Source organism: Haemaphysalis longicornis, unplaced genomic scaffold (assembly GCF_048455015.1).
Source record: "Haemaphysalis longicornis isolate Haplotype H1 unplaced genomic scaffold, Haemaphysalis longicornis Haplotype H1 scaffold_3, whole genome shotgun sequence".
Lineage (NCBI taxonomy): Eukaryota > Metazoa > Arthropoda > Arachnida > Ixodida > Ixodidae > Haemaphysalis > Haemaphysalis longicornis.
This window is the reverse complement of record NW_027526335.1, coordinates 118927914-119052950: the sequence shown is the minus strand read 5'-3', so window position 1 is coordinate 119052950 and position 125037 is coordinate 118927914. Positions and strand designations below refer to the sequence as shown.

The 125037-nt window shown below is 47.4% G+C and overlaps 4 protein-coding genes across 5 annotated transcripts; 2 read left to right on the top strand and 2 right to left on the bottom strand.

The window, feature by feature from the left end:
- The first annotated feature begins 13126 nt into the window (after positions 1–13126).
- LOC144175399 (uncharacterized) lies at positions 13127–25302 on the top strand. The gene is made up of 2 exons (XM_077704481.1): positions 13127–17322; positions 25082–25302. The coding sequence occupies exons 1-2, from the start codon at positions 13284–13286 to the stop codon at positions 25300–25302; spliced, it is 4260 nt and encodes a 1419-aa protein (XP_077560607.1). The 5' UTR covers positions 13127–13283.
- Positions 25303–26059: 757 nt separating this feature from the next.
- Positions 26060–71097, bottom strand: LOC144173398 (retinaldehyde-binding protein 1-like). Of its 2 annotated transcripts, XM_077701844.1 has the most exons (6): positions 70946–71097; positions 62352–62441; positions 54493–54744; positions 53405–53598; positions 50159–50269; positions 26060–26347 (listed from the first exon to the last, which is right to left on the bottom strand). In XM_077701844.1, exons 3-6 carry the CDS (start codon positions 54635–54637, stop codon positions 26105–26107), a joined length of 693 nt encoding a protein of 230 aa, XP_077557970.1. In that variant the 5' UTR covers positions 54638–54744; positions 62352–62441; positions 70946–71097; the 3' UTR covers positions 26060–26104. The 2 variants fall into 2 exon arrangements, with proteins under 2 accessions (XP_077557970.1, XP_077557971.1); XM_077701845.1 differs by lacking the exon at positions 62352–62441 and having other exon boundaries at positions 70946–71093.
- A 3519-nt stretch (positions 71098–74616) lies between these two features.
- Positions 74617–78197, top strand: LOC144175398 (uncharacterized). Its single transcript, XM_077704480.1, has 2 exons — positions 74617–74633; positions 77441–78197. Exons 1-2 carry the CDS (start codon positions 74617–74619, stop codon positions 78195–78197), a joined length of 774 nt encoding a protein of 257 aa, XP_077560606.1.
- Positions 78198–89224: 11027 nt separating this feature from the next.
- On the bottom strand, positions 89225–98927 carry LOC144173396 (retinaldehyde-binding protein 1-like). Its single transcript, XM_077701843.1, has 4 exons — positions 98862–98927; positions 94812–95005; positions 92485–92595; positions 89225–89437 (listed from the first exon to the last, which is right to left on the bottom strand). Exons 2-4 carry the CDS (start codon positions 94977–94979, stop codon positions 89351–89353), a joined length of 366 nt encoding a protein of 121 aa, XP_077557969.1. The 5' UTR covers positions 94980–95005; positions 98862–98927; the 3' UTR covers positions 89225–89350.
- Positions 98928–125037: the final 26110 nt, after the last annotated feature.

Genomic DNA, 125037 nt, shown 5'->3' with positions numbered 1-125037 from the left:
CCCCTCAGCCACCGCAGCATTTTGTGCATCAATGCGGTCACGCTTCAGAGACCGTGAACTCCGCTAGGTCTTTAGAATTTCCGGGGGAAAAATTTTTTTGCGGAACTTTGAACTGCTTTAGCGAATTCTGCGATACCGTTGAACACGCAAACGTCGCTTGTTCAGCACTGTGCGGTGGTGGGTTGGGGAACAACCAGAGAAAGCGAGAAAAAGTCGCCGACAGAACACATCTGCGCGACACTGCCTGGAGAGGAGCAGTGCGGTTGCGACATGTTTTTTCTGCATCGCTTCCCAACGGACACCGAGTTGACACATCGGATGACGCCGTTGATAAACCGCGAAGACTTTGTACCAACGACCAACTCTATGGTCTGTTCGGTGCACTTGGACGGCAAGTAGGCGGAGCAAAATTCGTTTAGCACACGCATAGATGTGACAGGGGCGACAAAACGGAGCCCCCTGAAATGGTAGAAGTAGCCTTATCATTTGCAGTAGCCGACCGATTCTTCGAACGCAAAATAGGTCTGGAGGGGAACCAAAAATACTCCGAATAAAAGAGCAGTCTGAAAAATGTGCGAGTCATTACTCCTATGGGACCACTGGCGGTTCCTCGGGAAAGTAGGGAGTATCCAGCAAGTCCGAATTTTCGGAGTACGAAAAAACGGTAGGCTACTGCAATTGATTGATTATGGGGTTTAACGCGTGGACTCTTCACAGACGATGAGGCGTGCCGTAGTGGACGGCTCCGGATTAATTTTCACCACCTGGGGACCTTTAATGGGTGCCGATACAATACAACATTACAATAACTTCTGGTTCCTTGAAGTTAATCTAAAAAAAAACATATTGTTTGGTCATTATAGCCGATTGGCATTAAACAATTCCCTTTTTACGCAATTTCACATGTAAAATTACGGCGTTTTGTTTACTTCGCAGGCGAAATAATTGCACTGCCAAACGATATTAAAGAATAACTTGCTCCATCGTATATTGCTGTTCGATAGCACGAAAAGCAGGCAGCGCAATGTTGAAACGCAGCTCGAGATATGCGAACGCTTCATTTGGAAATAGCTCAACCTGTTCACAACGCGGTAAAAAGAATAGCTTATCATCCTTTTACGTTGTCACGGAATCTAAAGTACTACTAATATAAAACAGCCACTGCTGGTCGCGTGAAGCATTCGTGGTGCAAGCAGAGGGTCCATAAAAATGGACTCCGAGCGACAAGGCTCATGCGCTATGCGGAGCCAGGCTATCATGATCACTACCTTCGAATAGTAATTTCCCTGGTTGTGCGGTCGTGTTATTTTTCCGCCCAGGTAATTTCGTTTCGTCAGTAACCATCAAAAGTCTAGTTCAGAAAGATCATATTGTATTGCAATGTCAACAGCGTGGCAATCGTATCGTGGAAAGTCCATCGTGCGGGTCAGCGTGACTCACACGCTGTGCACGCTCCGCATTCGACGTCCACGCTTCCGTAGACATGAGTGATCGGTGAACATAACAAGCATGGTGGCATTGAAAATACGTATTTACTCCCCCATATCGAGTTTTATGTCAGTTGGTGCCATACCGGTACGTTTGCATCACGGAACTGCGGAGCCCCACCTGTATCACCACCGCCATGGCATCTTCCGCTGTGGGGGCAATTAGGACCTAAAATCCGCCCGCAGTAGGTGAAAAGAAAACAGAGCACACAGACAAGCACTGCAACCGCTAATGTAACGCCAAATGACTGCCGTTCACTGGGTAAAGCACGGGCACCAAATAGACGCACGGAAAGAACGGAGCACTTAAGAGCCCAGTGCGGCGTTTTCTGCGTTTGATTCATAGACGGCGCTAGCACCTGGTCAGAAAAAGAAAATCCTGGCGCCCATTTCTAGACAAGAAAATGGGGTATAGGTGCGGACTGCGTTCAACGGGAGTATTGTTAGCTGCGCGGGCGGGGGCATGCGACGGTCTAGATGCCCTGGGATTGCCTGTCGGGGTTCTCAAATTGATGCACCCAACAACTCTGCACAATCAATGAGCCTATGGACCACTTTGTACAAGAATAGTTAGTTGGCGGAATCGACGCCAGGATCATCTCTAGCCTTCGCAGTAGCGTACCTAAGTTTTTCTATTGAGAGCAATTTAGTTTGCGCTCGCTCAATGGCCGCCGTGTTAGAACGACATGTTGCATTCCAATCCACGGATGCGTATTCTAATAAGGACGACTCATAGTAGCATAAAGCAGAATTGTGTCTGGATAGTTGAATCCTCTGGAAACACGACACGGTGCACCCAGTGTTCATAAAGCACGACGGGAAATCGCATAATTATTGGCTGTTAATGTGAGTTTAGAGTCAAACAAAACTCCCAAATATCTGATTAGACATTCCCAATTTAGCTCTTCCTCACAAATACGACAGGTGAAATTGATGTCATCTGTTTTGAGGGTAAACACCACTTTGGTTTTTGCGCTGTTAAGTATCAGCTAACCTCTGCTTCACCAGTCCGGAAACATGCCGATGTCACATTGCAGCCGTGCACAGCCTGTTATGTTGTCAATAACTTTGTATATTTTAACATCGTCTGCGTATAGCAAGAACGATAAGTACTGAATTGCTGTCCAGACATCATTGACAAAGAGTGAAAACAAAAAAAAGGTCCTAGGAGAGTCCCTTGTGTCACAGCGCTTGTGGCCGAGTAAGTGCTGGAGTGCTGCCCCTTACAGTGCACGTAGCAGTGACGTCTAGTAAGGTAGTCGCACAGCAGATCAAGCAACGGATCAGGAACGTCGAAGTCGGAAATTTTTTTACACAACAGTGGATGGGAAACCACATCGAATGCCTTGCTAAGGTCACAGTACACCGCGTCAAGTTGGCCTCGGTTTTCAACTGCCGTTGGCGCATGTTACGTAAAAACAACTAAGTTTGTACTGGTTGAGCGGCCACGTATAAATCCGTGTTGATTAAGAATAATTTCATTGCTTAGTCGATGTGTTGCCAGGGAGTTAATGATAAATTCAAAATTGTAGGGAGCCCTGCACTGCAGTGGAATTGCTATACGCCTCGAGCTTCACGATCGCTGCGCCGCCTGCCGCCGCTTCTCCGCGGCGTTGATTTGCGCTGCGTGGCTGATGGGGGCTCGTGCAGTGTTTTGGTTCTGTTTTGCTTCTTTTCGTCTTTCCACGCCCTAAAAAACTGGGTATGGTGACGTCTATAGGCAAATCGCACGTTTAGGTCACTTAAAGAGCAGCTGCGTCTTCGTAGAATACGCGATCGCCTGCAAGAGCTACCCGGGGACGCGGTTCTGCGAACTTCGTCGCCGCTCTTCCGGGCGTCGGCGACGGCAGCAACATACCACCCTTGTCACTTCCAAAACATGAGGCACAAATGAATTCTACTGTCGCCTCGTTTAGACCTGATACTGGCACAATGAGAGGTTGGCTTCATTTTGCAGCGTGGACAACGAATGCGGCTTCGTTTCGCATATATACTTCGCAGAAAAATGTGTTTCGGGGAGGTGATTACCCAATCCCGGACAATAACTTATGCCTTTTATAAGGATATAAGCCATGCGAAAATGTTAAGTATATTCCAAGTCTGTGCGTCGTTAAATATCTGCCCACACACGCCACACATAGCAAGAACCAAGGCAAGTTAATGAAACCACAGAAGAATAAATACTGTGCGAGTGCGGAATTAAGAAACATAATAGCTCTAACGGAAATGAAAAAAAAAACAGTGCAGCTTCTGATATGTTAAAGACGTTCGTAGAAACTTAAGCCAGGTAGGGTTCAGTAGACCAACTATACGCGAAATGCACTGCTATTTCGCGAGACATCGGTAAGGGGGGGGGGGGGGGAGGGGGACGCTGTATACAAATGTGGAGCGTAGTCAGGCAATGAACGTTTTAGTAATCCCACACACAAATCTCGCGTTCACTTTCCTTTTGTTTTTCTACTTCAACGAACAGCTAATCGTACGGCGGGCGCATTTCTGGAAGTATACAGGGTAGGCTGTTCAACAAGCGATGAAAGGTGTTGGAAGAGTGTGGTATGTGATAATGCCCTCTGATTTCACTTTCTGCTTTATTCTGCAGGCTCCCTGTGCCGTATGACGATATTTCGAAGAAGCATTTAGTCGCGGAGGCGGATTATATTGTAAGCCCGTCTCCGCGCTGCTCGCAAAGGATATATGTAGCAGATGAATGTTTGCCAGCGCTCACCTCACGACAAGACGACTCTGTCGTGTGCTGATCCCCGAATATAATTATGCATTTTCCTTCGTACTTTTGTTGAATATTCCCGAAATTAAGACAGACTAGGTTGTAAATGGTGGTAATCAATATCTGAGGTATAATATTGGCAAATGTAACTGGCGTGCTGTGAGGTATGAGTGCTCCGCTGATTATGTAAGCGCACAAAACCGATTTAAATCGTAGTGTATAGCCGTAGCATGAACATCTGAGGAACCGGTGGTTACGGACACACGGCTAGTAAATTCAGGTCAGTGTAACTATAATCGGCTCCATCATACGCCAGTTCCGCGACGCTGGCCTGTGACACACACCTGGCGCTTATACTGACCGAATATACCACACTAAGATCACCTCAGAAACATTTACACTCTCGTAAGCACACCCCATTTGCGAACAAAGCGACTGCTCCACATCAACGCTCGCAAACGGTAAATCTCAGTCGTGAACGGGCGCAAAAGCAGCGGCGGCACTGGGGAGCGGGGGGCGGACTCCCGCGGCTGCTTTCGAAACGGGCCGCTAGAGGGATTTCAGTGGCGCCACTACAGGCCGCGCTCGAGGCGTATATAATTTTTACAACTGTTTTTGACCCTGATATGTGTACAGGTACAACTTCAGCAATTTTCCAGCAGTAAGGAAATGCGCCAGTACTGATGCAGTTATTAAACACACACAGAAGCCCTGGAAAAAGGATAGGCCCGAAAGCCTTGAGTAGAAACATGGGAATGCCATCGGCACCACACTCCAGCGAAATCTTCGCGTCCCGTAGGCTTTTAATCACTATTTGCTCCCTAACAAATGCCATGCACCCCGACAATTGGAGATGGAATTGCTGCACCCCGACAATTGGAGATGGAAGAAGATGGAAATTCGCAAATATATCTATGCACCGTTGGAACTGCTAAACAGATGTGGCAGGAACGCCATCGATTTCCGGACATATTTTCATAAGTCTTGATGACTCCTTTTGAAATAGCTTTCTATGGACGTAATGTGTTCAACCCGGTTACAATCATACAGTTTTTTTTTACAGAGTGACCGATATTCTTTATTTCTAACTTCCATTTTGCTTCCACACTCTTGTGAGCTTGCCTGTGGGCACGCTGTTTCCCTTTTAGTGATGTACGGACTTCCCCCGAAAACCAGAAAGGATACTTCGAAGCTTTCGATTTTTTTAGTCGTACGTATTTGTGCATACGTTCCTGAAGTACCTTATTTAATTTGCTGCGCTGATCATTTGAGTAGAGCACGGATTCTAAGTAGTCACCGGTCTCTAATCTTCAAATAGATCAAGTTTCCGCAATCATCAAAAAATTTCCGAATAGTACACAAAGTTTTCTCAACATGTCTTTAGGTGTTTACTATCAAAAGTATCGAATTTTATTTGTTTTGTTTGCCCCGTGTTCTGTACTTGTAAAACAAACGTAATTAATACAATGTGGCGCCGCTTGCCTTTTTGCAGCATTCCGAAGAACTCTGTAGCTTCATACGTATATGTTATTTATTCTAGCACTCTGTGAAAGGCGAGTGCAATGTTGTTGCTGAAAAAAAGTGCTGGCGCGCCTTTCTAGTTCTTGCAAATTGAGAAGTCATGTCGCTGTGATCGTGTTTCATGCTGGATGACGAATTGCCGTGAAGTCTCCGGGTTCTGAATCCCTCACTTCTCACAGAACTAGTGGAGGCATCAAATTTTCAGCAAACGGCATTGCCTGGATTACGTGGTGACATGCTTTTATTTTACAAAGGAAGCAACAGCTGGCTTGCGTATCTTGCTACGTAGATCACTGGTAACCGCAACTGTCGAGGGTCGCATGACGCCTTAACAAGATTTCAGGCCTCTGGCCATTTTGTCTTAGTCGAAACTCTCTTGGGTACCTCCATTGGCTTCAGAAATAATGTCCGGAACGAGGCCACGCAGCTCCTCAGAATCATTGAAGAAACGTAACTGTAATTGGAGTGGGAGTTGCGACACCGCGGTAAATCGTTCCTACATTCATGCACTCAGTTCCTGTAGTTACCGTTCAGCTCTAGCCTGATAAACTTTTTATATAAAAAATACATGCGTGCCCTAACAATGACGCAGAAATTCATCCTTTCTGTCTTCGCCATTTTGGCCCCTGAACGGCCCGCAAATGTCCGGAAAAGTGCTGGTACGAGCTCTCTCTTGGGGAATTGTCAAGTACATTCAGCTCCATAACTAATGCAGTGCAACTAAGGGCATCGGGGAATTTAAACAGAATATGCCCATTGACGCACATATCTACACCGATGTAACCATACTGTGAGCAGGCAAAACAGGTTCACGTCTCCAGCAGCACGTATAAGCTAGTAAATCTTGATTGGAGAGTGATGGCTCTTGAACTATTGGCGTTTTCTTATCGAGGTGTCAGCTTCTTTTGGCTTTTATAGCCAGCAGGATAAGATCTTTTGCCAGTATCCGTTGGCACGTTAAAAAAGCCCAACATTTATTCCTAATTTCCCTACTAGCCATATTTATCGCAGTATGTATCTCAGGACGATGCTAACAAAAGTTTCAGTTGAAAGTAACATTTATATTTTGTTGCAATTTTTTGTTTATATGCCATTTTTATGAACAATCAAATTATTCAGAGAATTACTAAGCTCCCATTCTGTGCCCTTTCCACAATATACCAAAAATTGGTGGTGTTCTTATGTTACCCCCGTTTTCCGCCTATTGTGTGCGCAAAACTGCAAAAAAAGGTGCTGGCATTCGATCATAAACGCCCACCTCCCCTCGCTGGAACCCTGGTGTGATTCAACGCTGAAGGGGGTTCCATTGTGCGTTTCCGTTGGGTCGATTACTCGAATTGCGTGAGCAATCGTCGGGTAATGCGAGAGCGAGCGAGAGAGGGAGAGAGAGAGAGAGAGAGAGAGAGAAAGAGAGAGGGAGAGCAAACGTAGCGCGGACGACCGTCGACTGAGAGACCGGCTGTAGCGCGGCACTCCGCTTATATGCGCAGCGCACCCGTAGGAGTGGAGACCGCGGAGAGAGAGGGCGCTGTCATGCGCACAGCGTGCTTGCGCCGCGCCGCCCTCCGGCGGAGTGAGAGTGTGCTGCGCCACGCGCCCGCAGATGTTGGGCGAGAGTGTTCGCTATCGGAGAGAGGAGAGGGGGTGAGCGGAGGAGAGACGCAGCTGTGCGGACGCGGACGACGACGACGCAGGAAGGACAGGGCCGCCGGCAACGGATGCTCTTCTCAGCGTCGCATCTAAAATTGTCAGCTAGTCTTGAAAAGACACGACATTTAGTGTTCTGGCAGCAGAACTCATCCCGACGAATCCATACCACAGATAGCAGTGGAGCCGCGCGACTACACGCCGACAGGACGGCCTAACACCTGCAAACTTTGGTTTTGAACCGAAACCGACCTCCTAGAAGGAAACGCAGGGTAGTTTGCCGTGCGGACAAAAAAAAAGATGTCCTTGTACTCTTGCTATGGTGTGGTTTAGCGGTGATCAAGAAAAACGAGAAGTGGATGCTACGGTAGCCACGAGATGGTGATAGCCACTTCGTTCATCTTCAGCATCACCACCACCACCATCATCATCATCATCATAATCATAATGTCAGTAGGCGAATCTAGAAGTTTTGTTGCTGCTGGTTCCTTACAGTAGTGCTAGTGTTCGCTAAGTTAGTGAATTCCTCCTGCTGATTTTTCAGTGAAAGTGTAAAAACAATGACTGATCAGAGGACCGACTTCGTTACAACAGTGTTAACCGTTGCAAGGTTTCGTTACATAGATGTCGCAAACACACGGGCTTCAAGAGGAGTAGAAATGGGGAATTTAAAGACTTCGTTAAATCCAGGAATTCGCTACATAGAGGTTCGTTACATCCAGGTTCAACTGTAACATACAGAACTTGTATAAGTGTAAAAATTTGAGTGAGCACCATCATAGCCGATCTGGGCGTCCTTGAAATGCTATTTTTCTTTATTCGTCGTGATGACTCAGTGGACATCGTGTTGCATGGCCACCCCAAGCCGTGGAGGCAGCTCCTCAGAACGGGCTTTACCGAGAAAATCTCGTGTATTGGCCTTGCGGAGTACGTTTGTTTTTTCAGTCAGTTCCATTTTAATGCGTCAAAAGCATTTTTGCATTTTTTAAATTATAATCGTCGGGGTCGTTGCTTCATGACTGATACCACGGCAGACAGTATAGCGCACGTGGAGCTTTTCGTCGACAACCTCAAATTTAAGTTTAGTCTTTGTTTTTGTTGCGAAATCCTCTGGCGTATGTCGCAAAGATTTGACCTCGCAGACTCTTGAATTCTGAAAGGCCTGGTGGCCAGGTGCCTTAATCAGACAACGCGTATTATCCTCAGTGCCACGGACTCTCCAGATGATTGGAAAACGTCGCGTCAGCTGTGGCCGAATGGGTGAAAGGTAAGAAACAATAATTCGCCTTAACCGGTAATTTACAAAGCCTTCCCATGTTATGCAAGCAATAACCCTATCTGGCGATATAGCTTAATTATAGTACATCAGGATAAAATTGCCGTATGGACACGCCCAAGGGCCACACTTGTGCTTCTGTATGGCCAACGCCGCCTGTATAAACATTTCCTGACGCGTCGCCCGCTTTCTAATTGGAACGGTAGGGACGCTTAGTTAAGCCACTACTCCGCCATGTGGGGCGCGCCGGCGGACCTCCTGCCTTACGTCACTGCTCAAAAGTCGCGAACGCTGCTCCCACTCCTATAACGCGTGTCTGTCAGCTTGCCTGTTGAGTTTCAAGGGCCGTTTTGTTCCCATTTTAGTCGTGACGGGGCGTTTGTTACGGGGCCACTGGTGATCTCGTCCAACGTGTCTCTCTCTTTATACCTGCTGCGTTTTGCGAAAGATGACTGACGAAGCTCTCTGCGTTCTTGAACGGCTTCGTATTCTTGCATCTTGACACCGTTTGAGTCACGAGAAAGCGGTTTGCTTCCGTGGTACCGGTAGTAGTAGCAATAGCACTTTCGGTAAGCAACAGGAGTAGCTGCGTAGCTAAAAATGTTTGGGGGACGTGTTATACACCGGCGAAAAACAAGACGAAAGGAAAGACAGCCTGCAAGCAAACATGTCATTTCATTTTCCCGTGTAGTTTTCTTCTTTTGTTTTTACATATTAACATACCTATGAGGAGTGCGAACAGTGTGGGCAAAACGAGGCCAAAATGCGGAGAGGACAGAGGGGGGAATGCACGACTCAGAAAATGTCGGGGCCCGTGATCTAAGTAGGTAAGCGCGCGAAGCCGGCATCAGCCTGCGGCAGTACAACTGGTGTTGCGTCCGCCGTGGCGCCGGCGGATTTGTCGTTTTGTCAGCAACAGACCAATCTATGGATGGACCAATACGATAGCCAGGGTGACAAACAAGAAGTCGTAGAATCGTAGAAGCGCCGCCTGTGGAACTGTCAATTATTTGGCATAGTTTCCAGGAAGCGGCGCTATCTGGTGGACATGAAAGCGCGCAGGAATGCTACGGAGTGGGAAAGGGTAGGAGAGAGCTACAGGAGAGCGGCCGTTTGGCCATTTTTCGCTCATGTGTTAGACAAACTCTATGGTTAGACAATGTTTATACAGGCGGCGTTGGTATGACTTTTCTGGTGAGGAAACTACGGCCGAAGCTTCATTCAGGGACAAAACCTGCCGCTAGGATCGCCCCTGTTAACGTGAAGGCTTCGCCGGCGGTCGACGACGCTTTCTGGCCGGCTGTTTCTCCGTCGGCAACGCACCTACTATCATCTGCTCTTCATTTCCACCTGTAAAAAAACGAGCGAAGTTTTTGAGTCAGTCAGTTGTTTTTGAGTCAGTTGTCGCGTAGCTCAGCTGTGAAATTGAGGCAAGACCATAGGTGTTACAGATGCGCATATGTTGCAGTGTTCGTTCTTTGCGGCAAGCACCGCTACGTTCTCGCTTTGAAAAGGCGGACATCTGGCGTTTTCAATTCTTGACTAGCCTTTGCAGCCGCCTGCATGATTTGAGTGAACTAGCGCCAGAATTAAATCTGTATTCAGACCTGGGCGCGATATGCTGCGCTGAGCAAATAGGTGTGCAAACGTACATCACTTTGGGTTAGTGCTGTGTTTGCGCTATTTTATAGCGCGCTCATAATGTAAAAAAAGTAATCGAGATTCGGAAAGTGAGCGTGGACAGCAGGGAAAAATACGCTCACGAAATGGAAGCAAATAATGGGCGCGCGGAGGGCCCAGTGTAGGAGTAAATGCTACAGCCTTGAGCCACTTTCTCGGCTGTTCTCATAGGCATAGGGTGTCAACAGATAAAAACTCGCCCGTTCAGTGCCTGTCACACCCCTCCCACCCAAACGGCAAGTTAAAAAACATTGATTGATTGATTATGAGGTTTAACGTGCCGACGCTACACAGGCAATGGCGCGCGCGCTGTACTGTAGCGCTTCGGATTAATTTTAACCACTCACGTATCTTTGACTTGCGCCGAAATCTCGAACACACAACCGTTTTCTCTTTTCGCCTCCATCAGAAAACCGGCTGGGAACCCGCGTCCTTGGGCTTATCAGCACAACGCCATAGCCCCTGGGCAAGCGCGGCGGGCAAGTGAAAAAAAAATTATGCAGGCAAAGATAGCCATGCTCCGCTTTCCAAATTCAAGATATCTGGTTGGATAACCAAAATCACAGTAGCTGCAGTCCGATGCGGTGATGCGGTCCGATGGAGTTAGCTGCGGTGACGAAACGCGACGGCGTTTAGCAGATGTATTTTCTCGTTGTGAGCGTGATCGTGGCTTGGGCTTCCTAAGATACGCCGTCAGGTTTTCAAATATCCTGGGCAACGCGGAGCTTGAGCTTCTCGCGCTGCAGAAGCACAGGTTGTCCACTTGTTTTGAACTCATCGGTTCGAATAATGTCCGTGGGGTCGAAATGTTTCTCGAACACACGAACGGCCTTAGACTCGAAACTGAAAGCGTCCGTCTCCTGTCGTGGAATGGCTCGCTTCCACCTGTCGCGTTGTTCGCGGTCGCTTTGCAGGCAGAACAACGAAGCCTTTTCCGTTGTACTCCGATAGCCAGAGCGGCAACCAGGTACACAGCACGTCAGAAGCATGGTAGTTCACATAGTTTGCCCTTCATGATGAGTTTAGAAAGCTATATCACACAACAAACACCAGCAAGCTCGCGCTCCAACGCACTGCAAATGCGGCCGCCGCCGTCCACGCCGCCTGATGATGATGATTAGAGGCTTTCCCTTTTAACCGGGGCGTCGGTTGTCAGCAACCGACTTGCCTGTTTTATTACGTTTACTTGCCCTACTCCCAGCTAACCTATAGATTTGCTTCCTCCCTCCGACCTCTCCCACTTTTCTGTTTTAAACTCATCGCCCCCACTCCCCTTTTTTCTCCCCTCGCTGTTCTAAATTCTCATCCGTATGATTACTCCGCCTGCGTACCGATCACTTCCCTACTTTTCCTCCACCACCACTCCAGTCGCCTCTTCGTCACCTCTATGGCCTTGAAGTTGAGGTTCCCCCTCGCCCTCAATCCAAAAGCCCCCGCCAGCGTCGTTTCCCCCTCACCCCGCGGTGGTCGTATCTCTGTGCAGTTCCTGACTATATGGTCTATAGTATCCCGATCAGTGCCGCAGCACGCACATGTTTCATCCTGCTGCCTGTAGCTACCCGTGTAATGCCCGGGTTCTCAGTCACCTGGCTGTGCCTCGAAAAGCAAAGTGCTGCCTCTCGTATTGTCATAGAATCCCTCCTTCTTAATTTCCCGTTTCTATGCCCTATAAGTCTCCAGTGTTTTTTTCGCTTCCATTCTCTGTGCCTACTTCGTCGTCTCTGATGCCTTTACCTGCTTTTTAACTGTTGTGTAAACCCCGCTTTCCCCTACCGACTTTCCATACCGCTTGGTCAGCTGTCTAGTCCTCCGTCTCCACCGCGTGTCCACGCTCCTCATATACAGGTACTTAAACACCCTCGCGACCCATTTTTCGTCCTCCATGTCACGAAGTCGCTCCTCAAACTTTATCTTGCTCTGCGCTTCCCTCGCCTCAAAAGACGACCAGCCCATATCCCCTCGTACCGCTTCATTTGTAGTTTTGCTGTGGGCCCTGTTGTGCCAGAGCGCCTGGCCCAAAGGCGTTGCACGAGGCGACGCGCCGACAGCGAGGCTGAGTCACGCCTCTCCCTTTGTCGCTGCGGCGCGGCCGAATCCTGCATCTCGAAACGCTGCGGCGCGGCCGACTCCTGCATCTCGAAACTCTGCGGCGCGGCCGAATCCCTCAGCGGAGAACGACCCAAACAAGGGCATGTCGCTACGCCCGGAGGCGAGGTCACGGAGACGGCGGCGGCATCGCTCTCCCTTTCCCCATCGGCGGCGCAGCTGACTCACCGCTTCGCTACCATTCGTCGGAATTCAAACTTCAGGCAGCGAGAGCCCTGATTGGAGCTTTTCAAACTTCTCGGGGCCACAACGAACTTCCCGGGCTATAAAAGAAGCTCGGAGGCTCTCATCGTCGGCTTTCCTCGGCGGCTTCTCTCCGGCACCAGTCTCTTCGGAAGCACCGAGTGAAAGGGTGCTGTCGCCTTTGTGCGAATGATGTAACGTTTGCTTCCCCTGTAAATACTGTATATAAATGTTACTTCAACTCTTCGTCGGCTCGAGGACTTCGTCGCTCTGCTCTGCGCCGCGTCGATAGCGGACGGAGCAAGGCAACATCGCTACACCGGTGACTGCGCTCGGGTGGCCAGTCGCAACAGTGGATGGCAGCTGCGGGATCGACCGGCAACGGCTACTACCTGGTGTGGTAAGCGCTCGACGTTTTCTCTCAGTTCACCAGACTTCTCTAGCACAGGTTATAGTAGTTTAGAGAATGGCTGCGTAAAGCACTGTGTATAGCTTTGATTGTTTCATGCCTAGAGAGTGTGTTGAAACCAGAGCTAGTGCCGAGAGGTAAACAAAGGAGCGTAGAGAATTACTTGCGCGTGCCTTACTAGTAGCTCGATGGTATAGGAGCGGCAAGGGAATTCTAACGCGGGTAAGCAGCAAGAGGCCAGTGCAAACGATGGAGGACCTTAAAGTGAAGGAACTCATCGAAATTTGCGAGGAGCTGAGCCTTGACTTAGGCCGTGCGAAACGGAAGCATGCGATCCTTGAGATCATGCGGAAGGAGAAAGTGACGGCTGAGGAAGTCAATGAGGCCAGGGTTGAAATCAAAGAGCGCCGTGAGCGCGAGGAAGCCGAAAAGAAAGAGCTCCGCGAACGCGAGGAAGCCGAAAAGAAGGAGCGCCGTGAGCGCGAGGAGGCGGAAAGTCGGGAACGCAGGGAGGAAGCCGAAAGACGGGAACGCAGGGAGGAAGCCGAAAGACAGGAACGCAGGGAAGAAGCCGAAAGGCAGGAACGCAGGGAAGAAGCCGAAAGGCAGGAACGGGAAGCCGTAAGGCAGCTCGAGTTGAAGCGGTTAGAGTTCCGGCAGGGCTCGCCGGCGCCTAGCGTAGCTTCTCCAACGGCTCCTGCGAACGGTCCGAGAATTCGGGACCAACTGCCTCCGTTCGTTATTGGCGAGGACATGGCGAAGTACCTCGTTAAGTTTGAGCACGTTTGTGAGCGAAACGATATCGAACGGTCTCTGTGGGCGCAAAACTTGTTAGCCCTGCTTCCTGGAGAGGCATCGGACGTGATAACGTGCCTGTCGAAGGAGGCCTTCGAGAGCTACGACGAGGTCAAAGAGGCTCTTTTGAGGAAATACAGGTTGTCGCCTGAGGCTTTCCGACAGAGGTTTCGGTTCGCGAAAAAGGGCAATGAGTCGCATATAGACTTCGCATTTCGTCTGAAGGCTGACCTAATTGAGTGGCTCAAAGGCGAGGAAGCCTATGACGACCGCGACAAAGTGGTTGAGTGCATAGCGCTTGAGCAATTCTACCGCTGCGTCGAAGACGACGTCAGGTTGTGGCTGCAGGATAAGCTCCAAGAAGTAAAGCTTAACAAGGCAGCAGAGTTAGCTGAGGAGTACTACACCCGCCGAAAGTTGCATTATAAGGCGGTGCGCGTTGAAAAAGCGCACGGTAAGGACGCTTTTAGGAAGAAGCCTGAAGAAGGGAAACAGCTAGAGCGTCGCAGTTTTCGAAAAGACTCACCTCCTACGAAAGAAACTGTTGGGGAAGGCATAGATGAGTCTCGAAAATCGAACAGCGATGCTAAGCAGCGCGCGGATGCCGCCCGGGCATTTGAGTCGCGGAAGCAGATAACCTGCTACAACTGCAAAAAGGAAGGGCACATCGCGGCAAACTGTAAACAGAAGGTTGCATTCGCTACGATCCGAGAAACCGAAAAGAACATGCGGTTGCTCGAGCCCTACATGCAGGAGATAAACGTGAACGGCAAGAAGTGCAGAGCACTCAGAGACTCCGCAGCAACTATGGACGTAGTCCACCCGTCACTAGTTTCTCCAAACGACTGCACAGGAGAATGCGCGTGGATAAGGCAGGTTGCCGAGGAGCAGAGCGTTTGCTTGCCGATTGCGAGGGTCGTCATTGAAGGCGGCTTTGGTAAGCTTAACACCGAGGCGGCCGTGTCCGCAGCGCTCCCCGAGCATTTCCCTTATCTCTTCTCTAATAGCTCGGAGCAACTGCTCAAAGAACAGGGAAAATCGTTCTTTACCAGTTTGGCGTGCATGGCACTCACGAGATCGCGGGCGCGGAAGCTCTCCCAGGAACTTGACACTACCCCAGCGAGCGAAACGGTAAAGGCGGGGGAGAAATGTAGCCCGAGCTGCGAGCCGACCGCACACTCTCGCGATAGGTTGGTTGAACCGCCAGCGGCCGAAGCGGATTGCGTCACCCCTTTCGGCGGAGAAGCCGAAGCGGCGCCGCCGTGTGAGGCGAACGATACGTTGTCCCCAGTCTCCGACAGCTGGCATGAGTTAATCAAGGTGGATCGAGCAACGTTCATTCGAGAACAGCAAAATGATAGCTCGATAAAAGCCTTGCTGGAGAATGTGAAACGGGGCGCAAAGAAGAAGAACGTTTCATTTCATGAGAAGTCCGGCTTGTGGTACCGCAGTTACACGGATGCCAAGGGTCAGAAGTACGAGCAGCTTTTGATCCCGGAAAAGTATCGCCGTCAGCTACTGGAACTCGCGCACGAAAACGCGTGGGCAGGGCACCTCGGTCTGAAAAAGACAAAAGCTCGACTTGCGCTAGAGTACTACTGGCCTAGATGCTGGAAAGACATCGAAGGCTTTGTGCGCTCTTGCGACACATGCCAAAGGGTCGGCAAGAGTACGGATAAGTGGAAGGCGCCTATGAAGTTGGTACCAGTCATAACTGAACCATTCCGTCGGCTGGTGATCGACATTGTTGGGCCTCTGCCCGAGTCCGAGAACGGCTGTAGGTACATTCTAACCGCCCTTTGGGTCGCGACAAAGTTCCCGGAAGCAGTGCCACTCAGAGAGCTCAATTCTCCTCAAGTGGTTGACGCGCTCCTTTCAATATTCGCTCGTGTCGGATTTCCTGCTGAAATTCAGTGCGATAACGGTAGCGTCTTCACTAGCTGCCTAACCTCGACTTTTTTTGAAAGGTGCGGGATCAAAGTGGTGCACAGCTCTATCTATCACCCGCAATCCAACCCAGTGGAGCGAATGCACTCAGTGTTAAAGCGAATACTGCGAGCCCTCTGCTTTGAGCGAAAACGTGATTGGGAAGCATGCGTACCTGCCGCTATGTTCGCTTTGAGGTCTGCTCCACACGAAAGTACGGGGTTTAGCCCTGCGGAGTTGGTGTACGGCCGGAGTCTCAGAACCCCGCTGCGAATGCTGCGCGAGTCTTGGGAAGGTTACAGTGAGGACCCAAACGTGGTGGAGTACGTTCTTAACCTACTGCAGAGGCTCGGGAAAAGTAAAGACCTTGTTGAGAGCCACATGAAGGCGGCACAAGCATTGTCGAAGGCGTACTACGACAAGACGGCTAGGAAACGTACGTTCGAAGTGGGTAACCTTGTGATGCTGCTGCGCCCTTCGAAGAAAAATAAGCTAGAAGTTCATTGGGAGGGGCCAGCAAAAGTAGTGTCGAAGCTATCTGACACAAACTACGAAGTAAAGCTAGGCAAACGGCAGAACAAAATCTACCACAGCAATTTGATGAAACCCTGCATTCAGCGTCATGCTGTGGTGAACATAGCTTTGAATGCCGAGGGTGAGGAAGGCGCAGATACTCTGACCTCTGCGGACCTGAAGGAAGGCACTTCGGATCTCCTGCGGGAGCAAGTGAGGTTAGAGCCCTCTCTAAGTGAAGCGCAAAAGAAGGACTTGGAGAAAATAATTTTCGAGTTTGAGGATGTTTTCTCTGATCGGCCCGGAAAGACTACGATAATCGAGCATGACATTGAGTTAACGCGGGACGAGCCGGTTCGTAGCAAGCCGTACCGATGTTCTCCCGTACAGAAACAGATTATGGCGGACGAGATCAAGCGCATGTGTGACCTTGGGGTCATTGTCCCGAGTGAGAGCGATTGCACCTCCCCTCTAATACTAGTTCAAGTACCTGGAAAGGACCCCAGGCCGTGCGTCGATTACCGGCGCCTCAACGCGATAACCCGAGACCAGACGTATCCGATTCCGAACCTCGAGGAGCGGGTGGAGACCGTATCCAAGGCGAATTACATTTCCACACTAGACCTCGTACGAGGCTATTGGCAAGTGCCCCTCTCTGAGCGTGCCAGCAGATACGCTGCGTTCGTTTCCCCGTTCGGAACATTCCGTCCCGTCATGTTGAGCTTCGGTCTCAAGAACGCGCCGTATTGCTTTTCGAAACTAATGGATCATGTGCTTCGCGGCCTGTCAGAGTACGCGCTCCCTTACCTCGATGATGTCGCCATCTTTTCGAACACATGGGAGGAGCATGTAGAGCACTTACGAGTCGTGCTGAGCAGGCTCAAAGAAGCCGGCCTAACAGTCAAACCGTCGAAATGTCACCTAGGTTGCGCCGAAGTGACGTACCTAGGACATGTAGTGGGGCGCGGCCGACGCAGACCGTCGGAAATCAAAGTAGCCGCGGTTCTAAACTATCGCCGACCAACGACTAAGTCCGAGATAAGGGCTTTTTTGGGTTTGGCTGGATATTACCAGCATTATGTGAGAGATTACTCCACACTGGCTAGTCCTTTAACTGACGCTCTCAGAAAGACTGAGCCAGTAAAGGTAGCATGGGACAGCAAGAAGGAGGACGCGTTTCAAACGCTCAAACGAGCGCTGAGCGAGGAGCCAGTCCTAATGGCCCCCGACTTTTCGAAGGGTTTCGTGATTCAGTGCGATGCGAGCGATCGTGGCATGGGAGCTGTACTATGCCAAGAGGATGCGAATGGCCGGGAACGACCAGTTTTGTACTTAAGCCGCAAGCTAACTTGCAGGGAAGAGGCGTACAGTACATCCGAAAAGGAATGTGGCTGCGTCGTGTGGGCAGTACAGAAGCTGGCGTGCTATGTAGCCGGTTCCCAGTTTGTTGTGGAAACTGATCATTGCCCGCTAACCTGGCTAAATAACATGTCCTCTAAAAGCGGTCGTTTGCTAAGGTGGAGTATGATACTCCAGCAGCACAATCTTGTCGTTCGCTACAAGAAAGGAAAGTTGAACGCTAACGCAGACGCACTAAGCCGTGCGTTCTAAGTAAGGCTGCGTTCATCCTCCCCGTGTCTTTCAATTCGCCTCTTCGTGAGCAGCTTTTATCTTAGCAGGTAGATGGGAGCAAAATTATTGCCCTCATCTGCTGCCTCAGTTGATTATTTCCGCACTGCGTGATTTCAAGTAATCAACCTTAGTTATCATTTAATGTCGTGTGTTACGTTGACACTTAGTGTGAGTTCTTTTAAGAGTTTTACGTCCCGCATGGGCCTCTTGGTGTAGAGGGTCAAAATTTGGGGATAGATACCTAGCTAGGAGAGTTTGTCACGCTTTAGAGTCTGGTGTTCTGACGGAGGACAAAGGGTGCTTGCTTGCGCTGGGTGTTGCCTGTTGTCGGTCGGTTCTTTGCAAGCTCCAGAACGATGAGCAACCGGTGCTGAGGACAGACCGAAGGAGCCGGACGAAACTCGTCGACACACCTGGCAGCACGGCGAGGTACCGGTGATCCAGACCTGGCAGGCGGTACCCGTTCATGGAGAGGGACCTGGTGGAGTCGCCCTTTTCCTGGGGCACTGGAGGTGCACCTGGATGAGCCTGGCGAACGAGCGCGCCCAGCATCCGAGCCACGTGGAGGCAGCTCGTCTTCACGGCGCATTGTCTGGCGGCGGGGGTGCTGTTGTGCCAGAGCGCCTGGCCCAAAGGCGTTGCACGAGGCGACGCGCCGACAGCGAGGCTGAGTCACGCCTCTCCCTTTGTCGCTGCGGCGCGGCCGAATCCTGCATCTCGAAACGCTGCGGCGCGGCCGACTCCTGCATCTCGAAACTCTGCGGCGCGGCCGAATCCCTCAGCGGAGAACGACCCAAACAAGGGCATGTCGCTACGCCCGGAGGCGAGGTCACGGAGACGGCGGCGGCATCGCTCTCCCTTTCCCCATCGGCGGCGCAGCTGACTCACCGCTTCGCTACCATTCGTCGGAATTCAAACTTCAGGCAGCGAGAGCCCTGATTGGAGCTTTTCAAACTTCTCGGGGCCACAACGAACTTCCCGGGCTATAAAAGAAGCTCGGAGGCTCTCATCGTCGGCTTTCCTCGGCGGCTTCTCTCCGGCACCAGTCTCTTCGGAAGCACCGAGTGAAAGGGTGCTGTCGCCTTTGTGCGAATGATGTAACGTTTGCTTACCCTGTAAATACTGTATATAAATGTTACTTCAACTCTTCGTCGGCTCGAGGACTTCGTCGCTCTGCTCTGCGCCGCGTCGATAGCGGACGGAGCAAGGCAACATCGCTACACCGGTGACTGCGCTCGGGTGGCCAGTCGCAACAGCCCCTAGGGCCAATCTGCCTACCGTCCTCTGATTTACTTCCAAGCCCGCTTGGGTCTCTGGCTTCATGCACAGAACCGAATTAGCGAAAGTTAATCCTGTACCATGACCCCTTTCCAGACTCCCCTTACCACCTCGTATTTGCTGTATCCCCAGAGGGCTCTATGCTTCATTATAGCCGCGCTCTGTCTTCCTTTCGTCTTAAGGTGAGCCTCATGCGCCTGCGTGTAATCTTCGCTGTTGTTCAGCCATACTCCTAAATATTTATACTCTTTCACCAATGGTATTTCTACTTGCTGCACTGATACTGTTTTGTGCTCCTCGCCGTCATTAGATACCATGATCCCCGATTTTTCTCTGCTAAAGGATAGCCGTAGGTGCGTCGCTTCTTCACCGCATACATCCATCAAGCACTGCATACTTATCCGGTTGTCCGCCATCAACAATATGTCGTCTGCATACATTAGTCCCTGGACGCGTTGTTGCACCACCTGCCCGTTTTTAATGTAGGATAAGTCGAACCTTAGCGTGCTGACTTCTAGCTTCCTTTCTAACCCCGCCAAGTAGATCATGAACAGCAGCGGAGAGAGAGGACATCCGTGTTTCAAACCGTTGTAGGTGTATACAGGCCTATTGTCTGTTACCCCCTCCCACACTATTTTCACTTTGTTCTTCCGGTATATCTCCCTGAGTAAGCTAATGAATTCTGCCCCAACTCCCTCGTCCTCCAGGATACTCCAAAGCCGCTCTCTGTCTACATTATCATACGCCGCTTTAGTGTCCAGGAAGGCTAACCACAAAGGTCGGTTTTGCAGCTTCGCCACCTCTATGCATTGGCTTACCACGAATAAGTTGTCGTCTAGTCTTCTGTCATTTCGAAATCATTTTGAAGCTCCCCTAATATCCTATTTTTTCCACCCACTGTTCTAGTTCGAACTTCGCTGCCTGCATTGCTAACCTGTACAGCACTGACGTGACGGTTACTGGCCTATACGACCTCGGGTTTGTCCTGACTCCTTTGCTCTTGTACACTAAGTTCATCCTGCTCATTTGCCACGCGGTCGGTATTGCCTTTTCTTCTATCCTTGTTCTGAGGGCTTGCAGTAGCTTTTCCTTGCTCTTTGGTCCTAACTGGTTAATAAACTCCATCGGTATCCCATTTGTGCCAGCCGCGGTATTTTTGGGGACCTTTTCCTCTCCTTTTTTCCATTTCAACTTGTCCCATCTATCTTCAGACTTTCCGGCCTACCCGCCGCGACATCTCTGTGTCGCTGAAGGGCCTCTTCATCTACCTTACCGAACGTCTCCGTGATGATTTGGTGTAGGTATGCCAATGCTTCCTCTCCCTTGAGCATCTGCCCCTGCTCGTTTTCTATAGTACCGCCTTCTGTGGGACTCGTACGTTTCCCTAATGCCTGCACATGGTTCCAAAACATTTTCGGCGCGTCTCTACCCCTTCCTCGTGTTTGCGCTACCCATCGCTCGCTGTTCCCCTTTATTTTCTCCTGCACTAATTGCTGCACTTCCTGTTTCATTTGCTTATACTGCTCCCATTTTAGGTCCACCTCCTCCTGGTGTTTCCCCATCCTCTTGGCCAGCCTGTGCTCTCTAGACGCCTGTTTACGCCTCTCTATCGCCGCCTTGATTTCTTTGTTCCGCCAGCTTTTGGGTGTTTTTTCTTCTCCATCGATTGGCCCCCTCTGCCTTAACTATTTTTTCCTGCATAGTCTTGATGAGCCTGTCATATTCCCACTCTTCTCCAGGATTTATTTCTATGTCAGCCTCTCTGCTTTTGGCTATAATCGCAATTTGTTTGCTTTTAACTTTGTGCGCTGCCCCGGTCGACCCGTTTTTTCGCCCCCAGTTTCCCAAAACTCAGGTTTATGCGCTTGTGGTCACTGCCCAGACTGTGGTCCCCTTCCTTATCTGTGGTCATTCCATCCAACCATTCATAAAGTCCCTCTGAAATAAGGCAGTAGTCAAAACTCCACTGTCTTCTACCACACTCCCACGTTATTTGACCCTCGCATTTTTGTTCCCTATTTACAATGAGCAGCTTTTGGTACTCCCACATATCTAGCATTAGATTTCCGTTGAAGTCTGTGTACCCGTCTAGATCTTCAATGTGGGCGTTCGTTTTGTTTTGTTCTTTGCTATCCTTACACGTCCACAGGTAAGACACCCGTAAAGCCATCTCCCTACCCTCCACTATCCCTTTCATCCACACATGTTCTTTGCAGTCTTCTTTCACTCTCTTCCAATTAGCTCCCTGCCGTACAAGCATACCTACCCCTCCGCCTTTTCTCAATCCAGCCGTCCTGTTACAACCTTCCCATACATACTCTCGGATTACCGGAGGTTCCTCGAAGTCCCGTAGGTGCGTCTTGGTCACAGCGTATACCTGGATATCTTCCTCTTCTAGCTGCTTAGTAATCTCCATCCACTTCTCTCTTTTCCTGCCACCCTGCATGTTTATGTACGCGATCTTCAGTTTCCCTCCTCCCTTCTTTACACGCCGTCGTCGTCCCTTTCGTTTGCCTGCATCGATCTGCACCGGCCCCGCTATCTCCCTTTGCTCATTTTATTTGTCTACGCCATCTTCACAAAGGCCTGTGGGCCCCCTAAAAAAGTCACAGTTCGCGCCGCGTGTCGTCTTCCGATGGATGCTCCCACCTGCCCGTTGAAATGCACTCCGTCACGCTGGAACGCCCTTTTCCGGCCCACCCATCGGACATCCCTGTTGATGTCTACGACAGCGAAACTCAGCTCCTTGCCAGCTCCCTTATGTCTCGGTTTACCGCTACAACTTCCCTTTCCCCATGTACCTCTCTCCCAATTATCTCTGGTACTGTGCTCACGACGACCTGCACATGTGGGCACAGCACCCGAAGTTCCTTCACCCCTTTTCTATCTGCTTGCGCACTCCCGTGCCCCTTCCCTGCACAACGTCATTAGTTCCTCCTGCGATAATCACGAGGTTCTTTCCCTGCATATTTTCCCACATTTTATCCTTTGCCTTTTCTAACACTACCCTGACCGTCTGCCGCGGGAACACTCCAACCTGCACTCTCGTCCTCTCTCACCCGGCCTCTAATCTCCATTTCTGAGTACCGCATGTTGGATTCCCCCGCCACGATCACCATGCGCCTTTCTTCCTTTTCCTGACTGCCCCCCGGCGCGGCCACCTGCTCCCGCGCCGGCTGAGTCAGCGCCAGTCCGGGATCGTCTTCCGGCGTGGCGTCTTTGTCCTCCTCCTTACCCTTCTCGGGGTCAAGCACTGCCGACACATCTGCCTCGTGACCTGCTTCATTGTTTGTCGGGATATCACCCTTCGTCGCCAGTTTGACCTCCATTTGCGCCAACCTCGCTTCGGGTGCCTTCCTCTGCTCTTGTTCATCCTTCAACTCCTCCTGTAGCTCACCTACCTAAACTCTGAGCTGCTCCTTTTCTTCCTCGAGCCGGTCGAGGCGGGATGTCGTAAACTCGCAGAAAAGCCCTGTTATTGTACTAGGGGACTTCAACGCCCCCCATCACTTATGGGGATATAAACAAGACTCTAAAAAGGAACAGCCCTCTTCCATGCAGTACAAAATCATTTTTTAATCCTATACAGTGACCTCACCAGCCCCACCCGCCTTGGAAACAGTGTCTCTAGAGACACAACACTTCATCTTACCTTCGCCCGCAACGTTCCCCATTTAAGCTGGTCCCTCCGTACGGTTACCCTTGGCAGCGATCACTATATAATAGAAATCAAGCTGTCCAACCTCCAAAACGGCTCGCAAAATCGGAAAAGCCCACATAACACACTGGGCAGCCTTCCGTAAAGAACCTACATCGAAGAATCGAAAAAAACCTTGAAGCCTGGACAGAAGCCCTTGAAAGTCTGGTCCGAAAGCACACCAGCACTGTCCCTTTAACCGACAAAAACCCAGTTGCAGACGCCCACCTACAGCATCTGTAAGCAGCCCGCCACGGTCTAGTTAATCGTTGGAAGAAAAGGAGTACAACCGGTCCCTCAAAAAAAGAATAGCCGAAAGTACTCAACAGGCAGGAACTTATGCCAAGATCCTCCAAAATGAAAATTGGCGTAGCTTTTGCGATCAACTTCAGGGCACGCTCACTACCAAAACAACCTGGCATATTCTCAGGAAGCTCCTAGGCAACAAAGCACCTCGCAGACTAGGACAGCGACAAATCCAACGTCTCATTATAATTACCACCTCTGCCCCCCCGCCCAAGGGCTGCTAGATTTAATTGGCACCCACCTCTTCGGCCACCAAACAGCTTACCCACCCCCACCTGAACAGGCCTACACTGAACCCCCAAATGACTCACTCGACGCACCGTTCACTTCATCTGAACTACAACAAGCACTCGGCAGACTCACACGCAACATGACCCCAGGAAAAGACAAGATAACCAATAAATTATTCCGCGACCTGGATGACGAGGCCCAATAGGACTTACTGACTCTCTTCAATTATCATTGGAAGCATGGCACTGTACCTCCTCAGTGGCGCCGCTCTGACATTACCCTGATCCCCAAACCTCACAAGCCTCTAACAACGACCAACATCCGCCCAATATCACTGACCTCATGCCTAGGCAAGCTCTTTGAGCATCTAGTACACAACTGCTTGACCACCTACCTGGAAAACCGTGACATCTTCCCCCACACTATGTTCGGTTTCCGTAATCATCTTTCCACTCAAGACGTACGAATTCAAATCGAGCACCACATTATCGACCGACTTTGTAAAACCAACTCCAGCTGTGTCCTGGCCCTAGACGTTCAGGGAGCTTTTGATAACGGCACACACGAGGCTATTTTGCAAGGCTTTCAAAAAACCCACAGCGGCCCGGCCACGTACAACTACGTCAAGGCATTTCTAACCAACAGAACGGCCTCCATCCGTCTCGGACACCTACTTTTTCAACACCGGCAAAAGGGACACCCCAGGGCTCTGTCATTTCGCCTCTATAGTTCAATGTCGCCCTGTTGGGCCTCCCTAAGCTCCTCGCCGAAATTCCGGATCTACATCATGCATTCTATGCAGATGACCTCACTTTATGGACAAACAAGGGTTCTGCAGGGCACCTGCAAGACAGCTTACAACAGGCAATTGATACGACAATGACGTACCTCGCCACTCGCGGGCTTACGTGCGCACCTCAAAAGTCTGCACTTCTTATCCTTCGAGCCCGTACTAGAGGACGGCCCCTACAACCTACTCCGGATGCGACAGTTTTCATTCAAGGTACCCTGTACCTCACGTTTCGACACTCCGAATACTGGGCGTACCCTTTCAGGCTGACGGGTGGGGTGCTGCCCTCTTACCACAACTACACCGTACAGTCACACAACTTATTCATCTCATCAAGCGAATTTGCACCCACCAGCACGGTCTTCGTGAGTAAGACACCCGCCGCCTCATACAAGCCATTCTCATCAGCCGCATCACGTACGGCACCCCATATGTACATCTAAAGCTCCAAGAACACTCCGAGATTGATGCACTCATCCGTCGGGCGTACGAAATCGGCCTCGGTCTTCCTGCCTTCACACCCACCCAGAAGCTACTGCAGTTAAGAGTGTAACACTCTTGCTGAACACCTGGAAGCACAGCAGGTAAACCAACTCTCCCGCCTGGCCCTGACGCCTACCGCCAGAACGGTGCTCCGAACTCTGGATCGACCAACCCCTTCGCCAGCAGAGACACTCCAGCATCTCCCGCAACCTATACGTAGCTTCATAAGAGTAACCCCCATACCGCGCCACATGCACCCAGTGTACAAGGGCCGCCGTGAAGCTCGGGTCAATTACCTCAACAGACGTTATTCTGGCCAACCAGACAGCAGATACACTGACATCGCGCACTGCATTTTCACATCTCGTGCCACCCTGGCAAACACGGTTTCTACAGGTGCTATACTCATCTCGGCCACTTTAACTAACACCACAACCGCAACAGCAGAAGCAACCGCCATAGCCCTGGCAGCCACCATCACTACAAGTACGGGCCATCTCACCATCCTAACAGACTCTCAGCAGGCCTGCCGCTACTACTTTCTTGGCCGCATTCCCTACCAGGCTCTCAAGATACTTCAATCCCTCAAGACTCCCCCAACCATCCAGATAGAGTAGACACCTGGGCATGCCTTCCTATCAGGGAATGAAACGGCACATGCCGCTGCCCGTGAACTCATTTTCCGGGATTCCCGTCCAAAGACAGACGACTTGGCATCCGCACCATCCCTCCACCGTCTGCCACTCAGATACACCGACCTGCTTTCCCACTACCGCCACACTCGTTTCCACTACCCCCCTCCCCACCCGTCGCTCACTATAGCTGAGGCCCGGCCGTGGTGCCGGCTACAGACAGGCACATACTTCAACTGTACCGTACTGTCGCACATCTCCCCTACCACATTCTCCTACTTCTGCTATTCCTGCAACCTCCCCGCCACAACAGCCCATCTCGCATGTTTCTGCCCGCACCATCCCGATCCCCTCCCTTCCCCATCCCCTGATCGGTGGGAACGCGCACTGACCAGCCTGCACCCGGAGGACCAGCAACGCCTGATCAACCGGGCCACCCGGGCTGCGGAAGCGCGCGGCTTCCTGAACTGAGGACGCGACCTACCTTCTTCTTATTTGTTTTGCTCAATAAAACGTTTTTCCTCCTCCTCTTCCTCTTTTGCAAGCCAAAGGTGTTGATCAATTGTGGTTCTTTCCTCTTGCGCCCTTTTATTACTTTGAAAACAGCTTTGTAGCTGCGTGTGTGTTCTGCACGTCATGAACACCGTACGTCATGAGCTCTTCAAACTTACCGTACCAAAAGGAACTATCCCAGGTTGGCTCCTCCATCCCACGAAATCGCTTTTTTTCCAGTTTATTATCATGCAATTTTCGCGTGTTTACTCCATAAAAAGCACTTAAGAACTTTTTACATATGGGTCATCTCGGAATCCGTCATATCGTCAACTGTGGGTACAGCGGACACAGGATTCCTTTCCACATTCCGATAACCGCAACGACTTATCTCCTCAAAGAACTGCTTCCGGCCCTGCAGTTCTCTCTTCATCAAGTCGTAGTCGTAGCTTTCGAAGCTGCCTCCATCCTTTTCGGGAATAAGGTCATCAGGAAGGACTTCCCGCTGTTTCTTTGTGTCGTATCCCAGAATATGTGTCTGAAAGTGACACGTGAAGGCGCTAACATTAGTCTGGGAATAAGAATGTAAACAATTTTATTGAAAAACTCCAATAGGAAAAGCGTGTCAAAACAATTTTATTGAAACCTCCAATAGGAAAAGCGTGTCAGAACAATTTGATTGAAACACTCCAATAGGAAAAGCATGTCAGAACAGGTAATGTCGCTTCTCTGCGTAAAGTTTTGTCAAGAGTAAAAAATCGTGCTCCGGTTCGGCGCAAGAGCGATAGCTTCCCTGAAACAGGCATTGCCGGAATACTGAACTGCGCACACGCCGATAGTAGTTTCTGTGGCCGAACAGACGTCAGTACTCAGTATATTGGTGGATAAATTGTGGCGCTCATTTATGATACAAAAACCGACAATAGAAAAAAATTTCTCCCGTATCTGTTTGCTTCGCTGCAATTGTCATCTAAAGACTAGCCTACTGCTGCCCTTGCCCCGTAACTCCCTTTTCCTTTGTTTTCCTGCCTCAACTTCCACTCTTCCGATTTCCCCTCGCTCTTTCTGCGGTGGATGTAATATGGGATTTATTAATTCACAGCTACTTCGATGCACTCGCTATCCTGGCGCGCCATCGGTTCGGACACCACGTGCCCCTGTCTATATCTGTAGTTTTGTTCTGCTTGTTAGAGCTCCATGTGACATATTTTCTTTCTCTGTTTGCTTTATTCTCGCCCTTCTTTTACGTAGCTTTTAAACGTTTTGCGTTTTATCATATAGTATTGTAAACAACAACCCAGTGCGTACTCGTGATTATAGACGCAGGTACTCTCGGTAATGTGCCTGTATTTGCACCATGTGAAACAAGAGAAGAGACGAAGGGCCGTGACGCCCCGGTGATGAGATGGTGTTCTATTTAAATAGATGGCGACGAGAGAAAGACGAAACAGCTTGAGCTAGAGGTGCTCACGTGATGCCGCGTATCGGCGATAAAGATCTGATCGGTGCAGTGATGAAGATTATGAAGTTCCTACATCTTCAACAGCGATAAAGAAGCCGTAGTCAGTCCGCGCTTGCAGTACGTATACCCTTTGGAAAAATTTTCAGGCCAGTCCTAAGTCTTGTAGACACCGAAAAATTCAAAGAATAAGCTTGCTCATTAATGGGGAAAAATATTTTATGACAATAAGAAAGAAAGGTGTTTTCTCTAGCTTTCCGGCATTTAACGTTTCAGTCTCTCTCCGGACATAAGTTTGTACATTGAATTTTTTTGCGGCATGCGCACTTTCGGCTTGGCGTACAAAATTTTTGTAAAGACAGTACATCGAGTGCATTCCTGTCAGATCCGCCGAGGATATGGGAAGGCCGAACTGCCCCATGGGCCATTTATTGGGCACATAACGGGATGTCGGTGCAGATGATGTGGTCAGGCTGAAATAAGAAGCAAATCTTCGACGCTTTTGAACAAAGAATGGTATTCATGAAATTTACATACATGTCCGTGTAAAAACTGTTTCTTAGCTCCTTCATATCCCTTAATGCGACTTCGTACTTTCCTAGTTGAGCTGGCATTGTGAGATACATTGGGGTTCCTTGAGCAATATCTGTCGCATACTGTTGTTTTTAGAATGCGCTGTGTTCGCGCAACGGCAATCTCTTGAGTATGTATCTCTAGAACGTCATGTTACCGCTATTCAGTGTGGTGCGTTGCTTGTCTGTTAGTTGCAAGCACTTGTGTTTTATCTTGGCCTTTCAATATTACATGTGGCACATTCTTTATCTGATGCTCGAGATATTCGCTATACGGAGATTGTGCCGGCACTATGGGAGCCCGAAAACAGCATGTCTTTCTCGGGGCTACTTCGGTAAACTCTTCAAATGTACACAAAAGGAAGAAATTTTCAGTTTGAACATCAAGCGAAGCGAACGGGAGTGTCGCATTATCACGTTGTTCTTGCGGTGAGAAATAAGATGGCGGCGAAGTTTCTGGCAAGACGGCTTGTTTATCAAAACTTTTCAAATCACTTCATTTGCAGTATTCTTCTTTCAACATTGAAAAGCATTTGAAGTCTTGATGAATTTGATGACCTTATGATGAGTCATTGCTGTTTGGTGTGGGCTTGTCCTCCTTCATTTAATGGTATAATCGCATCATAACATGAATAATTTCGTCTTAATATTCGAGTTTGTGGAAAATACCTCGTTTAAGTGGTCGATAGCGATTAACAGTTCAGTTTCCTCGTTTAACAGTGGGAATCCAATTTTACTTTGCCCTAACTGGCACAGAAAGCTTGTCGACACAACTCAGAAATCACTGCTTTTCACGGACAAGCCTAATGTTGCATTTTCTTCTGTGTAAAGCACGCGAGCTAGTACCCTCACTTTGTCTCTTTTTTACTTCAGTTTCTTAACGTGCATCCTAGGCAGACCGAAACTCAGATCGTGTTGCAGAGGTATTACTTCTTTCGTTGCGTGATGCCCTGTGGCATTCCCCTCAGGGTATGTGAAATCCCTCCCTGTACCCACCGAGGGAAATCTTCGGACGTGAAGGTTCGTTGTCGCTCGTTTCTGCCCATCGCATCCGTCGAATCTGGGTAGCACCAACATGAATCTGTCCATCAAAAAAGTCCGTCTTCGGCTTCATAGCGGCCCTGCTTCAAAAGGCCAAACTCAGGAAGACTCCGAATCATAGGATGGCCTTCACCCCGGGTTTCTTGTACCAAATTGTGATTTAGGGGAGACGAAGGGCCGCGGCGTCCCCGTTGGCGTACTTCCAAACTCTTCGTTGATTGATTGATTGTGGGGTTTAACGCGCCGACGCAACGCAGGCGATGAGGCGCGCCGTAGTGGAGGGCTCCGGATTAATTTTGACCACCTGGGGATCTTTATCGTGCGCCGAAATCTCGTACACACGGGCGTTTTTGCTTTTCGCCTCCATCAGAAAAGCGGCCGCCGCGGCCGGGAATCGAACCCGCGACCTCGTGCTCAGCAGCGCAACGCCTTAGCCACTGAGCCACCGCGGCGGGTAAACTCTTCGTTGTCCAGAGCCCCCACGGGACATGGCTGACCGCGCAATCCCTCGGAAGGAACATGCCATTACACGCTGTTACCGCGGGAGCGCACCCACGCGGCGGTGGCTCAGTGGCTAAGGCGTTGCGGTGCTCAGCACAAGGACGCGGGTTCGATTCCCGGCCGCAGTGGCCGCTTTTCTTATTCAAGAGAAAAGCAAAAAAAAAACGCACTTCTGTACGAGATTTCGGCGCACGGTAAAGATCCCCAGGTGGTCAAAATTAATCCGGAGTCCTCCACTACCGCGCGTCTCATCGCCTACTTTGCCTCGGCTGGTTAAACCCTACAACCAATCAAATCAACAGCGGGAGCGCAGGAAGGGTTGGCTTAACTATGGCTGGGCTTTCGCTTACTCTTTCATTTATTAGCATCACCGCACCCCATACCATTAGAACAAACGAGCGATTACACGCTTTGACTGCGGAAGCACTCTGCGACGCGCATTGGTTCGGTCGGTGGCCGAGGCGGGATTGGTGGCGCTTCCCTCGGCGCCGCGAAACAGCACGGAGAACATAATTGAAGGTCAGGGGGGCGCTACCAGATGTTTCCTGTGTTTGTACCTGGCGCAATTTACTTCGTACAAAACATGAGCAGCAATGCAGATAACTTTCCACTAATGAGCAAGCACTGTCACGCCATCTGTCGGCATTTGGCTACCATATACGTTGGGTTATTTTGCATCGTTCCTTTTCGACCATGATGTGCAACGACACTGTTATAACCATTAAAAGACTTAACGTCGCTATGTGGTTTTGTGCGAATCCATGGCGTTACGCAGTTCGTTTGTTTTCGTGTTAGTTTTCTCCACGCTTCGGCTTCTTTTGCGGTGCATTTTTATTTGTCTGCTTTTTGGATGGTAAAGAAAACTCATAAATAATGCTGCTTATGTACAAAAGCATCCCTGATGTGGGATTAAAGAGCTACTAGGTGGTCCGCTGTATATGTACCAGAGCGGAAAAATGCCTGGCGATTATGTATAATAGCTTGATACTACAGAAAATACCTACAGAGGCTATTATCTTTAAAAGACTTTTCATGAGAAACTGGGCAAAGCGATCGGCCTACAACTTGTTTCACTAGCTGAGTGTTCCGCCTCCTTTAAAGTTGGCATCACACTATCCTCTTTCCTTTCCTTTGGATACTTCCTTGCACTGGAATATAGTTAAGGCACAGAAAAAATGTTTCAGGTCTGTCATCGTTCAATTAAGCGCTTAATTATGGTACATGCTATTCGGTGAGCACGTGATTCTGCTTTCCCACAAATGGTAAGGACCACTTTAAGGTCGTGCATATGGAAGCGATTTTTATACCGTACATCAGGCTGCCTTTTGTTACGTATAATTTTTTGTTCCTCTGACATCTTGTTCTAACAAAATTGCATGAATAGTGAGCCAAGTTTGATGCATACTCAGAATGATCACAAGAGCATTCGCTTGGTTTTTTAAGCTGTCACTACCTGTGCTAACCTGAGGGCGCGTAGCAGTGTTGTTTCCTCGAAGTGCTTTAATTCTTTTTTATACTTTCCGTGTATCCTTGTGTGATACGATCAATGAAACAAACGTATTCCAGCTTTGTCTCTTTGCAGTACGACAAGTCCGTCTGTCATGGGCCTTCACTCACTTGAAAAGCAATAGAGTTTCGGTCGTCGGCTGCCTGCGCAGGACACCCGACGCCTTATTCTGTTCCTCACGGGCATGTGCAATCATCATTCCACCAACGTTTAGGCTTGACAATCGTACTGAAAAAAGGTCTTAGGGATAAAATTTAGTGCCGCTTCGGTTATAAGGGTGGTCAAAATCTCTGCAGATTCATCAATAACAAGACTGTTTACAAGTGTGTAATCAAGATTAGAGAGTTCCTTGAATTTTTCCTAGCCGGTCGCATCATCCTTGAACTTCTCTGGGTGCCGAGTGTTGGCTTAACTGCCTAAAAGTTTAAGGCTAATCGGAAAATGATAACTTACGCAGAAGTTGTTTATAACGTTCCACTAGATTGCTAGAAACTGAACTGCAGGATGAATAGCTAGGTCTATGAAGGAGTAATTTGCATCTGTTGTGTTATAGTATGTTGGATCCTTATTCATTCAGTATGCAGGCCCCTCAAGGTACAGAAACTCTTCAAGCAGAATTCCTCGAGCACCAGTGCGCACAGACCACCAGAGTGAGTGGTGAGCATAAATGACGGTGAGCGCGACCACAGGCGGCGCTGCGAAGCGCGCCTCCGTGACGTCGGCTTAGGGATTCTCGTATTTGTCGTCTGCTTCACTCGGACTCGCACTCCAAGCTGTTTCTTTGCGCTCGGTTGACGTCTGATGCTTGTCTGCCGCACACTTTGCGCGTGTGTAACTTTTTATCGTAATGATAGACTTCAAATTGCATTCACTAGCTCAAGGCGTGATTTGAAGTACACTTTTAGATACCGCTGCGGAAGAAACATTGCCGCCGTCGCCCCATTCTTTGCGAAGCCGGTAGTGTGCGGAGCGCGAAGAGTAGGAGCTAGGCGTCAGCTTCGTATTCAGCAATCTTTGGAACAAAGGGACCAGCCAGCTGCTAATAACCCACAACAGCTAAAATGCAAGACCAAAACGAATTCCAGCCCTTCGGGGCTCTCCGCTTTGGCAGAAGGCATTTAATCTCATGCATAGGAAAACAGTTTCCGCAACCCACCGAAAACTCTAAAGTATTGTATCACATCACTTTATGTTGTCACTATGCCGAAAGTATGGCGACACGCATTTTGGGCCACAAAAACGGTCGGTTGAGTTCCAAATAACCTACTGTATGTATAGGTGCGTTCTGACTATATATCAGGCTTCTAATCAGTATGGAGGCTTATTGAGCAAAACTACTCACGTCTAAGGTAAAAATACAGTAACACCATGTTTGTTCAGACCTGGAGGGATATTTCGGTGCATGTCCCAGAGCCATTTCTTTGCAATATTCAGATCGTGTAAGTAAAACTACACTGATGAGGAGAAGGAGGAGGAGCAGGAAGAGGAAACTCTTAACAGTGAAATCTAGCTGGTTAGTGGTCGGGGTCCTCAGTTCAGGACAAGAGTAATTTTGATACAATTCATAGTACGCCATCCAGAGTAGGCCAGGATTTGTTCTTTACACCTGGAAGGGTTGGAAAACAATGAAGAGCTGCTTTGACATATTGAATGGTTTTGATTCTTGTTTACTGAAAACCGTCACGTATAGTATTTATTGCATTTGTGAGCGAGTATATGAAGCCGTCATTACCGTAATCATGTCATAACTGTTCGGGTTGAGAGTGAGTTCGTTATTATAACGATGGTTAGTATAGAAATTCGGGGCACAAAGGCCGCTTCGAGTACACTGGACAACGTTGCCTGCGCGGTTTCGCGGTGGCGTAGCACAATTAAACTTCCTCATTGTATTTGCGCGTGAATAAACAACGCACGCTGCGGATATGCACCTTCTTGCACGCATCCGCGTAACGAAAGCCAAGCCAATTTGCGAAGAACGGTATCTATGCGTACAGCCTGAAGAAAATATTCACGCAAACTTTGTCAGTCTTGAAAATTTCCTTAAACGTACTAATAAGACGTTTGTGGCGGTGCAGAAAAATAGAAGCATTGGACACAGAAAAAAACATTCATCTGATAGAAGCCAACAACAATGAAAGGAATAGAAGACGGCCGCTTTATTTGCTGCCGTGCGATCGGCGTGTAGGGGACCGCTGCTTAGTGCGTAGCATTAGACCGTTGAGTCTTCATAAATGCTTCTCAAACATACTTTAGGGAAGCCTACGCACTTTGAATACTTATCGAGGAGCCCTGAGCACTGAACCTCGCAAATAAGCTAGAAAGGACGAGTTAAAGACGATTGTCTCATCGATGCTCTGAAGAAAGTTGTTCTCTTTCTCTTCGTGTGTCGCGAACTTGAGCGGGATACAGCTTGAAATTATTCAGAGTTGCCAGAAGCTGGCAAAAATTACTGGAAATTTTTGAATGCACTAAAACATCAAAACCGGTGATTCCGAGCACAGGCGCTGCTGCTCCTCACAAGCGGAGTGTAGCAGACGACAGCGGCGCGAGTCCCTAAGCTGACGTCAGAGCCAGAGGGCGCCACTCAAACATCGCACCGCCAAAAGTCCCCAACTAACAGATAGGGTTCTGGCGGGTGATAAATCAATGTTTGAAGCTTCATACCGGAGAGGCCTCTGTCTGGAGGTAGGTACAACGAGCACACTGACTGCTTCCAGTATATTAAAGAAAATGGCTCCTATTACTACAGCCTCTAGATTGGTTGGTTGGTGTAGACGCAGGCATAGGATTGACTTTTGTTCTACAACTCCAACTCATTTAAGGAACTGCATGCAACCTTGCACGAACTGTCTCTGTTTTTTATAAATACAGAATAGTTTTTAAGAAAGTTCATTTGGTTCGGCCTTGGGTGAGATTATTGCTGCTACGTGATACATATTTGGTGTTGTGATAGCAATCCATAGATATCTAAATTTTTGAAAAGGCCTCTACAGTTCCTGAGAATTGCGTTTCAGCAACCATCAGCTTACGAAGTAACAAGCATAGCCATTAGTGCTGTGCTACCATCCTCGCGCGCTGATGACACCCGTCCAGGAGCCGTGACCCTTGGTAGCTTTTGTTTCGTCTGATCAATAGACGTGCCGCACTCTTTCGACGTACCGCGCTCAGTGTTGTGTCCATGGCTTCTTGCGAAGCTTCGAAGTAGGGCTAGGCCAGCTGTTTCAGGCACCAAGCCTCTGGGCGGACGCCGACACAGCAGTGCTAGCTACGAGCGTAGGGTGGCATCAGGGGTTGCCGGGGCAACATTTGGTGCTTATTTGGCAGCTTGGGTGGTGGCCGTAGCCACCTGCACCGAGGACGGGCGTGGCGTTTGTTGAGGTATCGCTGAGGCCCACTCAGCGCCGCATTCTTCGCGGGGGCGTCTACAAACCATTCGCAGATGCCCTCTTTCAGGTCGGCATAAGACACAGCGTGAATTCATTTCCGCTCCCCGCTTGCAACATCACTCTCTTAAACGGCATCAATTTTGTTGGAATTTTCCACGATGGTCGCAGAACTCGACTGTGCAATGATATACTAGCGCCCAATGTCAATCTTCTTGATCTTTTTCCGAACTTTATACAAAACGTTCTTCTAGGTTTTGGTAGGCTTTGCTAACTTTTGTTGGGTTTAGGGATGCTTTTCTAGGCTAAGTTTTCAGGGGTGAGGCCAATTTTAGCCAGATTTTACTAGGCCGCTCCGGTCGGTCCCCCACAATGACAACCGATCCCAGAGGAAGAAAAGCTTCGTCGACCCGCAGCTGCGCTGGTTCTCTAGCATTTCGCCATTAGTGCAAGCTGCGCCAATTTTCTAATATCGGTGCTGTTGTACTAGCAGTAGGCTCACCATTGTGGAAAAAAAAACGAATAAAATGCGGAGCGCTGGCGACCTTGTACCTCGCGCCTACCGCCGAGCGTCCTCCACACGCTTTGTAGCTCTACCATAAAAAAACCCTCCAGCGGTGTCGTCAAGCGCTAAGCTGCATGCAAAAAAAAAAAAACTCGAGCACTAATGCTAAAGATGAAACGACACCCCGCCTGGGAGAGGTAACTGCGGGCACGGCATTCTCTAGAAGCCATTATGGATAATTGGGGGCATGGCCACGAGTGTGCCACTCCTTCTCGAAATGACTTGCAGATCCCGCCAAAGCTGCCTCGAGTTGATGACGAAGAGCTGGTGGAAGTCTACAATGCTCAAAACTGCATCCATCACTGGCCCCGAAGAAGACGATTATCTCTTCGATGCATATGACGACAATTTCTAGTACCACATCTATGCAGATAAACAATGCTACTGAAGCTGAACTGAAGGGCCGGCAATGCTCGCCCACAAAAGCGTCGCCATTCAAGACTTGCGTGCGAATGCAAGCTTACGTGATTTTTTTAGCATGCGGCCGCCCATCGGCTGAGCCCTGCTACCTCTCTTGTTGCGCCAGTAGACCTCGTTTTATTCCGTGCGTTCCCCGAGTAAAGTTGAGCCAGGCTCCGAGAGTAGCTCTCGACTCTGCTGTAAGCTGGGCCCGACTAGAGTTGAGCCCTGCTGGGAGGCTAGGCTGGGAAGCTAGGCCGGGAGGCTAGGGCATGTCCCCCGATGTTCGATGACGCGCTCTGCTTTCGCGATCGCCCTCCTCACCAGGAGGCACCGCTTGTGTCTTTTTTTCTTGGTATTTTTGTCGCTTACGTCACTGGACCAACTGTTAAAAGTATCTCGCGTGCTTTCCAAAAAGTAATGATCTTTTTCAATTTTAAAGCAATGACCTCTTTTCTCTTTTTTTTTTGTTTGGAGCACGTGAGCGAGTACGCGGCGTGCTCTACTTTTCAGTTCGCACACAGCTGTCAGACGTATGGTCGGTAGGACTGCACCTTGCACATGTTGCTTTTCCTCAACACCTTGACGAGCCATGGCCAAGTCTGTGGCAGTTGTAACATCGGCAAGGGTTTCAAACATACGGGTGCACCGGGATCTTGATGTAGCCTGCTTTAAGAGACTCTGGCCGTACACTTGTAAAGAAAATAAGAAGAACATGCCTTGTAGGGGTTCCCTTTCCATGTCTACGGATCTTGATTAGGTAATACGGATCTTGGTTGTGTTAGTGCTCTGGAGCTATTAGTCACATGTAGGAGTGTAGCGCTCAATCCTTGTCCTAACAAACAAATCAGCAGCAATTTACTGTCAGACGAGGTGTCGACGGTAGATAAGGTCATCAACGAGTATGTCGACTCGCGTCGTGACGAGTTAAAACGCATGCTAGACTATTTAAAGTCCAGCCAAATAAAGCTGGAAAAAGGTGTATAAGACATCGTCACGACACTGGTTGACGTTGAGTTTCGTGTTTACCTGCTTGAACAGCCCAACAGTACCTAGCTTCAACAAGCTGTCACACAGGCGGCGCAGAGCGAAAGCTTAGAGGAGTATTCCCGATTAGACGACCTAGAGGATCGGTCTCGCAGAGAGAATCTGATATTTTATGGACTGGCTAACGCTTCGATAGAGTCAATGGCCGAATCTGAGAAGCAATTAAAAATTTCCAGTCCTCTAGGTTCAGATACCTTCGGACAGCATTGAGGGTGCATGAACTGGCCAAGCACATTGAAACCAAATACCGGGCCATAATTGTCAAATTTTTGTCGTCAGAGGTTAGAAAGCAAGTTTATTCTAGCAAAAGCAATCCTAGGTAGAAGTATATCGGTTGGGAATGGTGTCGGCAAATGTACGCGAAATTCCCGGAAAAAGTTTCTGGACTACGGTAAACGGAGTGGTCAGCAATACACGCTTCCGTATAACAATCTCTACATTAACAAAAAATGTCTGGCCTACTGTTCAAAAGCTGACAAAGAATATGACATTAGACAGGTCAGTGAACGTTCGGTTTCTCCCTGGTCAAGTGCTCGCGGGGCGTCTACTAGCTCTTCGACAGTATATCAACGAGACCGTAACAATGCTGGTAGTACTGCAAACACAGTATCGCTTCTATTTACCAATATCCGTAGCGTTTTGAAAAAGCGTGAAGATCCTTCTTCTGTAATCGATGATTGCGCAGCAGACATTGTAGTTATCGAGGAGACATGGTTGTCAACCGAAAAAAAAGACCTAGAAATTTTTCAAACCGCACAAGAGTATAAATCTTACAGATCCGGACACGAGACAGGAGTCGGCGATAGCGTCTTAATCGCTGTATCTGCAAAATTCCTTCCTAGTATCATTCCCATAAGGTGAACACGCGATCTTATTTGCGCACACGTTGCTTTCGGCCTCAATGAAGTGGTTTTATGTGCCGGATATCGCTTACCAAATTCCTCATTCATGTTTCACGACACACTGTACGACGGGTTACACAGTTTAATGGTCCGATATCCAATCGTCGTCCTGGGTGATTTTAACTTTGGGGATATTTCCTGGAACGGGACTAGTACCACACTGTGGTTCGTTCATCTGAAGTTGTAAGGTACATTACCATTCGGGAGGATCTCAGCCTAACCCAACTGGTAAAAAACTGCACGCGATATGTCTACTTCTTCCAGCGTGCTTGACCTTATCGTCACCACTACCCCCGACAACATTTAACCTGTGATCAATCTAAGAGGCTAACCGACCATTGTATGCTACAATTTACGTGTAGTATAAAATTTCCTCGAACAAAGCAAACCAGAATGATAATAAGAGATTATGCAGATGATGATTTCTGCCATCAGTGTTGAACTTGAAACTTTTGCGGATTCTTTCACTTGCAGTTTAGAAAATTACGCAGTTGATAATAAGCGGAACGTATTCAAAGCCAAAGGATTATCAGTGATCGACCAATTTATACCCGCCCGTACCATACGCTGTAGTTTCAAGTATCCGTGGTTCATGTCTAACCCAAACAGGCTCCGCAACAAGACAAAGCGCCCGTACCGACGCGCTTGGCTGACAGATAAGACAGAAAAATGGTCCGCTTATAATGTAGCTCCTTTTAGTATCAGCGTGCACCTAAAGAAAGAGTCGAAGGTTTTTGTAACCATTTTAGCCTATTTGCTTCAAACTAACCCGCCTAATTTATGCAATTTATTTAATGGCACTAAGCAAAAACTAATCAACCTTTGCGATAGACAAGGCAGTACTATTCCTTCTAAGCAGTGTTGCGATGTGTTACAGGAATATTTTACTCGCTCATTTGGTAATACCCCTTGTACCATCCGGCCTTGTGCATACAATGTATTTGCCGTCAATGGATTTCATTGTTATTCGTCAGGTAGGGATTGCATCTTTGACTAACAGTATGGAGAACCCATCACTGGGAACTGATGGGATTCACGTTAAATTTTTAAAGTTCATTGTAACATATTCACCTATACGTTGGTCTTATATCTTCACACAGCCCTTACAATGCTCTACCCTCCCTAATGATAGAAAGGCGTGGAAGGTGGCGCCAGTGCGCAAGCAAGGTAGCACTTCTGATCCTTGGAACTACAGGCCCATTATATTAATTAGCTCCTCCGGCAAAATACGAGAACACATAAATTATTTTCATCTCATCACGTTCCATCAACTAAACAACTTTTTTACTAAACTTCAACATGGGTTCCGAAAGCACTGCTCTTGCAAAACGCAGCTACTACTTTTTACTAACGGTTTGCACTCTTCCTTTGAGCAGGCTTCAGTCACTGACTATATCTTTCTCGACTTCCGCAAAGCCTTTGATTCTGTGTCACACCACATTCTTCTTCATAAACGGAGCAAGCTTAACTTAGAATACAGCCTACTTAAATGGATAGAAGATTTTCTAACAGGTCCAACGCAGTAATATCGCCGACAATAACTGCAATTCACGTCCGCGCAATGTAACATTGTGGGTCCCGAAGTTCTGTCTTGAGAGCTCTGCTTTTCTTATTTTACTATTAGGGACCTTGCTGACCACCGGTCATCTTGAATTCGACGCTTCGCAGATGACTGTGAAATCTATCGTAAAATAACCAACCCTGTACACTCCACTTTACTACAGGCTGTCCTTAAATGAGACATGGAGACAAAACACAAGTTCGGTTCATTCAAAAGATCGCCTCTTTAGAATCATACTGACACCACTTTTAACGTAAACTTCGCTCAAATAAGCTATACAATTATGAAAAAAGAAAATGGCCATGCGACCCACTAGCTCATTTCCCGCAACAGAACCTATGAGGTCACACCAGCCTGCTCTGCGATAGGCGGAGGCCGGCTAAGGCAAACGCGAATTAGGCAGAGCTTATAAGCTTGCCGAACGAGCTATTTGGTACCTAAATGTAATGCTTATCCATTTTACAGCAGTAATAATGGTGCGATAAACAGCAAAAGGTACGAAAATACACGTAAACATAAAAGTACCGATGCACACTGATGTTGGTACTGGGCGCACTCTGCTTGTATTAGCTGCACAGCAGTCCGATGGTTTAGAGTTGTGCTATACGACACTGGCCGATTGGCGTAAGCGACGTTGCCTTAAGTGACCCTGTTTTTCAAGCATACCCCATGTTTCACGAAGCGATTCCTTTCTACCGTAACAAAAACAAGCCAGGTGGAAATACGGTAAAAAACAAAGCAACGGCGAAGGGCTGAGTGTGCTAGCGCCATGTGGAAAATTTTACGACAAGCAAGGCTGCGGAGCCCAATGGCGCAGTGCAAGTTCTTTTGTATGCGCGCCGTTATGATTTCATTGTAGACATCACCAAAACACACAATTTCGCGGGAGAATCCAAATTTTAACCTAAATTGATTAATGTCTTAGTGAATATGGCATCATTTGCCGCCGCACAAGCACCGGGGACGCTATAAAAAACGAAATCTTTCGAATAAAACAAACGTGTATTTTTTCTTCACGGCTCCTTGGTGTGACAACTTGCTTATGAACGTTCACCCAGGTAAGTGCCAATATATGAGGGTTTCTAACATCACTAATCGCCATAACCTGCCTGATACTTCCTTAACTCAACACTCCGTTCTTTTCAACAAATGCCTCGGTGTTCACATTCGTAACGATCTACAATTGCATAACCATACTGATTATGTGACTTGCAACGCTATCATCATTCTTGGCTACCTCCGTCGAAATTTCTCGCTAGCTCTAGTCTACTTAAAACAGCTTCTATGTAAAACTCTCGATAGAAGTACGCTTGAGTATGCTGCAGCGATTCGGGACCCCCACGAGTTTTCTCATTCTTCCTTGATTAAGTCGAACAGGAACCGCTCAGCTTGTTTTATGGTTTCTTAGTGCTCCCGCACTGCGAGCGTATCAACTGTTAAAGGAGTACTGACACGAAATTTCAAAGCTGAGATAACTATGTAAAACGCTTCCTTTTTATCAGGAGATATCTCCCAGCAAGTTTCAACAGCAACCGTTCAGCGAAACATATTTAAAATCCATTTTAATCTTCGCCCGCACGAGAAAGCCCAGAGCGGGCCGACGTGACATCATCTGCTACGTGCCCCAAACTGCCGACGTCGGGGCTCCCGTGACGAAGCCGACGCGCTGGCTGTGGTTGGCGCGCGCTGCTCGGGCGTGTGTGCACGTCATGGTTTTGGGACTGACGTCATGCTGCCCGGGCCTGTGGGGACGGCGAAGACCTCGGCCGGTCTGGGCGCGCGCGTGCGCTCGCTCGCGCGCGCTTCCAGAGAGGCAGCGATACGGCAAGAATGGTGACGCCATGTCATACATGCTGTCATGGCGGCCGCTCGGCGTTTTTTTGTCGAAACCGAAACTGGCACGAATAAACGACGCCGTAAATGAATGTTTACGCTGCGCTCGACCGTCTAATCTGTCATTCTATGATTAGTGGGCTGGTAGGCACGCATAGCAGCGAAAAAAACGTAACATAAAAATTTCGTGTCAGTACTCCTTTAAGTCCAACCTTTGGCGTCCTAACTACATGATCAGAATAAACGTATCTCTCATCTGCCTTTCCCACAAGGTCTACTTCACCAATGCTGATATTACACACCACCTTCTCTTACCCCCTGCTTATATTGGCGAGTGTATTGACCACATATTTAATATTAGCGCGCCGATATCTCGCACAGAGGGGCACTACACTTCGTTTTTACCAGACAGCCACCGACTGGAACCAACTTCCGGCTTCCATCGCCAGCAACCCTGACCCACCAGCGTTCAAGATGGCCATATTGACTATGCTTGAACTTACCCACTTCTCTCTGTAACGCCCTTTGAGGCATGAAGAGTGATGTAATAAATAAATAAATAAATAAATAAATAAATAAATAAATAAATAAATAAATAAATAAATAAATAAATAAATAAATAAGTAAATAAATAAATGAGCATTGATGACACTGACCGCACAACCCCTCAAGAAGTTCTTGCTCAGATAGGATCCTGCAATCAAACCTCTGGAAGTGGTCGCAGATCGGTGCGGTGTTAAGCTCACAGGATTGTCACCTACAGTAGTTATTTTGGTCACTCTAGTATACGGGTCCACATCTTTGACTTCCATAAAAGAGATCGCCATTTTCCAGCATGCTAACTTTATGGCCAATTCCACTGACATTCTTTATAACTTTGGCTACAAGAAATGGTGACAGCCGTCTCATTGCCGTGCCTTTCTTTTCGTAGTCCATGACGTGGAATTTCGGTAGTGTTTATGGTTTCTCGGAGTTGAAATATTGATGGGCTTGGAGTACTTGGTTGTGCCACCGTTTTGAAGGGCGGTCACGTGAAAAAAAGGATTTTTGCCAAAAGGTGGCTTTTGTTCAGCGGTCGTGCTGGCCTCGCAGATCAGGCCCATCATGAGAACGCAACAGACGCAAGTCAGCCATACACGGCTTCTATACCTTGCTTAAGCGGTCAAGGGTGATTCCACTACATAAGGTTAACCCTCGCCAGCAGGAAAAAGTGGGAAAATGACGAAAAGGAAAGGTGACATGAGAGTAGGAAAAACGTTCGGAAAAGAAGAGGGGGAAGTGGGGCCAAAGTGGCGTGATGCAGTTGTTGGGGGGCCAGACCGGTGCAAAACTACCCTAGCTTTGGCTCAGCCACTATCAAAAAAGGTGCAACGTATTTGTAGATATTCATACCTATCGATTTCCGCTCTTTCTTAGGCATTTTCGCCGGTCTGTGTGTCTTCGATCGGTGGAAATTCTTTGCACGGGCAGAAAGACCCAACGGCGGCTCAGTAGCTAGCGTTTAATTTCCGGAAATGAGAAGTTCCCGCAGAAATCCCTCAGTCTGTATTCAAGCTTTTCAATATTGTTCATGTGACATTGAACTATGGGCTTTGGTATACACGTGGCTGCCGTCGTGGTATGTGAGGCAATCATAGTAGAGCACTGCTAGTAAAATTGAACCACTTGAGGTCCTTAAAGGGGCCCTGAAAGGCGTTTTGAGCACACTAAATGAGCTAGCGCAACCGTTAGATTGGGTCGTCAACGTCCTCTGTGCCAAGTATTACTCTTTTACGCGCAGCGGAAAGCTCACACTGTTGTTGCAAAGTTTGTCGTTTTTTTCTGACCCTTCCCTTCGTGTTTTTGGACGCCGCCATCTTCACATGTCTACATCATCGATTCCCAGATGTTCGTCATGAGCTAGACATCCTGCTATTGGGCGGCTTTTTAACGCACTTCCGGCAAAGAGATGAGTCGTGTGCTAGGCGTCGGCTCGCCGGCTGATCTGCCAGTGGAGTGCCGGAGTGCTTGGGCATTTTACGACAAACGAAACAAGTGTAAAACAAACGCTTAACCGTTTGTATTGAATGCAACACGACCATAACACAACATGGATATTCTGTTACCTGAGTACGTTCCATAAAGAAAGCGTTGAAGCCCCGTGGCACTTCTTTCGTGCAATCGCAGAGAACGGGCCTGAGCCGAATGCCCGGGTTTGACGCATACATTTTATTCAACTTCAAAACAATCCAGAGATGCGTTTCTAACGAACACAACGTCACAACATGCGTTGAAAGTCTGAACCACGACTGACAGAGGATGGGTTGCCTCCTGCCCGTCGTAAATTCGGTACTCGCCTCGCGCGCGCTTTGCGGGGACGAACAGCAAGTCACTTAACTCTGGCGCACAAGCCGATGGCTTTTAGCCACGCACACTGCACATACCCCATGCGAGGTTGAGTCGTACGTCGCTCGAGAAAGATAATCCAGACCATGGGAAGCACTATCCACCCGCAGAAGCACGACGTCGCATTTCATCGCGAAACAAAGGCGTCCACAACACACACACCATCGCCTCCTGTAATGCCAAACGCATCTCGCACTTCCCAATGGAAGTGAGTGGTACGCCTGCAGTGCCACATGTCGCGAAGTGGGGCCCCAAGCTGAACCGGGATCACGCAACCGTAACTGACTTCTGGAGCGGTTCGTGCCTTGTTGCCAAGGCAACCGATGTTTGAGATTGTCAAAGAAATGGCGCTCACTCCAGCGCTAGAAAGCTCAGAGCCGCGCCGGAGCATGTTTTGCCAACGTTGCCGCTCTCCGCCACGCGCCGCCCCAAGCTGAACTGGTCACATGATTGAAGCGTTTTGTGCACGGGTTCTGTATCGGTTTAATATGACTTTTTCACATGCCGCCGGCAGGAATTACCACCGCCGCAAAATAAGACCCGGCACCAGCGGGGCCACATCTGATACGGCGCTGTTTGGATAAACAGTGCGCGGTGCATCAAGGGAACGAACGCACGACCCATCCCCGTGCGGCTGCGAGTTCGCCGCCGATAAAAAGTCATGTGCCGCCAGCAACGTACACCGCGAAAGGGCAAGGCCAGGCCGCCGCATACATGCGGCCAGATTTTTCGTTCGCTTTTCCAGCCTTGAGCGGAGTGCGGGATTCATGGTGTCAACAAAGCTTGCCCGTAGCAGACGACAGTCTGAGCAGCGCAATAGCGGAAGTACGTCACCGCTGCGGAGCGCAGCATCATGGGAGGCAAGGCTCGCGCGCCGTCAACAGCGGAGAGTAAGTAGAAAGGAGGAGGAAACGCGGAGCGACGATAATGCGCGGTTTTTGATTTACGATTTCTCAGCTAATACTCATCGCTTTAACAAAATTCTTGCGGGAGGAGATTGGAAATACATTGCTTTATTTGGGTACATGTACATCCATGCATCGGCGGAAGGTATTTCAGGACCCCTTTAATGCGCACAAAAATATCGACACACGAAGTTTGAAACTCCATTAGAATTCATAGTGTTCCGCACTCGCCTTCATGTAGCTCGGTTTTAAAAAATTCAGTTCTCTTCTACTCTGTGAACATGGATTACCTACGGAGCTTGGCTCTGTCCAACATTTAGAGGAAACAAAACAGGCCCTTTTGTAATTTGCGATAGAGCATATATTCCCTAGAAAATTAACTGAATGAAATGTGAAAGGAACAGAGTTTTAATCTTGTTGACAAACACGGGACTGTCCACTTCCCTCCCGCAGTAGCCCATGTATGAACAGAAGGCAGAAATTCCCTCATATTTACACCTTCACTCTGAACTACCCAATCATGAAAAGTAGATAAACCTCGGCGTAATGAAAGAGTCGTCTGAGCCGCCAAATGCCATTTAGTTGCTTTGTGGATATTTTCGACAAAGGAAGAGTCCCAGAAATGTTTTCTCGCCATATAACGCTTACGACTTCTCCGTGTAGTCGGCGCATTGGTAGGGGTGTCTTAGCGGCCAGTTTCAGTATAGCTCTTTTCAATATACCTACATTAGATTGCGAGCTACAGAGCACAGGCAGCAAAATGGAGGCGGAATTCTCTTTCGTATCGATGCGAGGCGCCGACGAATAGACAAATAAAACCGCCGCCGCAGGTAGCTATGTACAGCGTCGCCGTAAAAGCGTGCAGCGAGGTCATTTGCAAGTCGCGCGATACGTTTCGAGGCCATACGAGGCCGTTCGCCCGGCAGCCGCCTGCAGCTGCCGGGACGCGTGCCAGCGGCCGCCCGCCGGCTTACGTTGGCCGCGCCGACGCAAGCCGGCGTCCGCGGGCCACGCCGACGCATGCTCACACCGTCATTTGTATTTGCGGCTGGCTCTTGTGCGAGTCGCAGATTCTGAGGGATGCGGTAGGCCCGTTGGGAATAAGCGGTTACCATTCGGTGGCCGTTGCCGAAACACTGAGTCTTCGCATCCCGAATCACCCGAATAGTGAAATGCAATAAACGCGTTAAACTTCGTCAACAGCGCACCCAAAGAGCAGCCTTTGCGCGAAAAGTGGAGAGAGCGGAGCGTAATATGTCTGCCAAGCCAGCCTCTTACGCCATCATCGTGCACGCCCCGTGATTAACAATACTAAAGATCAGAGCCACCGGCATTTGTGGTCGCATGCGCCACAATTTGCACTTTTCGTAATCGCCGGCACAAGCACTTCGCGCGGCCCTTCAGGACCCAGAATATGTTGGGTCCAGAAGCAGCTGAAGCAGTTAAAGCAACACCAAGTCACGAAGCAGTTGAAGCACCACCAATAAATCCCTAACACATTGGATGGTTCATCCTTGAAGAAAATGAAGGGGTCAAGAAATGGCTACAAAGGAAACTCCACAAGAAGCCAAAGCGAAGGCACAGCGACTATAGAACGGGCAATTGGAATAGTTGGTATCCGTTCATCACCAAGATAAGCAGCGAGTAATTAGGGGGGGGGGGGTAAACAGTACACTGAAATTGTTGTTCAGTAGCAGCTTTTCCTACACTCCTAGACTATCGAAGGTACCATGTGCATTATAATTCGGCTATTCTGACGTGACCTGTGGTTTCCAAGCAGAGCAAATAGTGAACGTATATACGGAGGAAGCAAATCCTACCGGCAGTAATAATAATTACTCGGGGAAATTCAGTCTGCTTACGTGATTTCAAAGCGAAAGCCTAGCGACACTAGTTACGACTGTTACATCGAATTCGCGTTTCTTTCTCCGCCTTGTTTGCTTTGTCTTTTACCGCAAAATACTTTAACCGGCTGTCTTTCTGCAACACCGTGTATGTGTTTCTTCCTTTTCGTTTATTGCTCTAGCCTCGCAAATTACGCAAGGAAGCAGACGGGCAATGCCACAGCTTTCCTATAACCAGAGTTTGGCGTAGCTGCTGCGCACCTGTCCTACTCACGTGGCATCGCATTTAGGGGTCCCATGACGCACACTCCTACATATTTACGTTTCCATTACATAGTTTAGTAAATTTCGGGAAGCGGACACGTTGCCCCTCAATGCTCCCGCTTCCTAGCCAACACCCACGTAATACGTCCAAGGAAGAAAGTGACAACCACAACAACCACGTTTGTTGTACACCGGCTGCGTCGATTAAGTGATAGGAACACGGAGCCACCTAGATCAACAAAGTCGTATTTCAGAGCAACTGTGGCGTTTGTGCATACTGTGTATAATTATTTCGACCAACGCGTTCACTAGTTTCCTGCTTTGAAGTTTCGCGCGTGGTTGGGTAAATTTTATTTATTTATTTATTTATTCAGGTATTAGTTAGTTAGTTAGTTTGTTAGTTGTTAATTAGTTAGTTATTAAGTGTCTTGTTTTAGTATCTTGAAAGCTGGTAGGCCATTACAGAAGGAAGTGGTTCTTAGTCAATATATCCCAAAATAACAATCTTTAAATACATGAAATATGAGGACATACGATGACAGCTATGCATAAAAATAAAAATATGCAAGTAATACACACCACACAAAATATCACAATAGAGCACAATATTAAAAAATACGATCGATGAGGTACACCGAAATTCTTGAAAGTGATTTTAAAAGCGAGGGTATCAGCAAAAGTTCCAATTGAGGAGGATGGAAGGTTATTCCATTATTTAGACGTCTTGAGAAGGAAAGAGAGATGTAAGAAATTCTTACGGGAAAAAGGGATATTTTCTTTGTTTGCGTGATCGCTATATGCCGGTAAGTGTGCGGGTGCGGAAAAAACGTTCGCGTTTAAGATTCTTGTGGTGATGATACATTTGGTGAAACAATGTGAGGCCAGACAATTTCCTACGTAAAAATAAAAGAGGCAAGTTTAGTGATGGCTTCATGGATACCACGCTGGCAGTGCGACGATGGGCTGATTGTATGAAGCGTGCACGCGCTGCGATTCTGAACTAATTCTAAGGTGTTTGAAAGATGATCAAGGCCGGTGTCCCATACCGAAGAGACATACTCAAGTGTTGAGAGGACAAGGGTGTCATATAGCAAAAGGTTTTGCGATGAAGGTGCCATGTGAACGTTTCTGCGTAAATAGCTAGCCTTGTGGTTGGTGTTGTTTGAAATACACCCGATGTGCTTCCCCCAAGATAGATTAGCGGTACTGTGAACGCCTGGATATTCATATGACATTAATTTTCCTATAATTGAATTCTCGAGGTGATAGTGATAAGCATTTGTACAATCTCCATTACGTGAACTTCTCATTACTTTGCACTTGTCAGTAATTAGGAGAATGTGCCAAACGTTGGTACAATCAGAACTACGTGAAATTCTAGTTGCTTTGCATTTGTCGGTATTTAGGCGCTTGTTCTAGGTAGTACACCAAGTAGAAGTATTGGTCAGGTCAGTTTGAAGCATTGTAAGGTAAGTTCTAATAAACATTACCTGGTGGATAACGCAATTAGTGTCTGCGTACTGTAATTTTCGAGCGTAATATCTTTTGCAATAAAGAAAAACAAAGAAGAAAACATAGCATAGACAATAAAAAAATAAAGCATAGCATAGTTGGCAGACAACTGAACTGCAACTGTGCAGGCCGGGGTTCAAATCCTGTACGATCAGAAATTTAGGCATTTTTCCCAGCAGCAGCAGAATCAGCAGCAATTTACTACTGCGTAACGTTGACGCTGCTTCGCCCAACCGTCGGTCGCACCTTCCCGGTTCGATCTGGACTTCACGCAGTCACGCCGCGTACCCGCTAAACTTTGATAAACCCAGCCCATCCTCTCTCCCCATATGTACTTAATATTCAACTTGGTATTTTGCTGAACATTCTTATGGAATTGCGAAAGAAGAGCTTTCTGTGTATACAGGGCTACTTCAAACCACCCATGTATTTAAAAGAATTTAAATGGTTGAGAAAAGACACGCTGTCAGTGAACGCCTTCTTGCTACCGCGTAAAGTAAGCGTGATAAGCGAGCCTCTCGTGTGCGAGTTGCATTCTTTTCTACGACACGGAGCCGGAGGCACACTCTCAACTGTTGAATCGCTTAGGAAATAGATAGTAAAACAGTTTTAGAGCAAACAGGGTAGCACGAAAGGTACTAACCATGACAGTGACGCATCTCAAATTTTTTGTTTGTTTTCAGATACGCGGAGCCAAGGCTTACCACCGATGAGTAGCTCTGCGTGACTTTCCTGTCACAGCAGATGCGCCTTCAGTTTCAGCTTTGATTTTGCAGCGGGTCGAACGCGTTTGTTGTTGTGGTTCGAGCACGCGAATAACTTGAAAACCAGTAAAAAGAGAAAAACAATTGGAGCGCTTTTCTAAGTCATCTGTTGGGCGTTGAACTTGGTGCAGTTTGTGGCTGGTGCAATTTTGGCTGGTGCAGTTTGTGACCTCTAATCTAATTGCTAAATACGCTTTTTTTCTGCGTGCTGAAAGCATTTCAGATTTACAAATGAAAGCTTAGATTCAATGTTTTTAACCCTTTACACCTTGGTGGCATAGGGACGGCTTTCTTTAGTATCAGGCTGTGTAACAAAGTTCCTCATCTCGGATGTAGCCCAGATGGGCATAACACGCAGTCTGCGCTCCACAGGGCAGTATGCGCCAGCATAGAGGAAGCGGGAGCGCAACCGTCAACTGAGATCGAGGCACTACAAAATGTCGCAACAATAAGCCTAATGAGAACATCAAAATAACTGAATAAACTCCCAAAAAAAATGGCCGAATGCAAGCCTATAAAAATTTGCTGGAAATAGTCTATGTTATTTATTGTTCTTCACTGGCAATCCGTCTTGGTGACCCCGTTTCATATCACCCATTTGCAGAGGGGCCTGAGAATAAAGATGCGAAATATACTGCTCAGACATTAGTAAAAGTTACTTAATGGGGAACGCCAGAAAACATAGGCACGTACAAAACTTTGTAGCGCAAATACAACAACAAGTAGTGAACAAAGATTGCTTGAGCCACCTTGGTAACGATTTCCTCCTTTCGAATTATGGACGTACGTCAGGTATGGCTCTTTGTACAGCACAAAAGGAGTGTTTACCTGCGTAGAACATTTAGGCGCAGGCCCCAACAACAAATTCTCAAAATCTCTCGACCCCAGAGGCCTTAAGAAAAAAAGACGAAAAGAAAGGACATACCCTGGAGCCACCTTTGTGTTACGCGAGTTCCAACTACGTGAGTTGCAACTGTTACGTGAGTTCCAACTGTGAGTTCCAACGTGAGTTCCAAATGTTACGTGAGTTCCAACTACCACCGGAGGTGAAATACGACACACTCTGATCCACCCAGCCACCGATCATATGTTTGGCTACTCGCATGCACTTGAACGCTAAAATGCTTCATATAACTTGTGATCAGCTACTCGGCTAATTCCTACAAGGTATGTGTCTTAAGAATGTTTTCTGTACGAACAAAACCACCGTGTTTTGTGGTTAAAGTGCTCTTTCGGCATTTGTTTTGTCATTTCATCCCGCCTTTCCAGGCCATTCCATCGTAGTGCTCCCTTTTAACTCTCTATGCGCTCGCTTACAGTGAACAGGTGCCCGTGCTATTTAACGCGATTCTTTTCGGCGGCTGGTGTGGTCGGCGCAAAACCCAAAGTTTCTTCCAAAGCAACGTGTCACAGTAACATACTCCGTAAGTTCTTTCCATTCTGCCGGATGTAGAGTTCCCGAATATCTCGTAGTGCACGAGTTGCGCGTCTGATGGCAACATGCCGCGGGTTCCAGTTCAACAGGAAAGCCCACTTCCAGTGCTCCGCACAAAACCTCGCATTCAGTCGGTTCTGCTCAACTGAGCATCGGCGGTTGCAGAAGCGGCGGCAGCGGCGGCCGCTCAGCTGGTAAGCAGCCGACTATCGTGCGCCAGTTTTTGTCCGCGCCGCTCCTCGTCACTCCTCCCCGGCGCTGCCGCTGCAGCCCGGCGGCCGCTCCTACATGCGAGATGGGTGGCTTTCCCGCACGACCTGGATTCAAGATGGCGGATGGACGCACAACTCTGCTCCCCTAGGGGAGCTATACACAGGAACTCTAGCCCGATGTCTTCCCCTCTATTTGGCATCTTAGTCACTCATGTAGCCAGGACTAGAATCAGACGCCAACCGCCGGAAGTGACTTACCCTCTGGAGCACTTTAGACTTTAGGAAAAGCTTCGCAATCGAAAAAAGGACGTCGAAGGCGGCTGGGTTGTTGATTATGTAGATTGCCTTGATTCGCATGACCACGAATCCCTGAAATCATTCAACACAGGCAGGAGTCAGCGTAACGACTCGGCATTGGGGAGTTGGAGCGGGCGAATAAGGAAAAAATATTAATAAATGATTTAGGTATCACATGCGCGCATTTCTTTCAGGTGCCTTAATGTACGCAACGAAACGAAAAGTCTAAACACACCTCGGTTCTGAATTTTAAAACCGCCTGGTTGTTCCGCGCTTTATTGTCCTGTCGCTCCCGTCCTCTCTTAAACTGGTGACCGTGAACAACTTAAGCCCAGTGCGTTAGTTATTGTGAGAATGCCGAGGGGCCAGTACATATTTCCCAAACCATAAAATAAACGTCGGAACGCTACTGTAGGCAGACATACGCAGATAAATATTATTATTTTAACTTCAATAGGTCAGCACCGTTGAAAGTCCACCAGGTATTCACTATACATCGACCATATTTAGGACCGAACACTTGGCATTGCTCTAGGATTGTGTATTCGTGCATGAAGAGTTTATGTTTAAGTTTTTGTTAAGCCAGTGAGTGGGTGAGAGAATGAGGGAAAGAGATAGAAAAGAGGGAGGGAGGGAGTTACATCGTGGGAGCGGATGGGAGCGGTGTTTCAAAAACAACCGAAACTGCCATTTCTCATTACAGCTTTCTACACGATAAGCCAGTTTCCTTATCAATACTTGTCTCCTAGAATTGACAGAAACAAAGTTGCTATTGTATACTGTTTATGTTCAGGTCAGCTCGAAACCCTAGCATGAACCTCGATTTTCGCTGAAGAAACGCATGCTTGCTATTACATTGTGATGTTAACTGCAAATGGGTTTGCCTGTGATAACAATGTATGTATAGCGAGTACAGTTTCCTACGCGTAGGTGAAATCAACATTTATTAATCTGTGTACTCCTTCCTTGGATGGAGGGAAATGTAAATTTCTTACCTCACACTGAGGGCACCATTGCAATAGTGAGGTACTTTGTGGGTCCCAGAACCGTTTTTCAAGCTAACCAGTTTCGACGAAGGACATTTCAAATTAAGAAGGCAATATTTATAAGACTGTTGCGCCCATTTAAGCATCCCGGGTGGTTTATTATCATAGTCATCATTAACAGCCTACTTAGGTCGATAGCATGACGAAGGCCGCTGCACTGACCCTCTACCACTCCTGTCCTGCACTGCTTGAGTTCATTATTTGCCCCAAAATTTCGTTATCCGGCCATCGATCTAGTTATTGGCATAACCGCCTTCTAACCCGCCTCTCGGCATCTACTCTCTTGGTCCACTGGTTGTTCATTTCTTTTCACTGCATGAACAGTCAAACACCTATTCTTTTTCTTTATTTCAACTATGGCTCAGTCGATAAGGCCTTGTGCTGCTGAGCACGACTTCGCGGGTTCGATTCCCGGCAGAGGCATCCACTTCGCTGATGGAGGCGAAAAGCAAAAATGCCTGTGTGTACGAGATTTTGGCGCACGTGAAAGATCTCCAGGTGGCCAAAATTAATAAGGAGCACTCCACCACGCCGGGCCTCGCCGCCTGCGTTGCGTCGGCGTGTTAAGCCCCCAATAATAATAATAATAATAATAATAATAATAATAATAATAATTCATTCACTGTACATATGCAAATACATGATCCAGCCCGTATAAGCGTGTGGGGTTCGCTTGTGTGCGTGGCTGGGCAGCCCAGCGAATCACAGTTTGTGATTGAACATTATAAATATACATATAGCCATTTACAACCAAGTACTAGATTTCCAACATAAGAAAACAAGCTCGATAAATGAGAACACAAGTGGGAACATACAAGACATGCGAACACACTGCAATTAAGGAAGCTTCGCAAGAAAGAAAATAAATAATACAATCGTTACATAAATGAATGCAAGCTCGGTGTTCAAACACAGTAATAATTAGAATCAATCAACTATTTCAAATATGACGTCATCTACTTGAGTTTTTACCTGATCCTGAAAACTCACGTCCTGTCCCTATGTGTTACTCCTATCATTCGTCGTTCTATGTCCTGCTGGGACGACCTAAGTTTGCATTCCCCTTGTGCGGCAAGGCGCCAAGTTTCCGCTCCATGCGTACTCACCTCGGTAGAATGCATTCTTTGTATATTCCTGTTTTGAGTGATAAAGGTAGCTTACTTTTCATTATTTGGGACAGTCTGTCGATTGCACCCCAGCCCGTACGTTTTCTGCCCAGATATCTTTCCTGTGATGTGGATCCACCTTGACCACGTGGACGAGGTAGTTATATTCTTCCACTTTTCTAGCATTTCGTTGCAAATGCTGAAGAGGGTGCTTTTCACATGTTTATTTATTATTACTTTAGATGTATTCATGTTTGTTTGTAGCCCCACGGCCAAGCATTCTGATTGCAGTTCCTCAAACAGTTTTTGCAGGTGCTCTGGCGACTAAGTGAACAAATCTATATCATCTGCAGCCCCAAAATGGCTCAACTGTTCTTCGTTTACCGCTAGTCCTGCATTGTCCAAGTCAGGCTTCCTAAATTATAGATATGCTGTGACCAGTTTTGACGAGATGGTATCTCCCTGTCGTACCACCTCTCTGGTAGGGAGCTTTCCGCTTCGGTTGGGAAGGATTATCCTACCCGTGCCTCCCCTATATATGCCATCTAAGAGTATTATGTAGGTCTCAAGTAGGAGTTTTATGTGTTTATTGACGTCTAAAAAGATGTACACGGCGAGCAGCAAACACAAGTACTTCTATTGAATTACTGGCCATTGCAAACAGCGCTATACCGAATTTGAGCGACAGGTGATCACTGGATGCCTGCAGAAACGCCACTGCAAGAAGTAGGCTCAGCAATGACTTTACGCCTATGGCTTTGGCAATGTCATCAACGTAAAACTAGAGATTTAATTTAATGTAAAGGTTTGCAGAGCCAAAACGCTCAACGGATCATAAGGGGAACGACTTTTGATTTCGTGAAAAGAGCGTTAACGAATAAGGAATATGTTAGGTACAGAGGTCTAGAACCAACCACATTGTGAGGAGGAGCAGCAGAACGACTGCTGCGCTAAACGCGGTCGGTATTCAATTTCGGCGCGTTTCTGAAACCGTTTCTAGCTAAGTTTCAAAACGCTTTCGATTTACGCCCAGATCGCCCGAAATTCCCACTTACCTGAACTATGTCAAAGAGCTTTCGAATCACAGACGGCGTGTACTGAGTCAAATGTTCGACACCCAAGCCCTTAAGATTGAGAATCGCAACAACGCCCTTGATTTGCGCTTCTTCGTCAAGAATTAGTTGTTCCAGGTGGAGCGTGCATACTTTGAAAAAGTCGTTCATTGAACATACGTCTTTTGTCCACACACCTGCAAACACGACAAAAGTTATTTGCCAGATAGCTAATGGAAGGCTAGACACGTGGAATGTAGATACATTTTTCGCGAAATTTTAGTGATTTTAAGAATTAGGCTAAGCTTTTAATGTAGTGTCATCAACGCGTTTCCATTAGTACTCCTTACTGTCATATGCCGAAGTATTCTGTATAGGCTTAATGAAATTTGCGAAAATTCTTGTCGTCTTTCCTCCTGGTTAACGTTGAAGCTTTCCTCCATTAATAACGAACACTGAGAAGGCTCCGTGATGCAAGCACTGATCAGCAGTTTGAGATTGTATCTTGATAGTCATAACTGTTGCTAGCAATTATAAATGTCCTAGTAAGAGGAATTAGAATGCATACTCTAACATGTATCTTGGTATCAAACCCATGGGATATTGACATTTGTAGACATCAAACACCCCCATGAATCGCATAGGGAAGAGAGAGAGAGAGAGAGAGAGAGAGAGGGTGAGAGGGAGAGAGAACCGCTATTGCCTCAACGGCCAGTTCAAGGCAGAGATGGTGACAGAAGGAGGAAGCTCCCCAGTGACTTTGACTGCCCAGCCACAGTGGCTTTTTGCACAAGTGAATCCTAGCTGTCGAACGCCCTCGTTCAATGCTCAGCGTCTTTATATGGGAAAAATGGGTTGTGGGGGCATTGCCAGATAAAATGTTCAGTGGTGTGGACAACCCCACCCCACAAGCGGCTTCCTCGCGCATCTCACATCTAAAGTCAGTCAGATCATTGGCAAGAAAGGTAAACTCTATTGCTTATGAGCCCGGGAGGAGCAACTGCCGGCATATCAAGCCAGGCTAACCCTGCCTGATGCAGCCAGGCTAACCACCACCTCCCTCACCACCTTCACCAAAGGTAAACTCTTACCGATGTTGATCATATACACTGCTCCGCCTTGTGGGTCTTTTTGGCGTGAGACGGTAAACAGCCCATGTTTGCGACAAGCACTGTCGAAGGGGATGCTGTCCGGAGTAAGTCCTTCATTTATTTCTGGCATGTCCCGGCGGAACATGAAGTACTTCTTGATGGAATCGAATGCGCTTTCAACATTGTACTTCCCAGCTCTGAGAAACTTCACCAAGAAACCATTATCCCCGGGACAGACCAGCAATGGCTCTCCTGTTTGGAAGGAAAATGGGAATTTTCTTCGGAGTGCATGATACACAGAAATCCGTATTTCGCACGAGTTGTGCCGGTAAAGGTACGGGTTAACAGAAGTTGATGGCCAAAAGCATGTTTTCAGCACACTGAATATTCAGTTCACTGAATATGCGCCGCTGAAGCGTGTGTTAACCTACCGATATCGATACGCACACCGAGTTTCCTTAACAGCCATCAGTAAACCTGGAGTGTGGTCACGAAAATAAAACTGGTGGCCAATTCTCGGTATATAAGATTGCACGGGGCCGCATTTACTGGGCTTAGCTGGGCTCGGCATGCCTTGCGCAAGAAACATCAGGCGTGAGGTTCTTATGCTGATTTATTTTATAATACCGCAAAAGCTAAACATTATCTCAGAGAGGGTCAGAGTACATTCACAAAAACACGTGGCAAGTGGCGAACAGAAAGAAATAAAATGGAACGTTGTACGAATGCAAGCTTCTGTTCAGTGTGGGACGATTAAAAATTATATTAAATTGTTCCTGGTCACACATTTCTGAGTATTTTTAAGTAGCTGTTTATTATTAATAGTAAGAACTTCTCTTTGTTAATGGTTATATATTGTTGCGTCTTAGTAGCCGGAGGTGTAGACAGCAGGATGGAGATGTACCTATTTATTAAGCGTAGCGCTACACCGAAGAGTAGAGGCAGCACGGCGAGTCTCAGCGAAGAAGGCTGAATCGTTCTGCCCGCGAGCGGTGAACCCACACACTTGCGTCGTCGTCTTCGAACACCTGGCTGGCAAGGAGAGGGAACGTCACACTCGCTGGGGATTGTACGCTATCACTGCACGGCGATCACGCATACCGCAAGCAGGGGATCGCTGCTTGATAACTATCCACGTGACATTTTCCCCCTCGTCGAGAGAGCATCGTCCCGATGCGTGCAAAGCTCTGGAAAAAAAATGCGCTCGAGGCATTGTCCCTCAACGTGTCAGGTAGGGCTTCATACGCACGACATGAACGACGTCAGGGCGGCGGTTACGCCGGCGTTGAGAAACGATTCCGTCGTCCACAACCTCATAGGTGACATCGCTAAGTTGGCGCAAAACTCTATAGGGACCGAAGTAGCGTTTGAGGAGCTTTTCAGAGAGTCCTCGACGTCGAACAGGAGCCCATACCCAGACTCGTTCGCTGGGTTTGAAAACGACAGTCCTGTGACGGAGGTTGTAACGGTGCGTGTCGTAGCGCTGTTGCTGCCTTGTTCGTAAGCGCGCCAGTTGACGCGCCTCTTCCGCTCGTTCCGTAAACTCATTTAGCTGCATGTTGTCGTTGCTGGTGTCGTGAGGCAGCATTGCGTCAACATAGTGGTCACGGGACGGCCGTAAGGAGGAAGAACGGCGTCATCCTGGTCGTGTCTTGTTGAGCCGTATTGTAAGCGAATGTCACGTATGGCAATACGGCGTTCCAGGTCTTGTGCTCGGCGTCGGTGTACATACTCAGCATATCCGCTATTGTTTTGTTGAGCCGTTCAGTCAAACCGTTTGTCTGCGGGTGGTACGCTGTTGAGGTCCGATGTGCTGTACCGCTGAGTTGCATCACTGCGTCGACAAGCCCAGCAGTAAACGCTTTGCCTCTGTCCGTAATAACAATGGCCGGAGCACCATGCCGGAGAACAATGTTGTCAATGAAAAACTTGGCAACCTCGAATGCAGTTGTTCCTCTTTGGAGGGCTTTTGTTTCGGCATACCGAGTGAGGTAGTCGGTAGCGACTACAATCCACTTGTTTCCCGCGGACGACGTCGGAAATGGTCCCAACAGGTCCATCCCGACCTGTTCAAACGGCTTCTCGGGGATTTGGACAGGGTGCAGGAGGCCCGCAGGCCGGAGTGGTGGCGCGTTCCGTCGTTGACATTCACGGCACGTGCGCACGTAATGCCGCACGGCTGCAGAAAGTTTTGGCCAGTAGTATGACTGCTGGATCCTAGTCAGGGTACGGGTGAAGCCGAGGTGACCCGCCGTCGGCTCATCGTGGCAAGCCTGCAGAACCTCGTTACGAAGTACTGCAGGTACAACAAGCAGGTAGCTTCGGCCACGCGGAGAAAAATTCGCTTTATACAGGACACCACCGCGGAGACTGAAGGATGACAGCGCTCTTGAAAACACCCGCGGCACAGTGGATGAACGTCCCTCCAAGAAATCAATGAGCGGCCGTAGCTCGGAGTCCCCCCGTTGCTGCTCTGACACGGAGGATGTGTCCAGCACTCCAAGAAAAGCGTCGTCATCGGTACAGTCATTCGCCGACGCAGGGCAAGCTGGTGCTCGCAAGAGGCAATCGGCGTCGGCATGCTCTTGGCCGGACTTGTAAATGACTTTGACGTCGAATTCTTGAAGCCGAAGGCTCCACCGAGCTAATCGACCAGACGGGTCTTTTAGGCTCATCAACCAGCAGAGCGAGTGATGGTCACTGACCACTGTAAATGGACGGCCATACAGGTAGGGTCGAAATTTAAGTACTGCCCAAACGACCGCGAGGCACACCTTTTCTGTGGCCGAGTAGTTGGCTTCCGAAGAGGACAACGTTCGGCTGGCGTACGCTATCACCCTTTCGAGGCCGTCTTGCAACTGCAGAAGAACCGCTCCGAGTCCAACGTTACTGGCGTCGGTATGGAGCATGGTGATGGCGTTTTCGTCGAAATGGGCCAAGACAGGAGGTGTTTGCAACCGCTGGCGCAGCTCGTAGAACGCCCTCTGTTGCTCGTCATTCCAAAGGAACGCGACATCATCCCGTGTAAGGTTGGTCAGCGGAGCTGCAATGCGGGCGAAGTTCTGTATAAATCTTCGTTAATAGGAGTATAGCCCCAAAAAGCGCCTCACGGCTTTCTTGTTGGTTGGCACGGGGAACTGGGATACCGCTTCAGTCTTAGTAGGATCAGGTCGAACTCCGGCACTGCTAACTACATGGCCGAGGAACAGGAGTTCGTCGTACCCAAAATGACACTTCTCAGGCTTTAGCGTAAGTCCGGCGGATCGTATTGCCTCGAGGACGGACGTGAGGCGTTCGAGGTGTTCTTCAAACGCGGTGGAAAACACGATCACGTCATCCAGATACACCAAGCAAGTTTGCCACTTTAGGCCCGACAGCACGGTGTCCATCAGTCTTTGAAAAGTGGCTGGAGCGGAACACAACCCGAACGGCAACACTTTAAATTCGTACAGCCCATCAGGCGTCACGAAAGCGGTTTTCTCGCGGTCCCGTTCATCGACCTCGATCTGCCAATACCCGCGTTTTAAGTCCATAGACGAAAAATAGCAGGCGTGTCGTAGTCTGTCGAGGGAGTCGTCAATGCGAGGCAGCGGGTAGACATCTTTTTTGGTGACCTCGTTGAGTTTGCGGTAGTCCACACAAAACCGCAATGTCCCATCTTTCTTTTTCACTAACACTACGGGCGACGCCCAAGGACTATTCGACGGTGCGATGACGTCGTCTTCCAGCATTTGCTGTACTTGCCGCCGTATTGCATCGCGCTCCTTGGGGGCCACACGGTACGGGTTCTGACGGATGGGCCTCGTCGTTTCTCCGGTAATTATTCTGTGCTTTGTCAGATGCGTCTGACGGACACCTGACGTGGAGGAAAAACAGTCCGCATACTTTTTCAGTAGGTCGAGGAGCGCTCGGCGTTTTTCTGATGACAGGTTGGTGCTGACGTCTATCGCGAGTTTAGTGCTGGCTGTTGCGGTGGCACTAGTTTGAAGCACAAAACAGCCCTCTGTGTCGTCAACAGCTTCGAAGAAGGCTACAGTAGTTCCTTTCACGATGTGCTGGCGTTCATTGGCGAAATTGGTGAGCAGGAGGTTTCCGCGGCCACAGGACAGGTGCAGCAGGCCTCTCGCGATGGCAAAGCCGTGGTCGAGGAAGAGCGATGTGTGCAGCTCGGCAACGCCATCGGCAGTGCAAGGATCGTCGCACTCTACTGCGACAAACGCGCAGGATCGTGGCGGCACACTTACGTCGTCAGCGGCGATACGCAGCGGTAGACGTCGGTTCTCGGTAGGCTGTAATGGAGGCAGGTGCGTCGATAGGCTCACCCTGCCCTCGCCTATGTCTATAACGGCGTCGTATTCCCGCAAGAAATCCATGCCGAAGATTACGTCTTTGCAGCACCGAGGTAGAATGACAAAGGTGCCAACAAAGTCAGTGCCTCCTAGACGAATCCTGGCCGTGCATTTACCGACTGGTGTCATCAGGTGGCCTCCGGCGGACCCAAACTGAGGCCCGTCCCACGGAGTCTTTACCTTGCGCAACCGCTCGGCAAATTGCTGGCTCACGATAGAATAGTCTGCCCCGGTGTCCAGCAAAGCGGTCACCTCATGCCCGTCGATGGTAACGCTGAGCTCAGCACTAGCGCCTTCATCGGCATTAAGGGTAGTCGTCGTCGTGTGCTTACACAGCGGCAAAACTCTATGGGCGCTTTGTTCTCGTCGAGTGGTCGCGGCAAAACCATTGGTTGACGTCGGCGGCGGTGGGAGGTCTTCCGAGCTTCTGCAATCGGCAACCTTGCCTCCCGAGGTCGCTTCGTCTAGTTTCCCCGCCGGGGGCTGGAAAACCGGACGTCGGGGTCGTCTCGAAGGGCGCGACGGGTCGGCGGGAGGTGCGGTGCCGGAGAAGGTGAGCGGGATCGACGAGTAGGCGGCGTGGTGTTGCGTGCGGAGAGGTAGTCGGCGATTTAGGTCCACCGCTGGCCAAGACGGGGAGGAGGAGCAGCCGGAGAGAAGCCACGTAGTCCGATCTCGCGGTAGGGGCATCGTCTGTAGACGTGGCCAGGCTCACCGCAGTGATAGCACAGGGGTTGCCAGTCAGCTGTGCGCCACAAATCCGTTTTGCGAACCCGGGTGGGTGGGAATTTCGCCTGCGAAGTGGGCCACGACTGCACAGGCGGGGGTGGCTGACGGAAAGAGACAGTCGGCACGTTTGGTGGCTGCTGACGCATGGCTGCTGCGTAGCTTGCGGGGCTCTCTTGCACGGGCGGGTCGGGAGGCGAGAATGCTTGGCGCAGCTCCTCACGCACAATCCTGGCCACGGTGGGCGTCGGCTGTGGAGTCGCAATTCCAAGCTTGCCTAGCTCTTCGCGCAAGATCGACTTGATCAGTTCCTGCAAGGAGCTGTCGTCGGTCGTCAGGCTAGCAGTGGTCACGGGAGCGTTGGCGGACCTCCGAGAATACTGGCGACTTCGCTCCTGCACAGCCCGCTCGATAGCCGTGGCCTCCCTGATGAAGTCTTGCACAGTGCGTTCGGACAAGGCCGGCAAAAAGCTGCTCCTTGACGCCGTGCATAAGGTAGCGAAGTTTCTTCGCGTCCGACATGGCAGGATCAGCGCGGCGAAAAAGGCGTGCCATGTCCTCGGCAAACATGGTGACACTTTCGTTGGGTTTCTGGATTCTCGACTCCAGCAACCGCAGCGCGTGCTCAGGACGATCCGGGTCGGAAAAGGCTTCCTGAAGCTCCTGGCGGAAGTCGGTCCACGTCGTGAATGTAGCCTCATGGTTCTCGTACCAAATGCGAGCGCCGTCTTCCAACGAGTAGTATACCTGCCGCAGTTTGAGCGCATCATCCCACTGATTAAAAGTGGCAACACGCTCGAAGTGAGCAACCCAGTCTTCCACGTCCTCGAAGGCATCCCCGTGGAATTTATTGGGTTCGCGAGGCTGGTGAATTACCACCTGTGGTGCGGCCATAATGGGAGCTTGCGGGGCCTTACGGATGCGGACGTCGGAAAGGCCCGGTAATTCAGGCGAGAGACCGAGCTTGCGCCGACTGCTCCGATGGACCGGCGTGGTGATGAGACACGGCCTTTCTGGGCTGGCGCCGGACAGGGATCCAGGCATCCGAAAACCCGGCTCCTCCACCAGTGTTGCGTGAGTCTCAGCGAAGAAGGCTGAATCGTTCTGCCCGCGAGCGGTGAACCCACACACTTGCGTCGTCGTCTTCGAACACCTGACTGGCAAGGAGAGGGAACGTCACACTCGCTGGGGATCGTACGCTATCACTGCACGGCGATCACGCATACCGCAAGCAGGGGATCGCTGCTTGATAACTATCCACGTGACAATATGATTTATTTCATTCGGACATACTGCAGCGTGTGTATCGCTATAGCGAGAATGCCGAGAAGGTAGAAAATATCAATTATAAAACGGGTATTGTGTACAACTTATGGCAATAGAATACGTAGCAGGGCCACTCAGAACATAAACCTACAGGCAACACTCTGGTCCGTAGTTTAACCAACTCCCAGGATATGAGGTGTTGCATCAAAAGAAGCAGAAGATGTGATAGAGCACCATGAGAAAGACTGCGCAAGCACGAAGAATGGATATGCGACGATTTAGAAGAAGGGGTATACGAAGGCGAAGGAAGAGGTAGACCAGGCCACGATTCTGCTACAAGACTTTGCTTTTCCGCACTGAGGGAGGCTGCTGGCGATGCGTTAGGGTAGAGAACGAGCACTTGGTTGCGTTCTTAGAAAGCGATCCCACAGCAAGACACTGCCGTATATTGAAGACGGAACGATATTCCGTGAGCTGAGAGACTGGAACGCCCGAGCTTCGTACCGACGGTGGGTCTGAACGCATCCACGGCTACTCATCTCTGGTTCCTGGCAGCGGCGGCTCCGCTCGCTACGACGAAGTTCCGCAGATGCTGATTCATATCCGCATAAAAACCACGAACCCAACGACGGCTGCTTGTGTGAGATCTCGCAGTCAGCAAGGGCTCTATTCCATGAACTCTAGCCATATGGTCTTTTTCACACAGTATAACATTAATTGTCTCGGCTTATCTTGGGAAATAGAGTCCTCGTAAATTAAATGTTTTGTTTCTGTGTATCCGGCCTGCCCAGTTGATTGACGTGTCCAATACACTAATGGCGTATATGTGCTTTGCTGCTTCTGAACATAGCATGCTCAAACTACTGCTAGATGCCTCAGTCCGTGTCTCATTCCGTGTAGAAACACACGTTTCTAAGTCGAGGGCCCCAACTCAATCACTTATTTAACCCTTAGTTAGCTATGTCCTATGATCCTATTTGGGGAGAGAATACGGTATAAACTCGCATTCTATAATCCCGGATACGTATTCCGGTCCGACGTATACTGAATGTGTTCATTTTCATTACTCGCTTTGTAGTGTCGGCCAATTTTGAAACCATCGAGAGGTTTCGCCGACGCCATGCACAAAAATGTTCGCGTAGTCTCCTATTTATTGCTCTTTTATTAAGTGTTCGAGAGGACATCTACTTTCAGGTGCTAAAACATGACGAGCGATAGCGTCGCTAAGTCACCTCAAAGCGATGGCACGGTGACTAAGGTGTTGTGTTGCTGAGTGCAAGGACACGGGCTCGATTCTTGCTGCGCCGATAGCTCTTCAGGTGGAGGCGAAGACCTAAAACGCCTATGTGCCAAGGTTCCCGCACACGTTAAGCATCTCCATTTAGTCAAAACACGCAGCCCTTCGCTTTCATAGCCGAGTTGATTCTTCGGCGTGTTAGACATCCCCGACATTTGAATCTTGGGTGCTTGAGAGTTGCAGGAGATGCTTTTATAAATACTATAGCTTTGAAAACGTACCTTCCAGCAGTCGCCGCAATTCTGCGATTCATCTGTCGCGTAGATCGGCTGTTTCATAAAGCTCCTCCTCCGTCGCTGCGAGCTCCATGTCTGTGAAACGTTAACAATGTTGTACTGATATACCCATCAAGAAATCCTTTCACCGCCTCTAGTATATGGTATAGTCTCCTGCATACTGGGTAGGCGTCTTTTGGGCCACGCCTTTATTATTTTTTGCACTGAATAACAATTTCTGGGTGAAACTAACGGTGTACTCACAAGTTAGTTATTAGCGGTATGTAAAATGGACAGCAAGATCCAGACTAAGGGCCCTTGGAGAGACATAAACACTCTAAGGATCAAATTCCTAATGAAGTACGCCATTGCTACATTCGTGCTCAGCCGAACAAATCATCTAAACGAAACCTGAGGCATTCTGATGTCTATGACGCGCAATTGCGCTGCTCTATGGTATAGTTTATTTAAAACATCAGCATCAGTGGCTTTTTATCGCGAAAAGCTTAAAAAGCCATTTCTGAGAAAATTCGGAATTCGACGTCCTAACGACTGTGCCTGAAAACCCATTGTGTGGAACACAATTTTACGTACCTGGCTCAAAGAACGGTCAGTTGGCAGCCCCTGCCCGAAGTTCCCCGCCAAAAAGCTAATCTCTGTTGGCTCCGATGTAACATTAGACTAGCATTTTATTCCGCGTCTCACAATACATTTGTGTGGAATGAGCATGGCAAGGTTTCTGGAGGTCATACAGGCGTCTTGGAAACACGAAAACAGTGGCACCTTGAAAACTGCAACGCAGATTGAAGTAGGAAACCAATAAGTCCGCATGGTAAGCTAGCAGGCGTACCCTGGCCACAAGTAAGCGCCGAACCACCACCACTGCCATCCCGAACTAATATCGCCATGGAAATTTATTACGTGCACGATGAAGGACCGACAAACGAAGATAAAGTGCGAGTGAAGTTAAACACCGAAACCGTGATAGGGTCACAGAACTTAGACAACGTGAGGTAAAACGTCACTATCTTCAACAAACTTAGTTTAGTCTAAACCACACAACAACTCCAAAATATCTGAAATTTTTTAAGCCCAATACCTAAAATAAAGTGTGGGCTGGAGTCTCTTTCCTGGACCTAAAACCGGCAATATGTTTGTTGTTTTCGAGCGTACGCACCATATTGCTTGGAAGTATCCCTGGAAGAAAAGCTGCTCGCACTACTTTTGCGCCACATGATTTTGAATAGGGTGCCCAGTGAATTACATCATAAAATACAATTTTGCACACGAAAAACAAGATCAATTACTTTAGTTAATATAAATTTACCGTGGACAGTCACTCAAGATTATAGACAGTCGACGTTCCCGATATTCATCAATTCCAGTAGAATATACCATGTGGTATATAGTTTCGAATACCTGTTTTTCATTCCCAACCATAAGCATAATTTTAGGCGATCACGCTGATGCTTAAGCGGTTAGGTCGGTTCTTTATTCAAGACAAATAATTTTATTATGAACTATTACAACTGCATCTCCTGGCTAGTGCCTTGAGTTGTTTTGAAAATCTTAGTCCAGGCAAGGCCTCACTTTTCAGCCAGGTGGCGGCCTTGTAACCTAGGTGTGCGCATTCAGCTGTTAGAGTGAACCGAATTGTCATGAAATTCACTCACAGAACTGCGTTTTATGTAATTACAGCGCTTACTGTGACAGCGTATTGCAGGCACACTATGTTCCAGAAAACAAATAGAGCTCTTGAACTCCTTAAGGGTGAATCCACCCATTTCTTAAGTTCTATATCTTACGACATCGCAAGTTACAACGTTCTAAGAAATCTACACCGCCTTTTCAGACGACCACCGATGTCATTTTGTCGCTAACAGGTAGCAGCAATTATACAACCATCCAGGTTAACATATAGTAAACTCGACAAAGAAGGATTCATTCACAGGCACTGCATTTGTCGTCATCTCAAGAGAGGGGGAGGGGTGGTAAACGACGTAACGCAAGGCGTTTTGACATCAGAAGTTTTTTGCTAATACCGCAATAGTTTCTTTCGTAAATATTCACGTAATATAGTATAACTAGGGCTGTGGGTTGTGCTTACTGTGTTGGCTTTTATAAGCAGTATTTGCAAAATTTATGCTGGCCTTGCTGACGTCAATAATATAAAGTAAACACATCAAGAGATCTGCGCAATATAAAATATTCGCTTGATTTGTGATCAACGTTTGCATTGCAATCCGGGAATAACCCCACAGTGAAACACTAAAGACTCCGAGCACCAAGCATCAAAATGATTAGTTGACATTTCATGTGTGCAACAATGTGGCCCAAGATTATAAGAGTTGCAATTGGAAAATACTTTGCGATATATTTTGCAGGTCTTTCTCGGAATTCTAATGCGCTCATTGCCAAAAGTCCAAACGCCTAATCCGAAATATTTTGCTTGGTACTAGGACGAGTTCGCGTGTCCTCTTACCAGCATCCTCATCATGCTTTTTTCTTTTGAGCTTTTCTTTTTCTTCCCTACTACAAACAAAAGGCGCGATAAATGTTAGAACTACATTTGGGCCCAACGTCAGTTAATTTTAGCGCTAAACCCAACGGCAGACGAAGCAATGCCGAAAATGTACGTCGAGCAGCGGATACCGGTTGATGATGTTAGATATCAAAGAGTAACGGCTGGCCTAACGTAACGTCCACGCCGAACATACCCACGGCCCTTTCCCTAGCGCGAAAAGTTGGTCATGTGTCTACACCATCATACGTGCCAAGTACAGTTTTAGTTTCACGCAGAGTTCACGTACACAACTGTGAAAAGTATATGTAGCCCACGCGCACGTAGCCTGAAGCCCTTATCGTTACACGCACGCGTCCCACCCTGCGCTTAGGGCGCGTGGATGCACGCTCTCCCCGTTCATAGCCGCGGTTATTTTGAGCGTCATCTACTAACAGACAAAGACCCTGCTGTAGCCACTCGTGATTTCGCGAGGCCGTTGCTATGACGACCACATACCCTACTTCACCAGACTTAACCGCTGAATAATCGCCCTTCTATGGGAAAAACAAACGATGTTTTTCGGTTGAAACTTTGGGTGAGTGTAAGAACGGGCAAATTGAAGGCGAAATCAGCAGCTTACAACACAATATCGTTCCCAGAGATTGGCGAGGTAGCTGTTACCACTGCGAATCGGGAGGGTGGGGCACCGCTACCTTGGCCAACTCTACGTACGGATGCAACGTAAAGACCGGAATGCGGAAATTGGAATCTGACATACGTCCGTACGACTCACGCCGACTCTTTGCGTTCTGCGCATGCGCACTCGTCATACGTGAAAGGTCTACGTACGGGAAGCTTCTACGTACGCGAAACTAAAAAAAAGTCTCCTAATTCTTGGTCAAGCTAAGCGCATCGGTTGCCGACGTTCTCAAGGCGTAACAATAGGGATAATGCGTTGTCTTGGCCAAACACCGTTCCGCTTTGCGGTGGCGCCGCTAGCACTTCAACTGCCCCCTCAGTGACAATGACACCGTGGCTAACGAGCAATCTTGTAAAGCGAAGCTTCTTATGCCTCATGCATGGCGATGTAGTTACGCCAAAACGCCCTGTACGAGAGCCGCCTTTGCACAATGAGTTTCCCCAAAGGCACAGAACTAATACCACAAATATAGATATAATACCATACAAAGACGATATAGCATACACACATTTGCATTGTAATAGAATAGCTGATGATGATGAATGGTCCATCGCACTAGATTCGCTCAGCATTTACTCTAGTTATCTTTCGCGGGAATTGGCTTTGCATTTCGGTAGTTTGGATTTTGGACATTGGGAGCACGGATTCTGTACGTTGATTTGATTCGATTTGCATGAAGGAAGCTTCACGTTTTAACAACCTTTCGCCTAAGACATGGGCATTGATTCTTTTCTAGATTGGTTCGCTGCTACCAACACCACGGATAACTTTTCTGCTCGCTGAGCTTTTATTGTTCTCTTACAGAAGAACGACATTTCCACAGTGGTTCGCGTTGGAAATGTGAGTATTAAATAATTTTCTTTTGGGCTACTGCTGCCTTGACTCATATTTTATGTTATAAGTGCACGTCTCACCAAACAGTCTGCAGTTCTGGTGCTCGTGTTATTCTGTGGCTCGATAGGTTGGAGTAGGCTAAATGCGTAGCGTACCTGTCGTTATGTTAGTTTTGTGGTTTCTGCCACTTCAGTAAGTGTTTGGTTCTTCATCACTTGCGAGAGGATCGCGAAGAAGGAAGTAGCGTAAAAAAGGTTTACCTGATGCAATGATCAAACCTGCACGGAATCCGAATGATACGCACTTGTAGTGCCCTCTGGGCACAGCCTTTAATACGCAGTTTTCCACTATCACCAACACGTCTAAAGAGAACAGAATTTAGGTGGGGGTAGAGACCTAAAAGCTACTAAAAAACAGGTGTTTTCAAGTGTCTTCGAAGGCTAAAACTAGAAAACGAAAACGTGCAACTAAGAAAACTATTAGAGCTACAGGCAGCCCGCACGGAAAAACTAGAGAAACACATTGAGGAACTCCTGAATCACCCGGACACGATCAAGAAGGTGCCAGCGCAACACGTAGCTCCTAGTGCGATCGCACAGGAGGTGACGCGATGGTCACCCAGCGTACCAACACCAACACAGACCGATATAAGTAGGCTTGAAACGATGATCAGTGATCTAGGGAGTAAAATTGAACGTCGTATTGCAGCGATCGTACGAAGGCAGGAAGTCGCCGAGGAAGTGAAGCGGAAATATTACAAAAACGCGGGGAATTTTCCACCAATATTCCGCCCAGCCGAATGACAACCGATGATGAATGGGAACTTTGCTAGAGAGGGGAACCCTAAAAGCCCCCAGAATGAGCCAACCACATAATGGCTGTGGAATTTTCGCTCGTATCGAAACAAGAAACACTTATTATCACTTTTTGCATCGCAACACACACCGTCATTCATTGCTTTGCAAGGAAACGGAGACAGATGAAGTACAGCTCCGGGTATACCAAACATACACTGAACATTTCAAGGCAAGGACGGGTATCCTCATCCAGGCAAACCAAATGGCCCAAACACATTCTCTTTCCACATTATACACTTGTCGAAGTCATCCCAACCAGGAAGTACGAGGAAGCCTCTTCATCGTCAACATAACAGTCCTCCATCTGCAACACTCGGTGAGATCGACTTCCTCTTCAAAAGAGTAAAGCAACCTACAAAAGGTCATGCCCTTGTAATAGTAGGAGACTTTAACGCGCACCATACCACCTGGGGTTATCCAAGAGATAACAAAAAAGGCTAGCAGCTATACGAAGCCATCCGAAAACATATCTACATTTGTGCAACGTCATTAATGTCCCTACCAGAATTGGAAATAGTGTCTCTAGAGACACCACGCTGGATTTGACGTTAATTTATGGTGTTAAAGAACACATTTGGGAATGCCTGGAAGAAATGCCGGCCAGTAATCATTATATAATACAGCTGATGCTTCCCCATAACACAGCCTAACAACGAAAAATAGGAACAGCCCGCATTGCTAATTGGGGAAATTTAGAGAGACGACACCATTAGGTCCCATTGAAGAAATTGAAAGATGGACGGGGCAGATGCTGGAAGCCGCAAAAAAAAAGACCGACTAAAGAATTCACGCTAACGCAGAACTGCCCGGAAATAGATGCCCATCTCATGCACCTTTGGGAAGCCCGGAGGAGTCTCACTAAACGGTGGAAGAAACGCAAAACAAATCGAAAGCTCCGTATTCGTATCGCTCACCTGACCCAGGAAGCCACCGAATATGCAAGAACACTCCGTTAACAAAATTGGTCTGAATTTTGCACGACTCTCTAGGGCCCCCTTGGAACTCGTCGCACGTGACATATCCTTCACTCCCTAATGGGTAACAAGGAAACTAAATCAGCCGCGTCGCATCAAACAAAACACCTTATTCACAATTATGAAGGCACAGAAGATCTCCTGAAAGAATAAAAGAAACTATGGGAAGACACAAGTGATAAGGCCGCACTACCCCATGAACGGTACATGGGTGGCTCCAACGAAGAACTGGGTGCTTCATTCACGATAGCTGAAATTGAAGCAGTGGTCGAAAACTTAACCCGGAATACTACACCAGGAAAGGACAACATTCGAAACAAGCTGCTACAAAATTTCGACACCAGGGTGTTAGAGGCTATATTAGAATAAATTAACGAACATTGGATTGCGGGAAAACTCCCATCCTAGTGGAAACACGCTGACATTACACTGATACGAAAACCCGGTAAGCCACTAGCCCCAGCAAATCTGCGACCTATTTCCCTCACATATTGTGTTGGGAAGTTATAGAAACACATGGTACAAAATCGCCTTTCCCCGTATATCGAAGATAATGGGTATTTCCCAACAAATATGTATATATTCCGCCCCCATCTATCTACAAAACATATCCTGCTGCAAGTTAAAGAAGAAATAATCGACAGGCTTTCCAATTTTCACAAAAGATGCATTATAGCTCTGGATATCAAAGGGGCCTTTGATAATGTTAACCACCAAGCCATTCTTCGTGGACTAGCATGAATTGACTGTGGACAGAGGCTATATAACTATGCTGTGGCCTTCGTGACAGGACGCACGGCAACCATCGCAATGGGCCCCCTCCGTTCAAGAACATTTAAACAATACCTAAGGGCACTCCACAAGGTTCGGTGATATCACCGCTCCTATTCAATATAGTAATGAAAGATCTGCCTCGGATACTCAATGACATCCCGCATCTACGGCATGCGCTTCACGCTGGCGACTTTACCCTTTGGACCCTCAATGGATTAATGGGGGAGCAACAAGACGCCCTCAATTAGCAATCGACAAGGCACACGAATACCTTCGAGCCCGATGCCCACAATGCGCCCAAGAGAAGTCAGCTCTGCTTACTCTAATATCTGGGAAAGCTACACAGAGGAAGAAAAGCATCCCTGCACCCGAGCTTACAATACAGGGCAAACCAGTTCCCAGTGTGCCCCATCTGCTTGTTTAACGACTTGTGATTCCCAACAATGGCTCAGGAATGCATACCATTCCCCTCTCAAGCGCACTCTCAGCCAGCTATTGCTCCTCACACATCGGGTGTCGAATAGAAAGTTTGGCTCGCTGGAGTCGGATACCCTGGGCATCATACAAGCACTGCTCGTCACCAGGGTCGCATATGGCACGCCCTATCTTGTTCTTAAAACAACAGAGTAGGCCAGATGGAATACTATAATTGACAAGCTTCCAAGATCGCCTTGGGACTACAATCAAAGTCATCAGCGAAAAGGTTGCTCCAACTGGGAATGTAGTTGGGAGGAGATAGAGCAAGCACACCGAACCTCTCAGCTTTAAATACTGAAGGTAACACACACCAAAAGGACGACTTTAAGACAGCTAGGATATGCGACGCCACCCATGCAAGACCACAAGACACGTGTTCCATTACAGATTCGACAGCACATTCGAGTTCTTCCGATAACAAGAAACATGCACCCCGCTCATAACAAGGCACGCCGCATCGCAAAAGCTAAAGCCATGAATGCCAAGTATGGAAATATCACAACAACAAGATTCAGCGACGCAGCCATATATCCAAATCAACCAGCACACGTCGCCTGCGTTGTTAACGCGGCCGGTGAGGAAATGATAGCTAGAACTGTAAGTACAAGCTCAACAGAAGCTGCAACGAAAGTTGCGATCTCCCTGGCTGCCACGACCAGCAAGGGCTTGATAACTATAACTGACTCGCAAGCGGCATGTCGAAGTTATCAGTGGGGGCGCATCTCTACACCAGCACTGGCCATTCTCAAAACCATCGCCGAGCTACCTGAGATGAAAATTGTCTGGGTTCCTGGGCATAAATCCATCGACGGTAATGAGGCGGCTCACACCGGTGCACGCGCGTACATACACCGAGCCATTACCCGAGACGGAATGTTCTCCGCTGACACCACCACGGACCCACTTCTCCAGTATTCGGACGTCCTGGAATATTATACGCCCCGCAGAAGAAAATTCCAACCACCTCATCCTCGGTTAACCAGAGAAGGCGCCACCACTCTTCGGCGATTGCAGACTAATTCGTATCCCCACAGCACCCTCTTCCATTCCATCTACCCAACTCAGTATCCTTCCCTTTGCAATTTCTGTCCAACACCCGGCACCCTATACCACCAGGTATGGGAGTGCCAACAAATTCCAAACCTACCCCCAATCCCCTTCCCAACTTTTTAGCAGTGGATGGCTCGTCTGGTCGATCCGGACTTTGTGCACCAGCAAGAACTAGTCAAGAGGGCCTGGACGGCAAGTTGCAGCTCGGGTATCCCAGAATAAGGATGCCCTCCACCGGGCGTTTGCCTTGCCATCAGCACTTACGCTCAACAAATGTTTATTCTCCTCTCCTCTCAAGTGTACATTTAGCCAGCGCACCTTTCCGTACATCCACCAAATATACGCGCGAAGCATATTCAATATGTGTACTCATAAAATATGCGAATCGGTGAGTATAGATATGCGTAAGATACGGGTAAACCCCAACTTACTTTTAGGTACTCCTCGCACCACACTGTGAAAGTTCACTGCTTGCCGCTCCGCTTATCTCTACAAAGGCGGTTGTTTTCCAGGACCACGTTACTGTCTCCTATACGAGAATTCTGTACGATGCAACGTCAGGGGAACACATACCTATTAAAGCCTCGTCACTTTGCCGTCATGCTGAAGGCCTGTGTCCAAGCGGAAACCAGCTGTCGAATACCTTGCCTGCTGCGGAGAAAAAAAGATCTACGAGCTATCCCAATCTCGGTGTATGTTGATTAAGTCCGCGCTGCAAAAGTTTCCGTTTTTTATTTGTGGGAAATACTATTTTTCATTCTTCGCTTGTCCATGGCCCCCAATATTACCAGGGAGAAGTAATTGCGCACGCTGACCTTTCGTGTCCGGAAAGCAAAGCTTATCCCGCTTAGTACTGCTGTATCAGTACTCGCTGCACACACTATAAATAGTAAAAGAAAAAAATATTAGGTGATGCTCTGGGCCAAAAGTAAGTGAAGCATGGCACACTTTGTTGGGATGCCCTAGCACTACTTACTTGAAACGTACCGATTAAAGTAAAGAAAATACGATATAAGTATGTGTGTGTGGCGTTTTATTGGCTCAATGGGGTTAAGAAAGTTTACCCTTTTCCAAAAAGAAACGAAATACTGCGCAAACAAACGAGCGCAAGAAGTGACAACAACCTCCTACTATCCTCCGTGTAAGCCAATCAACAGACATTACAGCTTTCAGGAGAACTTAAATCATATTTTAAGCAGTGCAAATAAACAAACCGACCAGGCAGGCCGATTTGCTACACCAGACAGGCCACTGAGAAATCTACTGTTATCTGCTACCAAACAGTAGGTAACAGATCCAGTTCTATGGTATATGCCAAATCGGATTTAATACCTTCGAGGACATGTAAACCTAAGAGCAGAAGTTTACGGACCATGAAAGCAGCAATTTGGATTTATTTCTCTGCCGCAGCACAGCACGGAGTAGTAAGTGCAGTAGTTTTCATAATTTCAGTAGTTATACAACATTTCGCAATAATTCTACAGTTTTTAGGGCTGCGATACGAAGAGAAATAACCTAAAGTTTCCATTTCACTGGTCCGTAAACTTGTGATCGTGGTTGTACCACCTAACACCATGACTTAGAACAGGTTTTGGCAAAGGGTTAAAACTACACAAGTAAAACGATAACAACTGTGGTAAATACAAGCCAAAGGTATGCAGCTATAAGCAGTGAGCGAGACAGATGCGGCATTGAAGAAACTACACAAGGCAGCTGCCGTTCAAGGAGTACGTTTTGAAGTTGTTATTTCAGTGGGGAGAACGCTAATGGAAAGTACGCTGCCGGAATCCATATCGTATAGCCTTTATTTTTATAACCTTTGATTGTTTCATTTCTGATTTGTTTAGTATGCTTGAGCTAGTCGGTATGTGTACCATTGGAGGTTGGATACATTTAATGATAAGGAGTAGTCAGCCCGACAGAGAGCTTGGCTTGCTATTCCATATGGACATGACAGGTGAGAAATTGGACGAAAGACGAAAAAAGAGCACAAAATGAATCAAGAACAACACAAACGATACAAAAACGCTCACAAACACTAAAAAACTCAGATAAGCAGACAGTAACTGACGCACGCAAGAACGACACACAGCAAGCCCACATGAGTAAAGTTAAGGAAATGTTTACAGAGCTTGTTCACCCCGTAGTCACAAAGAAATGACGCTAAGTGCCGCGTGTCATCACGACAGTCCACGGCAGTCACCGATGACGTCACTAAGTTTCAGGGGTAAATCAGCACGTAGTCCCAAAGTTGGCTTCCCGGTTGCCCATGGGGAATTCTGATTTATTTTTTTTTTATCTAAGGAGTACTGTAGGCGCTTTTCCGCCGTCCTGGTAGGAGAGGGTTACATCAAGTTTCTAATTCAGCAGTCGAAACTATCAGATGCTGCAGCCCGCAGTCGGAAGGCAGTGGATTTTGCCCGTCGGCAGTTTATGAAAAAAAAAAACGCGTATATAAATGCGTTAGTTTAGGAGCATATGCTCAGAAGTAAGAAGTGGTTTCTTTTCAAATAACTGCATTACAAAACTTGTGTATACAGAAGAAGGTATCATATGCAGAGACCGAATCAGGGCCTCGTATAGTAATATTGTAGAAAATCATTTAAGCCCGCAAACAGCTGTACCGAAAACAAGCAATAAAATATATTGCATGCAACCAAAGGATCCGACAAAAGAACACAAAAAAAGCAAACAAATGCGAAGATTAGACAGGAACGCAACAAGGGTAATTCAACACACGTCCGCAGCGGCCAGATGGCTGCTGGTCAAAAAATGGTAAACCTTCGAAAGAGCGAAAAAAAAAAAAAGAAATCACACGTTTTTGCAGCAGTATGCAACCACCCCTGATGAAGTGCTTCATCGGCAAAAGGTTGTTAGCAGGTTGAAATACAGTCAAACGCTTGTATAACGAAGCGTGCGGGACCGTGGTAATTGTTCGTTATACACGTCACTTCGCTATATGCGTCATGCAATAAATTGACACCCTACAAAGCAGATAACCATATATAAGAAGCAGAAGTTTATTCAATCTTACAAGAAGATGAAGGTTACAAAACAAAATTATACAGACGAGGGTCCCATAGTCGAGACTGCACCAGGAACCTCGGGTAAATATTACATAGAAGAATAAAACACAGTGAAAGCCGCTAGAATCATATCATACAGTAGCATATTATAGAGCTATATGCATTGCAGAGTAGTAATATAAATTATAAAAAAACATTGACAATATAGCAATACAAAATAAGTGTTATATTTAGGGTGGACTCGAAGGGGGAGAAAAAAAAGGATAAATAGAAAAACAGGAAACGCAATATTATGTATGTAAAACTATAGTAATATTCAAAAGAACCCTAAGGAATTTTCACGAGATAGAAAACACTGAACCGCGCATCTATGTGAAATTTCTGAACACCCTATGCCACAAGAAACAAAAGCAGGCATAATTACATTCACTCAGTATGAGAAAATACAATGAAGCAAAAAGGAAAAGGAGGAATTAAAGTGAAATGTAACATAAATGAACAAAACCCAGTGCAGCACTACAAACATACATTCAGCGAGAAAAAACAATACGCAAAAGTGCAACGAATAATACTCAAAAATACACAAAAAATTTCACTGACTGTTATGTACCATTCAGCACTCTAGAAGAAACTTTTTAAGAAGCATTTTAAATGATGATAAAGATGATAGAGCTTCGATTTCATCGGGCAGGCTGTTGTAGTTTGCAATAACTGAAAAATGCGAATGCATTTTACCGTAGTTAGTGGAATAAAGTAAGCAAATAATTAGAATTAGCAGCGAACCTATATGTTATATTTACATCAGATTTAAGCTCCAATAGGCGAAAAAAAGTCAACAATTTTCTTCTGCACAGTAGTATGACGTACTGAATGCGCAACCACCACCGACCTGATGCTATCGAGGTTCACGGCATGCTGCGGCGCGAGGTCAGGGAGTGACGAGATATACATCTGTAGCGCGTCAAATGCCGCTATCACTTAAGCAGGTAGTCGTAACGCTTGGCTCCTCTGCAAGCTCTTTATCGCTACTCGCGGGGTCTATTGTTCCGTCCCTTTTCTCTATGACGGCCTCCACGATGTCGTCAGTTGTAAGGTCAGAGCAAATTAGGACCTGGTCGTCCACCGACAACCAATGCGGCGTCCAACACGCACTGTACATCTTTATGGACTCCTGCAGCTCCGTGGCCGAAATGGGTGACTCACGATCGTCGGCACATCTATCGGCTGTCTATCGTCGGCACATCGTCGGCACATCTATAGGCACATCTATCAGTGAAGCCAGCACTGCGCCAGCAATTGCGCACAACGTCGGCGGGCACCTTCCACCATGCGCCGGTAACCATTTCAATGGCCTGACGGACGTTGATCCTAGTTGGCCCTTCAATGTTGTGTTGGAGGTTGAGCAGAATTCGCTGCAGCATCGTCGTGCGGTTGCGGGCTTTAACGGACCGTATGATCCCTTGGTCCAATGGCTGCAGCACCGACGTGCAATTCGGCGGCAGAAAAATCACTTCCACGTGATTTAGCACCGGGATCTTGTTGTGTGCGGCGCAGTTTTCGATGAGAAGAGCAATCTTGCGATTCTGAAGGCGCATTCTTTTCTCCAGTTGCAAAAGCCAGGTTTGGAAAAAGTCCGCCGTCATCCAGGCCTTTTTGTTCGCAACGTGAAGGCTACGCACGCCCTTAAAGCATCGTGGCTTTGCCCACCTCCCAATCACTAGCGGCTTCAGCTTTTCAGTCCCTACTGCATTGCAGCAGAACAGCACAGTCAGACGTTGCTTGGACTTTTTTCCCCCTTTGCAGCGATTTGTTTTCTCGCACAGGGTCTTCTGAGGTAGCAACTCATAAAAAAGAGCAGTTTCGTCGGCAATAAATGTGTCTTCCGGCCTGTACTCGTGCAGCACTCTCAGCAGTTCGGACTCACGCCAATTGTCGGCGAGATCGTGCGGTGCGTCGGCCTCTTCTCCAGCCACAGTCTTGAAAACAATGCCATGTCGTTGTTTAAAGGTTCTCAGCCAGCCGCTCGTCGCTTTGAAGTCCGCTTCATCCACGCCGAGGGCGAAAGCAAACTGTTTGGCCTTCTGACACAGCAACGGCCCGCTGAAAGGAATCTTCCTTGCACGTACATCGGCAAACCACGTGTAGACGGCGGCGTCAACATCCTGAAATGTGGCTGCACGGACCCGCTTCCTTGACGGTTCCTTTTTATGTTGTGCCACTTGCTCCTGTATCTTTTTTTTGTCCTTAAGGAACGTCTACAAAGTCGCTGCGCTGATACCGTACTCCTCGGCTACGTCCTTTTTTTTTCCCGGCCGCTCTGCACGGCACTGATGATCTTCATCTTCTCATCGAGGCTGAATTGTCGTCGCTTTTTAGTCCCTGCACCTTCACCTGCACTCATCGCGATTCCAAGACGCTGCAACACGAACACGGCACAATCGAACAACCACGCTACAGACCAGATCAGGAAGACTCGCTTCTCCCGAAATCAGGCAGTGCGCGCATGCGCACACTTGGCTGACTCTTCTTACGCCGTTTTTCTGCTGCCACCTCCCCAAGACTAGCCCGAAAACTCTCCTCCAAATCGTTATTGCCCTTTGTCCCTTCCTTCTCGCAACCGCCCTGTCATTCTAAAAAAAAAATCTCAAATACACGTTTCATCCCAAATTTGCACACCGATCGCCCTTTTTCTTCTTTCTTCTCCCTAAAAAGTGCAAGTGCTTCGCGGGAACAGCAGAACAGCCAGTCAGGACTTGGGACCACGCTGACGTACCGTGCCTGTTTTTCTCATTTTATTTATTACACTGCAGACCCTACTGCGACGACGAAACTCGGTCCAGACTGCTTTTCCGCCGGCAGGAAAACAGTGAAGGGAGCGGAAGAAAAGGAAGGCCACCCAACCTGGAAGTTAGGAGGCGACATGGAAATTGTCGATGTCTTCCGCGCTCCTATTTTGTCTATTCGGCGTCTGTCGACACAAGAAAGGCCGAAGGTATAGCTGGTTCAGCTCCAGGCCAACGCCTTAAAAAGACCTAGTAACCGCAGTCGGGCCACGCCGCCATTCTGTGCAGGCGTTTGCGCCCCCGCAGTGATTGTGTTCTTCGCCCCGAGGGCCAAAGGCGCAATTAGGCAACCGTCCCCTCTCTGGCTGCGTAAAAGGAAACATGTGGGCTTCCCGGGGAGGAGTTTTGTGGGAGGAAACACTAGCCCTGGCTTACGCGCGCTGCCTGGAAAATATTTTGGAAGGTGGGGGAAAGGAGGGGGGGTCGAACTCCCCCCTCGTTATCGACAGGGGAATTCCCATCTGATATGCAACTTGCAAAAGTAGCCGCTATTTTTAAAAAAGGGTGACAGAAATATTTTAGGTAATTATCGTCCGATTTCCGTACTCCCGTTCTTTTCAAAGGGGCTTGAAAAAATTATCCATCGGCGTATTCATAAATTCTTGCTACAAAACTTCGTTATAACTCGTAGTCAGTACGGATTCACTCCTAACAGATCGACTGAACATGCCTTACTTGCTCAAAAAGAATACATACTGGAAAACTTCGACGAACAGCGCTTTGTACTTGGTATATTTGTTGACTTCAGTAAGGCATTTGATACCATTAACCATAACATACTTCTTTCTAAATTGGAACACTATGGCGTACGGGGTCACGCCTCAAAACTTGTTATGTCCTATTTGGCATCCCGACACCAATATGTAGAAATTAACCAATGCCCCTCAGATACAATAAAAATTTCAAACGGTGTACCCCAGGGAAGTATTTTGGGTCCGCTTCTGTTCAATGTTTACATAAATGATATCATTAACGTAAGTAATGAGGCTAGATATATCATATATGCCGATGACAGCAGTATTTTTCTCTCTTCCCCTGACTTATACCAATTGGCTAGCGCTGTGAACCTGGTCCTGACATCCTTAACGCAATGGTCATCCAGTAATTCCTTGAGAATAAACAAACTGAAGACAAAAGCTGTGATCTTTCATGCAAAAGGAAAGCAAGAAATAAACCCACCAGCCCTTTACCTAGGTGACACCCTTATTGAATACGTAGAAAAGTTCTGCTCTCTCGGAGTCCTGTTCACACCCACTTTGTCGTGGGACGACCATGTAACCCAGACATGTGCGAAGCTTTCTAGGGTAATTGGCATCACATTCCGGAACAAAGACCTACTGCCTGTGCAAACAAAACTTCTGTTGTATTATGCGTTTTTCTACTCTAGTCTGACTTACTATTTTTTGGTGTGGGGCAGCACTACATTGTCAAATACATTAAAGCTACAAACCTTGCAAAAGCGCATGCTCCGCACAATTTGCAACGCATCATACGACGCCCCAACCTGGCCAATTTATCTAAATTATAATATTGTACCTGTTCACCGTTTTCTAGATTACAGGTTCGCATGTTTTTGTAAAAAAGCTACGCAAAGAAATGATAATTTTTTTTCCAGCCTTGTTGCACTCCAGCCACATGACACACCTTATGCCACAAGAAATCCCCACACTTTCGTGGTGCCCCGATGCAGAACGAATTATGGGTTGTATATGCTCAGATATGTTTTGCCTAAATTTCTGAACACTACGTTTTGTCATGATTTGCCCAATATGTTTTTTTCTATGCTCCGTAGTCATTTCATTCGTGATTCTTGATGCATTGTTACACCCCTCAAAAACATGTGACTATTATATATGTGTATATCTTTTTCTATTGATTATGTTGAATTTTTTTTTGTTAATGTACCGAAGTTTGGTTGTTAATTGTGACCACTTCCGACAAAAACGGGTGGCGAGGCCTGTCAAGCGGTGGCTTAACACTGCTTTTTTCTCGCTGCCCCAGTTTTTCCGACTTGTTTCTGTTGTGGAAAAGCTGAAATAAAGTTTCAAAGTTTCCCGCTGGCTACATCCCTGAGCAGCAGTGCAGCGGCATTATCGCCCTTTTTAGTTTTGTAGTTCTTTAAAAGATAGCCCGGGGTGACCTTGGTCTGGCCGTTTGCATTAGCGAGTGCCATCGGCGACGCAGCCCCGAGCCTATACCGAGCAGCCCGGTTGCTCGGATTCGGTTCGCTGCTGCGCGTTACCACGGGCGCGGCTAGCCGTATTCGTTATCAAACAACAATTCAGCGATTGGGACCGCATAATTTCCTTCGTTAAACAGGCAAATTCGCTGTAGTGGTATTCGCTGTAGTGGCGTTCACAATACATAGGAAACAGCGGAATCTGGCCAGGCCATATGGCATGCTTCGTTGTACAGGCCATTTCGTAGTAGAAGCGTTCGTTGTAGCGGCGTTTGACTGTATTACATAGAGCAAAAGTAAACAAAAATAAAACAAATAAAAAACTAACCGCAAATAGGGTCTGGCATTTATGTTAAAAACGGTTTCGCTTCCTTTTTTTTTAATTCGCCAATTGATTGGCAGGTTTCGATTGGCGGTAGTACCCTATTCGAGAGCTGTATTCCGGTGAAAAAGGCAATTTTTTTCCCATTGTTGGTATGAATTGGAGCTAATACAAAATTGTGATTACGTGCAAACCTTCTTAAGTTAGGATTCACTGGGTTGCATTCAAAGATGATAAACAGAGGAAGCTGAGTGTTGATTTGATTAATTAATGAAATACCTAGCTCGTATTCGAAAGTTTTACCAACGATTAGGAGGCTGTTGGCATGTAGGAAAGCACAGGGGTAAGAACAACAGTTAACTATTCTAATAGACTGAGTTTGGTTACATATTTCAGGGTGGCAAGGTGGATGCTGTAGGTCTTGACCCAGGATGAAGTACAGCACTAATAAGGGAATCAATTAAAGCACAGTATAACAAAAGTATTGTAGGCTTTGAAACGTTATTACGGAAAACTAATTAAAATGCTCATGCCGTAAGCCATTTTTTTCCTCAGGTAAGCAACCTTCGACAGAGATTTCAAGTGACAGTCACACTGAGCCCCAAAAAGAAGCCTCTTCTTCTGCTTCAATTGAAATTGTTTCAGAAATACTGGTGGGTTATAAAATTGTGTACAGATTGGTGAAGGTAAAAAACAACGAACCTTGTTTTAGTATGACTAATTTGTAATTTATTATGGAAGCATCAAGCCGCCAAGCTGTCCACGTCACTGTCTAGTTTGTGTGACAGCGATTGCAGGCATTTATCAGTGTTAGCAATTGTCATGTTCTGCATACAGTAAGCATTCTGACGTAGTAAAAGAAGTTGGCAGCTCCTTTTTGTAAACTATAAAAAGAAATATAACTTAACAACGTGAGGGTTCGAGCTAGTTGGTACTCCATAGTGCAAATTTAAAGCGCAACAAATATAGACAAAAAACGAATGACACAATGACAGGCGCTTGTCGTTGTGTCATTCGTCTTTTGTCTGAATTTGTTGCGCTTTAAATTTGCACTATAAAAAGAAGTAGTCCGAGAATGGAATATCGGGCTACTCCTATATTTTGCTAGTTTGTGTCTGAAGTTATTATTTCACAGACTAGCAACCACACTTCCGTTCAGTAATTTTCTGTTATTATTAGTGCGAAACCAATTCTGCCTTAGGCTCAAGCTTCATATAAAGAATATGGCGGTTGATAGCGTGGAACGCTTTGCGGAAATCTACAAATATAGCGCCTGTATAGTAGCTTGCATCAATGGCTTTCTTCAGCTTATTGGTAAAAGATAACAAAGCGAGGTCAGTGGAATATACTCCACAAAAACCATATTGCGAAGCCTATAGCATCTGAAATTTACTGCAGAATTTAACCGGGGGAGTTTTCAGTAATTTTTCAAACACATTACTGAAAATGGCGACGAAGAAATGGCACGATAGCCGGATATTTTCGTGCAGTCACCTCTTTTAAAGACAGCAACAGTTTTACCCTCTTCGGTTCTACAGGAAAGATGCCGGTTTTGAAGACTGCGCTGATAATGGTTGCGAGATTATCAGAAACAGCGTGTGCTATCATTTTTACAGCGAAGATGTTTAAGCTTCAGCTTGGTCTCTTGGTGTTGGCAAAAAAATACCACGAAAAAACGTTTCCGGCACAAGGCACCTGGCACGGCCTTCCAGCAGCTGCGTAGGCGGAGCTAAGCCTCGCCTAGCTCTGAGGTCACTGCGCCGGCACGGTGAATTCATGTCGCCGTGTCCGCAAACACAACACCTCGTGACGCCGCGCCGTGCACATCGTTTACACTCCAGCAGAACATGGGTCAGCCGACGAAGCATGCGACTCACGAGAAAGAAGAAGCGCTGCACGAACATCGCCGGGTCAATGCTCGAGAACATCGAAAACGGCTACCCAACCACAATTTCGTGCCGAAACAACGGCCGCGAAGAGCCAGAGATCATGGGTATTGCGAAGCTACTCTTGGCCTCACCTCTCAGCCCTTAGCCTTGTTAAGTAACTCGGGGGAGGAATGCAAAGCATGCTTACGGCACTGGACAAACAGAGTAGAAGCGTGGGCCTGAAAATAATATGCAGAAAACTAAAGTAATGATAAATAACCTCGGGACAGCGCAGCGGTTTCAGATAGGTGCCGAGGCCGTGGATGTAATAAGCGAATATATCTACTTAGGCGAAGTTGTGACCCCCGATACCAACCATGCAGCAGAGATAATTCGAAGGATAAGAATGGGGTGGAGTGCATTAGGCAGGCATTCGCAGATAATGAATGACATCCTACCATTGTCCCTTAAGAAGAAAGTGTATTACAGCTACATCTTACCGGTACTCACCTACGGGGCAGAAACTTGGAGGCTCACCAAGAGAGTTCAACTTAAATTGAGGACGACTCAGTGAGCAATGGAACGGTAGATGATAGGTGTAACATTGAGGGACAAGAAGAGAGTGGAGTGGGTTAGGGAACAAACGCGTGTCATGGGTATTTTAGTAGAAATTTAGAAGAAATGAGCCTGCGCAGGGCATGTAATGCGAAGGCAAGATAACCGTTGGTCATTGAGGGTAACAGAGTGGATCCCTAGAGAAGGCAAGTGGGGCAGGGGGTGGCAGCAAGTTATGTGGGCAGATGAGATCAAGAAGTTTGCGGGGATAAATTGGTCGTAGTTAGCACCGGACCTGGATAATTGGAGAATATTGGGAGTGGCCTTTGCCTTGCAGTGGGCGTAGATAGGCTTGTGATGATGATGATGGTGATGATGCATACATGTATGTATGTATGTATGTATGTATGTATGTATGTATGTATGTACGGGCGTATGTATGTATGTATGTATGCATCGCACCAGACGGGTATTCTGGAGGTCGTGGGTTCGGATCCTACCCGGCGGGAATTTTTTCTCCACTTTCTGTCTTTCCAAATTCCTTTGGAATTTGGAAAGACATCCTCCCCTTTGCTTTCCGAGGTTTTTTTAAATGCCTACCCTTATTTCTGTCTGTATGTATGTATGTATGTATGTATGTATGTATGTATGTATGTATGTATGTATGTATGTATGTATGAATGCATGTATGTATGTATGTATGTATGCATGTATGCATGCATGCATGCATGCATGCATGCATGTATGTATGTATGTATTTATGTATGTATGTATGTGCGTATGTATGTATGTATGTATGTATGTATGTATGTATGTATGTATGTATGTATGTATGTATGTATGTATGTATGTATGTATGCATTTACAGTGAAACCTCGATATATCGAACAACGCGGTGCCCGCGAAATAGTTCGATATAGCCTGAATTCGATATATAAAATCGCGTAAAAAACGCGTCATAAACTGGTACAAATCAATAAATATCCTGCAGTAAATACTCACTTAGAGTTTTAAAGTATTTATTCTTTTGGCTCAAAGTGCTGCAGCAGGGTAGCCAGCTTATTGTTGGCAGTGGCGTGTTTAAACACGGCTTTGTCAACGTACTCCAAACTTTCCACATGCGATATTCCGGTGCCTTCTATAGCGGTGCAGTAGCGGCGCAGTAGGGCCAAAGCCGCTGAAGCATCAGTCGAACTCAAGAGCGGGGCACTATCAGCGCTTGCGGGTTCAACCTCGGCAGCGTTTTAGTTTGTCCGCTCAGTAGTAACCTCCGCTACGATCTCCACGTCCGTCAACTCCGCCGTTGTTCCGGTGCTGTCGTCAACGCCAACAAAGTCATCAATGCACATGCTTCGTTGCTCAGCACCGTGCCCTTGCTTCGATGACTCATTTGTGCAGCGACTTCTCAACATCTTCAAAGGCAGCTTTGCGCACACGCCGCGCTCCAGAGTGCTGGTTTTGCCTTGGCTGCTGCCTTGGCTTCTATGTCACCCTTATTCATCCGCAAACTGCTCCATTTGCCTCATGACATGCCTAAAGCTACTGCGACGCTCGCCTTCTTTTCACCACTCTGGACCAGCTGGATTGCCTCCAACGTTTCGGCGAAAGTCAGGCTAGTCCATTTTTTTACGTTTGCAGCCATCGCTAAATCACCCACCCCACGACGTACGACAGGTGAGACAGGCCTCACTCCGATCGTAGCACAGGTTGCACTATCGAGGGCGAGTAGGTGCGGCAACTGGCCAGGCAGCGGCCTGCGTTCGCCGCTACATTGAAGTAGCGCCATCGGAGCAAACGATGCGCAGCAGTCGGTAACGTCCCTCGTGCCACCGCTACCCCCGAGGGTACTGCGGGAAAGCTCGCCGGCTGTCAACAGAGCGCGAGCGGTTTAGGGTGGCGGAGTTCGATATACCCATTTCATGTGCGTCCGAATTCAAAATAAAAATTAAAAATGCATGTAATTTTCTGCGTGATATCTAAAGTGTTCGGTATAGGCAATAATTCGATGTACCCGTGCTGGATATATCGAGGTTTCACGGTATGTATGTATTTATGTATGTATGCATGTATGTACAGTCGGTAAAACGCTTGTCTATAACAGCGATTTCAACTTCAACCAGCTACACCCGAAAACTGCCGAAACATACTCGTTCCAAACATGTCGGAGGCAAAAGCGAAGGGCTAAGACTTCATATTTCCGCAGTAGTTTTATTCAAATCCCGCTCCGGCGGGGCAGGACAGGGCTGAGAGTACGAAAGCTGTGTTATAGACAAGCCTTTTACCGGCTGTACGTATGTATGTATGTATGTATGTATGTATGTATGTATGTATGTATGTATGTATGTATGTATGTATGTATGTATGTATGTATGTATGTAAACATCATCCGAGCATTTCAACTCAATACGAGCCTTTGCCACTGCCTAAAATCATAACTTCTGACACGAGCTGTTTCGATTGAGCCACGCCTTCTTAGCCTCTCCTAGCCTTAGCCGGTAACTCACTCTTTTCAAGCGCAGCAGAGCTTTGTACGCTTAGTTGGGGACAGTTCCTGGGCAAAATACGCCCTCTGTATAGCAGAGAGGTCGGTCGTGTTCTCAACTTTAACGATCTAGACCGCGCTACTTAACTTGGCGGCAAAAAGTAAGTATTCGGCGCAAGCACATTGTTGTTCTTTAAGGTGGAAACCACAAGGCGGAAAATGTTCGTTTCGCCACAGCTTCCGCCGTACCTTGTAGCGGGGGGTTCGGTGCAAAAAAGGGAAGAAAAGTTAGGTGCATAAATAAAAAAAATGCTATGCAATCTCCAAGTGTAAAACGTGCGGGTGGTATTGCAAGCTCATCCGGATAATTTACGCGTAGTCTTAACGTGAGACGTGGCTCCGAAAAGACCGTCTTTAGCGCTGCACCTCCACACCGGTTAGTACGCTAGCGGGAGCCGCGCGCTTTACGTGCAACCGCACGTTTGGGCTTCTTGTGTCACAGGTTTTGCGGGCTTTCCGTGTAGTGCGCGAGGCCCACCCCACCTCTCTCCGGTCTCTGTCGCCCACGAAACGAAAGTAGCGCCTCCCTTGAAACTTACGTGTCACCTTACCCAAACTGGTTTACGGCTTTTTCTGACTAGGTGTACGCCTGGCGCAGGCCAACAAAGCGCACAATTCGGTGCGACTGCTTTAGTCACGCATCAACTTCTGCCGGCTGGCGCTCAGCTAATCTGGTTCATCCGAGAACGTTGCTGCGCGCGCAGCGCTGCGCTTAATAAAGCTTTCTCTTAACCATGATACGGGTGGAAATATAGCTTTCAAGGCTGCGGAATATAACTGAAACACAAATTGGTTGAGCCAACGACAAACTGCAGTGTGAAAGGGGCATGCATTCTCCATATAAAGCGCTGCTCTCTCCTCCAGTGCAGATAGAGTAGTCAGTGGGAGTGTAAAACCTTGCTATCCTTCGAAGTGCGACCACTAATTTTACATTACGGATTCAGATTTCTTATCAGCTGTTGACCAATAGACAACTTTGGATGTGTCCTACTCTTAGGTAACACTTTCCTGACTAAAGCGGGTAACTGTAGAGTACGTTTCGGAATTTAGAAATTAAGGCATAACGACGCGAGAATGTCAGTAAACGTTTTGGAGGTCTTACCATGTAAACCCGTACCCCCAGCTTGACGTACAGTGAGCACTTCGCTTACCGGGTACGAATCCACGACTATTGACCGTGAAGCGTGGCGTTAGGCGTAATCTTTAACATTTACTATAAGGTTAGGCAACCCTGACTAATTCCCACGACATGTTGTCAAGCAGTGGCGTGCTCTTTGTACTTTGCCGGAGTACCGGTTGACGACGGCAGAGCTCAAAGGGTTTTGCTGGGCCTATGCCTGTTCGGCGGATTTCGGCGTCGCCCCTTCCTTTGGCTTCGAATCAACCTTTGCACGAGCGATGTATAAGCTGGAAAATAAAGGAGGATGCACTGAGCACGCTTCACGAGTTCCCTGCGAAACAGGCAGAGGTAAGCTAATGATGGTTTTGCAGTAAAACATTTTGGAAGGCAGTGGACGTCCTTGACTCCCTGTAGTAGACGGAGGAACTATGGGCAAAAACTTCCCTTCAGTTAAACAGTCTTAACACAGAAGACACTAGGAAAATCACACAGTGCATAGAAAGTGGCAGTTCGACTAACTCTTTTCAGTGTTCCTTTGAGTTCACTTTTGGCCCACCGACAAAAGTCGCGTTCATGTTCTGTCACGCTGCTTGACATACAGACGAAACGTATTGCCTGGCATCAAAACATCATCTGTGGAATCCATACACACTCGGATTGAAGGGCTCTTTACAGAATTTTCGCCTTCACCAGTAGTGGCGGGAGGCTTGGCTGAAGTTCGCCCTGTGTCCGGCGACATGCTTCGCCCGATAATGCCGCAGAAATTTGTAACGGTGACTTGATATGGAGCTAAAACCCAAGTCTCCTTCAGAGTTTGCCACATATGGAGGGGTCAAATTTACCCGGTTGTCAGCGACATGCATCATCTTATGGACTGCACTGAGTTGCTTTACTATTAAACGTAGGCGCTTAGAGCAAAAAGGCCGCGTAGTGCCTTTCCTAAATGTCAAGCGCAATTTCTCGTAGGAAAAAATGTTCATATTTTTCACGCCCCTACACAATGCAGAAAAAACTCGAAATGTAGTTCGCCCTCCACATGATGCCCCTACGTTTCCAGCATTCTTGCTTAAACTAACATTTTTTTCCTGTCACCTCTCTCGTAGCCGAACCATTATTTTTACGCTGATTTACACGCCTCGAGCGCGGCGTGTAGGGGTGCCACTGAAATAACCCTAGCGGCCCGTTTCGAAAGCAGCCGCGGGAGTCCGCGTCCCGCTCCCCACTGTCGCCGCTGCTTTTGCGGCGTGTTTACGAGCGAGATTTACCGTTTGCGGGCGTTTGAAATCATGTTTATGTGGAGCAGTCACTCTATCGCAAATGGGGTGTGTTTACGAGAGTGTAAATGTTCCTGACGCGATCTTAGTGTGGTATATTCGGTCTGTACAAGCGCCAGGTGTGTGTCACAGGCCAGCGTCGCGGAACCGGCGTATGATGGAGCCGATTGTAGTTACACTGCCCTGAATTTACTAGCAGTGTCTCCGTAACCACCGGTTCCTCAAATGTTCATGCTACGGCGATACACTACGATGTAAACCAGTTTTGTACGCTTACATAATCATCGGAGCACTCATACCTGACAGCACGCCAGTTACGTTTGCCAATATTATACCTCTGATATTGATCTCCACCATTTACAAGCCAGTCTGTGTTAATTCCGGGAATATTCAACAAACGTGTGATGGGAAATGCATAATTATACTCGGGGATCAGCACACGACAGAGTCGTCTTGTCGTGAGGTCAGCGCCAGCAAACATTCATCTGCTACATATATCCTCTGCGAGCAGCGCGGCGACGGGCTTAGAATATAATCCGCGTCCGCGACTAAATGCTTCTTCGAAATATCGTCATATGGCACAGAGAGCCTGTAGAATAAAGCAGAAACGGAAATCAGATGGCCATATCACTCTTCCAACGACCCCTTTCATCGCTTGTTGAACTACGTACCCTGTACACTTCCAGAAATGCGTCCGCCGTACGATCAGCTGTTCATTAAAGTCGAAAAACAAAAGGACAGTGAACGCGAGATTTGTGTGTGTGATTACTAAAACGTTCATTTCTTGACTCCGCTCCGCATTTGTACACAGCGTCCCCTTCCTCTACCCCCCCCCTCCCCCCTATGTTTCGCGAAATAGCAGCGCATTTCGCGTAAGTTGGTCTGGTGAACCTTACCTGGCTTAAGTTTCGGCGAACGTCTTTAGCTTGTCAGCAGCTGCATTGTTTTTTTTTTATTTCCAATAGAGCTACTATGTTTCTTCCGCACTTGCACAGCATTTACTTTTACGTGGTTTTATTAACTTGCCTTGGTTGTTGCTATAAGGCGTGTTTGGGCAAATATTTAACGACGCACAGGCTTGGAATATACTTAACATTTTCGCATGGTTTATATTCTTATAAAAGGCATAAGGTATTGTCCGGGATTGGGTAATCATATCCCCGAAACATATTTTTCTGCCACGTATATATTCGAAACGAGGCCGCATTCGTTGTCCACTCTGCAAAATGAAGCCAACCTCTCACTGCGCTAGTATCAGGTCTAAACGAGGCGACAGTAGAATTCCTTTGTGCTTGACGTATTTGGAGGTGACAGTGGTGATATGCAGCTAACGTCGCCGACGCCCGGAAGAGCGGCGACGAAGTTCGCAGAACCGCGTCCCCTGGTAGCTCTTGCAGGCGATCGGGTACTCTACGAAGACGCAGCTGCTTTTTAAGTGACATAAACGTACTCTTTGTTTATAGACGTCACCATAACAAGTTTTTTTTAGGGGCGGAAAGGCGAAAAGAAGCAAAACAGAACCAAAACACTGCACGAGCCCCTATCAGCCACGCAGCGCAAATCCCGTCAACGCCACGGAGAAGTGGCGGCAGGCGGCGCAGCGATCGTGATAAGCGAATAAGCAGGTCATAAAGCTCGAGGCGTTTAAACTCGTGCCGTTCCTGTCTGCAAATGTGTCGTTCGCTTTCTACTACTCCTGGACAGTCGCTGCTCCTGTTTCTACAAGCTCTATGATCCGTCTTTCTCTTTGCGAAGCAAAAAACGCCATTTCTTCGAAAAGTACGAACATGCAAATTCACTGGTTATGCGTCTTCTCTGGCACTACATCTCGCTTCGCTTACCTCCTACACGGATCTAAGCTGTAAACGAGCGATCTTTGGTACACAACACAAAGTTACAACGCCTGACAAAATTGAAGACCCAACAAGCTGTATTGCCAAACTCTAGCAAAGTGTGGCAATACCTGAGGTAAACTTAAGGCTTCCACTACACAACACGGTAGCTGAGTGCGCCCGATTCTACTGAACTGAAATCCACTGCGGCAATGAAAGTTTATGTAAGCAATATTTACTGGGGATGGCGTCGTGTCGAGGCACTCTTGAAGAACACTTTGATCCTATAAAGGCATACTGTGTACAAGCGTTTAGATATTTGAAAGATCGCACCGAAAGATTGCACTCCCAGGTGCGCGAAATACTTATCTGTGTTCTGGCTCATCGCTCTCACTCTCTGTGACCAGGAGCGCACAAATCAAGAATATGCTAGCGGAGTCCCAAGCAACAACACGCACTCCAACTTTGGGGGCACTTTCTTCTTTAACATGTGAATGTTTTGATGACGTGGGTCATGGTCTCCGGCTTAGGACAAAAGCATCGCGACCACAGAAGTTGGGCGATTAGAGGGTGGGAAAACCTCCGCTCTTTTTTTTCATGCTAATAGTTCGGTGGCTCGTTAACCGGCGCATGGCGAATTTCTTCCGACTTTGCTTGCACGAAAGGAGAAAGTGGCCTGATGCTCTGATGCCGCTGAGGGAAAGGCCGGAGAATACTGTATATACTGCCCTTCAACCAGTCGTTGGTATCTACTGAGGGAGGCATTCGCCCAAAAAAGGGCTTTGGTTTTGGAACCTCAAATACAAGCGAAATTTCTGTAGCTACAGTTGCTATGCAATCCTTTGGCGTTGGATATAAGCACCCTTTTTAAACAAAAATATCTTTTCGTGGTTCTCTTCTGTTACATCATTTCTTCATGTCTATTTTATATGGAGAATGTGTCGGTCACAAACACACCGATTGAAACAATGTGTACCATGTGACGTATGTTGAAGGCCACTTACCCGGGCCGCATTTCCACATTAGTGAATTCTTTGTCTTTCTTCTCTGTTTACTACTAGCACATGGTTATTTGTTTTCAGTTTATTCTATCACAAACGCCAAAACTTTTTACAGATGCGTAATTTGGTAATCCATCTGGTAATCCATCTGGTCAAAAGCGTTGTCAGCGCACAAAGGAGTGGTCTCTGCATTCTGGTAGCCACGACGGTTCATCGCCTCAAAGAACTCGGTATTGCTCGGCAGGTCTCTCTTCATCTGGTCGTAGTCCTAGCTTTACAGACTGCCTCCGTCCTCCTCAGGGATTACGTCGTGGGGAATTAGTTGCCTCATCTTTTCCACGTCGTATCCCAAGAAATGTGTCTGAAAGAGACACACGCGTTCGATTATTTCAGCCTGGGTTTCACAGATATCTCGAGAAAGGGAAGATCCCGAAGCGCAATTGCGCGACGCCCTAGAATAGACGCGAACATGTTAGGTTCGAGTACGTCACTAATTACTGGATACCGCGGGCAGCTTGTGTATCGTTGCTGTTTAGCTGGTTCACTTTGTTGTGTTTCTTTGCTTTCATGTCGGCTCATCTGCTGCAGCGTACGAATGTCGCGGAGTGGATCCGTGGGGACGCTTCTCGCGTTCCATCGCTCCTTAAGAGCCCTAGATGTCACGGAGCTACATCACCTAACGCATCCGATTAAGGCACTCCCGCCCTAGGTAATGTTATCAGCTGTGTTTTTATTGTTGGAGCCAAAGCGACACCATCGTTGTCCTGCATAGAGAAGACGCCGATATTTTGGTGAGCACCCTGAAGGAGTCACGGTAATTAGGGGACCTAGGTAAAGACACAGTAGTTCAGAGGTTACTCAGAGCGTCAGTCGCCGAGAAAGTATCAAGGCAGAAACACAACCCAGTCTGAAGTTGTACTACCCGAAGTTAAAAAGCGTGCGTTCGATTCGGGCGGAGTAGTGGCTTGGCAGAGTAGGTACATGATTGCATACGTTGAAAGCGCTGCACAAGACGAGCGATCGGAATAAAAAGAAGCACACAGTGCGCTAGCTTCCAAGTTTATTATCCCAAAACACAATCACCCCGTATACACTAGTGGGTGACACCAAACCGGTTTTGCGGCAGAAGCAGTTACCCGGTAATTCGATTCACCTATTATATGAATTTGAAAGGCGGATAACCAGACTGATGAGTTAGCGTACCTTGTTGACCGGTTTTGTATGTTCGGATATCGGAGTTTCGCGTTTATATTCGACAGATATGTTTGCGAACCAGAGCAGTCTTTTTGACGTAGGTTTTATGGCGTCAGCGTATCGCCGTCGCTTGAAGCCGATTTCTTTACCGTGTCTGCTTAATTACAAATATATTTCGCACCCCGCAGTTAGAATATTCGCATATCCGGTTAAACGGCTATTCAAACCGAATATAGTAAGGGATATACTGAATATATCAACTGAGCATACCCTGTTGTATAAAATCCGGATATCCAAATAACCGGGTGTCAATGCCGGAGTCGCTCTGAACCGGTTTAACCAGATAACCGGTTTGGCAGATATTTGCTGGCACTAATTTACCCCAACACTTATCGAGCAATACGCGTAATTTGAATCAATGATAAAGGTGTCAGCATATCGCGAACACCAAGTACACCGCATAAAACATCAGCACAGTCACGATTAGGTAAATGATTGGGGAATAAAAGTACACAGATGAAACCCTTTGACGATTATCAAAGGCTGACGAAGTAACCCTTGTGTGCACGTACGAAAAAGAAAGACCGTGCAGCCGGAAAAAAACACAGGTTTGAATTTTAAAACATCTGTATCTTCTGCCCGAGAGCCAAAGGCAATTTTGAAACACAATGATCAGACAAATTAGGAATGGCTTTTTCTTCCGATATGTCGTTAGTTGGGGGTGACGATATTAGGCCAAAACAACACACTTCTCAAATATGGGAGAACAGCCACATGTTCTTCAGGGCGAAGCAAGGAAGTCCCCATTCTGATTTCGAACGTTATAGCAATGTTCCCTTAAACGTTCATTCAGGCATCTGCCCAACTGCCTAACGTAGAACTTGCCGTATGGTAACGGAGTCGGATATACAACACACTTTGCGCAAGCAACAAATGGCTTGGCTGTCACCCTGGGCTCTGTCAATCGGCATAGCTATCCCATCTTCTCGGGAGCTCGGACGACTACTAGTTTTATGTTGGAGAGGGAAGCCCTCTTTCTGAAATTGTGCGATAAGCGATGCAGGTACGGGATCACCAGCACCTTGCTTTTTTTGCCGCCCATTGGGCCTCAGCAGGCCTCTCCATTCGTGACTTCCTAAGTGTGAATTCAGCCGCCGATGACATGCTTTGGGTACCTGGTTTTTGGCTTGCGGGCGGGCTGCTTTTCAAAGGTGGACCTATTCGGTGCTCGGAAAACTTCATCAGGACATCGCTAAAGTACAGGTTTACGATAGCTCTTTTGACGAGCTCTGAATGGGCCGAGTGATCAGGAAGCCCTATATCCGTAGTTCCACGACATGTGATTGCCGTGAAAAGAAAAACAAATGCCAATGAAGGAGATTCTGTCCTGGACTGTTTGCACGTCTATCAGGGATTTGAATGGTCTCACGTCGCAGTGTGCCGCCGTGGTGGCGGGGATGCGTCAGGGGACGGGGCGACTGTGCTCGGTGGTTGCGTGTTGAGGTTTCCAGGATACGGCGGCGCGCTAACAAACAAGAGTGATCTTTCGCGCGGAGTGTGATTATGAGCGTTCCTTCCACGGAAGGTACGTAAGTCGGACCACTCTGAAGGTTGGTTGCAGAATGGGGAGAGCTTGTCAGTCCTGTTTTAGTAGTTGTTTGTTAAAGTGTTTCAGATAACACCTTTGAGTTCTCGAATGAGTGCGGTAGCTGGTAACATGGCTATTTCAACACATACACCAAGGATTGGTTGTTGCGGGAGATCAGCTGCCTTATGTTGGGGAGGCGTTTCTTTAAATACAACCCTAATCTTTACGTGCCTTCCGAAACACGCTGGCCCCCACCGCCACCTGGCATCGCTTGTCAATGCCAGTTTTTGGGCACTCAGATGTCATTTGTGATCAAATGCTTCAGGAAGCTATCTGCGCACAGCCTGTGTGACAGCGAGCAGTAAGGTTTACAATGACAACAACAAGTTTCTGTGTAGAAGCGCAATGCACAATGTGCTTTCTCCGTGTACTCCTTTAAAATGATTTTTTTGGCAAGCGTGGCCGTTGACACAAAGCACAGTTTTTAGCCCGCAGCTGCCGGGGCCCTTACAAACCGCTCCGTTAGTTACTGCTCTGGAGCTAGATTGCACGCGCTATCTCCGGCACCCTAGTCAATCAGGCGACCAGGAATAGGACCGAATGGGCAATATCAAAAGGCACCTTACCCTTTGCAGCAGCTTAGTCTTCATGAAAACCTTCACAAGTGAAAACAAGACAACGAATGCAGACGGGTTGTTGATTACGTAGACTGCTTTGATTCGCATCGGACAGTAGTCCTGAAATCATAGAACACAGCTAAACAAGCCATTCCTGGTATCAGTTAAATGTAATTCCTGAGAGAGTTCCCAATATTCAGAGCTGCCGTGACTGTCATAAACCTGTAGGCATATTCGCAAAAAATGTGTTTGAATGTAGACATTACTTGTAACTTTAGTGGAAAATTGGTCATTACAACTTTACGCTTTTACCATTCTAATTGGATCTGGCTTCGCTGTAAACTGGCACAAAATCCCTGCTGTGTGGTTTCTTGCATGTTAAAGAAGGTAAAAATTTATTGCGAATTTGAAGTGATAAATAATTCTTACCGAGATAGTTCTCAATTTAGTAATAATGCGGAACTGTAATCGTATTCCTAGGAAAAGAAACGTGTCTTCGTTTCCGCATACTGTATTAGTGTGTCCCAAATCGACGCTAAGTTTCAGACGATTATATTAGTGAGCGAGTGATGAGTGAGTGAGTGAGTGAGTGAGTGAGTGAGTGAGTGAGTGAGTGAGTGAGTGAGTGAGTGAGTGAGTGAGTGAGTGAGTGAGTGAGTGAGTGAGTGAGTGAGTGAGTGAGTGAGTGAGTGAGTGAGTGAGTGAGTGAGTGAGTAAATCAGTGAGGGAGTGAGCGACGAGCTAGCTAGCTAGCTCGTTGGCTTGAGAGAAAACGAGGCGATGGCACTTGCAACAAATTGGAACCGGAAATCAAAATAAAGTATGCTGCCTGAAAACATAATTTATCATGATTTCTGCGTTTCAATTTAGCTGTAGAGATGAAACGCGTAACACTAATCGCGCAGAGCCAAGGAACGAGTGCTTGGTTGCGATTCTCTTTCACTATGGGCTGTAAGAAAGGCTGTGTTCGCTCATGTGTTTCCTATTGTATGCATCTATTTTGAGGTTAGCATGTTAGTGCATCCTGTTACCACGGCAAGTACGTTCCGGACTAACTAAACCGACATTGTACAGGGTATTGAAATGGGACGTCTGCAAATGTACGCGAATATTTTTGCTGTCTATAACGGTGGCTGATATTTCTATAAATGATGATGATGATGATGATTGGGGTTTTATGGCGGAAGCCCAGTTAATGTTTCTCTAAATAGTGATAATACATGGGGTTGTCCCCCGAGCACATATATAGCTCCTTATTAAAATGTGGGCTCACCTAATTGTCTCCGAAGAGACACCACAAGGTTATTGTACGTCTATAAATGGGTATTATCGATGGGCAGATTTTGAACCAGCTTATTTATGTTTGAGAAATGCAGCACCGCAAAAATATTTTGAGGAACTGCGTTTAGGATTGAAGTAACTTTAATATTAGGTTTTGTGTTCCAGCAGCTACTCCAACTATAAGCTGTAGTACTCGTATCTAACAAACGTCTCTACTCAGAAAAGATTTTGACTGCAGCTGCAGTGATTTGTAACTTCTGCAGTGCACCTGAACTTTACGAACGCCTAAGGAATAATTCCAGGAATGATCACTCAAAATAAAAATTCGGATCTCCTGTTACGGCAGCGCACTTTAATGAGGTGAGCCACGAGCGAACATAGATTCCATTACGCATCGTAAAATGCCAGCATTCTAATTAAAAGTAATTTTTTTATTTCCAACCTTACCCAGCCGAGGCCAGGGCATATCTAAAGTACTTTACGAACCCCAGAATTTCAACTATTGGTAATGGAAGTAATTCGACGTGGAGTTTAAATTTACAGGACGTGAGCTCTGTTGAAGTTTGGTTCTTAATACACAAGTGCTCCTTTCCTACTCGTAAATACACACACACACAAACTGCTCAAAACACAGTTCCGCTGTGGAAACACGCCATTTTAGCGATCCGAATGCATAGTTTCAGAAACAGGGGCTAATTGAAAAGCTGAACATACCCTGTCTGCAAGAAGTATGGTATGGTACAGCTATACCGGCCGTCTTGGCTAAGTTCTTCCTTCTAACGTTAAACACTGGGAATTAAAATTATTTTAAAATTTTGCCAGAGACACCCTCTAACGGATAATTATTTCGTGAAACCAGTGGCCGTTGCTTTCTTCTGTGTGGGAATAAGCGTTAAGTAACGTAATATAGAGACGGTATAAACGCCGTCGTAGCGGTAACACAACCCCAAGTACACTGCTATTGGGGTTGATGTTTTCGTTAGTCATGTCATGAGCATTGGTTTTAACAATCTGCCATATTTTTTACAGGCGACAAACAGAAAATTGCTACTCACCTGAGCAAGCCTAACGAACTTTCTGACGACCCATGGCGTGTACTGCGTCAAATGATAAACACCAAAACCCTTAAAATTAAAAACGGCCACAACGCCCTTGATCTGAGCTTCTTCGTTAAGAAGTAGATGTTCCAGATGAATCGCAGTTAGTCTGAAGTAATCATTCATCAAGCATACGTCATGGTTCCATACGCCTGCAAAGAGAACACAGTGAATTTTTTTGATAGTTGAGGAATTGCCCAACGCTTAAAGTAGTAGTAATGTCACGGTTTCGCGATTGTTAGTGCCTTGAAAACAAACGCTGAACTGTTAAGGCAGCGCTTGCTAAAAGGTTTTGCTACCGCTCTATATTCAGTTCTTTTAGCTTTCGTTCACACTCAATGTAATTAATTGAACATGCAATCAGTGCCATGTAAATAGTTATGAACGCTGTTACGAAGCCAATGGGTTCAAGTTGGTTTGGGTGCGCAGTCATATCGTTAACGACGAATACTGCAAAGCATCTTTGAAAAATGTGGATGGGGGAAATAAATGGAGAGCTTACTAAACGGTTTCTTCAGCCGATTGCACCAGTTATCTTGGATTTTCGGCTCTAGCTCTTCAGATGCAAATAAACATAGTATAATGGGGCGAAATCTCAGCGTTCACTCAGGATACTTACAAATATTGTGAGCGTTCGAGACGTTCTTTCAATGTTACACCTACCCCAAGAGATTCCTCACCACCACGGCCAGTGTAGCACCGAGGGGTACGCTGCCCAACCTCTGGTCTTCATGCCCCATCGCCATTATCATCTGTTTAAGTCATCATCATCGTTGTTGGATTCCCGCTCCTCGGAACGTATGCTCTGAGCCGGCTAATAAACGTAGTGTCAAAGACCTCATCGCTCGCTCTCTCCATATGCAAAGCATTACATCGAAATGAACAGTTTACCACATGTCACTACCTGTTGTAATAACATAACGTTGTTAACAAAGATTACGAGGTTGAGTTCTGCTATATTTCCCGCGCACATTTATTTTAAAGTAACGTATTTGCTTCATGTGTGCTTGTTTTAGATAACAAATGCTTAGGCACCTGCCTCAGCCTCTCCGCTTCACTATTCAAGGATCGGGATGTCACAAATCGTACTTCAGAGCAATCAATAAACCCACCGATAGCGTTTTTCGAACATTTGGCGTTTTCAGCGTTACTGAGAAGTTGGTGTTGCCACGAGGGGCAACACCATTTGCATCCCCGGCACTGTAATCTACTGATAGAACCCAGCTTGCTTCTGCACATGAGTTTCTCCACATCAGGTTGCCTGTCTGGAAATTAATTACATTGTGCTTCGCAGATGCTTCGCTACTGCTTTGCATGAGACTAGCTAGAAGGCGCAAGCTGCAGTCAGGCGCGTAGTCTTTCCTGAAGTATAGAAACACAAAAGAACCAATGCACGGTGCGTCGACGTGATTGTTCTCGCCAAGGTGTTCTGGTGAGCAACCGAAAATCAGTGTCTCGTACCGGAAGAGGGGTGTCATCACATAAAAAAAAAACTCATGTCTGCAAAACTAGTGCTATGAACTCGCGCTGTGGCTGCACTGAGAATAAAACTTAGAATAGCATACCATGAATATTGGAATAATCTAAAGCTTAGATAAAATGTCAGTGTATGGCCGTGTTATCGATCTTGGTGTTTCGCTCATCATACACTCCGCAACACTAAAGTCAGCAGCCCGAAATTTAGCAACACTAAACTCAGCGACGTAGCCATTTCTGCGTCATAGGAATGAGCTGAGGCATCTGCGGAGTTGATGCCCCCCTCCCGCCTTTTTTGACCAACTCTTCACTATGCGGTGCTCCTCCTGCGAACTGCGCATATCGGAAGTTTCTCTTTTTGCTCCTATCTATTCGCTTTTCTTCTTCTTAAAATATATCACTGTTAACATCACGAGCAACCTCACGTGGTCCGTTCACATTGACCATATCATTAGCAATGCTGATCGCATGCTCGGTTACCTAAGACGGAATTCTTTCAAGGCATCATAATTCATTGAAGTACTGTTGTACAAAACGCTTATCCCGTCTATGGATAGAATACGCCTGTGCAAGGTGGGTCCTTCCCTTCACAATATCACCAACTCACGGGAAATTGTTCAAAACAATTCTGCACGGTTCATACCGTCTAGCGTAACCGAACTGTATGAGTAACTGGAATGAAATAAACCCTTAACCTTCAGTACATAGCAGTTCGACGTGAAATTCTCCCACTTCCTATGTTCCACAAAATATCTCATCACGAACAACTGCACGGAGAACTCACTTTTCCCCCATTTTACGTGTCATCTCGCCTACGTCATGCTCACAAAATCGGCATAGCGTCGAGCCGAACGGACACTGTTTCCCAGTCGTTTATTCTCCGTTGAACATTAGAATAGAATTACCTTCCCTCACTAACAGTAACCATTACAGACCGCACGGCTTTCAAAAATGCCATAGTCAACATAGTGTAATCTTTGCCTTCTTGTGCGCAGTTAGGTTTTCTGGATAGATTTTTTTTTGTTTTGTTTTGTCTAACATTGTGCAAAGGTGTATGTTTCACTTGTATTATCTTCGCTGCTTTTTTGTCGATATACTGAGAAATGGAGCCACTTCCCTATAGAATGCATTAGGACCTGGGGATATTATTAATATATAAAATAAATAAATAAGTGTACTAGGGCAACTACGCTTAGCTACATCCCGTACATACACCAATCGGACATTTCGTAGAACACAGTTGTGCCTTTCAGTTATATTTGGCGAAGTTTAATTGTCTTATAAAAAACGAGGAGTCAAACGAGAAAGAAGACACCACAAATGCATTGTCGCAATGTATTCTACACGGAGTGCATTAGCCATTCCCCTCAATGTGAGGCTGACATGCCTTTCACCTTTTAAACCGTTTCGTTGCGTGTCGGTCGCTCCAAAACGCAGCGGCATCCATCCACGAAGTGTGAAATTAACAAGGGGAGCTTGACGAGAGATCTGATTAAGGTTATACCAAGCGCAGCGATGACAATGGTTTTCGTGCGTCATCCTTCAATTCATGGCGGCTAGGGTGGCGCTGTGTCTGGGCAGTTATGCGAAGTTCAGAATCCGCACCTCTTCTCTGGTGATTTCCCGCTCGCCATATAAACAGATCGTTTGTCACCCCTACCTGCGCCATTGCTCCATCTGATATAAAACCTGAATATGAGGCTTATTTTAAAACCTGACCAGCAGATCGCTGCCCACTGGGAAAAGGCAGGCATTGTAAGAGTTGGCTTGACACGCCTCGATGTTAAGGTGCGCGTGCGTTAAATGACCTCCGCCGAGGGAAAACTCTCGCGTGCAGCATAGGACTGTTACCGAAGAACCAGACAATTGCAGTTGGGAAAACTAAGTGATTGGTGTTCATTTCAAACTAGAAGATGTTATTGCTGCACGGGATAAGTGCGTCCGCGTGTGCACAGCATTTTGCAGAACACGGTGTCAGGTAACGGTCGTCATTGTTGTTTCAACAAAAGTTTGTTATAGTGAACAATCCCCCGTAATCCAGTTGTGTCCGTAATTTTGCAAGTCTGAAGCAACCCTCTGCACAGTTTTTTCGGCTACAGCACCATTATATTGGCCATTCATAAATTGTTTAGTTTAAATCTTAGTCCGACAAAATCTGAGCACCGTGAAGGCAGCAGTCCACCCTCCGCTGTCACCCTCCCCCCCCCCCCCCCCCCTGATACAATAAAGTTGAAAAACAAATCTTCTACGGCAATTCATCCAACAGAAAATCCGAACCGTACCAGCCAAAGCATTCACGTCATCTTTGGGTATTCTCCCGTTTTGTTAAACTATCATCTTCCCTGGTGGTTTACTCATTGAAATGGCAAGCAAATGACTGAAGCCATCAACAGAAAACACACCGAAAACACGTTTTGCAACAGCAAAAAAGATTCCACCACCATGGCAAGTATAGGCCGGCTCGTAATCCAGTTCATAAATTCAGAAACCTTAGAGCCTGGTGTGGCCTATGAATTTCTGAGTAATTCTTACCTGGGCAGAGATTCACCGTGAATGTCAGGTTACACCGAGTTGTTCCCCAACGCCTCGCCGAAGCGACTGCAGTAACCGCCCGCTTGTGGTGAATACCCAGTCGGCGACGGCAGTACGTGCCGAGCGGCTGCGCCACAGCAATTTCGTTAAAGCTCGCAGCCCTTTTCTTAATTTTTATTCAAGTGTGCAAGGAGGCGCTCCAAACACAGTTGTGACAAGTACTTCATATCCATTTTCCCTCTTCTTCAGAGTGTGGACGTGCGGCAAGCTCTGATAGAAAGATCACCGCAGCGACAGTATTGCACGTAACTATAGCCTTGGTGGTAAAATATTTGTCTTCCTCTTTGCTTGCCGAAAATGCCACTTTTGCGGGTGTGTTCAGCCTGAAATCAAATATTGCTTTTCTGTCAGTGTGGATAGGGGTTTAGCATGCCAAGTGTGGAGGATAAGCACGAGCGATTTTACGATGAACACCTCTTTTTTTTACGCAATAGTGGTTTTCCTCATATTTGCTTCAATATTTCTAACATTCCACTTTCTAACTTCCATATTTCTAACTTTCAATACCAATGAAGTGTCACTGTGTGACGACGTTTATAAAATATGACCGTAAGCGTCAGCAACATCAGCTAATTTGTGCCAATTGCATTGCTGAGGAGTGTTCCAAAAATTTCAAACTGCATCTATCCTGATCTATCTTTATTCATTCTTTGCCAACAAGTTTCTTTATCTCATCCTTACATAGAGTTATCGGCATCACTAACTTCTAGTTGCTTCTTTCAGAAGCCGTTCTGCTACACTGGTGGTCAATCTGTTAGCAGTTATTCGTGTTCCGTAACGAGGCAGTTTTACCCCCGTTGTTTTATCAATTGAAAACGTAAATTGTTCATAAAGCGCCAAAGCTGGTATCCGGCTTCGGCACCAGCACAACGCCCCCTATAATTACCGATTAGGTAGAAAGAGGAAAAGCAAATATTGAGTAGAAAAAGAGAGTTGAAAACATCTGGGGAAGCCTTGCACTCACGCGCAAGTCTTGAATGGCAAAGATTTTGTAGGTGAGCATTGTCGGATACAATGTTAAATTTCAGTATCATTGTTTATTTCCATTATTGTGGAAATAAACAATCTCGTCATATGAATCGAAGAGGTCGTCGCCATTTGCGGCGAATGGCGGATGCAAAGTCACCCCCAGCATTGTAGACTGCCGCCAGCTCAACTAGCCAAGCCTGCGCCAAGGTGCGCAAGGCTTGAAACACGGTGATGCTTCAGGATTTCTTCATACGTAACCCGTGAAAGACGCATCACCACGCATTTGTACAAGTTTAAAATTCTTTTTTCACATGTTCCGTCGTTGCTTTCCACTGTGCTAGCAGCAGTCTTCCTCCTATGAATCAGTAACGTCGTGTTCCTCATGCCAAGCATTACACGCGCCTTAGCGCTTCACGACAGCTGCAGTTTTTTTTTAATATAGCCACTGCGTGAGCCGGGGACTCGGCTGTCACCGCGAGGCACGCTCTTGCGGGCGCTCGGCATATTCTTCGTTTTTTTTTTCTACAGAACTGAATTTATGGCTTCAACATTGGATCCGCTGTTAATAAAATTTACGCTAGATAGCACTTTAACTCAACCTCCAAATTTTCAACCCAGTGCGCGTCGTACCACAACAACTTAAGTCTATGGTGCAGCATACTGAAAATAGACATACTTCATCCTTTGCGAACATTGACCTAGAAAACGCTATAGTGGATCCCGGAGCAAGGTTTACGATGACTTTGACGTTTCTCATCACTTCAGCATCCGAAACGAGGTAATGGTGCGTTGATGATTGATTATAGGGTTTAACGCGCCGACGCAACGCAGGCGATGAGGCGCGCCGTAGTGGAGGGCTCCGGATTAATTTTGACCACCTGGGGATCTTTAACGTGCGTCGAAATCTCGTACACACGGGCGTTTTTGCTTATCGCCTCCATTACAAAAGCGGCCACCGCCGGGTAATGTCACGTGAAGTCTCTTTTAGGCATCAAAATATCCACTTGGGTTCACTGGCCAGGGGCTACACCACGTGCTGTCCCAACAAAACGGCGGCCCCACGAATTTCAATTAGTTGCGGCGTCAACGTACCCAGAGCCACATTGCCTTCATTCCCACATAAAGGGGGCATGAAGACGAAATAGAACTTTGTTGGATTTGAAACAAGTAGCCTTTGGTAACTCGCACAGCTTCACTACACCTGCGTTACAAAAGGCTGCTTTCGTCGCCTCTTGAATTTTGAGTAAGATTTTGAATGATGAAAATCACGCCTGAGTGGCTTATATGGTCTGATTAGGTATTCCTCATAGACAAGCTTGAAACTGTTCGTTGTTGGCTCGGAAACTTATATTCTAGCTTGGACCTCAATTACCAACAAAAAGCAGTAATTGCTTGGGAACGTAGGTCGGAGAAGATTTTGTTTCTACCGCACTTTGCGGGTAGCATTTTTGGATGGAAAAATTCTCATGTTCTCTCCCAGCCCGCTCTCACATGCTCTCACCTGAAATTAATAGGCGTAGTTGATCTTGTAGCGGAAGCCGCTCGGCACCGCCGGCTTGTCGACAGTACGCCTTTTGTGGCGCGTATTGGCGACACCTATACCTGCTTACTACGGAGGTCAGTCCCCCGTCCTCTTCACCTCTTCAACAGTCGCCTTTCAGGGAAAGCTTAACTTGTTCACCGGCCGACTTCTGGCATTAGTCCCTGCGCCGTTGCCGTCTGCTCGCTTGGGGGGCCTTTTCCCTCTCTCTTTTGGAGGACGCCTGGGTTCCCCTTCTTTCCCTCGTCGGGGGACGCTCTGGGCGTACACATCTTTTGAAAATAAACAGTCTCGTCTTGAAACTGCAAACCAGCTCTACGTCCGCTTTCTCGCCTCCTTCAGCAGCCGACATTCAGGGCTGCTACAATCTAAAGCCCGTTCTTCCACCTCGGACGTTTCTCCAAGCTCACGTCGCGCCAAGTCTTGCAATTATTTTGTGATCGAGCCCGTACTGGCGGTCAGCTTACCGTTGCACTCAGTCATGGTACAATGGGGATATGTTGGCGGTTGCTACTGAGTGCTCGAGGTTTTACCACAAACGCACTGGCCTCCTGCACAGGAGAAAATCCTGCATGCCGTTAGTATTAAACGCCTATAACATGCCTTTAGTGTTGAGGGAGAGAAAGGGACGAAAGAATCACCACACTAAAATGGCAGAAGAATGGTCACTCCTTCAGCTGCCACAACGAGGCTAATGTAGTGGGTATAGGCTTAGCTTCGACGTCGGCCCGAAACTATTAAGCGAATCCGCTAAAACACCGTATTGATATTCACACCTCCTAGTAATATAATTGGTGTTGCCTGAAAATATTATGGAAGGAAAAACTTTGAGCGGATCACACAAGCTTTACTTTAGGAGGTGGCGATCTCGGGGTGTTTTATTTCGAAAGAACAGCTGGGCAATTTCTGCAAGCTTTTTGTCGTTTAAGTTCGCCAATAGAAAGAGATTTGTATCCCGTCACAGCTTACTTCTATATATATATATATATATATATATATATATATATATATATATATATATATATATATATATATATAAATTATTTATATATTATTTATTATTTATTATTTATTGATTTATTGATTTATAAATATATATACGGTAATCCCTCGTAAACTCGAAGTAGTAAAAAGCGGGAACAATGTCGAGATAAGCGGTATTTAAGCAAAACGCCGCAAATGTTTGCTGAGGTCACTCTAAAAGAAAAGCCAGTGCTGCCAGGAAAAGCTCCACTGCGCGAGAGAGGTACCAAAGTAAAGGCACAAGAATTCGCAGGGGAAAAAAATCCTTGACTAACGCGACTTTTCTCTCCAACGTCAAAGATTTGCACTGCTTTGGGCGGCACATCTTGGTCGATATTCGGAAGCGTCCGTTGCAACGACCACTCACTACTCAGCAAAGCTGAATTCAAGATGCGTCGCTCGCAGATCGCGGAGAAAACAAAGAATACCAGCTCGCACATGTAAAGTTTAGGTTGCGTACTGACGGGCGCACGCTGCAGTCGCGCGCAGCTGCGCATACGTGATCACTCCCACAGTTGCTTGACAAGGTGGATAGGAAACGGCTGCGTCCGCGGGAATTTCAAAATCGCCCTTCACGACCGCGTTCGGCATTATAGGAAGATCCACGGCTGCTGGATGAGACGTCAGTGCGCCTTTCATCCAGCGGCCGTGTAAGAGCTAAGCGTTCGCACGGAGCCTTCGTTTCCTGTTGGGAGTGGACTTTGCCTTTTGCCCTCCCGGTCAAGATTTCGAGATATCCGCTGTCCCCTCGGAAAAACATTTCGAGATAAGAGGGGGCAAATACATAGCACCTATGGGAGGTTAATGGACGGCGAAAAAAAGTTTCGACTTAACCAAGATTTCCAGATATGCGATTTCGAGTTAACGAGGGCTTACTGTATATATTTATATATACTTGCGATGAATAAGTTCCGGGATGCGGTTTCAAAAATACATTAGGTGGTAAACGCACGTATGCAAACGTTAGTATATATATATATATATATATATATATATATATATATATATATATATATATATATATATATATATATATATATATATATATATATATATATATATATATATACATATATATATATATATATATATATATATATATATATATATATATATATATATATATATATATATATATATATATATATATATATATATATATAGTATAAGTAAAGAGTCGGATACACAGCAAGAACAATAACAAACAATGTTTACTTACGTAGCGGCAATGGGACTTGCCTTCATCAGAGTAAAGTTACATGATTATGGTGTCGCAAACATTGAACACATTTCTTATATAGGTTTGCATAAAACTGTAAGAAGGAATGGAAAATGTTTCGCAAATGAAGAGTGTGCATACAGTCAGGCTACGCCTACGTTACAACATCAACCAACAAACAACAAAAAAAAAAAAAAGGGGGGGGGGGAGCAAGAGAGAGAAAAAGGGGTCGTGTTAACAATGCAGCGTTCAAGGTTGCACCATGACGGGTCAACGTATGCCGCGCGGGTTGCAAGTTCAGACAATGGGGGAAAATGGTCAACCGCGGTTTGTAAAGAAAGGGAAGAGTATACAGCAAGGTATTCAGTGGCTGGGGAGACTGGTTCTAGGGAAAGCGAAGATGGGTGTGGCCCCCGCGGATGAAGAGAATAGATAGGGGGCACAAAAGAGCATTTCACAGAAGCTAGCAATCGAACAGGAAATAGGTAGGGTCACAAAAGGTTAAACATGAATAGATCACAAAGAGTTAAACATTCTTAAGTGGTGGTGGGAACGAGGCCTCCTTCTCCCGGACAAATGGCATTGTTGAGCCGCATTAAGCTAACAAAGCTGCTGTATTAGGAGAGTTTCTGCGAATTCTGATGGCAAACTCGAGGGTAGGAATAATGAACATAGTTATAAAAATTATGAAGCCGCTAAGTTTATTCGAGGGATAAGCACGTTAATTTTCCGTAACTTTCATTAATTCCAAGTGTGGCTGACCCAAACTTATAAATGAGATAAGATTCCCGAACCTCGCGGTCGTGGTGCGTTTTGAAGGCGGATTCTAAAATCGTTGCTTTAAGATGATCAAATGCATGCCCGGGACTGTTCACATGTCTTGACAGGGGCAAATAAGGGCAGCTTTTTGCATGAGAGCGGTGATTATTGAACCGTATTCGGAAGGGCGTTTCAGTTTGGCCGATATATTGTTGCCTACAAACAGTGCACTCTAGAAGATATACGATATTAGCGGAGTCACAGTTAAAGTTACCTTTTATATTTACGTAGTAGTCTGAAGCCGTGCTGGTGGCGCGCTGTGTAGTGGTCATGTGTGGGCATACTTTACATCGGGGTTTATTGCAGGGCATGCAGCCAGTAGTTGCCGGTCGGTTGATACGAGAGTTAGTAAGAAAGTCCCCTAAATTCTTATTACGCCGGTAGACAACGCGTGGTGGTTCGGGGAATATGCTTTTTAAGCGGTCACTTTGCATTAGGATATTGTGATGTTTTTTTAGCACGGTTGACACTCTTGGAGCGGAGGATGAGTGGGTTAAAACTAAGTTAGTTTGCGGGTTCCCGTTCGGGGCTTTTTTCTTACAGATTTCGTTACGGTCTAATTGGTTGGCTCGCACAATAGCGTCGTCGATAACTTTTTCCGGGTATTTTTTATTCAGGAGGGAGGTCTTGAGTTCTCGACAGTTTGAGTCAAAGTCGGCTTGGTTTGAGCAAATTCTCCTAAATCGGTGGGCTTGGCTGTAAGGTATTGCTGTCTTGCAGTGTCTGACATGGCTACTTCGGAAGTGCAAATACTGCCGCGTGTCTGTCGGTTTTCTATACAGTTTAGTTTGAAGCCGACCTTGGAAGGTAGTAACGGTGACGTCCAGAAAGTTTACACTGTGTTCCGAATAGGAATGAGCAAGGGAAATACTAGGATGGGCTAGATTAAATGCCTCAATGAAGGTGAGGAGTTCCGCCTCACCGTGTTGCCAGATCATGAATATGTCATCAATATACCTTTTATAGTACATTGGCTTTAAATTTTGGGTGTCAAGAAAGTTTGATTCGAGGTGAGCCATAAAGATATTAGCGTAGTTAGGTCCGATTCGAGTTCCCATTGACGTTCCGCTGACTTGCACGTAATGAACTCCGTCGAACTCAAAATTGTTAAGTTCAAGAATAAGCCTAAGGAATGTTTGGAGAGCAGAAGAATCGATAGGTTTGTCGCACGATGACTGCTCATACGCAAGGGATACAGCGGCGATGCCATCTTCATGGGGGATGTTAGTATACAGTGACGCAACATCAAGGGTGACTAGAAGGCAGTTATCAGGAATTTCAATTTTTGAGATGTCTGAGAGAAAGTCATTGGTATCCTTAATGAAGGAGGGAAAGCTGGGCGGAATGTCGCAAATGAGATTATCCACATAGCGCGAGAGGTTTTCGGTAACAGTGCCAATGCCAGAAACAATGGGGCGCCCTGGGTTGTTCACCTTGTGAATCTTTGGGAGAAGATAGAATTTACCGGCTACTGGGCTTAAGGGGATCAGGGAACGAGCCGTGGTTTCATTTATTGTTTTATTTTTAACAAGCTCAGCAAGTTTATCTTTGACAATTTGCTTATAATCTTGAGTGGGATCATTGGGTAGTGCTTTATAGAACGTCGATACTGATAGTTGCTTATTGGCCTCGTTAACATAGTCGGTTTTGTCAAGGATTACGATTGCGCCTCCCTTGTCGGCAGGTTTAATAATTATGTCGGGACAGCTTGCGAGTTCCTCTAGGGCTTTCTTTTCGTTGGTAGTCATGTTGTGGCGGAAAGAATTTTGTGTTTGGTATGCTTTTCGCACATCGCGTTGGACAGCTTTGATGTACATGTCGAGGCAACTATCACGCTGTGTGGGAGGGGTCCAGTGCTTATAGCTAGGTAGGGTTCTGCGGGCTTCTTCCGTCGCGGGGTGATCGTAGAAGTATTCTCGTAGCCTCATGTTTCTGGCGAAGTTATCTAAGTCCTTAAAAAGTTGAAATTCATCAAAACCACCAGTAACCGGGCAAAAGTTTAGGCCCTTTGACAAGACGTTCATCTGAGCTGGGGAGAGGGTTATGCTTGAAAGGTTCATTACATTCCCGGTAAGGTTTTCTTTTGTGACGGCAGGCGAGGGAAAAATATTAGTACAGTGGTTTAACTGAACTGTTTGGGGTGCAGTAGTCGAAGCATTTATTACAGTCGTAGCGACATTATCGGCCGTATTGTCAGAGTTGGGGCAGTTACTAGTGCCGGAGCTTGTTAGGTTCTTACGCATGTGGCCAGTGTTAGAAATCTTATCTCGGTTAAACTTTCGGGCTTTTGTTCGGGATATGGCGGAGGCCGTCTTAGACTCGTAGTTGCTTAAAAGGTTCAACTCTCTTTTGCTTAGTCCCTGACTAAGTAGTTCCTCTTTCTTTCGGAGAGAATGGGCCGTAGTTTCGTAGTGATTGAGGATTATTTCAGTTAATTGTAAAGATGCTTTATCGAGTACCTGTTTCCACTTATTCATGTTGGACGGGGAGAGTTCGGTAGTAGCAGGTTTTATTCTAATCCTAAGACCCCTGGGAGCGACCGCGGCAGTCAAGTACTGTGCAAGAGCGGAAACGTGCAATTCGGAACGTACGCGCTTTTCGGTGATTTTTCTTAGCTTTAAAAACTGTCTTGAAACGGGGAAGGAGGCCGCGTTACCTGTTTTTTTGTGTTGTAGTCAGTTGCTGCTATGCCGATTCTTTCGAAGGTTGTAAGGGCATGTGGCACGGAGGGCTGGATTTTGGACCCCGGAAGGTCCGGCGGACGCGCTGCTGTTGGTTTTCGTGGGCTCGGCGGTCGCTGAAGATGCGGAGGTTGGGCGTGGCATGCTGTTGGTGCGGCGCCGGTCAGGGAGCTTCTTAGTGTCGCCGCGAGCGTTTCCTCGGGGCGTTGTGGCCGCTGCAGGTTTGCCAGTAGGGGTTGGCATGTCGCTGGCGCGACGCTCGTCCGTGGACTTCGGGGTTGGGGCGCTGGCGCTCGCCCGGGGCGCCGTGGTTGTGGTGGATCTGGGGGGCGGTGGCGGTGGGCTGCTGGCACGACACTGCTCCGGGGTCCTTACACTGGATAGAATTGGAGGCAGTGGTGGGAAGTCGCTGTCATTTGGCAATATAGCCGGGGCTGCAACTGGGTCGGCGGTGCATGCGAAGTCGCGCCAGCCCAGAGGATTGCAGCGCTGTTGCATGAAGCAGAGTGCACGAATGTGGCCGGCCAGCAAGGCCACACCCTCGAAGCTCGGGTGTAAGCCGTCCGCAGCGAGTACTCGGCAGGCTGGAAGGTGCTCAAAGCCATGATCGACGAAGCGGACAAAGCGTGAGTGGCGGCAAAATTCGCGGAGAAGTGAGTTGAAACGGCGTGCCTTTTCGTTGCAGCAGCGAGCGAAGCGAGAGATGCGGTAGTCGCGGCGGCGGTTAGCGGAGCGGGGAAGAATGAGACTGGCGTTAATAGTGGAAATGTTCGGTCGAGATTCCAGAATGAGGTCAGTCAGTGAGCGGTAGTCAGAGAAAGCATGTTCAGCGGAAGTAGAGCTGAGATCATTAGTACCAACATGCAGAAAAACTGTAGTGGCAGAGGCAGGGATAAAGTCGATCAGTGAGCGTGCGTCAGCAATGCATGCGCCAGGCTGAGAAACAAAAGTGGGGGTTCCAGGGCAGAGGGGATCGAAGTGATGATACAGATACTTGGTCTGGGAGTCCCCGATCACAACTGCTGTGGTTTCGGTCTGCGGAAATTTCCAGATGATGCTCTTTGCTGTGGTCCTGTCAGCGCTCATGGTAGAAACAAATCTAGAGAAAGATAAACTCACAAAGCGCGCAGAAATAGTATAAGTAAAGAGTCGGATACACAGCAAGAACAATAACAAACAATGTTTACTTACGTAGCGGCAATGGGACTTGCCTTCATCAGAGTAAAGTTACATGATTATGGTGTCGCAAACATTGAACACATTTCTTATATAGGTTTGCATAAAACTGTAAGAAGGAATGGAAAATGTTTCGCAAATGGAGAGTGTGCATACAGTCAGGCTACGCCTACGTTACAACATCAACCAACAAACAACAACAAAAAAAAAAAAAAAGGGGGGGGGGGAGCAAGAGAGAGAAAAAGGGGTCGTGTTAACAATGCAGCGTTCAAGGTTGCACCATGACGGGTCAACGTATGCCGCGCGGGTTGCAAGTTCAGACAATGGGGGAAAATGGTCAACCGCGGTTTGTAAAGAAAGGGAAGAGTATACAGCAAGGTATTCAGTGGCTGGGGAGACTGGTTCTAGGGAAAGCGAAGATGGGTGTGGCCCCCGCGGATGAAGAGAATAGATAGGGGGCACAAAAGAGCATTTCACAGAAGCTAGCAATCGAACAGGAAATAGGTAGGGTCACAAAAGGTTAAACATGAATAGATCACAAAGAGTTAAACATTCTTAAGTGGTGGTGGGAACGAGGCCTCCTTCTCCCGGACAAATGGCATTGTTGAGCCGCATTAAGCTAACAAAGCTGCTGTATTAGGAGAGTTTCTGCGAATTCTGATGGCAAACTCGAGGGTAGGAATAATGAACATAGTTATAAAAATTATGAAGCCGCTAAGTTTATTCGAGGGATAAGCACGTTAATTTTCCGTAACTTTCATTAATTCCAAGTGTGGCTGACCCAAACTTATAAATGAGATAAGATTCCCGAACCTCGCGGTCGTGGTGCGTTTTGAAGGCGGATTCTAAAATCGTTGCTTTAAGATGATCAAATGCATGCCCGGGACTGTTCACATGTCTTGACAGGGGCAAATAAGGGCAGCTTTTTGCATGAGAGCGGTGATTATTGAACCGTATTCGGAAGGGCGTTTCAGTTTGGCCGATATATTGTTGCCTACAAACAGTGCACTCTAGAAGATATACGATATTAGCGGAGTCACAGTTAAAGTTACCTTTTATATTTACGTAGTAGTCTGAAGCCGTGCTGGTGGCGCGCTGTGTAGTGGTCATGTGTGGGCATACTTTACATCGGGGTTTATTGCAGGGCATGCAGCCAGTAGTTGCCGGTCGGTTGATACGAGAGTTAGTAAGAAAGTCCCCTAAATTCTAAGAAAGTCCCCATTGTTTCTGGCATTGGCACTGTTACCGAAAACCTCTCGCGCTATGTGGATAATCTCATTTGCGACATTCCGCCCAGCTTTCCCTCCTTCATTAAGGATACCAATGACTTTCTCTCAGACATCTCAAAAATTGAAATTCCTGATAACTGCCTTCTAGTCACCCTTGATGTTGCGTCACTGTATACTAACATCCCCCATGAAGATGGCATCGCCGCTGTATCCCTTGCGTATGAGCAGTCATCGTGCGACAAACCTATCGATTCTTCTGCTCTCCAAACATTCCTTAGGCTTATTCTTGAACTTAACAATTTTGAGTTCGACGGAGATCATTACGTGCAAGTCAGCGGAACGTCAATGGGAACTCGAATCGGACCTAACTACGCTAATATCTTTATGGCTCACCTCGAATCAAACTTTCTTGACACCCAAAATTTAAAGCCAATGTACTATAAAAGGTATATTGATGACATATTCATGATCTGGCAACACGGTGAGGCGGAACTCCTCACCTTCATTGAGGCATTTAATCTAGCCCATCCTAGTATTTCCCTTGCTCATTCCTATTCGGAACACAGTGTAAACTTTCTGGACGTCACCGTTACTACCTTCCAAGGTCGGCTTCAAACTAAACTGTATAGAAAACCGACAGACACGCGGCAGTATTTGCACTTCCGAAGTAGCCATGTCAGACACTGCAAGACAGCAATACCTTACAGCCAAGCCCACCGATTTAGGAGAATTTGCTCAAACCAAGCCGACTTTGACTCAAACTGTCGAGAACTCAAGACCTCCCTCCTGAATAAAAAATACCCGGAAAAAGTTATCGACGACGCTATTGTGCGAGCCAACCAATTAGACCGTAACGAAATCTGTAAGAAAAAAGCCCCGAACGGGAACCCGCAAACTAACTTAGTTTTAACCCACTCATCCTCCGCTCCAAGAGTGTCAACCGTGCTAAAAAAACATCACAATATCCTAATGCAAAGTGACCGCTTAAAAAGCATATTCCCCGAACCACCACGCGTTGTCTACCGGCGTAATAAGAATTTAGGGGACTTTCTTACTAACTCTCGTATCAACCGACCGGCAACTACTGGCTGCATGCCCTGCAATAAACCCCGATGTAAAGTATGCCCACACATGACCACTACACAGCGCGCCACCAGCACGGCTTCAGACTACTACGTAAATATAAAAGGTAACTTTAACTGTGACTCCGCTAATATCGTATATCTTCTAGAGTGCACTGTTTGTAGGCAACAATATATCGGCCAAACTGAAACGCCCTTCCGAATACGGTTCAATAATCACCGCTCTCATGCAAAAAGCTGCCCTTATTTGCCCCTGTCAAGACATGTGAACAGTCCCGGGCATGCATTTGATCATCTTAAAGCAACGATTTTAGAATCCGCCTTCAAAACGCACCACGACCGCGAGGTTCGGGAATCTTATCTCATTTATAAGTTTGGGTCAGCCACACTTGGAATTAATGAAAGTTACGGAAAATTAACGTGCTTATCCCTCGAATAAACTTAGCGGCTTCATAATTTTTATAACTATGTTCATTATTCCTACCCTCGAGTTTGCCATCAGAATTCGCAGAAACTCTCCTAATACAGCAGCTTTGTTAGCTTAATGCGGCTCAACAATGCCATTTGTCCGGGAGAAGGAGGCCTCGTTCCCACCACCACTTAAGAATGTTTAACTCTTTGTGATCTATTCATGTTTAACCTTTTGTGACCCTACCTATTTCCTGTTCGATTGCTAGCTTCTGTGAAATGCTCTTTTGTGCCCCCTATCTATTCTCTTCATCCGCGGGGGCCACACCCATCTTCGCTTTCCCTAGAACCAGTCTCCCCAGCCACTGAATACCTTGCTGTATACTCTTCCCTTTCTTTACAAACCGCGGTTGACCATTTTCCCCCATTGTCTGAACTTGCAACCCGCGCGGCATACGTTGACCCGCATGGTGCAACCTTGAACGCTGCATTGTTAACACGACCCCTTTTTCTCTCTCTTGCTCCCCCACCCCCTTTTTTTTTTTTTTTTTTTTGTTGTTGTTTGTTGGTTGATGTTGTAACGTAGGCGTAGCCTGACTGTATGCACACTCTCCATTTGCGAAACATTTTCCATTCCTTCTTACAGTTTTATGCAAACCTATATAAGAAATGTGTTCAATGTTTGCGACACCATAATCATGTAACTTTACTCTGATGAAGGCAAGTCCCATTGCCGCTACGTAAGTAAACATTGTTTGTTATTGTTCTTGCTGTGTATCCGACTCTTTACTTATACTATTTCTGCGCGCTTTGTGAGTTTATCTTTCTCTAGATTTATATATATATATATATATATTACAGCATGATCAAAGTTAGGTCGACAGGCTTTTGAAAAAAATAGGCGCTTAGATTTACGCGAAGACGACCTCTAGCGTGAGGTTATCCGCCCAGGGGGACTCATAAATAGGAGGTAATTATTGACTGCGGAGGCTTAATTAACTAAACTTTATTAGTGAACTTTTTAGTGGATACAGTAACCAGGCATGTCTGTATTGGAAAGATAAACGCAATCTTGTTTGTACGCAGTTTCAATTGGCAGAATTCTTCTAGCGCATCCGCAGTCCGAGATATCAAACGGCGAAGTTTAATTGCTGTTCGCATGATTACGCATGCAAGACAGCCTGCACCGGCGCAAAGCTCCTCCCTTCTGTGACGCGCCTGCTGTGTACGGTGTTTAGTTTGACAAAGGGGTGGAGGCACAGGAAAAAGTGATAACTGGCACCCATTCATTCTTGGCTGGGGTTATCGCAATCTGCACTACTCGGAACTACTATGGAAACACAGAACGAAAGGGAGGAGCTATGCGCCGGTCTTGACTTCTAGAATGCGTAATCATGCGAACGGCAATAAAACTTCGCTATTTTATATCTCGGACTACGGATGAGCTAGAAGAATTCTTTCAATTGAAACCGCGTAGAAACACAATCGCGTCTAACTTTTCCATACAAATTTCCCTGGTTACTGCAGCCACTAAAAAGTAAATAACCAATTTTAATTAATTAAGCCACATACATTAATAATTACCTGTTAATTATGTGTCCCCCTGGGCGCATAAACTCCCTGTAGAAGTGGTCCTCGGGTAAATCTAAGCGCCTATTTTTTAAAAAAACCTGTCGACATAACTTTGATCATGATCACCCTGTATATATATATATATATATATATATATATATATATATATATATACATATAGCGAATCAGAATGGGAATGAGGGGCTCGTTGAATTTAGGGAAAAAGATGGGTTGTCAAGAGAACCTCGGAAAGCAAAGGGGAGGATGTGGTAGGTCAATAAAACAAATATGGAATTTGGAAGGAAAGCAAGGAAGTGGAGAAAAAATGACCGCTAACTGGGATCCGAACCCACGACCTCCAGAATACGCATCTCGTGCGATGACCACTACGCTACCGGCGGGGCGCCATTTTCGGATCGCCATTTTAGGGGCGAAGCTCCTTAAGTCATCGCCATCGTCCCCAACATCGTCACCGCTTCGCGGGACATGGCCTCAGCGATGGATACGGAGTACGAGCCCAATCACGAAAGCGAAGAGCACCAGAATGTCCACTTGCACCTGGGCCAACGAGACGGACGCACCATCGTCGTGGTCCCCGGCGAGGACCTACAGGCGAGCGACACCACGGGGTGGACTCTCGCCACGAGACGCGCGCAGCCGCATCGAGAAACCCCACCGCCACGTGCTAACGGTGAGTCTACCGCCAAGAAGCATGAACCACGATCTTCCCAGGCGCAATTCGCGCGAAGAGTTACTGCAAGCATGACGAAGGCCGCCCGCATGCCGGCGAATATTCCCAGAGACGAGCATAAAGTCATTGTACAGCCCCGAGGCGGGCTCAATACCGGCCGCGTGGAAGCTTCGGCACTCATGACGGCAATTATGGCTGCAACAGGCACATCACGGGAGAAAACCCTGCAAGACACAGTGTGCGCTAACGTGGCGCAAAACATTATAGTGCTGAGCACCCCAAGCGAGCAACGAGCAATGAGATAAGCTCAACTACGCACGCTTAACATCGGCGATCAAGTATTTGAAGTCAATGCCTACCATGCGGCGCCACACGGCACCGCTAAAGGAGAAATTTACAATATAGCAGCCATGGACACCCCCGACGACATTAGGGCTAACGTGGTCAACACGTGCAACCCCACGGCAATTGACGCCCACAGAATAGGCGACTCCAACGCGGTGATCGTCCTATTTCAAGGCCACAAGGTACCTGCAACAGTGAAGTATGGCGCCGTACTCGTGCGCTGCAGCCTTTACCGCCAACATCATCAGGTATGCCGACAATGCGGCAAGATAGGCCACCGCCAAGAGGTATGCCCACAGCCGCAGACGAAAGTATGCTTCGCTTGCGGCAAGCCAAATCCGGGCGAAAATCACGCAGAACAGTGTAAACCCCATTGTAAACTGTGCGGTGGACAGCACCCATCCGGAGCGCCTGGCTGTACCAATCGCTTCAAGATGCCTTACCTGGTTAAGAAGCTTCGCTGGGAACGAACCAAGCCGACGTCACCAAAGCGAGCGCATTTTCTGAGCAGAAATCCCGCCAATTTTTCGCTCCTCGAGCCTCAAGGTCGCAGAGGACAAAGCCGCAGCTGCACGCGGCCAAGCTCCACCCACCCCGATCGAGAGACATCGAGGAGGCGGGAAAGCAGGAGTAGAAGCAAACGGCGCGCCAGCGCAAACGGTCGCAAAGAATCCCGCTCCCGCGAAAGAGTCACGTGGACCGACGTCGTCATGAACTCCAAGCAACGCCGGGATAGATCGTCACAGCCGAAAGACGCGATGCAAGCCTTACGAGAAGAAAACGCCAGCCTCAAGGTAGAAATCAGGCGCCTGGACCAGCGCCTTGAAGAGGCGCTGAGACACCTGAGTAACCCGCAACAGCAACGCGAACGTCCGACGCCGCCAGCATCAACCCAGCCTACGTGGGAACAGGGCCGAGTTCCCCGCCCCCAGTCGCTGACACCACGGCATCAGCAACAACCACAACAGGCAGCGACGCAACCGGTAAGCCCACCGTCGAATTCAGAAGCTCCACAACCCAGCATGAAAGCCCCGAAACCCGAGGCGAAGACTCCACGATCACCCTCCCCCGAAATCGACATGGAGGAGCAGGAAGACGAACCCCCACAATCGCCCAACGAAGAGCAGGAACCACGAGCAAAGAACGAAATCAGCTTCGCTGTGCGTCTCCGCCGCTGTACTGAACGAATCGACAGACTGCAGTGGTGGCTGCAGTCTGCTGCCGTGGTGGCTACTGCGCGTAAGCAAATCCAAATACTTTATTTTATTGTACTTTTGCTTTATTTACCTGTATATGTCTACAAAGTTCATATTTCGGCCTTCCCAAGAGCCTTGCTCGAGGTCATGTGACGTGATAACAAACACCAACCCTTTCCCCAACCCTTTCCCCCCCTCTCCCAATGCCTCTCACGGAGAGTCCACAAAACCTGACTTTTCTGTTATTGATTGCGGAGCTAAAACTGTGCGCCCTTGATTCCTCCTCACTATCTCGCTATCCACACTCTTAAACCAATCCGATTCTTCCACTCTCCTTCCTTCTCTCTGTTAGGGTTTATTCACTGGATGGCCTCACATCTCTCACTTCCTTTCTCATTTGGGGACCTTCCCCAATACAAAGCCTGCCAGGGGTGAGCGCGTTTGCCCTGACGCAGGAAAGGTTCTTTGCCAAAACGTGGGCAACACTTTTAGGTCACTATCTTGTTCAGTTTTCTCTTAAAGCAAAGATTTACTACTTTCGTCCAGCGGTTTCGGCGCGGATGCGGCAGTTATCCTTTTGACCGCAGATACAACCCCTGCGACACACCCCTTGAAGCGCATCGCGTGATTCACCGGGCCCGCTTTCAGCGTTGCGCACAAGGCCCCGTTTTTAGTCGTTCTGATGAACTAGCGGCGGCTGCCGCCGTGGTTGCGGGCGCTCTGCTGATCGGCAGCCGAAGAACCTCACCGCCTGCCACGCATGCGCCGCTGGGTCGTCTCCGGCTACGTGACTCGGCTTCCACCCGGGGAAGAGGAACGCCGTGTTCGCCGTGAATGAAAGCGAGGTGGGCAGGCTCCCACCATGTACTCCTTGCATTGCCACTTCTGCGAGGCTCCGGGCAGGCTTTACCATATTAAGTGGGACTCTGATGCGATCCCCAACCTTCCCCCGCTGCCCCTCCCCTCCCATAAGCACTAGGAGAGAGCAGTGTCATGCTAGTACACTGACGACCAGCTTTGGCTGGTGAAGAGAGCCCCTGAAGCGGGGTGGTCTCAAGGGGTCCTGCAATAAGGACTCGTCCCCAAGACTAACTGCTTCATAGGGACGTTTATTCCTCCCCGTTCTGTGAGTGTTGCACGGGACCGAACAGCGTTGAACCGTGGTCGGCATTGACTCGGCAATACCCCTACATCAAAGGTAACCAAACGAAACCGAGACTCAACCAGATTAAGCCAAGCTTTTGCTATGCATATCCAAGATTAGCTGAGCTAAGCCAGAGTCATTTTTAGATGCGAAGCATCTCATGGTCGGGGCTATGTCCGTCCCTTGTCGTTGTCGTTATTGCGCCGTCCACACCCCCACTGCGCATGCTCGGCTTGCAGAACGCCCAGTCCCTTCTATGGTTCCTGGAGCGACAGTGTTGGCGGTGTCTTCCTGGGATGGCACGAGACGAGCACGTTTCACGCGCCTTCGACGTTTCATCGTCGTCGTAGCGGTGTGCATCGGCGAGTCTCAGCGGGCCGTGATTACTGTTGCGAGAAGGAAGAAGATCGCTTGCCAAAGTACAGATCATCAGCAGGAGGGAGAAGAGAACAAGGATTAAAACGGGTGTTCTCAGCAGAGCCATGGCGCGGGTCTAGTTCCTCAACATGTTTGGTGCCGAAACCCGGGAGGAACGGCCTGGTGGACACCAGATGACAGCGCACAGCGACTTCGAGGCACGCGAGGCCCGGGAAACCGTTTGATGTCCTGATCCCATGGGCTTTGCCGTCCAATGGCACCCCCCATGGCTGGCTGCTTAATGCACCGCATCGACCACTGGGAACCCGGAAGTGTCCAGCAGCAGCACCGTATCTAGAACACCCTCCCTCTGGACATTCAACCGACTGAGGACAGGGAGGCCGTGAGTCAACTGAAAGAGCTGAGGGACACTCTCCGGGCGAAGATATCCCAACTCGTCAGAACAACAGGCAACCTTGTAGAATCACCAACTCGGGAAATAAGTATGCTTCAAATCCTCCTCGAATCTCTTACGGAAGTGCGGAAAAACATAAATAATCTTGACGGACAGATACGAGATCTCCCAGACATCGAGGATTACGAAAAGGATTACGAAGTGCGAAGTGCGATTTTCAGTGCGAAGTGGCTGCTTACTGATAAGATATCGAAGATGAGCTTGATACGGAAAAAGATAATCACGCAGCGCGTCACGAATTTGGAACCCACTCAAGTCACACCCGTCCAAACATCATGGTAGCTCGTTGATTACCTCTACAGCTTCCCGTAATGAGGTATCTAAGTGCGAAGACCCATTTTTCATAAAGAACTACGGCAACGGCGGAAATCATCCCACAGCCAGTAAAAAGCTTGAGCGCGTCCACAAATGCTACGCTGGGGTCACGCATAGAATCTGTGCAGAGTGAAGAGCGCTTAATACAACCTCCGAGTCCCATCGCGATCATCAGAAGCCCGTTGTTTCAATGCAGCTGATCACGAACAGTGATGCCATGGACACCGACGTGGACCGGCGCAAGAGGCAAAGACTTCGGGACAAGCCTAGAAAACAGAAAAGAACTGCCGAAATAAGGACGTGTCGTACAGTTTGTGGACATTCCGTCAGGCGCAGTGGAACTAGTTGCTCCACATTTGCAAGGCGTGTTCAGACAAAGGAGGTTCGGTCGAGACAAGTGCGATCCCGAGAAAGACGATGCGAGAGACGACGCGAGACAGCCCGAACTTACTTCCCTGCAACACAACAGAGTGCTTCGGTACTTCGATCGCCGATCCTAACGAAGACCGTCATTAGAAAGCAGCCCAGAACCATCCGGGGAACGTGAATCGACCTCATCTTCAGCAATTTTAGGGTTTATCCACTAGAACAGCCTTTGACTTTACATTTCGCAGACCATAACGCGGTCATATTCAAAGCGGAACGCAAACCACAGCTCGACGTCACCTACGTTGAACATGATGATGATAATTCTAAATAAAGGCAAACTCATACCACGTACAACGTCTCTCTCTTTCTCTCTTTTAATGTCTCTCCACTCTAACACCCCACCCCCCTCCAAAAAAAAACAGCATCTTCCCATAGGGGAACTTTGAGTAGTGTGCGAAACAGCCATTGGGTCAACGCAATTTCCCATTTCGCAGTTCCGGTAAGTGAAACGTGTGGTAGCTACCATGGAAACCAAACGGTAAATATAACCGTAGCTACGTACCTCAACCTGACGGAAACGACGAACTGAAAACTAATGGGCACTTGAATTGACCCCATGCCTGCTTCGCATACTACTCGGGGTTCCCTAAGGGAAGGTGGTGTAATGTTTTTCTTGTTTTCCCCACTGTCTTCAATGTTTCATCATATGTATATATGTATGTTGTATGTATGTATGTGTATATATATATGTGTGTGTGTGCGTATGTATGTATGTATGTATGTATGTATGTATGTATGTATGTATGTATGTATGTATGTATGTATGTATGTATGTATGTATGTATGTATGTAAAAACTACTGTGTCGAATCGAAGAAGTAGAGGTTTAGTTACGGTTCGGGTTTGGGGAAATTCATTTCACTGCGGTTCAGATCCGTGTCCACTAATTCACGTACCCAACCGGTTCGCGAACCGGTTCCGTGAGTTGAATGATCAGCTAAGCCAGAAAAAAATATTTAGTAGTTTAAAGCCGCCCTAAAAACTATATATAAACGAAAAATCAAAATACGCCTTTTTATCAGTAACAGTGGTAAACTTTCAAAGACAACTTCAAGCAATTGGGCCTGCCATTAGGGAAAATGGCTGAAGCTTTGACCATTCATTAGCCCCTGTCTCGACCAGCCCTTGTTTCATACTAGGGATTAGTTAAGGGTCTTTCCACGAGAAATGGGGCAGGCGTCCGGTTGAAATGTGAATTTAAACGAGCAATTTACATGTAGCAACATGTGCACAGGGATTAAGGTCTCTGAAGTAAAAGACAGCGAAGCAATTGGTGCAGCTTGAACTAGTGGTGCAAGGCTGGAGAAACAGTAGAGCAGGCGGCCATCTCCATTCGCCGGAAGCCAGGCTGTTACACTTCAGATTTATTTCCGGAATCGCCGCTGAAAACTCTCCTTGACTGGCAGGGCCGGATCGTTTCATCCTCAGGCTTTCACATCGCTGTCAAATCGGGCCGCATTAGCACGAGCTAGAACCCGCGGCCAAGTTCAAAGCCAACGCCCGCGCTACGAACCCAAAGGAAATGGTACGCACAGGGTATGCGATGATTGCTCAATTTCGTCAGACGCCGGTTTCATAACGGTGGGACACAGGTTCCATTCTGACCATGCGATGCGTTTTTTTTTTCTTTTCTTTCTAATTGGCTGCACAGGTGATTGCTCCCTACCGCTGCTAACCCGTACCTGTCGGGCTTTTGGAGTGGCCCAGTGGTTTGGTTGACGCTTGCATGGCGTGTAGGTCCATGGTTCGATTCCACGGAGCTTCCTCACCACATTTTTTTCTTGAATTTTCAAGGGTTTCTTTCGTGCAAGGGAAGGGAAAGGCTTGGTCTAAACAGCTCCGCTGTCAAAAACGGTTTTCCTTGTAAAAAGAAATCCCAAAGCAGGCTCGGGTGACACATGTGCGTTGGACGAATATCGCGAAATTGGAAACGCTTGCCGCTGTGAAACACGACATATTGCAGCTATCGCCACAGATATTTCCTGACGAAACTTCGCACACTTTTCATATAGTTTTTGATTTGTAGAAGACATTTCTTGCAAGAAAAGATTGCGAACGCGATACTTGTTTTAAAGTTGCCAAAGTGTAGAGCACTGTTTTTCACCATCTAAACAACCTAGAGAGTTAATTTTTTTAGTATTATTTGCCGTCATTTTCCACTCTTCGGGCCAATTTATTTTCTGCAGAAAAATTAGTTCTATTTAAAAAAGTCACAGCACTGCAGATACGTTCGGTATATTGCTCTAAACTGAAGACCAATATAAAAATATGTCATTTTTTTGTTTTTTAGAGTTTGAAAACGTTAAATTCATGTTTCTGATCATATTCCCCCAAACAATGTTGTATAATTTATGTAATTGTTTTGCCATAAAGCACGAAATATCACCTTCTATTTTGCGATGGCATACTACAGGCGCTTGTAGCCGACTTTTCACGTCAACGTTAGACAATAAATAGGCGCGAAAAACCTTTCTGCTCTACCCGTCGTAATAAACTAACGATTATACCAGCCATAATATATCATGACGAGGTTGGTTATGCGTGCGGTCGGGAAAAAAACGGAGGTCTAAGAAAAATGTGCTGATAGTTTATTGATTAGTCAATGACTGAAGGCAGCGAAAAGCAGCACAAAATTTTCGTTTAATAACTCTGCGCGGAGTAATTTAAAACTATTTTAAAACCAACTGACGGGTCCTTTGCTATCATTTTTTTGCGAGAAAACACTTGCAAAAAGATATTGCCGCATTGCTACAGCGAAGCTATGCCTGTGCCATGAGCGCACTGTATATTGCAAGGCGGCACAAAAAAATTGACAACCTGCAAATGTTCAACGAAAGTCGAAATATCGACACATAGGCCTTTTCGTTTTTCGTCCACACCAGAAAAGCGGCCGTGGAGGGCGGTTCTCGAACATGCATCCTTTCCGGTGGCAACGCCAGTGAACCGCTCTTGCCGATGACACAGGTAAAGTATTTCGTTTCTCCAGATGTGCGACCTTTTTAAGCAAATGTTGAAATGCAGCAAGGAAGAAAATTTAGGCCATGGGTCTTCGCCGTTACGCTGTGCAGCAGTCTTGCGGCCTCATTGCCCCACACAGCCCCAACGGAGGAAGGGCAATGTCAATGTTCACAGCGCCTGCAGGAGACTGAAAGTGTGTCTTGTTCAGCCCTCATTCTGAATGCGTTACCAGCAATAACAAACCAGTGCAACATTGGTGCGCATACCTTTTCCCATGTTGCGGCCACGTACAGCATTGCAATGAGTGCTCGGCAGGGTAAAAAAGCATGAGAGGTAACGCAGGTGATCTTGTGCGAAAAAGAAAAGTACTAATGGCATCACTACGCATTATCAACGAGGGGTGATAAAACCCTTTTATCGTAATCCAGAAACAGGCATTTATTTTCCGGTTCAGATCCGGGTCGGATTCAGAGTGCTAAAAATAATGTTTTGAGTTAGGTTCCGGCCAATGTGCCTCATCGCCTGCGTTGCGTCGGCGCGTTAAATCCCAGAATCAATAGGTTCCGGCCAAAATATGGTTTCGGTTCCAGTTATCGGTTAAGTTGGGTTCCTGTTCAACACCATCGCAAAAACAATACTTTGGACAAGGTAGCGGCCTCAGACCAATGCAAACGTTGACACGGGTATGAGGCCGCTAGCCCAGTCCACAGTATTACAGCGAATCTGTTAGCCTCTAGTTGGTCGGGAAATTTCGTGCCGTAAACAAAAAATGAGGCTACAAAAAAGCGAAGCTATAGGCAACCTTCATGATCATCACGTAGGTTTATGTCCACGATGGAAGCCGACTGGCTTATTCTTCGCTTCCGCAACGATCTTTGCGCCATCGTGATTGCTGCAAAGCGCGAGACACATGGACGACTGGTGCATGCGATTAGCATGCGACTGATCGTTACGACAGATCGTTAGGACTGGTTTTGGCGTCGTTCGCTGGTCGGAGGAGGCTCACGACGCCCGACTGGCAAGCAAGATGCAGTCGTGCCATCGTTGGAATCGTCGTGCGGGCACAGCCAATGAGAGCCCGAAGGTGTCATCGCGGAGAAAGTTTCTTTTAGAGCCCCGAGGAGGCGCCCGTGGCAATTCCGAGTATTCTTTGGGGAGCAGCTCTCCGACGCCGCCGCAGACCCGTGCGCTCACCGCCTGGTAGACACATGTTGCCAGCGGTACCTGCAGCATGTACGAGCGGAATCATGGGTTCTAAATGTTCCCACACTGCTGCTGAACATATAAAAATGGAATGTATTTTCACTTCAAGTTTAAAAGTGTTTTCTTTTCCTGCTCGGATTTCTCTTGCACATATCCGCAACCATGGAGCAAAAACAGTGGGCGGAGCGGCGCCGACGATGCATCGCACGCGCGCATCGGACCATGTGTCTCAAATTCACCCATACGACTAGTCGTGGCGACCGCCGTAACGATCCGTCGCACGCGAATAGCATCCAGCAGTCGTCCATGTGCCTCGCGCTTATCTTTGAGTTTCTTTCATTTATTTGCATGTTCATTGGACATCAACCCATCCAGACCAGGGCGTAAGTCTAGTATTTGGGACCAGGACAGGAGGCCCAACATCACGCTTTTTGACACGTATGGCAATCGCTTTCCGTAGGTGAATTGGATCAGTTCTGGGCTTAATTAGCGAAGGAAACGGATCCAACAGCTTAATGTTACAGAAGATTACCGGGGAAGTGCAAAATGTCTTAGGGATGTTCCGAAGCATTCTCAACAGGAATACAGGTATAAGCTAGGAGTGCGCCAACAGGCTTATTCATGGCTTCGTTGTATGCCACTTTTCTTACGTCGCGGCTATGCTCAATTGGAAGAAAAGCGAAGAGAAACGCCTTGACCCCATCATTCGTCGGGTTTTTAAGATAGCTTGGGGACTTCCTGTCAATGCATCCCCGGATCTGCTACTGAAACTAGGGGTTCACAATATATTAGCAGAAATCGCAGAAGCCCAGCATACTGCGCAGATAGTCCGATTGCCAGGCACTGGAGCAGGCGACATATTCTGGTCACTCTGGGAATCTTTTCCGAACACAATCAGGAAAGTGTCAGGCGGCTTAGCAGGGAAAACACAGACTCAATCGGGGTCCGTCCTTTCCCCGGAAACGTCCATCCTGTCTTTGATTAAGAGAGAGAGGAGGCCGTATCGAGGCAAGGCTCTCGTAGATGCGGCTCTGGAGACCCCTACGGAGTCAGCTTTTGTATGTCCCGCTCAGATAAATGAAAGACAGGCTATAGATTGCGTCTCTAGCGCTGCCACTCGAGAGTTCCCCAAGGGAGGGGTTGATGCCAAAGTCTCCAAGTTATTAGAAGATAGATACATTGGTGCTCATTTCCTAGTCTGGTTTCCAGTCCACATGGGCGACCTCGGGGAGCACAGTCAATGAATCCGCACACGAGGCAGCGCGAGGACTCATCAGCCGCGCTCCCTCCAAAGCACCCCCATCCCCCCACACGGCTTTAAGTATCAACTTCAGACCAACAACGTGCTTAGCAAACACTTCTACTTATATCGACGCGAATTTGTGCTCCCAAAGAAAGGACTCGACAGGGCACTTTCAGTCACTCTCCACATGCTACAAACAAAATCACACGCCAATCCTTGAAGGCTGAGACACATTGACCCGGACTACGACGGACCTGCTATATGTCCAGAGTGTGATAGGCGTGTGAACTTCGGTCACATGTTGTGTGGCTGTGCTACGCAAGCCTCCTATCTGGAATATAAGTTAAAGTGGGACAGCCATCACAGGAGCAGATAACTTCACGATCAACTCTGGGCTGCCCAGAAGGCCCGCGTAACGGCGGAGAGTCACGGGCACCCCATCCCGACGTAGGAGATGCCCTGTACACTTTGACACCTGTCAGGTGTCATTCAGGTCCCTTTTTTGGAAATAAACTTTTACCACCGCCGCCACCTTGGAGGTGCGTACGCTATGATGTGTCGTTCGTGTTCAGAGCAAGTGGTGCCATGAATACGGCGAATGCTGGAGTCTTTCTCGTTCCGAGCCAGTGCTTCCATGATTACGGTGGCCGCTAGAGTTTTTTCGTTTTTAATCTCCCCAAGTGGGTATGCTTGGTTTAACGAATGTGCCCAGGGGACGTTGGGGGTCGTCGCAAGGCACGCGCCCTCGAGCTCTAGGCATTTCCTTGGTTTTGTTAACTGCCGGGCAGTCACCGCGAGGCCCGCCCGCAAGTACCCGGGCTCGGCAATTTTTTGGTATTTGTAACTGCTGACACGAAAAATTACGATTTGCTAAGCAGGTTCTCTGTTAAAATATCCATGCCGGACCTAGCAGTTCTGGCGTACGACTCCGAGCACATGCAGTAGGCTAATCATGCGTACAGCGTAGACCTATATTCGCTTAAAAAAGGCAAAACTAGCATACAAACGGCATGATGTTTGATAAGGCGCCCCTGAACAATTGAACCTACCCCCAGGACCATATGTTCTTAATAAATATTCTGTTTGCAGATTATTGTTGAAGTCTAGCCAGGACTAGTGTCACTAAATATAGTAGTTCTTGTCCAACACGCCGAGGGCATGCGTCAGCCTAGGCAGGACCCACCATTTGCCGCCAGAGATGCCCAGCGCAAGTGACATGCCCGCCGAGACGACCAAAAACATTGTATACCCTTTTCCATCAGCATTTGTAGTTGTTTACAACAGCTTCGCTGGACATCCTCTTTCGCATGGCCGGAATTCGGCATTTTTTTGTTTGTATGTGCTCACCCTCTTGAATGTTTCAAAAATAGTGCAACCTCGACTAATCCGTCATCGACTACCTGCAACATACTGAGGAGAACAGCCAGCTTGCTCCACTTTGTACAACCAACCACCAGCTCATATAGGCGGGACGATTCCAAGACACCGACCATCAGACAGTGATCTTGTGTGGGTAAAGTAAAACATTACTTCGAGGTCCGTGTCTACTACTTTGTGGCTGCGAAATTCGCACGCAACCCCCACATATTAAAGCGAATCTTTCTACGCCTCAATGATGGCGACGTTACGCCAATATGCACTGCAGAGAAGTATCCTTTTTCTGACGATTTTGATGATCGTGGGTGAACTGAAAAAAGGTTGAGATACGAATCTTTCACTGGTCGAAAGCCAGCGTCTTCAAAATCCAAATTCAAAGTTAAAAATCCTAATCGTTACGCCCAGAACGCACTACAGAAAAGCCAACTTACACAATGAACTTCCACAAAGGCACATCAAGAGCCTCAAGGAAAAAACGCTTCGCGTTGTCGGAATCGCAGCTCGGTCCCTCGTTAAAAAAAAACCTGATGTCTATGCCATTCGTCCATTCCGAAATGGTCGAAGTTGTTTGGATTTTGGACGTTGACTTTGACTTAGGCTGCGTGGGAGGCAGCTTCGCGTTCTAGCCACATTTCTCTTAATTGAGGAAGGTGCTCTGAATATTTT

What these genes read in the sequence shown, in the direction of transcription:
- LOC144173398 (XM_077701844.1), bottom strand. Translation starts at nt 54,637, where the DNA reads ATGTTCCGCCGGGACATGCCAGAAATAAATGAAGGACTTACTCCGGAC. An exon ending in AGTGTATATGATCAACATCG is followed by an intron (nt 53,599 to 54,492) that starts GTAAGAGTTTAC and finishes TCGTGTTTGCAG; the next exon opens with GTGTGTGGACAAAAGACGTA. An exon ending in AGTCTAAAGTGCTCCAGAGG is followed by an intron (nt 26,348 to 50,158) that starts GTAAGTCACTTC and finishes TGTCACTTTCAG; the next exon opens with ACACATATTCTGGGATACGA.
- LOC144175399 (XM_077704481.1), top strand. Translation starts at nt 13,284, where the DNA reads ATGGAGGACCTTAAAGTGAAGGAACTCATCGAAATTTGCGAGGAGCTG. An exon ending in CGAGATAAGGGCTTTTTTGG is followed by an intron (nt 17,323 to 25,081) that starts GTTTGGCTGGAT and finishes CGGTTTCTACAG; the next exon opens with GTGCTATACTCATCTCGGCC.
- LOC144173396 (XM_077701843.1), bottom strand. Translation starts at nt 94,979, where the DNA reads ATGAATGATTACTTCAGACTAACTGCGATTCATCTGGAACATCTACTT. An exon ending in AGTTCGTTAGGCTTGCTCAG is followed by an intron (nt 92,596 to 94,811) that starts GTGAGTAGCAAT and finishes CTATGATTTCAG; the next exon opens with GACTACTGTCCGATGCGAAT. An exon ending in AGACTAAGCTGCTGCAAAGG is followed by an intron (nt 89,438 to 92,484) that starts GTAAGGTGCCTT and finishes TGTCTCTTTCAG; the next exon opens with ACACATTTCTTGGGATACGA.